This window comes from Diospyros lotus, chromosome 1 (genome assembly GCF_014633365.1).
Source record: "Diospyros lotus cultivar Yz01 chromosome 1, ASM1463336v1, whole genome shotgun sequence".
NCBI lineage: Eukaryota > Viridiplantae > Streptophyta > Magnoliopsida > Ericales > Ebenaceae > Diospyros > Diospyros lotus.
In genome coordinates, this window is record NC_068338.1 from 18,295,521 (window position 1) to 18,403,713 (window position 108,193).

General features: G+C 37.7%; 4 protein-coding genes across 5 annotated transcripts; 1 reads left to right on the forward strand and 3 right to left on the reverse strand.

Moving 5' to 3' along the window:
* The first annotated feature begins 6,410 nt into the window (after window positions 1-6,410).
* On the forward strand, window positions 6,411-86,112 carry LOC127801455 (protein NUCLEOLAR FACTOR 1). Of its 2 annotated transcripts, none has more exons than XM_052336641.1 (25): window positions 6,411-6,545; window positions 6,692-6,829; window positions 8,024-8,201; window positions 19,664-19,761; window positions 20,515-20,638; window positions 31,640-31,784; window positions 37,708-37,831; window positions 39,734-39,834; window positions 39,946-40,077; window positions 42,742-42,822; window positions 50,488-50,660; window positions 51,686-51,758; window positions 55,980-56,039; window positions 56,713-56,751; window positions 56,891-56,979; window positions 57,923-57,987; window positions 69,032-69,078; window positions 73,411-73,470; window positions 77,689-77,760; window positions 80,000-80,029; window positions 80,140-80,234; window positions 80,379-80,484; window positions 84,819-84,881; window positions 85,008-85,079; window positions 85,584-86,112. In XM_052336641.1, exons 1-25 carry the CDS (start codon window positions 6,542-6,544, stop codon window positions 85,656-85,658), a joined length of 2,244 nt encoding a protein of 747 aa, XP_052192601.1. In that variant the 5' UTR covers window positions 6,411-6,541; the 3' UTR covers window positions 85,659-86,112. The 2 variants fall into 2 exon arrangements, with proteins under 2 accessions (XP_052192601.1, XP_052192609.1); XM_052336649.1 differs by having other exon boundaries at window positions 20,533-20,638.
* Window positions 86,113-89,281: 3,169 nt separating this feature from the next.
* LOC127788630 (F-box/WD-40 repeat-containing protein At5g21040) lies at window positions 89,282-91,811 on the reverse strand. Its single transcript, XM_052317130.1, has one exon. It carries the CDS (start codon window positions 91,227-91,229, stop codon window positions 89,529-89,531), a length of 1,701 nt encoding a protein of 566 aa, XP_052173090.1. The 5' UTR covers window positions 91,230-91,811; the 3' UTR covers window positions 89,282-89,528.
* A 7,061-nt stretch (window positions 91,812-98,872) lies between these two features.
* Window positions 98,873-101,662, reverse strand: LOC127802128 (pentatricopeptide repeat-containing protein At2g03880, mitochondrial). The gene has a single exon (XM_052337845.1). The coding sequence runs from the start codon at window positions 101,360-101,362 to the stop codon at window positions 99,392-99,394; it is 1,971 nt and encodes a 656-aa protein (XP_052193805.1). The 5' UTR covers window positions 101,363-101,662; the 3' UTR covers window positions 98,873-99,391.
* Window positions 101,663-103,030: 1,368 nt separating this feature from the next.
* LOC127806365 (non-specific lipid transfer protein GPI-anchored 2) lies at window positions 103,031-104,478 on the reverse strand. Its single transcript, XM_052343631.1, has 3 exons — window positions 103,938-104,478; window positions 103,432-103,491; window positions 103,031-103,334 (listed from the first exon to the last, which is right to left on the reverse strand). The coding sequence occupies exons 1-3, from the start codon at window positions 104,476-104,478 to the stop codon at window positions 103,195-103,197; spliced, it is 741 nt and encodes a 246-aa protein (XP_052199591.1). The 3' UTR covers window positions 103,031-103,194.
* Between the last annotated feature and the right edge of the window lie 3,715 nt (window positions 104,479-108,193).

Sequence of the window (108,193 nt, forward strand, 5' to 3'; positions counted from 1 at the left end):
ATCAACGAGGTGATGCCAAATGAGGTGGGATACCCAATTTTGCTTCAGGGGTCTATTGAAACCCCTGATATTCCAACAGTCGATCTTCATGATTAGATAGGAAGGGCTTGGCCCTTCATCCCTGCGAAATTAGAATTATCTGTATCCTTCGATGCATTAGGAACCTTCGGCGCATTAGGAACCTTCGGCTTAGGGTCCCCAACTTTACCTTTGTTTTGTTGTCCAAACATCCTTTTAAGTTGGTTCATCCTTTAATTGGGTCCCTTAAGCTTAAGCTCCCTTGCATTAACAAGGCTCTTCTTTCCATTGGGTCCCTCCGATATAAGATTATGCCTTTCTTCTTGTTGGCCTTTCGATTCGCCTGTAATTATGCTACCTCTTTTCTTCTTGCTTTTAACCTTCAGAGTCGGCAATCACATGTTGGGAGCCTCCCATCTCACCAACCACCTTATCAGCACCATCAATCCCAACAACATTCTTTACAACGACATCCTTCCCAATAGCATCATTGGGGGCTTCTGGAAGAGAAACAATAAGGCCAGCTGGAAGCAAATGTTTATGATCATCCAAGGGGGGGCAATATCCCCTTTGGGACTAATGTAGCTCTCTTCTTTTCCGAGCTCACCCTTAGGACTAAATGAAACGGGTCTATAGCTAAGCTCTTTCCCTTGGGCAAAGTCGAGCTCTTCTTTAGGCCAGATAAGCCCCAGCTCTGACCTGAGTTACCACACCTCTTACATCCCGATGCCGAGTGACCCAACACCTTACACATGGAACAAAAATTTGGCTCATTCTCATAAATCACCTTCTGTTGTTTGATTTTCCTAGTGGGCATCTGAATCTCCACAGAACGAGTGAGTTCTTTCGTGGGGTCAATCTCAACCAGAACGCCAACAAAAGAAATCCGCTCCTTAGTAGCCGTAAACTTATCCAAGGTAATGGGCTTGCCAATAAGAGAACCAATTTTTCCTAGGGTCCTTGCGTTCCAACAATTTAGAGGCAAATTTGGCAGAGAAATCCAAATAGGAACAAATAAAGATAGCTTGTCGTCAAAGTCAAAGTTGGGAGACATTATTTTAAGCATAAGGGGGCGACCAAACACAAAGTATGAGCCTTTTTGCAGAACATCATCTCCGATCTCACAATCAACAAATTTAAACACAAGCCACCTGCTGGAGTGAGCTAGGTATTGATACTTCACTTTCTAAGAATTATAGAGGTTAAGCAATGCCTGTTTAACTAGAAATTTACGACCTATAAAGCCTACAAGGCAATAACCCCAAGCTTTTTCAACCTCATCAACATCTTGAAGCTCAAGAACAACATGATTACCCTGGATGTCAACTTGCTGAAGCTTCACCCTGGTGAATATTCTGAACATCTGACTTGCTAGCCTAGACATTCGGTTCTTGAGACGCCTCATGAGCCTCATTCGCAACACTTTCCACCTGACTATCAAAAGAAGACTGACGTCAGGAAAAGTTCCAGAACCCATTTCGAATACGAATCTTCATTTGAATCTAAGCTAGTGTTATCCTCTTCTAATGTCTGAGAAACACTGGGGAAATATGGTTCTAGGATATACGGGATCTCTAGAGGAACCTTTAATGAGACTACATCCGAGACTTCCTGCAACAATGCCTTATCCCCTAGAATTATGGGGCCTTTAGTTCCCGGCGTCGCATCATTAACCTGTGGGGCTGAGATCGACAGAGTAACCCCAAACCTCTTGAACACCTCATCCACGGTCAAAGAATCAACCTTTAACGCTGGCTTTAATTTTTTCCTACCCATGGAAAGGGTCTAAATACAGAACATATGGTGTATAGGAAGATTTACACCTGGATTAGGTGGGTCCTGCCATGAATCCGTCCAAGAAATGCACCAGTCACTTGAAGTTCAAAAAACCCAGAGGCGAGAAAAACTGAAATTTGAAATTTGAAATCCCGATCTCACATAAGTGTCAATAAATCCACCAAGGAGCCTAAATGAACATCCAACCAAAAGAAATCGACAGAAGAACTTGCAAAACTAGTGGAGTGGAACCCATGCCATTCAATCATTTTGTCTGGGATTGCCACGAGTAGCGAGCATCCACCATGATTTATCATTTAATGACCCCGCGATCTTAGGATCCAAGTAACCAACGTAAAATACCTTAACAAAGAAGATTAACACCTTTCAGATGAAAGAAACACACAGGTTATCTACATCTCAAGCAGCTGCAACGAGGACTCCCTTGCTCACGGATGAGAGCTTCTCTCTCTAACTTGGGCGATGACTACTGAGAGCTCTTTCTTTGCAAGCTTTGTAAGTATGTAGGATAGATTTCATTGTGTTGCAAGATAACATGCTCCATTATGTACACGAGACCAATGGCCATATGGGTAGTTAAGGACATAGTGGGGAAAGGTAGGTTGATGCCTCGAACCAAGAGAGTTGAGAGAGAAAAGAGACTTAGCCACACTTGCATGTACTTGGCATTACATTTTTAATTTATGTCATATTTACATTTGCATTGCACCCTTACTGAGCATTGTGGCTCAAGAGATTTTTATCTCACCTTGTAGGTCACTCATGTGCCAAGAGAAAGGAGATTTTGGACGTTTAAAGCTTTGAAAGCATCAAGTTGGATTTTGTTGTAATTTTGTGTTAATATTGTATAAATATTGTGGATGTAACCATGGCATGCAATGGTCGGACCTTCTGTGTATTTTTGTAGGAAATGGGGAATTTTTATGTATATTTATGGTACATTAATTCTGAAAAATCTAGGCTAAGGAGCCCCAAGAAAAAAAATAAAGGAATATAACAGTGGCCGTGCAATGGCGCGTGGGCGAGCACATAGTGGCTTATGCGCCCGTTAGGAAGGCGAGGGTGTGGGCGCGCCCGGCCCGTGGCCAGCATACGCTGTTAGCGCACCGTTGGGCCTAGTGTGGGCCCTAAGCATGCCAGCAGGCCCGTCAGCCATTTTTTTCTTAAAGTTTTGATAAATTTGAGGTATTTTGGACAATTTTGGAATTATTTTGAGCCTTGGAGGATTTTTCGAAATAAATGGATTTTTGGCAGAAATGCTGATTTTTTTGAAAAATAAAGATATGTGATGAATTTCCCTTAGGCGTTGGAAAATAGTCTAATATTTTGGAAATCCTCCAATTTGGATATTTTTTGATGGAAAAAAATAAATAAATGGGTTTTCTCGAAAATCGTACAAGCTAAGGAATTTTGGGTAAATAAAGATAAATTTTCGTTCAAGAATAAAAGCCAGTTTAAGCAACACAACCTAAATGTCACCCAAGTCTGGGGTAATCATCCTTGGCTCAAGTTATTCGAGCTGAAGAAGGATGACGCTCACTTCAGGTTTTGGGTACCTTTCGCTGCAATGTTTTTCTAAATCTTGGAACCTACTTCTCGAGTGGAGTGAAGGGAATGACAAAGCCTAGTTCCTACCTCGGGTGTTTTTTATTGAAATATAGTTCAATCCTTCCAAATTTGGTTGATGGGTGAACAATCCAGTCAATTATTCACTATTGGCACCCGTGACTGGGAGTTGGTCGTCACGCAAAACTTAAAACCATGGTCATTCGGAGACGTTGAAGCAATCGGTAAAGCCTCGTACGGAGAAGCTTAAATCGATGACGATGGCGGTGGTCAATCACCGTCTAATGAGGGGTAACTGGAAAGCCAGCCCACAATCGACTACTGGCCATGGCCTATTCACGACGTAAGAAGGAACCGACGACCATGGAAAAGAGAACTGTCGTTCATGGCGATGCAAGAAATCTGGGCATGGGTCACTGCCACCCCACAGTTGCCAGCAACATGAATGGCCGCAACATACGCGACCACCGGTAACGTTCATCCATGTCTGAAACACAAGCAATAAACATAACAAAAATATTTTGCAGAAAATTTAATATTTCCCCAATCAAAAATCTTTATCCACCAAGATTTTTAGCAAATAAGGCAGAGATACAACATGCTTTAATACCAACTGTTATACAAATTAAATTTAAATGCATTGATCTCCAGCCATTATTTGTATGGAAAACCTGTATTGAAATTGACTTGGATGTTTCCAATTAATCAGCCAAATGCACAACGATAGTGTATGCCCTTAGATTTGGACTTGATTGGAGACCCAAACTGCTTTCAATGTCTGACTATATTATTTTACAATAGAGGAACCCTCTATTTATAGACTAAACAATGTCTATCTTGATTTAAAACTAGCCCCACCAAATTAGTTTGAATTCAATTTGAAAAACAATTATCACTCTTTATCTAGTGGATAAATATTATGAAATAATTCTTTAATGGTTTAAATTATGTTTCTTAAATAAATAGGACCATCTAATGGATAATTATACTAATAGACAATTAATTAAATGTAATAAAATTATAGATAATTACAAATTACACATTTATATTTGCACTTACATAGCATTGTGCACCTTTAGGTAAATTTGACTGAGTGATTACTGTTCATGCTATTTATTTTGTCTATTTTTATAGTGGTTGTAGGTTCCGTCATAGACAAAGAATTACTCTTTGAATTGGTTATGTAAGTCTTGATGGTACATATAAATATAATAAATACCATTGTTGTATTTATTGTTCTTGGATGAAATTTCTAATACGAGACTAAGATAAGTTAATAAAATTTTATATTTGTGAATGATGTGTGATATGACAAGGTGAAATGCTAATTTTATTGTATTTGTTTATCATGTTAACCTTATATTTGAATTTTTTACGATATCAGTTAATAGATCATATTTGTTTCGAATGGTGGATTTCATTATAAGGTCAGGAAATTTATATGCAGAATTTCCACACTTTGTATAAAACGAATTTTCACATCACTTTGGTATAATGTGAAAGGAGTATTCATCATGAAATCTCCATTCTTCTAAATTTATTTAGTTTAGTGAGTGTAAGGACCTATTATATAATTTAAAACTCTCACTTTTGATTTATATTATACTGCCGCTGTTATCCTTAAATAAAAAGTCCAACACTTTTTGTAATACTTGTATTACGATAAGACATTATATATAAGATTTGAAAATAATAACAATTAGACTACAAGGTTAAAGCAAAACCAATTGGCAAAATAATGGTGCATTTGAGCTAAAAAATTAATAGTTAAAGTGACAAATTACAAAAAAAAATTTAATTAAGAGTCAAGTTGCAAATTTATCCTAGATTAAATAAGTATAAAAATACTAAAGCTAATTCAAATAAAAAAAGTAAACTTAGGTTGTTGTTCCAATTGGAAATGACTCAATTAGTGATTGGAAAATGCCTGAAAAATTAAGAACAATTAAATAAACATAACAATGCATTGCAAGACTACTCATTTCAACAAACACATTCAATTTGGAATGAATAGTTACAGTGGTATTCTATTTGATAAAAGTGAGATAATTCACCATCTTTTTCCCTCATTTATTTTATTTATATTATATGCCATCCTTTCCAAAAGTCTTAAACATAATGTTTGTTGTGTTTCGTGTCTTTCTACCAATTAAAATCTCATGAATGTGATTCTTAAGAAATACAATTTCGGGAATTTAACATTGATGTGTTTGGTATACGTGATAAAGTATAGATTAAAATTAAAAAAAAAAAAATAACACTGACGTATTTGATATTTTAAATATTTTTTTAAACAAGTGCTCAAAATACCCTTTTGGCTCATGATACAAATTTTGTACAAAGATTATAGATACTAAAAGTGTGGCCTATGCTATGCACATCCAAGTAAAAGAATCAAATATTTTAAATAAAGGTTTATTAGCTCATAATTGGTAGTTGTGGTATAGTTTTTATATTTTTTTAATTTAAGATTTAGATAGAAGTTAGGGTTAGCAAAGTAATAAAATTAAGTACTTGTACCTCCAAAGTCATGAAATTAAATATTAGTAAAGGTTTTTTTTTGTACTTTTAAAACAAAATACTTAAAGGAAATTTATTTTATTGACATAAGTTTATAACGTGAGTGGTGATATTTTTGATTGTGACGAGTGATTGCGACTTTGGTAGATGGTAAGTTAAGGAAAATGTAATTTAAAAATCAATAGATATAACACTAACTCATTTTGAAGAGATAAGTGTCAATTAGGGTGAATTACCACCAAGTGTTCTCTATATGTTGATAAAAGAAGTAAAAAAGAAAAAAAATGGTAACAAAACGACGAGATGATAATTAATTATGAATTAATTATTTAATGCCATGTCATCATTTTAACAAAAAATATAAAAGTTAGATTTTTTTTATAAAATTGAACCAAAGCAAAAGTGCATTTTTTTTAAATTCTTTTTTTTTTGTTTGATATATTAGTTTAGTGAATAGATGGAAGATGACCCAACAGATTTTAGGATTTCTTCCGGCCCAATTATTTTGGGCTGTTGGGCCAATATATATTATTCTCAAAACCCTAACCCTAGTTGTCATTCTCTCCCTTCGGTAGCTTGGGCGAAGCAACGCGCCGACGAAGCGAGTAGCAATTGGAGCTCGGAGAACTGAGATTCAGCCATGGGTAAGCCCTCAAAGCCCCAGCATTCGAATATTTCTATACAGTTTACGAATTTATGGTTTCAGTTGTAAATTTTATACGCGTGTTTTCGCTGGTTTGATCGCGAGAGATTGATGTGATTTGGGGTTGATGAAATTGCTTGGTTGTAGCTAAGGTTCGCGGATCGCTGGCTCGTGCGGGTAAGGTGAGAGGCCAAACCCTGAAGGTTGCAAAGCAGGAGAAGAAGAAGAAGCCCCCCAAACGCGGTTACAAGGGCATGCAGTACAACCGCCGCTTCGTCACTGCCGGTATCCCTTCGTTCTCTCTCTCCCTCTCTCTCTCTCTATATATATATATATATATACATGCATATGTATTTATCCACATTCAAGCTACTGATAGAACTTAGCAAACAACATGGAACAAAACCCACATACCACCTAAATGAAAGGCTAGAAAGCTCACGAACGTCAAAGAATATACGTTGTTAGTGTCCAACAGCAGTTTGGCCACCGACAGTTACTGAACACTGCAAACATGCCTGAAACACATAAGATTCCTTATTATTTTATTTTGTTAAAATCCCATGTACCTTGCTAATAGATACATGAAACATATTGCGATTTCAGAAAAAATAACTGAAGAAACAATGACAAATTATGACCCAATAATAAAGAATATGAATGTAACTATTAATACCTCTTCTTTTTAAGGTTTTCTAAGTATAGGAAAACCAAAATTTCTAGTCTGTTTATATATTATCCTAAAAAAAATTATTTTCTTCACTGTTCTTTCCAATATGTATTCAATATATGAACATGTTTGCAACATAAAAAATACAAAAAAATCGATACTACTTCCATGAATACAAAAATTTCAAAGAGAACAATATTGAATCATTGATTAATTGGGTGTCCCTGTTGGGTCCTGCACTATTTCTGAAAATTGTTTCACACTTTGTTTCATGCCTTTCTCAGATTAACAAAATGATAAAAATCTTAAGGTTGGGTTTGGATGGGGTCATTTGACCCCATCATTTGGGATATTGGGATCTGAAATCCCAAATTCAATGTCTGGCTACCATTTTATAGAAAGGATTTCGATTTAGGTCCAATTCATCATGGATTTGGACTTAAAAAATGAGAGGATTTCAAATGACCCCACAAGGGGTGTCGTTTGGACTAAAATATTTAATTACTCATTTATTATAATTTTTTTTATTCTCATTCATTAATGACAAATACATATATTTGATTTTTTTTTATGACAAATACTTACAAAAAATACTTCTGGTTTTTTCGCATATTATTTATTTTTTTAAATTGTGTATTTTTTTTTTTTTTGTATATTTGTGAGAGCGCTACAATGGTTTTGGTGTAATTAGCAATCTTTTGGGAAGTCTCTTTGGGGCTTCAATTTTCCTAGAACTAAACCCCATTTAGTGTGAATTCTAATAGTTTATGTGGTTTTTCCCCCCTTATTTGTTGATTTGTTGGGTAAAGGGGATTCATCCGAGGGGCACTCTCCTTTACCTTCTGAAGAAGAGGCTGAAAAGGAACACTCTCTTGTAAGTTCGGAAGAGGAGGCAAAAATTGGTTGTAAAGAGCCAACAATGTATGATAATTTATTGAAGACATTTGGGTCGCATGGTGCGTCCCTCGGTAATGCCTATAAAAGGAGGTAATGCTTTTGTTTGTCATAAATAAACTGTTTGGTTAAATATTATATTTTTGTTCAGCTATATTTTGAATTTACTTTCATATTTTAAATGTGACTAATGATCTGATAAGTTTGTCATTTTTTATTCTGCAACTTCATTAACTTATTTTTCTTTCCTTTTGAAGTCGAAGAGCACTTTTGTAACACCTCACTTTTCCAGACTAGTATAACCTCGGGAATTTCAGATTTTTTTCTTTAATTGCACTTTGACCCAAGGTTTCCCAAAATTCGCCCTTTTACCCCCTTAACATAGCAACATTAATATAAAACAAGGTTAGGGCAAGTAATTAGAGTTCAGCACAGAACATAGTTTGGATTGAACCTAAAATGAATCATAGACTTCCAATATGTATACATTTGAGTTGACTTTAAGTAGCAATGTAAATTTGTTCAAGATACAACAAGATAAGAGTACAAGTTTGAAAACATTGAATTATAAACATGCAATTGAATCTGAACTCTAAGGAGCAAACTTTTTATCTCCATATCTCGTTCAGCAGCCAATGCCTTCTTTTTCAGATCATCCATCCATCGAATTACATCTACATTTTATAGAAGAAATACATTTGGGGGTGAGGTATATGTTTCAAAGACATTTTTCCCCAAGATATAGGATATGAAATAACCGATTTCAACAAATGGATAGTATTAGAATGTCACAGATTGCACATTCATATGCACTTTTCAAAAATAGAAATTGTTAGGATTTGCATTAGTTAAGCATTCAATTCTCGGTAGAGGGCTTTAAAATGTAGTTAGGAATAATCATGTTTTTTATATTTTTTGAGTTTAAAATGTAATGATAACTAACTCTTAAAAGTTAGTACCAGTAGTCTTTTATTTCTTTTATTTGCATTTAAATACCTATTGTAACCGCCTCTATCTCTTATAAATAAAGGCGGATAGGTTCTTGGAATAGGTATTCAACATTCATTCTTCTTGTTTTATCTTGCATGGGCTCTAGAGAGAATTGAGAGAGAGCTTCGTTTGGTCCTTGTATTCTCGGGAGGGAAGGCTATTGTTCATAGCCAAGAGTGTGCGAGAGGGAATTTTGTATCCTATTGCTTTCTAGTGGATTCTGTCAAGGTCATTGACAGTCTAGATGTAGGGCATTTTATGCCTGAACCAGGATAAGCTTCTTCTTTTGCTTTCTGTTATTGGTTTGATTTTCTCTGATATTTGTTTCTATTCTATTGATTGTGAATTAGCTGTGAGAAATGAGGTTTCTTGTGTGATAATCGGTCCTATAGTCAGCATAAACCAACATGTGTAAGACCATTTTCCACACTTTATTTGCATAATGCTATGCAATCAACATAATGCTATGAGAGACCAATTTCAATGAATAGTATTAGAATATCATAGAATGCATATTCACATGAATTTTCTAAAATGGAAATCAACACGTGTAAGACCATTTTCTGCACTTTATTTCATATTATTCAACATAATGTTATGCAATCACTAATTTCATGTCAATTATGCAAATAAAACGCTCATACCTTGCACCTTGATTACATCTAGTGAAAATTTGGGAAAATTTTTATGTTGTTGTCAACTTCTAGCTTATTGTTTGTGGCCTCTATGGGCTCAAAATTATTTTCTGGAGGCTTGAAATATTTTTCAAACATGGTATTTTCTCAAATATTTTTATTTATTTTATGTAATTTTCCTCAATTTTTTGCATTTTTCTTTCTTTCTTTATTTTTTGTTCTTTTCTTTTTTACTTTATTTCCTTCTTGGCATGTGGGCCTCACATGCCTTGGCTTGTGTGTGGCTCATGCGCTCGGGTGATTATGTTGCATGCGCCTTAACAACTCCCCTTGGTTGTCTTCTTTGGTGACTTTTCTGCTACTAGTCTTTTCTTTTTCTTTCTTCTTCCTTTCTCTTCCCCTTTTCTCTCTTCTTTTCCTCTTGGTTTTTGGCCAATTTGAACGTTGTTACCTTACCTCGTCGTACTGGTTTATCTAGCGGGTTCTTTGAGTTTTTGGGGAGCCTTGTATCTCTATCAAATTTCGATCAAAACCCATTTTTGTCCTAGTCCAACCCTCTTGAACTTGGAAACAAAACCCTTATCAGAACATGGTTGATTTGTCCCTCAAATTTCGGCCAAACCCTTCTTTCTAAATAGTTGAAATTTACCATCCACACCGCCCAAACCCTCAAATCCCCACTGTTCCTCTCCCTTTTCATCATCCCTAGGTCAAATACTTGAAATTCAACCTCTTCAGGTGGCAGTGGAAGTTGCTCAGTAAGTTGCAGATTTTTCAAAACATGCACTTTTGCCCTATGAGTTTGCTAAATTCCAGTTTAACCCCCTTGTTTTGTCTCTCTATTTTTGATATATTACGCCTGTGATTTTTGTAAATCATACTTGAACCCACTGCAATTTAGGCTTTCACTTAAGCCTTGAAAATTTCTAGAAATGATGCAAGAATCCCAGCAAACTTTGAAAAAATAAGCTAAGGCCCCACACTTTGGAAAATTATATCAATGGAACCTCCTAACAAATTAAAAAAAAGAGCTCTAATCAATACAAACTTGCCATTAAGCCCATATTTTTTTTAAAATTTGGAATGACATATCCTAATTCCCAATTTATCTTAAAAATTTGGGGTATTACAACTCTTGGGACCTTGCATTTGTAGTATGCAAATTTACTTAGAATTCGATTGGAGTATTAGTGTTGAATGCCAATCTGCTAGGCTGATAAAGTTGATGAAGGAATTGTTTCTAAACTGAAATATTGTGTTGTTTTTGGTATATGGTGATGGGTTAGATTGCTATGGGCCTTTCTAATTTATTTTTGCACTTTGTGTTAACAACAAAAGTAGATCATGGCATGATTTGGCACAGTTACTTTATTTTTCCCTTTTTAATTGGTTAGCACAGATTGCTGTAAATTACTGATTAGATTTCCATTAGGTTGTGTTTGGATGGAGTTATTTCAAACAATGTCATTTGAAATTCTGATTTTGAAATGCTTGCATTTCAAATTTTGTCATTTAAAATGACATTTTATGAAATTTCAGTGTTTGGATAACTTTTATACATGAGAATTTCAAATTCATTCATTCAAATATATAAACGTATATGCATGTAAATACATTCGTATTATGCATATGCATGCATATAATATATAATGTATGTATGTAACTACATATATATATACTAGCTTATGCCCGTGCCTCACGGTATAAATAATATTAAGATTAAAATGCAATTATAATTTATACATATTATGTTGAAATTTGTGAAGAACTTGTATTAAACGCTCTACAAAACTCAAATAAGAAACAAACATATACGATTTATAATGTTCACCAATATTGCAAATCAAAATATAAAAGCAAATAAAAAAAATTGTAAACATTGAATAAAAAATAGAAATTAAAGTTATTGTATACTTGTTAACGTTTTATAATAAAAAAAATTATTAAATCTATATAATAAAGTACATCAATAAGTGCTGTACTAGCTTGTATTCTACATACCAGGCTGTATTCTACAATTCTAGCTTGTATCCTACAGTTAAATACCAGCCTGTATTTTACAATTCCAAACAAATCAAATATAAAAAAAATTAAATATCAAATAATGCACAACACCCTATACTTTGCAATCTAAAAGAAACTAAAATTAAAATGCATACCAATTAGTGCTACTGACATCAAATTATAACTACATAAGAAAAACAAATATTCTATTGTCATACACCAAAAGAGTGGGTTAAAACTTTACACACCTATACACACACACACACACGGCTGCGGCCATGGCAGTCGGCCGCCATGGTCACAGCCAGCAACGTAGGGTTGGGGGGGGGGGGGGGCCGGGTTCGGGATCGGAGAATCTTGGATTCCCCGACTGCGCATGGTCGGGGAAGACTTGGGTTCCTGACCGTGAGTGGTCAGGAACCCTTGTGTTCCCGAACCTTGGGTTCCCCTACCATACATGGTCGAGAACTCTTTGATTTTTATATTATTTTAATTAAAAAATATTTTATTCTAATAAAATAAAAAATACAACAACAACAACATATCCAGCATTTATCCTACTATGTGGGGTCGGCTACATGAATTCTAGACTTCTATGTATTTCTATCTTTTGTCATATCTTCATTAAGATCCATACACTTCATATCAAACTTTAATGTCTCCCTCAAAGTCTTCTTAGGTCTGCCTCTACCTCTTTTTTTGATTAATTGTTCCATTTCATCAACTCTCCTCACAGGAGCGTCTCTTGGTCTTCTTCTCACATGACCAAACCATCTTAGTCTAGTCTCTCTCATCTTCTCCTCTATTGGCACTACTCCTATCTTATTACGAATAATTTCATTTCTAATTTTATCTTTTCTTGTATGGCCGCACATCCATCTTAACATCCTTATCTCCGCTACACTCGTCTTTTGCTCATGTTGGTATTTGACTGCCCAACATTCTGAGCCGTACAACAAAACTGGTCTTATAGCTGTCCTATAGAATTTTCCTTTCAATTTTAATGTGATTTTATCATCACATAACACCCCCGATGTATTTCTCCATTTTAGCCAACCTGCCTTAATTCTATGTGTGACATCCTCGTGAATTTCTCCATCTTTTTGAATCACTGATCCCAAATATCGAAAATGGTGTTTTTTTTGTAAGATTTGATCTTTCAATTTTATTATAACATCCTCCACTCTTGCATTCTTACTAAATTTACATTCCATATATTCTGTTTTTTTTCTGCTTAATTTAAATCCCTTAGATTCTAAATTGTTTCTCCATAACTCAAGCTTAGTGTTCACTCCTTCTTTTGTTTCATCCACCAACATTATGTCGTCTGCAAATAGCATACACCATGGCACCTCTGTCTGAATATCTTTAGTGAGTTCATCCATTACTAAAGCAAATAAGTATGGACTTAGTGCAGAATCTTGATGCAATCCTATTGTAATTTTAAATGGTTCAGTATCCCTTCCGCATGTTCTGACCCTTGTCTCTGCACCATGATACATGTCCTTAAGGGCTTGTATATAGGCTATTCGGACTCATTTCTTCTCTAAAACCCTCCATAATACTTCTCTAGGGACCCTATTATAGGCCTTTTCTAGATCTATAAATACCATATGTAGGTCCTTCTGATGATCCTGATACCTTTCCATTAGGCGCCTCAGTAGGTATATAGCTTCCATTGTTGACCTACCGGGCATGAAACCAAACTGATTTTCTGAGACCTCTGTTTCTTTTCTGAGCCTCTGCTCTATTACTCTCTCCCAGAGTTTCATGGTATGGCTCATTAACTTAATTCATTTGTAATTTTCACAGTTTTGAACATCTCCTTTGTTCTTATATATAGGGACCAAAGTACTCTTCCTCTACTCATCTAGCATCTTTTTTGATTTAAGAATCGCGTTAAATAATTTCGTTAGCTAGGAGATACCCTCTTCTCCCATGCACTTCCATGCTTCTATTGGTATATTATCCGGTCCCACCGCCTTAAGATTTTTCATCTTTTTTAATGCTTGCCTTATTTCATTTGGACTTATCCATCGATAAAATGTATAGCTCACGTTCCCTTCGGAGTTACTAAGATGTCTCAACCTAACTCTTGTGTCGCCATCATCATTGAATAATTTTGTGAAATACTCCTTCCATCTCTCCTTAATCGCTCCCTCATTCACTAATACATTTTGATTTTCATCTTTTATGCATTTCACTTGATTTAAATCCCTTGTTTTTCTTTCTCTTGCTTTAGCTAATTTATATATATCCCTTTCTCCATCTTTTGTATCAAGTCGTTTATATAGATTCTCGTATGCTTTTGACCTTGTTTCACTAACAACTTTTTTTGCTGCCTTATAATTTTTTTGATTTTCTTCATTGTTGCACTGATATTCTTTATGTTCTTTTTGAATATATGCAATAGGATAGATTAATAAGTATCAAAGATTTAACACCTAAGGATAAAAATATTAAATTTTGAATTAAGCTTCCTACTTTGATATTATTATTTGAATAAAGTTTTACACTAAAAAGAACATTTGATCATCCATTATTTGGAATTGAATCAAAAGTTATATTGTTGGTGTTTTTTTAAAAAATAATTATACATATTTAAAAAAGAGGTTTCTTTTAAAAAACATCTATCCCATTTACCTTCTCCTTACCCTCCTAGATAAGGCAACACCAATTTCAACAGAGTTCCTCACCTTCAGAAATCCAAGCATTGATGTAGCACCAAGAGAACAACAAATGCAAGAAAAGGTAAAGTCCCATTGAAGCAAAACCCAGTAAGAAAATATGAGAATTTCACAAAACCCAAGAAAGAAAAAGTCCCCCCTTTTCTCAATTTCACATCCATCGCCATGAAACAACCAGAAAAAATACAAAACCCACAACACAATGTGGGAAGGCAAGTTCCAAGAAAATCCCAATCTTGCCACAAACAACAAATCGAAAGATTAGAACTTTCTACACATGCCACATCCATACCCTAAAACCTAGGCTAAATCAAGCAATTCAAGCCCCCCAGATTTCGATGTAAGAAACAGTAGTGGTAAAATCATGTAAAGATTTCAAAAAAATTAAAACTTACACTGTTGGTGTTTTTTTATTTAAAAAATTTCAGATGTTATTAAGTATTGATATTTAGAATAGTTAATTGATATTTAAAATTAAGTATTAACTTTTTAAAAAATTAAAAATTTTAAAAAATTGGTGAGTCCCCGTCCGCCGCTAGTCAGAGTCCCCATCCGCCGCTAGTCGGGGGCTCTAAGGGCACGTATTATCCAATAGAACTAAATAAACAAAGAGACCAAAAACCCAATACGATTTAGAAGCACACAGACACCTGTAGATACACACACACACACACATATATATGCACAACTGATAAAATCGAAAGACAACAGAGGAGCTAGGGCAATAGAGATCCAGAAACAGAAAACTACATATATTTACATATATCCACAATTTGACAAACATCACCGAACTTATATATTAAACGCCAATACTCAGAGAGAAAAGAGAATGATACATTATTGAGGAGACAAAGTACTGTTAAGTGAAGAAATCAAAGGAAACATAGCATTGAACGGCGGAGGGAGGGGTTTGTGAACGATGGTTGAGAAGGGGTGCAGTGAACGACGATGGAGGGATGACGACGGCTGGTGGGGTGATAGGGGGGGCCGGCGACGGCATGGGTGGGTGGGTTTGTGAGAGAGAGAAAGAGAGAGGGAGAGAGAGAGGCCATGAGTGAGGGAGTGGGAGAAAGGGAAAAATGAGACGGCGTGGGTAGGCGAACGACGGAGGGGGGCGGAGACGACAGCGGGGCTAGGTCGAGAGGGGGTGCAGCAAACGACGGATGGAGGGGCAACAACGGTCGATGGGGCGACAGGGGGCGGCGACGGCGTGGGTGTGTGTGTTTATGAGGGAGAGAAAGAGAGGGAGACAGAGAGAGAGGCAGTGAGTGAGGGAGTGGGAGAGAGGGAAAAATGAGACGGTGTGAAATTACCATTAGATTGAATATTTTTCCAATTTGATTCACCATTGATGTTGGGTTAAGTGGGCTTCTGGGCAAATTGGGTCTTTATAAAGGATTTGCTTGGTTTTGGGCATGAAGTTTTTAAGGTATATGAGGACAGATAATTATAGAAAATTTCATAGAATATATGAAATTGGAAAAATATTCAATCTAATGGTAATTTCACACCGTCTCATTTTTCCCTCTCTCCCACTCCCTCACTCACTGCCTTTCTCTCTCACTCTCTTTTTCTTTCTCACATACCCACCCACCCACGCCGTCGTCAGCCCCTCTTGTCGCCCCACCTGCCGTCGTCGCCCCTCCCTCTGTTGTTTGCTGCACCCCTTCTTGGCCTAACCCCCCCGTCGTCGTTGCCCCCTTCGCCGTTTGCCCACCCACGCCGTCCTCATTTTTCCCTCTCCCACTCCCTCACTCACTACCCCTCTCTCTTTCTCTCTCACAGACCCACCCACCCACGTTGTTGCCGCCCCCCCTGTCGCCCCACCAGCCGTCGTCGCCCTTCCTTTCGCCGTTCACTTCACCCCTTGTTGACCATTGTCGCCGTTCGTTGCACCCCTTTCGGCCGTCGTCGCCCCTCCCTCCGCTGTTCAATGCTATGTTTCCTTTGATTTCTTCACTAAACATTACTTTGTCTCCTTAGTAATGTATCATTCTCTTTTCTCTGTGTACTAGCATTTAATATACAAGTTCGGTGATGTTTGTCAGTTTGTGGATATATGTAAATATATGTAGTTTTCTGTTTTTGGATCTCTTTTGCCTTAGCTCTTCTCTGTTGTTTGTAGATTTTATCATTTGTGCATATATATGTATGTGTGTGTGTATGTGTATCTACAGGTGTCTGCGTGTTTCTAAATTGTATTGGGTTTTCTGTTTCTTTGTTTATTTAGTTATGCTGGATAATACGTGTTCATTGGAGCTCCTGACCAGCAGTGGTCGGGGACTCTCTAATTGCTTGAAATTTAATACTTAATTTTAAATATCAATTAAGTATTATAAATATCAATACTTAATAACATTTAAAATTTTTGAAATAAAAAAACACCAACAGTGTAAGTTTTAATTTTTTTGAAATCTTTACATGATTTTACCACTATTGTTTCTTGCAACAGAATCTGGGGGCTTGAATTGCTTGATTTAGCCTAGGTTTTAGGGTATGGATGTTGTATGTGTAGAAAGTTCTAATATTTCAAATTGTTGTTTGTGGCAAGATTGGGATTTTCTTGGAACTTCCCACATTGTGTTGTGGTTTTGTATTTCTTTTGGTTGTTTCATGGCGATGGATGTGAAATTGGGAAAAGGGGGACTTTTCTTTCTATGTTTTTGTGAAATTCTCATGTTTTCTTACTGGGTTTTGCTTTAATGGGACTTTACGTGTTCTTTTCTTGCATTTGTGGTTCTCTTGGTGCTGCATCAATGCTTGGATTTCTAAAGGTGAGGAACTCTGTTGAAATTGGTGTTGCCTTATCTAGGAGGGTAAGGAGAGGGGAAATGGGATAGATGTTGTTTTTTAATAGAAACCTCTTTTTTAAATATGTATAATTGTTTTTAAAAAAACACCAACAGTGTAAGTTACCAACCGTCTAACTTTTGATTCAATTCCAAATAATGGATGATCAAATGTTGTTTTTAGTATAAAACTTTATTCAAATAATGATATCAAAGTAGGAAGCTTAATTCGAAATTTAATATTTTTATCTTTAGGTGTTGAATTTTTGATACTTAATCTATCGTATTGCATATATTAAAAAAGAATTCATTTATTCGTATTTTGTTTTTAATTCTATTTTTATTTTATTAATTCTATTTTTTATTTTATTACAATAATTTTTTTAATTAAAATAATATAAAAATCGAAGAGTTCTCGACCACGTATGATCGGGGAACCCAAGGTTCGGGAGCACAAGGGTTCCCGACCACTCACGGTCAGGAACCCAAGGTTTCCCCGACTGTGCATAGTTAGGGAATCCAAGGTTCTCCGATCTTGAATCGGGGTTCCCCCTCGTTGATGGCCGCGGCCATGGTGACCGGCGGCCGCTGCCATGGCCGTAGCCATGTGTGTTTGTGTGTGTGTGTATATATATATATATATATATAGGTGTGTAAAGTTTTAATCTACTCTTTTGGTGTATGGCAATATAATATTTATTTTTTTTATGTAGTTATAATTTGATGTCAGTAGCACTAACTGGTGTATATTTTAATTTTAATTTCTTCTAAATTGCAGAGTATTGACTGTTGTGCATTATTTGATATTTAATTTTTTTTATATTTGATTCGTTTGAAATTGTAGAATATATGCTGGTAGTTAATTGTAGGATACAGGCTGGTAGAACACTTACTGATGTGCTTTATTATATAGATTTAGTAATTTTTTTTTTATTATAAAACGTTAACAAGTATACAATAACTTTAATTTCTATTTTTTGTTTAGTGTTTACAATTTTTTTTTACTTGTTCTTATATTTTGATTTGTAAAATTGTTGAACATTACATAATACGTATAAATTATAATTGCATTTTAATCTTAATATTATAAAGGCACGGGCATACGCTAGTATTTATATATATCACATATGCACCTATGTAAAAATATATAGACCTATGTACACATGTATATATACATATGTAAATAGTACATATGCATACATACATATATGTATGTACGTTTATAAATATGTACATATGTAAGTATGTGCACATAATATATATAATATATATGCCTATATTTAAGCATATATACATCTAAATACACAAATATACATACATATATAAATATTTATGTATACATATACTTGTATATTTATACATATGTACGCGTATGCATGTATAAATATATGTATGTATACTTATCTATGCATATATATATGTACATACATATATGCATATGTATGTGTGTATATTTTAATAAATATATGTATATAAGTATTTGTCATTAATGAATGAGACTAAAATCTTTTATAATTAATGTGTAATTAAATATTTTAGTCCAAATGGCACCCCTTGTGAGGTCATTTGAAATGCTCCCATTTTTTAAGTCATGGATTTGGACCTAAATCCAATTCCTTTCTATAAAATGGTAGCCAAAGTTTGATTTTGGGATTTCAAATCCCAAAATACCAAATGATGGGGGTCAAATGACCCCATCCAAATGCAACCTTAAGATTTTTATTGTTTTGTTAGTCTGAGAAAGGCATGAAACAAAGTGTGAACAATTTTCAGAAATAATGCAGAACCCAACAGGGACACCCAATTAATCAGTATCTCTTTTTGATATTTATGTATTCATGGGAGTAATATGGGAGTAATATCTATTTTTTGTATTTTTTCTGTTGCAAACATATTTATATATCGAATAAATATGGAAAGAAGAGTGAAGAATAGAAATATTTTTTGAGGTTAGTATGTAAACATACTAGTAATTTTGGGTTTCCTATACTTAAGAAAACCTTAAAATGAAGAGGCATTAATAGTTAAATTCATATTGCTTCTACTTTATTATTGGGTGATAATTTGTCATTGTTTCTTCAGTTATTTTCCTGAAATTGCAATATGTTTCATGTATCTTTTAGCAAAGCACATGGGATTTTAACAAAATGAAATAATAAGGAATCTTATGTGTTTCACACAGTTGGCAGTGTTCAGCAACTGTAGGTGGCCAAACTGCTGTTGGACACTAACAACGTATATTCTTTGAAGTTCATGTGCTTTCTAGCCTTTCATTTAGGTGGTATATGGGTTTGTTCCATGTTCGATAAGTTTTGTTATTAGGTTGAATGTTCTTATTTTTCTTGATTTATCTCATTGCTGATGATTTCTGATTTCTTATTGCTTGCTTCAAGCTCTAGTTGTTAAGCAATATTAAACCAGCATCTATCATTTCTCTCTCTTGTGCACAGGCCAAGAGAAGAAGAGGACAAAAGTGAGACAGAAGATGATGCGAGAAGTGAATTGGAATCTTCTAGTGAATTGGAGGGAGAGGATGATGTTGAAGAAGGTGAGAACTCTATATGGGGTTCTTTCTTCTTACTAGTATAAGGGTTTTCTTTTCTTGTCCTTAATCACACCTTTTAACCATGCTTCAATGCATAGAATTTTATCATAATATCATCTTGTCCACTGTTTTACAAGAAATCTCAAGGATGTAGATGTTATTATGGTATGAAACTTGAATAAATTGTTTGGCCTAAGGTTATTTTTTCAACTTTATAGGTCACCCTAATAAGATTAAGAATTGTTTTTATGGTTATGGACAAAATATCATCACAATAACCAAAAGGTTTCTTTTCCCTAGGATTTTGTCATGAAGCATGGGTGCAAAAGTGAAATTTTTTTGTCCTTACCAATATTTGACTCATTAAACTTGCTGACGATCATTTTACTATAGAAAATATTCCAAAGCAATGAGTTGTTTTGACCCATAAAAAATACCTAATAAGAGTTAGGAGAGAGCAAGTTTATTTTCTTTCATATTGCAGCCGCCTTTCTTTTTGTTTTTGTTCTCTCTGTTTCTTTTAATCTCAAATACTATCTCCAACTGGTCTATTCCCCATTTCTGCTAGTATTGGAATTTAGCATTTATTATACCTTTCCTTTTGACTTCTAGGATGGTAACCACATATTTTTCCAAGTTCCCCCCCCCCCCCCCCCCCCCTGCGCGGGGGGAACCGAAAATGGATGGTTTTTGATATATATGGGTTTGAGGAATCTCCTAAAAGTATTGGCATGAGAAGTAATTTACAAGGGTTAGGTTTGGTGGTTGTTTCAGAACAGAGTGAAGACGTTGGCACTGATGATGATGATGAAGCCTATGAGATGGATGAAGTACATGATTCAAATGATAATGATCAATTGGTTCTAGAGGCATCAGCAAGGTTTCGTGACAATCCCTTACTTGATGCTTATTTCTTTTATCGTTGATTCTAAATATTTTCCTCTCTTTGTGGAGTTTGTTATCACACTTCTCATATATATTTGTACATGATTCAATTCGCTAAAATGTCACATCATGACCTTCTTTTCTTGTTTCTTCTTGATTTTCCTTTCATTTATTGCCCATCTAGCAATCTGTTGGCAGTAATGCGTCCCCAGTCTTGTTCAGTGGCAGTCTGATTTAGGATTGCCACTTTTCTAACTTGCTTCCCTGTAAATTTTCTGACACCGAGGATGGTGTTGAGAAACACAAATGTTGACAAAGCATATTAAATGAAATTCGTTTTTTAACATTACAAGTGTATTTTTATTTTTGCTGAAGTATATTTTTATTTTACCATATGAAAAGAACTAGAAAATATTTTACTACTTTAACAACTTGTATGGAACCAAATTTTATAGAATTGGAATTCTAATTCCATGATTTTAGTGATTTCAATACAATTATAATTTTGATGATTTTATTTGGAACAGAACATTAGAAATATGAATTAAATTTTAATTCTTATGTTCGGAATCAAAATGGAAAAGGAAGTAAATATTTTGACGATATTAGCCTTAACAACTCAATCAAAATAAAAAGCTATATACAATATTGAAAAATTAATTTTAACTTTTAGGGGTTACTCAACAAAATAAATAAGATAGAGTTACATACTGTTATATTGTAAAAGAAATTTAATTAATACATTAAGTACCAAAAATAAGATTACATTAAGAAATAATTATGTAAGAAAGAAGTTAAAACATTAGAAATCTGACAACATTATGCGTGTGTATATGTGATTCTTTATTAAAGCCAAAACAGTGACCCAAACAAAATATAAAAATCAAACACGTGATGTATTTAAATTTTATTGCAGAAAAAATATTGTTTTTGTGCTTATCTTAGATGCGACTTTTTTTTTTTGTTTTTAATATTTTGATGAGAAAATCAGTATCAGAAAGGTGAAGGAAAAGATTGGAGAACCCTAAAAATATAAGATTGAATAGTTGGGTATTTGTGAGAATAAAATAAATGATGCTTAAGAATTTCAATTCTTTTATTTAACAATTTCGACCGACATTGATTGAAATTCTAATTTCATTTTTTTTTCTTTTTTTTTTTCCTAATAATCTAAAGGCTGGATATGTTGTTGTAATTTGAACACAAGAGTTACTAAAAACTTGGAACCTTGAATTCCAGTTCCCAAGCTTTTTATGTTTATCAGTTGTATGTGGCTGCTTTGTTGTTTCTTAAATGTGAAAGCATCCTCATTCTTTCTTTGCTATGAAATGATGCTTCAACTTCTACCTTGCTAATTCAGTACTTTCTTGGGAAAGCAATGAAGTTGTTTTGCTATGAAGAAAACTTGCACCAGACTTTAATTAAACATTGCTGTGAATATATCTCACCATTGGGTAGGGGAACTTTTCTATGAATTTACCTGTTAGGCAAGCTAGTTCTCCTTCCATAAATGTTAAAAAGTACAAGACATAAGTGTATGAATAATGCCCTAAGCTTGGGATTTTGGTTACAAATTGTCTTGACCCTAAGGATTTCCCAAGGATAGATTAGTAAATATAATAGTAGGAGTTTACATTTCCTTTGTATTTTTTGTTATAGGGCTTTGTCTTTAGCTACTAGGCAGTTAGGCTATTTGTTACATTGCACATGGGTGCAAGTGTTGGGGGGGGGGGGGGGGGTTATTAGGCTATATATAAGCCACAGTTGAGGATGAAAGATTTTAAGTTTGAATTGATATTGAATCTCTCATTTTTCTCTCTCTACAATTCTCTCCCGCTCGTTTCTTCTACACTCTCCCTCATTTCTCTCTACATTCTTTCCCCCATTTCTGTCCATTTTTTCTCTCCAATGTTCTGTTCTTGATTCTATTCCATCTGATCCTTCTGATTGTCAATCCACTCCTAGGCTAAACTCTAGGTACATGACAAATAGTTTCAGAGCAGTCATCCTTGGCTGTGTCTTTCGTAAGGTCGTTTAGCTCTCAACAGCAAGGTAGGCAATAATCTTAGGAGGTATATCAGACGGTTTCGATGGTGTTTCCGAAGACTCCGATGAGGTGATTTAACATCGGTTCGGTGAGTCCGACAAATTCAACAGAGTAGACAAATCTTAGGAAGCTATGTCATAGGAGCCAACAACTACAGTAGAACCGATGACTAGTGATCGAGATCATATTTGAAGGTTGCTAATCCATAGTGATCAATTGTAGTGATTTCCAACGAAAGGAGGTTTAGGCGATAATCAGAGTGTGTAGGAGAGAAGACAAGGCAGGGGTGACTCCTAGAGTAGATCCTTAACCTTTGGTTTCTTCTCTTGGTGCAATTCTGATTATTCCAGTGAATTTGGCATTCTAGACAGAGAAGCAACCAGAAAATTTCTGGTTGAATCTTGGAATTGATTTCCGAACCCTAGGTAACAAAAATTGATCAATTGTTAGGCAATCCTTAGCGGCAACAAAATTAATTGAACTTTTAGGAGGCGATTCCAAAAATAGCAGAGAGTTGATGGAGCGAGGATCCGACTTTGTTACGGTGATTGACATTGGCGATTAGGTGAAGCAATTTCGGTAAATTACGAGACTGAGCCAGTGGTTGCGACCAGTGGACGGTGATTGGGTGGGTCGCGGTCGTCACAAATAGGGATTGACGACGATTGGTTGGGTTTCCTATCTGAATTGGAAGGTGTCTGCTGGGCAACAATTAGGCTCGGAGTTCGAGAGAAGGACTTTGACGGCGATTGAGCTAAGAGAATTCCAATCGGTTTTTGGATATTGCTGCCGATGTGGTTAATTTCCAATAAGCGAGCAACCACTGGTTCAAATAGGGAAGGCGAAGAAGTGTTCTGTTGGTGAGAAGTCGACCATGTGGAGCAGTTCATGCATGAAACAAAATGACCTGTCTTTCCGGAATTCCTCAAGCAGTTTCCACAAGCGGCCAGCCTCCTTAGCATTTCTCGAGGACTAGAAATGGCTAACGGAGGGGGAGTTGTCACGAAATGACCTGTCATTCCAGCATTTGTTCCCGTTTGCATCCTTAAATTTTGGTATTATTATCTCGATAGTAGCTGGTAGGGAAACACTGCCATTTTGATGTTTAGGCATTAGCTGAATTAAGGTGGTGAACGGCTAGGTAGGAAGAAGACAAAAAGGAATATAGTTTGTTAGAAGTTGTACCAGGTGCGGGCCCACCTTTGATAGGGGAATATCCCCCAAACGGCCTATATTTCTGCACCCCTCCATTGTGAGGAATTATCAATGAGAAATATCAGAATCTATTTCCTTCTTATTTCTCTCTGCTTTCTACTCTCTACTCTCATCTCTAAATCCTTCTTGAATTCTTATCGGAGAAGAATTAATTCTTACTACAAGAGTGAGGTCGTGACAACTTGGTATTAGAGCAGAGATTCTCGGCCAGAAGCTCAGTGACTAAGAAACAATGGCAGAAGGGACTCGTATGAAGGACATGGAGACGCGACTTCAGCAACTGGGATCGGCAGTGACAGAATTCCAGAATAGAATGGATAGGACAGAGCTGGAGGCTAATCAAAATCACAAAGCATTGATCGCTATGAACCGAAGGGTGGGGGACTCCATGGAGGGACTCGAAAGGAGGCTGGAAGGATCGATCACGTGGGGGGTGCGAGAAGAACTGGGAACTCAAATTCAACAGTTCATGGTGATGTTTGCCCAGCAGAACCAGATTAGGTTAGCTCCAGATTTTCCACGTAGAGAGGAGAATGAACCCCTTTTACAAAGGGTTATGGTTAACCGAGAAGGAGGAGGACAGGAAGACTTAGAAGGGATAGAAGGAAGGAGGGAAGAAGTGCAGAACAACCCCCCTCTGGGGTTCCCTATGCCCCGAATGGAAATCCTAGTATTTGAAGGGATCCATCCTCGTTGGTGGTTGAGGAAGTGTGAGAGGCTGTTCGAATGGTACAATGTACCAAGAATGCAGAGGGTAAGCTTAGCCACTGCGTATTTCAATGAGGTGGTAGATGCGTGGTTTCAGGGGTGCTTGAGGCTAAGGAGAGAATACACCTGGGAGGAATTCTTCGAGAAGTTATGTGAATGGTTTGGGGAGAGGAGTATGGCGGACACTATCGAAGAATTCAATAAGCTGAGGCAAACCGGGAGTGTGGGATCGTATCTCAGAAGGTTTGAAGAGCTTAGATCGTATATGGTCAACCACAACCATCACCTTTCGGAAGCTTATTTCGTATCAAGCTTCACGAGTGGGCTGAGCGAAGAACTCCGACCCATGGTAAAAATGATGAAGCCTCAGACAGTCGAGCAAGCTTCTGAGAGTGCTCACTTGCAAGAGATGATGGTGGAGGCCTTAGTCAAAAAGCAAAGGCAGCACCAAGGGGAGCGAACACGGGAACGTCTAGCATGGGGGCGAGGGGTCACACCCGTGACGCGACCAAAGGTAACGCGGTAGGAAAGCCATCAACGGGAACGAGCTCCATTCCCTATGGGGAACAGTTACGAGAACAAAGGAGGATAGCAGGCCTATGCTTCAGATGTGGAGATAGATACCGCCCGGGCCATCAGTGCAAGAGGCAGATCTTGCTGCTAGAAGGGGAGGAAGAGGAAGGGCAAGATGAGGCCAGAGAAGAAGGTGAGGAAGAGGGAGAAGAAGAAGACAACGGGGAGATCTCCATACACGCCCTGAAGGGAGTGGCCGACAACAAGATCATCAAGGTAGAAGGCCAAGCTAAGGACTGCAACCTCATGATTTTGATAGGTAGCGAGAGCACCCATAGCTTCTTGGATGAAGGCATGGCTAAGAAATTGAAGTGCCCGCTCACGGGAACCCCTCCCTTGAGCGTGACAGTAGCCAATGGCCAAAGGGTGTTAAGCAATTTCACCTGTAATGGGTTTTGTTGGGAGATGCAAGGGGAGAAGTTTGAGACCAACCCGAGATTGCTTCAGCTGGGAGGATGCCATGTGGTCTTAGGGGTGGACTGGATGAAGGGGGTGAGCCTTATCAGCTTTGATTTCAATAGGGTGGAGGTGTCCTTTGAGAAAGATGGTAAAAGGATGACCCTATCCGGGGGAAACGAGATGGGAACCTGTAAAATGATATCAGGAAAGAGGCTGCAAAGAGTGTTGAGGGGCAAGTGGAGTCAGATAGCTCATCTCTTCTCGTTGGTGGCAGCAGAAGTGATCAAGGGGAGCCAACACTGCCGGGGGAAATGGGATTGACAGTGAGCACACCCCAAGGGATGCAAGACCAGGTATGCCACTCGGATTCTCTTAATAAACTATTGGTGGATTACAAAGATCTCTTTAGGGAACCCCAAGCCTTACCCCCTACCCAAATGTTTGACCATAACATCAACCTCAAACCAGAAGCAGAACCGGTTAATATTAGAGCATACCGATACCCTCCCAATCAGAAGAATGAAATTGAGAAAATGGTCAGAACCATGCTTGAACAATCCCTCATTAGGCCTAGCCAAAGCCCATTCGCTTCTCCTGTCTTTTTAGTCAAAAAGAAGGATGGAACATGGCGATTTTGTGTCGATTACCGACAACTAAATACCATGACCAGCAAAGACAAGTTTCCCATACCCTTAGTAGAGGACCTATTAGATGAACTTAACCATGCCAAATTCTTTTCCAAGTTGGATTTGAGGGCCGGATACCATCAGATTAGGATGAAAGCTGATGATATACCAAAAACCGCCTTCAAAACCCACCATGGACATTTTGAATTCCTAGTGATGCCCTTCGGCCTCACCAACGCACCAGCAACCTCCCAATCCCTCATGAACAGAATTTTTGAGCCCTATCTTCGTAAATTCATATTAGTATTCTTTGATGATATACTTGTTTACAGCCCTACATTCGATCAACACCTAGTCCACCTCAAACTCACCCTTGAGATCCTAAGAAACCACCAGCTTTTTATTAAGGAGTCCAAGTGTGCTTTTGCCCAAAGGCAGGTGGAATACCTCGGACACATCATAGCAGATGATAAGGTCAGTACTGATCCGAGAAAGGTAGAGGCAATGGTGTCCTGGCCAAGACCCATTACCTTGAAGGCCTTGAGAGGATTCCTAAGACTAACAGGGTATTATCGCCGGTTTGTGCAAAGCTATGGAATTATCAACAAACCACTGACCAATTTGCTAAAAAAGGGAGGATTTAGTTGGGGACTCGAAGCTGAGGAAGCCTTCGAAAATCTCAAGGGGGCTATGAGTAGGGTACCCGTGTTGGGGCTCCCCGACTTTGATAAGCCTTTCACTCTAGAAACTGATGCTAGCGGAATCGGGATAGGGGCAGTGTTGGTTCAAGAGGGAAGACCGCTAGCCTTCCTGAGCCAAGTATTGAGTCCAAAACACTTGGGACTCAGCATCTACGAAAAAGAACTCCTGGCTGTACTTATGGCGATAGACCGTTGGAGACATTACTTAGAGGGAAACAGATTTATTATAAAAACGGACCACGAGAGCTTAAAATTCCTATTGCAACAGAAGCTCCAAACACAGCTACAAAGGAAGGGGATGACCAAGTTGATGGGGTTGGATTACAAAATTCAGTACCGAAGGGGAAGGAAAACAAGGCGGCTGATGCACTGTCCTGATGTCATGAGGAAGGAGATCTAACGGCTATAACCATCATGGTACCCGAGTGGTACCAAGAAGTTATTGACAGTTATGAAGGGGACAACAAAATTAAGGCAGTGATAGAAAAACTGATAATGGGAGCCCAGGAGACTGGGGGCTACACGCTGAATCAAGGGCTACTGAGGTTTCACGGGAGGATTGTGATTGGGGAGGATCCAAGGATCAAGGAAAGGATTTTTCAAGCCCTGCACGAGTCTCCATTGGGAGGGCATTCAGGGGAACAAAATACTTACCTCCGGGTTAAGCAAGTGTTCCAGTGGCCGAGAATGAAGACAGAGATTAAAGAGCTGGTCCGAAGGTGCGACACATGTAGGAGGTGTAAGTTAGAGACAGTGGCCTACCCGGGGTTACTACAGCCCCTACTCATCCCAGACTGGGCCTGGACTAGTGTCTCGATGGACTTTGTGGAAGGGCTTCCTCGATCAGAAGGAAGGGACAGCATCCTGGTCGTAGTTGACCAGCTAACTAAATTTGCCCACTTAATCGGACTGACCCATCCTTACATGGCTCAAGATGTAGCTAGGGTCTTCTTGGATAGGGTGATCAAATTGCACGGGGCTCCTAAGACTATAATCTCTGATAGGGACAAGATTTTTACTAGCTTGATGTGGCAGGAGCTAATGAAGTCCCTTGGAACAAAGCTAAATTTGTCCACTGCATATCACCCTCAATCCGACGGACAGACCGAGAGGGTGAACCAGAGCCTAGAAACATATCTGAGGTGTGTCTGTTTGATGCAACCCAAGGAATGGCATAAGTGGCTGTCCCTAGCGCAGTGGTGGTATAATACCAGCCACCATTCGTCGATTAAAATGTCCCCTTTCGAGGCCTTATTCGGATACAAACCACCTTTTCTACCAGCAGTGGGAGGGGGCTCTAATGTGGCCTCAGTGGAGGAGTATTTACAACAAAGGAGGGAGATGACACAGCAGTTGAAGCAAGAGCTAGCCTCGGCCCAAAATCGCATGAAGCAGAACGTGGATCGAAAGAGAAGTGAGAGGGAGTTCGAAACAGGGGATCAAGTGTATCTCCGATTGAGGTATAGCCACCTAAAGTCAATTTCTCGAGGGAAAGTTACTAAACTTAGCCCCAAGTATTATGGACCGTTCCCTATTGAGGCCAGAATAGGGAAGGTAGCCTACCGATTGAAGTTTCCCCCAGGGTCACAAATTCACCATGTTTTCCATGTTTCACTCTTAAAAAAGTCAGTGGGAGCTCAACCCACAAGTTCAGTGCTACCAGCCCTTCCCAAGGAGGTCAGTGCAAGAACCGAGCCAGAGACTGTTATCGATAGGCGGGTGATATATAAGCACGGAGCGCCACTCATCCAGGTATTGGTCAAATGGCGGGGGCACACTTCGGAAGACAGCATGTGGGAATACCTTTCGGAATTCCTCAAGCAGTTTCCACAAGCGGCCAGCCTCCTTAGCATTTCTCGAGGACTAGAAATGGCTAACGGAGGGGGAGTTGTCACGAAATGACCTGTCATTCCAGCATTTGTTCCCGTTTGCATCCTTAAATTTTGGTATTATTATCTCGATAGTAGCTGGTAGGGAAACACTGCCATTTTGATGTTTAGGCATTAGCTGAATTAAGGTGGTGAACGGCTAGGTAGGAAGAAGACAAAAAGGAATATAGTTTGTTAGAAGTTGTACCAGGTGCGGGCCCACCTTTGATAGGGGAATATCCCCCAAACGGCCTATATTTCTGCACCCCTCCATTGTGAGGAATTATCAATGAGAAATATCAGAATCTGTTTCTTTCTTATTTCTCTCTCTCTCTCTCTGCTTTCTACCCTCTACTCTCTACTCTCATCTCTAAATCCTTCTCGAATTCTTATCGGAGAAGGATTAATTCCTACTACAAGAGCGAGGTCGTGATAGTTCTGTTCTTGATTCTATTCCATCAGATCCTTCTGATTGTCAATCCACTCCTAGGATAAACCCTAGGTACATGACACAAATGTCCTCAATATCTGTCGTTATCTCATGGCTGGGTATAAACTCATGTCAGGACCTCGTGTCCTGACAAGGGAATCTCTCTTGGAGAGGGAAATTAGGGTTAGGAAAGAGAGAAAGGGGGAAAGAACAAAGGGAGAGGGGGAGACGAAACAAAGAGTTTCGAAGGAGAGAGAGAGAGAGAAGAGTATCAGTTGGTTATGAAATTCATTAGTTGTCTTTATTGAATTGGGAGCCTTGTATAGCCCCTTTCCTGCCACCCTGTGGTGGTTGCAATCTTTAACAGCTTGGTTGTTACACCTTTCAACTGTGTTAACAGCTTCCTACAACCTCCTACCCGCCATCTAACAGCCTTACCTGCCTCTTGTTACAATACAACAATCTTAACCACCTACTGTTACAATCATAGGAAGTAAAATACAAATTTGTCCCGGGTTCCCATAGGATCCTGACAACTCAATTTTCCCCCCTTTTTTTTTGGGTCTAATATTTCAATGGAGATGGATGATTTTGATACTAGAGTAGAGATGAGAGTTGCATCATACATGTCATGTAATTTATTATGTTGGATACTAGACATGTATGCAAGCAGAGCATCAGGTCCAAACCTTACATCCCCTAGGTATCAAGTAAATGGGAACACTCTAGATGGAAATCAGCAACTGTTAATAGACATGGTCTTCAAATAAGGCAGAAACCATTTGATCTTTTTGAAGCTATTTGGAGCCGCTTAGTCAGAACTTGTATCATTGAGGGAGGAAGGGAGAACTTGTAATGGGAAGGGAAACAAGGTGGCCTGCTGTGAAGTGTCAAGACCTCGGGTGTAGGCTTATGTCACTACCCCAAGGGCATATTAGTCATAGTATATTACATGTATTAGTTAGGTGTTGTACTTTGCTGCTTTACCTGTTTGTACCTTTCAGTTGTTCTAATAACTGAAAGGCTAGACAGCCTATATAGGCTAGAGTAGGTAGAGAATTCAATTGTGAAATGATAATCTGAATTCTGTCATCTCTCTCTACATTTTTCTCTCTTGATCTTGTCTGTTCTCCCTCAATTCTCTCTGTATCTTCATAATCCATCAACCGAAGATAGTGAGGGCTCACCCTGCATCTTTTGTTCCTCACAAGAGATCTCATTGCACTACTCTGCGACTCTAAATACTAGTAAATTACCTCCACCCATAGCCTTTCAATTTGATTTCTTGAATAGGATTCTATTCTCTTTGAGTCAAGAAAGTCTTAACCACTACCCTCTTATTTATGGAATCTGAATCCCACCTGATACCGCCCCCACAATCTTTAGTTTCATCTAAAAAGACTACTAGGCATTCCCTTTCCTGTCTGTTTCCTCCTCCAATTACTTCTGCCTCCATTATAACCTATATAAGTCAAAGATCATGCATTTGAAATGTTTTGGTAACTAAATGACATTTATTTAAAATAGCTTAAGATAATTTTAATAAAAGCACAGTTTTTCTTTCTCTCTTTTCTCGAAAATTTTCATAGTATGGAAACAGGAAATAAACAAAACTAAATGTACCCATATAACTCCTTATAGGCTATGTTCCATGGGCCTTTTTCTTTATTGGTTGTATTAAATTCATCATTTACTCATCTTTGTTTCTATATATATTTTATTTATATATATATTTTTTTGAGGAAGGAACTCAAGGATTTTATGGAATGGATGCTATAAATGTTCTTGGATGGAAATGTACCATGTTGTTGGAACATATAATTTATTTTCCACACCATAAATCTCTAGTTCTTACAACTTTTTAGTAACTCAACTTCAATGCCGTGGTAAAGGTTTTATTACAACAAAGAGCAATGGTGGGTGAAACTGTATTTTAGGATCATGAAAATATGGTTCTTCTAGTACATTGATTTAAAATTTCCTATTTTCTCCTCCATCTTGCCTGCAGTTATTTGAGATTTGCATTATGCAAAGAATAGAGTTTAAAGGTCAAAACAGTTGCTCATTCGTTAGTAGAAAGCACATCTGATTAGCATCCTTTGCTTGCTAATTTGCTCCTTTCCTGTAAACTACTTTATCATTTATGTAAACTACTTTTTCATAAATGATATAGTCTGGTAACTTTTCGATAGAATATAACAAATGGTGGTTATTCTATTGTTTTTCTCTTGTGATGGGGTCTTGTGTGAAAAGGCTTGTAGAAAATGATGTTGCAAGTGTTAAGGGAAGTAATAATTCTGCAAAATTGATTTATTTGATAACTTTTGCTAGGATGAGTTAGAGATTTTGAAACATCTCTCTTGCTTGCTCTTGCTCTTTTCTTTTTAATAGATTTCTTCATAAATTTCACCAGTTTTTTCTTCCTGTAGTTCCTTCAGTGGTCACTTGGACTACAAATTATCAGAAGAGGAAGTTGATAATTTATCAAAAAGAAAATGGAAATATAAGTGGGTGGTGCCTACTTTTGACACGTCAAATTGCAAATGGCTTGGGACGAGAGAGTGTTCTATAAAGGTACTGATTTTAATGCTCATGAGCTTTAGAATCTGATAAGTAAATCTTATTTAGTGCCTTTCTTTATTCTTAAACCCTATTTTTCATCAAAAACTAATAATTCTTTCAGCTTTAATCTTCCAGCAACATAATTGATTACTTTCTAAGAGTTAATTTCATGATTTAACAACAGCGGCAATATATTCTCCTGTTGGGATTTGTTTTTCTTCTAAAACTATAGCTTCAAATTCTATCCTGTTGGTTTTCATTGTCATCCTAAACTATAAAATTGTTTCGCTTAGGCTTTTTAATCCACATAAAATGGACATAAACCATTTGCTAGTCATCCAGAACTTTAAAATCTTCATTGATTTATAATTTCAGACACAGAAGATCTATTACAGTTAGGATAAGTAGGGCCTTATAGAGCTATCCTACATTGGCTTCCATTAAGGCTTTTAGGATGATGCCGATCATACTTGTTCCATGCCAAGATGGAATTACAAGTATAGTTAGCGATAAGGATTCAAATGATGTTTATTTGTTTGAAATATGTCACCAGCATTTTTTATGGGAAATTTACACTTAGAATCGTAGTTTTAAAAGGAGAAGTTGGGATGGTGTGAGGCAAAATTGCCTTAGGGTAGTTGTGAGAGCTCAAATCCCCTTGGGCGAATGCATCAATGGGTGAGGCGTTGCACCAGGTACATAGGGCGTGCTTTCTACACCCTAGGCACTTGCAAGCCATTTCTATCTATGGCCTTATCTTTTGTGAGGGTCTTATAAATTGTATCATACTTAAAGAGTCCCCATCATGTTTTTCTTGGTTTTCCTTTATCTTTTTTGTTAAATACTTATTCTATTTCATTGACTCCTCATAGAAGTGTCTATTGGTGTTTTTCTCACATGACCAAAGCATTTTAATCATGTCTGATACATCTTATCTTTAGTAGGAGCAACTCTAATCTTATTACGAACAACCTCCTTTCTCATTTATATTTTCTTGTATGGCCCATCTTAACATCCTTATCTTTGTAACCTTGGGCATGTGTTAGCATGGTTGCGACCTGCCACATCCATGGACTGACTTGTGCCACAAGGCCAGAGTCACTTCTTTTGAGAAGTGGGGTTGAGTCATTACTTAATGAGTAATACTTGCCCTTTATTTCTTAGGTGCCGATCCTCTGCCTTGAGAGTGTATTTCTCCTTTTCTTTGAGGTCTCAGGTCATTAGTTAATGTGACCAGTTGACTCCCATTCCTTTGTGTCATGACCCTAGGGGTGAATCAGTAAATGGTCGTTAATAACTACTTGTATGTGTCGCTAGTTGCTAACTAGATGAGGGTTAAGACTTAAGTGGTTAGGGAATTAGCTTACTGTTTTGGCTGTTATGTTTAGTTAGCTGTTATATTGTTGGAATGCTGTTATGATTGCTGGAGGCTCTATAAGAGACCTACAGCAGTATGAGAAAGGGGCATCGGAGAATAATACAAAAGTCTTTCTCATTTCTGTCTCTCTCTCTCTCTCGTTCTCTGCTTCATTCCCTCTCATTCTCTCTTTTTCCCTCCCTCATTCTGTCTGTATTCCTACATTCAATTCTTTCTTGGAATTCAATTGGAATTCCCTCAATTGTCCAGCCCATAATCTGAGGGCTTGACACTTTGCTTCCAATTGTGACAGTTGAACAGCAGTTGGCTATCATGCCCTTAGATGATCCATAGATACTTTAGATTTTGTAGCCAACTCCCAGTCGTCTGCTTTCCCTTGGGAGTTGAACCTCCAAGTGACAGTTGACCCCACTAGTCTACCTTCCCAACTTCCAGCGAACCTTTTACAGTTTTTGTTTCCTCATAGTTGATAAGCTAGTCAACTGTCAGTTGGCTGTCCTCCCCATCCCTTCAATTGACAGTATTATTCATGGTTTCAAATCTCCCTTCTAGCCTACTTGTGTAAGTAAGGAATCTCATGAACTGAATGTAACTTCATCATCATTTTATAGCATATGATCAACTTGATACATCAAGATTTACGCATCTACATAAAAATGTCATGCTTTAAAATACATAAATAGTATTGTGCATCTCCTTTCCTCATCTACCCCAAGTTGGTCTTCCTCCCCATATTTGCATGGTTTAGAATATTAAAATATGCTCATCAACCATATATTTCATAAGGGCAACCCCTAACATTTACATTTTCTCATTCATCAGGTTCACCCCAGGTTCAAGCTCTTTCCCCCTGAGCATTATTGTTACATTATCTGGCCCAAGGCCATAGTGTCATGTTAACCAACACCTTTGCCATTGCACAAGGGACACCACAGCATATTTGTGGCATTGGACCTTCCTTATCTACGCATGCCAGAGTCAGCATTTACATGCAAGATGTCCATCACGTATCATGCACACTTCCATGCCACAATGCACAATAGGCTGGCATAAAAACAGCCATGCATCATGCTAACACGAGTAAAGCATATCTATGCACTTACCTCACTAAATCTTCAACCTTCTTAAACTTTCTGTAGAATCTCCTTCCTTTCTTGGGCTTTCCTCCTCTTTCTCCCTTCCTTTTCTTTCCTTCCAACACTTTCTCACTCTAGCTTGTAGTTGGGCTTCTCATTCTGAACTTCTTGTGGTGAAGGCCTTATAGGCAGGTTGAGGCAACTAACTAGTTCCTGAAGCTGCTGGAAATGTCTGACCTAAATCTTGACCTTTAGCCCTAAATGCTTGATTCATTCTCATCCTTACATCCCTTCCTGTACTTAAGCACAAGCAGGTAATTCATCTCTTCATCTAGAAGCTTACTCAAGCTTCTCCCATCTTCTCTAAATCTATACATAGCTGAGAGTTAATTTATTTTTTATTTTTTAGCTTAATTACCTCTTTATCACCCTCATTACTCTCTTAATCCAATTTCCTCAAATTTTAACCAAAAATCAATAATTTTTATATCACTTGAATCTTTTCTTTATGCCTTACAACATATCATAAAAGGTGAACCTAGTGCGTAAGGCTCCCACATTGTGGGATCTAAAGGAGGTCAATTTTACGCGACCTTTCCCTTGTTTAGCCAAGATGCTGTTTCTTGAACTAACAACATATCCATAATGCACTTAATTACCTTTTCATTTAAACATCCCAAAAAGCAGCTTCCAAGTTAGTTGTTTAATAGAGTTTAAGCCCGTTTCCAACATTCAACCCTTCAGTCTATCTACATCAACTGTTGGCGACCCCCACAATTGACTATTTAGTTGACTCTTAAGCCTTTACCACTCCTTTACCTCGTATCAATTCATGGTGGTGTCATAGTAGGCATGCCAGTATTTCTTATTCATTTAGATGCTCTGTAGCACTACTACGAGGACACGTGTCTAGACCTTTCTCACCTATAGAAAGTGGTTGAAATTACTTAAAATAAAAAAAAACTTATGATGAAATATCCACAAAAAGGATTAAAGCACTCTCCCTCTTGTCTCCCTTTCATCTTACTAGATGTCGTAGCTCTCTCCTAGCTTTCCCCTAAGAGGTCTTTGTTCTTTAACAACCATTATTCTCTAGCAATCCAAATCAGCAAACCACTTTGTTTTGGTTGACCCTAGTTTGTTAGAGTCCTCTGATCCTCATCTTAAAGCCTTTTGATGATTGATGAGGTTTTTACTTGTTTTTTGACTATGATTTCGCCTTTTTGCCCTTTTTCAAACTTTTGATTTCTCACTTTAACATGATGTTGTAATCTCTCTCTTCTAGAAATTTTCTACGTCTTGTTGTGTCACGAGGAATTAACCTTCATTTGAGAATGTTGCAATAGGGACTACTGTATGGCGTCTAAGGTTGCTAATGAAAGGCACTGCTCTTGAGCAGCTCAAGGTTTGGCTCGATTTGGGCTCATTCAATCTTGGTACTTTAGTTAAATTAACCAGCTTGAACTTGGTTTCTAATCTTTACTAGTAAACGAGCTAAGCTTTGATGGTATTAGGTTCATTTAGGCTACTAAACAAGCTTGTTTAAGTGCTTGATTGTAGGCTCATTTGTGGCTCTTTTGGGGCTGGTTCCAAAACACTACGTGTTTTATGCAATTGGTTATTCTTTTGTGGAAATTACATGCGATACCCTGAGGTTTAGGATAAGTGTAAGAACTAACTCTAATGTTTGAGAAAATATAATAGGTAACCTTGAAGTTTAATGTGATGTTGCAATTTCTCCCTTGCCATTCTAGTTAAACATTTAAGATGACCAAAATGCCCATATAATTTAAATGTTGTTTCATTCTCTCATGTTTTTCTCCTTTCTTCGTGTTCTCATTCTCTCGTGTTTACCAACTTGTCGGCGGAGGATCTTCTCTGGCAACATTGGTGATATGGTTGTAATCTCTCTCTCTCTCTCCCCCTCTCCCTTTCCCTCCGCCTTTGTAGAACTCTCCAAATTCATTGTAATGGAGGGCTTCTTTGTGATGAACCCAGCAGTGGGTTTGTCGCACAGGTGTGCCTATACGTTGAATTTGGGTTCATGGATGAGCCCAACCTATCCTCTACAATGAACCTCTCTTCTCTATCTCTCTCACACACACATACACACTCTATCTCTCTTTTTGTTTAAAATTGAACCCAAATGTGACTACAATAGCGGTCGTCGGCTAGTGGGTGTTGGCAACAACTTGTTTTTTTTTTTTCCTCTAAAATCAAAGGAGAGAGAAAAGTGGAGAGATATGGGGGCGTCTCTTGGTCTTCTTCTCGATTGGCACTACTCCTACAGGAGCGTCTCTTGGTCTTCTTCTCACATGACCAAACCATCTTAGTCTAGTCTCTTTTATCTTCTCCTCGATTGGCACTACTCCTACCTTATTACAAATAATCTCATTTCTAATTTTTTTTTTTTTTTTTTATGACCGCACATTCATCTTAGCATTCTCATCTCCACTATGCTCGTCTTTTGCTCATATTGGTATTTAACTGCCTGACATTCTGAGCCATATAACAAAACTGGTCTTATAGCTGTCCTATAGAATTTTCTTTTTAGTTTTAATGGGATTTAACCGTCACATAACACCCCCGATGCATTTCTCCATTTCAGCCAACCTGCCTTAATTCTATGCGTGACATCCTCATGAATTTCTTCATTTTTTTGAATCACGTATCCCAAATATCAGAAATGGTCTTTTCTTTGTATGATTTGGTCTTTTAATTTTATTATAACATCCTCCACTCTTGCATTCTTACTAAATTTACATTACATATATTCTGTTTTCCTTCTACTTAATTTAAATCCCTTATATTCTAAATTGTTTCTCCACAACTCAAGCTTAGTGTTCTCTCTCTCTTTTGTTTCATCCACCAACACTATATCATCTGCAAATAGCATACACCATGGCACCTCTGTCTGAATGTGTTTAGTGAGTTCATCCATTACTAAAGCAAATAAGTATGGACTTAGTGCAGAACCTTGATGCAGTTCCATTATAATTTTAAACGGTTCAGTATCCCCTCTGCATGTTTTGACCTTTATCTCTGCACCATGATACATGTCCTTAAGGGCTTGTATATAAGCTATTCAGACTTCTTTCTTCTCTAAAACCCTCCATAATATTTCTCTAGGGACCATATCATAGGCCTTTTCTAGATCTATAAACACCATATGCAGGTCCTTCTGATGATCCCAATACCTTTCCATAGTACCTTGTTACCATTTGAGGAGTTTTAGGTTGTCTTGCATGGGCAAGTCGTGCATGCCACAGTTGTCTATATACTAAATCATCTATTAGGAAAATTATTGACAAAAGAAAAATTCTGGAGCAGAATGGGGTGCTCATAATAGTTATTTTTGACTTTGAAATGTCATGCATCACGTTACAATTTTGCTTCCCCACTGGTCTCTATTATGCTTTTTATGTAATTCTGTGTCCATTTTCTGTAATAATTTAATATTGTTCCAACTTTAATTTTCCAGGATGCTGACCCAAGAACAAACTATGGTCTTAAATTAAGGTTGTACAACCATTGGTTGGATATTTACAATGCATCTGGAGGCAATGATTTTCATACATCTAAACAGAGGCTGTTCTTCTCCCTTTGTAAGTGAAGATGTAAACTTGTCATCGATTTAATGAATTCTATACTGCTCTTCGATCACCCTCTTGTCATGCTTTGCTCGGTTATTCTTTCTCTAAGGATTATTGTTGTGGATGGTTGTTGTTTTCATTGGCTGTTTCCCTGCTATTTGGGCTTTATTGCCTGCTAGATGGACTGTGTACTGACTAGGTTGTGTATCTGTGGAAAGCGTGGGATGTCTTTATTTTGCTAACAGTAGTGATGGTAGGAAGAAACGCAGGAACTTGGATTGCAAGCTGAAGTTCGTCATTACAATTTAAAAATCTTTAGTTTTAGGATTGAGAGTGCTAAGTTGAAGAGGAATGTTTGAGGCTTGAAAGTGCTGAATAATTTTAGGGTTCGAGTCTATTGAGAAAGTTTTAGTCTGAAATGATAAGAAGGTACCTACTAAACATGGTTGTTTTAGTCATTTACCCACTGTTGTTAGAATCTTACGATTCACGATTCGAATCGTACGATTCGACTCGATTCATATAGAAATCGAGTCGAATCTATAGGGTGAATCTAAAATCCCTTAGAATCGTACGATTCATGATTCGAATCGTACGATTCGACTCGATTTATATAGAAATCGAGTCGAATCTATAGAGAGAATCGAAAATCCCTTAGAATTAACTATGAACCGGACGAATCGATTGTGAATCGCATGAATAGCACGATTCATCCGATTCATGCGACTTTGTCCGCATGTGCGCTTTAATCAAATATTCGTTCAATTTGGCTATCTTTGAAAACAAAGAAGATGATGAAGATGATTGATAGCTAGTGAAGATTATGGACAATGGAGTTTATTAATAACCTTACAGTTGTAGGTTTTTTTTTTCTTTTCTAGCTTGTTATTTAGAAAGTGGTTTGGTTTGGTGTAATTTGAATTTAAAGGTAACATGAATATACTTTTGTCTTTTGGTATAATTTTAAACTTAGCAAATATATTTAGAAGTTTATTTATGTATTTATATTTAAAAGAATTGATCGTGGTGGGCACATTATTTATTTTCTATGGATATATATTATTTATAGTTAAAATTGTATCTTACGATTCGATTCGATTCTCGATTCACGATTCTTAAAATAAGGATTTCGATTCTCGATTCGAATCTCGATTTAATAACTATGCATTTACCTACACAAACTAAACCAATTTCTACTCTTTCTTTACCTAATGTCTTACATGTTCTAACAGTGACTAAGAATCTATTCAGTGTTCCTAAACTTACAAAGGAAAATAATGTTGTGGATGAGTTTGATGCTGATCCTGGTTTGATTTAAGGACAAAGAAACAGGAACTGTGCTACTCCAAGGTCAACTTAGAGATGCACTTTATCAACTTGCACTTAACTTTTCTAGAAGTCCATCCTTACTTTCAAGTCCTGTTCTGGGTTCTCATTCCAGTTCATCCTCAATTTCTACCACTTAAGATTCTCTTTTGTTTTCACAATTGTATTCAAGCTTGCAGCCTTTTTCTATACTCTTGAATTCTGGATTAAGGCCTTGTAATGCTAGTTCTTTCACTGCAAGGAAGTGTTATACCCCGTTTATTTATCAAAAAAGTGTTGGTGTTGTTTACCTTAATACACCAGTTTCAATTGCATGGAATTATAGTAGTAAACAAAAATTCAAACAATTCTATAACTGGGAATAAATTAAATGAATGGCCTATCAGCGGTGTTCTTCTCATGTTAAGAAATCTTCTAAATTTGTCCATGTTGTGTTTTTATATATATTTTCTTTCTGCAATAAAAGTTGTTTTTCTGTTTGAATAATAACCTCAGTAATCTAATTGACTGCGTATCTTCATTCAGTTAATGTGTTGCATATTTTGGCTGTTGTTTTTTTACTTGTTCATTGCAAACCTATTTTGTTAGGCAACAGCTATCAGGATATACTGCACCACAACAAGAAGCCATTTTATCTCAAAGACCTGGAAGAAGACTCAAGCGTCATGGATGCATATTTAATGCATTCTGTGTGTGCATGCACTCATCTTTTCTTCATGTTTTTACCCTCCAATTTATATGAAATTTAATTGTAATATGCCTAAAGGCTCCAGGGTTAAGAAGGAAAAAATGTTTTGCAGCTGAACCATATATGCAAAACTCGGGATCTGATAACAAAGAATGATGCAAAAGTGGCCAAACATCAAGAAAGTGCAACAGAGGAAGTTATTAATGGAGATGGTTTCCTTGACCATGGGTTCACACGGCCTAAGGTAAGGCTTGGTGCTTTCTTCTGGTAATTGGACTTGCAGAGATAGAATAGCTCTGAGACTGAATTACAAGGACGGTCATGGGAATTTCTATAGTAGATCTCACTTTGATGCGAACTTTGAAGTAGTTTCAACAGAGTTAAAAAAATAATTTTTAAGTGTTTCTATACTTTTAATTGTATAAAATTCATTTTAGTTTTTTTTTTTCTTTTGATATATCAAGTGTTACGAAAAGGGATAGAGTAGCACATCCCCCCCCAAAAAAAACCAAAAAAGAAAAAAAGGTTTTAACATTCCTATTTAATCTTGTATATGCTGTATTTATTGCTACTGCAAAATAACTAAATGATCGGATTTGGCTGAGTGTTGCCACAATTTCCGCTTAACACACTCACACTCAACCCTCAAGAAAGACAAACACGGTTTTGACAGAATTGAATAGAACAAGAAACTCACTCAATCATACCCAATACACCAAAGATTTATCCTGTTTCGGATCTCCTATTAACTAGGAAGACCCTATGTCCAGACTGATGAGGCTTTGGTTCTACTATCTTGAAATCAGAAAAGTTACATGCACTGCCCTCACAACTCTATGAACTGAGTTGTCCTCCCACAAGATTACAAAGACTTAGGCTTTTCTCTCTAGCAGTACACAATCTCACAAGATACAAATGAAAGATAGACTTCTAAAAACTTACCCCAAACCTCTATTTATAGATTATAGAGGTGGGAATTACAAGGAAACAGTTACAACAAAAACTATCTAACTGGTAATTGCCTTACGTGGCAGTTACCGTTACAAACTCCTGATTGCTTCTAGAAACCAGCCTTTATGTGCTTCCTTTCTTGTATTCTTTCTATCTTCCAGACCTTAAAACTAATCTTAGGCAAACCTTTTAACACTGAGAATTGCCACTCTTTTTTGTTCCCATTATACTCAATTCTGTTTCTGCATCCTCTTGGACGGAACATCATCATTCCTTTCTCCATCAGTCAGCTTCGAATCCTGCCTCCAACTAGAAGAATGCCAATGATGTCACTGTAGGCAAATTTTAATAGATTACAAGTTCCAGTTGTGTACCTTGGCTTGGATATGACTTTGTTTATCTTCTCTCAAAGGATGATAAGTGGGAATCACTCCTTTCCTTTGCACTATTTTTCTAAATCTTGAATGAGGAAGTTACTTATTGAAGTGATTTCTGAACTGAATACACATAATTAGATTGCTCAGGAACTGCTAGGGACAAGTGGGAAGAATATCTTAAGGTGTATAGTAATTTTTGAATCAATGTTCTGCAAGTTCAGGATTTGATTTGGGATGATGTCTTCCTAGTTAGGATCTTTGATAGTGATAATGATGGGCGACAAGATATGAAATTTTTTAGAATATATTATTAGTTAAAATAAAAAATGAGGTTTTCATTGGTAACTGCCCTATCACATGTATGTGATCAACTTGTTATGATGTTTATGATAATATTCTCCAAGCAAAATCTTTTTGCACTTTATTCTTCAGACCACTTGTGGCTAATCCCAGATGGCGAAACATATTCTTGAATTCTATTCACAGCATCCAGAACAGCTAACGGATTGTTCCTTTTATTGCAATTAATCATGTTGTCGCACTATTCTGCCATACATCATAAAGAATCCCTATATTTCCATAGGATATAAGATAATAACACTGCCTTCTAATTTCTAAACTCCTTTAACATGCTTTTCTGTGTCAGGGTCTCAAAAGAGGGATTGAGTGCAACTCCAAGTTCATATAAAGGCTTCTGTAGCACTTGACTTATTATGCAATTAAATGATTTGAGTGATGACCTATGGTCTTGAATCCACAAGTACAGCCAGTAGGAAAATGTCTTGAACCTGAAATTAATTTTGTTAGTTACCTTGGCAGGAAGATATATCTGCTTATCAATTCATGAAGAAACTAGTATCCTTTGGGTTTTTTTCTGAACCTGCTATGACATATACAAGTACTCGAAGTGTTAGGATTAGGAGACAAACAGGAGCATGAACTATGACTCCTAGATTCTAAGGCAATTATTAACCTGAGAAAAGAAATATCATGTATGAAAAGTAACGAGCTTAAACTACGTGTTCATCATTAAAATAGAATGACGAAAGCTTAATGGAACATTGAGTATAGATGGCTCTAATGAATGTGTAGAAAATTAACTGGCCAAGTAACCATTGTATCATTATGGAAACTAACCTAGTATACTAGCCAAATGTGTATTTGAACTAAATAGACCTGTAAAGTGCACTATTGCAGACTAATCTGCAGATCCACGTAAAACAAAATACTAGTAGCCCTTTGAAGACCAAATCAGAAAAAGGAAAGAGAAATCAACTATAACATGTACTATAGAAACCTAACATTGATCCAAATTAATCTTATTACACATGGTAGGTGTGTATCTCCATGTGAAATCTTATTGTTAAGGAAATTTTATTTCTTGGCGACCAGGTTCTGCTGAAAGTTCTATGCATTTGGCTTGCTTTTTTGCAAGTTATTTAGTTCTGGGTTGTCTTGAACTTGTTGACTTCAATATCTGCCTTTTTCTTATAATTAGTTTATTTCTTATTATAATGTCGGTTTGATAAAGTACTTGCTTTTTTAATAAGATTTTTTTTTAAAAAAAAATCATTGTCCAGGTACTGATCATCTTGCCCCTTGCAAGCATTGCACTTCGTGTTGTAAAGAGGCTCATACAGCTGACGCCCCCTGGAAATAAGGTAGTACTAGTTTGAGTGGATTTATGTTGATACAGAAATAACATCTATTTGTGACGTTAATTTTGTCTAATCTGCTACAATGATATATGATTATTATTTAATCCACCTGCATGTCCTGATAATTGGAAGTAAGAAGTAAAACCATCACTTTTCCAAGAACTGTCCGGCATTTCTTATTGTATTTTGTGGGTTGGTGTGCATATTTTGCAACCAACAATCTAACAATATCTTTTGATCCAACTAGAGTACCTTTCTCACCATCCTATTTCCTCTTTTCATGAATTCTGATGCTCTTTTTTACGCACCTTTTCTATTTTCTCATTTTTGTAATAATTTATTTTATCGTACAGCTCTGGTGCTGAAATTGTTTGGTTTTTGGTTCATGTTTTGCCGTCTGTTTGGAGATAGTGCTGCAATGATCAAAACATTTTGTAACGGGCGAGCATTCAATGCCAAGTTTATGAACCCTTTTGGAGGCAAATTATCTCCCATCATGAAATATGTTGTTCCTGACTAGTTGGGAGCCGTATGGTTTTTTGATTTTCAAAATGAAGTTGCCAAAATATTTTGTGCTGAAAAAAGAGAAAATCTTTGGTTTTCTGTTTTGTTTAATCTTGTTCCCTTGAACTAGTCTTGTAGAGAAATTTGGGAGTTGCAAAGTTATTTGTGTGTAGATTAGAGCTGGAGATGGTGGCACTTTTCGTAAGCAATTAAGTGATAGGTTGCTTTACCAAGATGTTTTGGATGGTACTTCTCAATTCCTAGGAATTGTTTTCTTGTTAATCCCCTCTCTCTCCTTCTGCCTCTTTATTTCTTATTTGTCCCAGTTGAGGTGAGTCCTAATAGATTTCTTGGGGACGTACATTAGGGAAAATATATTTTTAAGATTAAAGGATGCTTTATTTTGTCGGGGAAAGTGGAGGGCCAAGCCAAGAAAGAAAATGTAGAAGTGGAAAACCCAGATTTGCATGATCCCAAGAGTTGCCTGAACAGTAATTTATGTAAACTTTCGTGGAAGTTGACTTGGTGTTCAAAACATTTTACCTCCCATTTTGTTTTCTTCAAAATGGAGCTTGGGTGGAAAGTTTTGTTGTGAGTTAAGGTCTTAGGTGGTGAAGTTTACAAGTCACTTCGTCGGAGGATTGGAGACCTACTTTCTGGATTTGGGTTTTACTACTTCTCTACTATAAAGAGAGTGGCTCGAGAAACCTTTCTCTAAGGATGAGTTGATGTAGTGAAATAGCATAAATGGGGATTGCCCGGCTTTAATGGGTTTTCCTTGGTTTTTTTAGCTTTACTGGATTGTGATGGTTAATGAGGTGTAAGCTGTGCTCATGAATTTTCTTAGCCTGGTTGCTTTTAGAATAGCCTAGGTGCATCCTTTATAGTTGTTATCTCTAGGAAATGCAGGGCATAGCAGTTGCAGGAGCTTAGTAGCGTGCACAAAATTTTGGCAGAATTGTTGTGCCTAAGATTGAAGTCTTGGGTTGTGTCATTTCTGAAAGGCTGCCAGATTCTTGTTGCTAATGAGTGTTGATTCTAGGCTTAGTTCTAAGTCTCCAAGTCCTATTAGTAAGCTTGATGTGGAGAAGCCATACGAAGTAGATGTATAGGGTTTTTTTTTTTTTTTTTTAAGTGTTTGCTAGAGAATGTAGTTTGACTAAAGTGTCAATTTTGGATTTAATTATGGAAACTACCTCTTTGCAAAAAATATGGGTGAGGTTGTATATGAAAACAACCCTCCCTCAACCCTTGCAAAGCAGGGAGCTTTGCGTAATAAGGATGATTTTTTTGTGCCTTTTCAGTGGGTTCTTGATTTTGGAAATAGGTCTCAAAAAGTTTTCCCTATAGGTCCACTATCTAGGTATGGTAATCCCATTTCCCCTTTGTGGTTTATTGGTGTTACGGAAACCTTTAGCCTGTTATTATATATTGGCTACAGTGGACAGTGAGTCTTGGTCACATCCTTGCATCCCCTCCTAGGGATGAGCTCATAAGAATCTTGCTTCACTCTCTTGGCCCTTATGCTTCAGTCTCTGTCATGACCCTATGAGCAATAAAAGGGTATTATTGTAATAAGATAGAATAGTTTGTTAGGGATATTTTAGCAAGTGGTTAGAAGCATATGGGAGCATGTGCTAGGCTGTTAGAAGGCAAATATGCCTATAAAAGATTGCTGTAATGGTTTGTTTTGGTTATCCAAGAAATTAATGAATTGAAATCTGTTTTTCTCTTCTTCCAAATTCTCTCTCCTTTCTTGATCTTCATCTCCCTCTTTTCTGTTCTTCTAATTCCCCTAACACTTCTAATCTCTCCCTCATTCTCTCAAATTCCCCCTTAATTTCTTTCTGTTCTTGGCCGTAGCTGCATCGGATTCATTCGATTCCCAAACTGATCCTAGGTTAAGCCCTAGGATCATGACAAATTGGTATCAGAGCATGTTCCTCGGCTGTGATTTCAATCTATTCTAGACGGAATTGAGGCAAACATAGTGATATGGGCGAATTGTCAAAGAGCTTCAACAGAACCAATCGACCAACACTTCTGATTCGATTCCTAAGGAACAAGGACAGATCGTCACCAGGAGAGGCGTCCCTCGGAACTAATTGAGGCTACTTTGGAGGACAGTTCGCGGAGCCGGTCGAGTTACATGAAGCGATTGGGTGAATTGAGCCTATGATCCAAGGCTATTGAATCTTGGAATTGATTCTGATGCACGAAGAAGGGAGTGCTAGCTCGGATCTGAAGGAGAAGTAAGGGATTGGCTCACGGCTAAGACTCTAGTAATCTTGACCGGAATCGAAGACGAGCAAGCTAGGAGGATTCGCGATTAGAGCGAATGACTGGTACGGGAGATCCGCTGAAGTTGGCGACGCGGATAGCACCAGAGGCAACGTGAACTGAGGAGCCTTTGCGATTCGTGTCGGAGTCCGTCGAAGGTGATCTAGCAACAGATTTAGAATGGGCGAGGCAAGATGGTGACGAACGGCAGCGAATTTTAATAAGTCTTGCTCGGAATTGGCGTGCGAATGAGAGGCCGACGGTGATACCGAGTTGAATTTGAAGTCCAAATCAGAGTAGCGCAGCAGGCATGGGATTTGAAACGGAGTGACATTGAAGGTGGAACAACAGGGTGAATTGCTTTCCGAGTTGCTGTAGTCGATCTAGAAGGCGAGAAGAGTGAATCTCGAAGGCCAAATTAGGTTGTCGAAGGCGAGGTATAGAATCGTTGTCAGAGGCGTTGCGACAATTTCAGCAGGAGAGATCGATTGGGTTGGAAATCAGATAGCGATTGTGATCATCGCGATAGGTCACAGTGGACCATCAAATTTCGACTATTTCCGAACAAGACGAGCCAGGCGATCTCAGGAGCGAGCTCTTGTACAAATTTTGAAGGCGAAGGTGGTCTGGTGATTTTGATTGCGATTTCGACAATTTCTTAATGGTTAGGCTCGGATTTTGGAGGCGCAATGGAGCAACTGGAATTAGACGAGAAGTAGAGGTATGTTACTGCTTGTAAATCACTTCACGATCAATGTTTCAGTGGTAAATTGTGGGTGATTAGGCAGCGATTTCAGTGGGTAGAGAGTTCATTTTGGAGGGTGTGCATGCAAATCAGTTACTCAATCAATCTAGGTTGTGGCGAGTGGACTGGTAGTTAACCTGTCTGATTTCGGAACCGAAACTGAACGCATAATAGGTTGAGAGCCGAGGATTTTATTGGGTGCATTACAATTGCTCAAAGCAGGCACTGTAGGACGAGAAATTGGAAGGCGATTGAGGCTGGAACGTTTCTGGCTGAATTAATCTATAGCGGTGGCTTACAGTGGTGATGCAGTGGCAGGAACGATTAAGTTCAGAAGGCAAAGAGGCATATGCAATTGAGAACGAAGCAGAAATACAATTCCAATTCGAATTTTTTTAGGCTGCTGAAATTAATTTCAGCAAAGGGATTTGGGTGTTGATAAATGATTTCTCAGTTTCGATTTGAAGGTCTAGAGTTGGATTATCGTAGCTGAACAATTAGTCCTGGGTTGTGGTTTCTAATTCAAATTGAAGGCTACCAAGCAAGGAAAACAACTGCAAAAAAAAAAAAAAAAAAAAAAAAAAGAAAGATCAGCAACTCCACTAAACAGTCATGACATTGGATGCTCCTTTTGAAAACTTGGAGAGAAGGTTGGGACCCTTTGAGAGAAGGGTGAATGGGTTTCTAGATGAAATGAGGGATCAACTATTGGGTCTCATGGACATGTTCACCCACCAAAGTCAATCATCCATGAAGAAACTGACTCCAAATATCCTAGAGAATACTGAGAGGTTTGCTTCCTCTTTCTCATCACCACCTCCTTCATCTAATTGGAATGAATATGAAAAAGAAGTGAGAAGACCTAAAGAGGCTACCCAAAGGCTGCAAGGGGAGATGTTTGGGGACCGATGTTTGTCTAATGTGGTGGAAGAATTCTACAAAATCAAGCAAGATGGGTTAGTAAGGGAGTATGAAATGAGGTTTGAAGAGCTGATGGCCTTGATGCTCAATCATAACCCCTATTTGGCTTGAACGAAGAGTTGAGGCCAATGGTGATGATGTTTCAGCCCAAGACTCTCAAGCATGCTGCTGATAGTGCCAGGCTCCAAGAATTAACATTGAAGGCATTGAAGAAGAAACAGAGAGATAGAGATGCTGATGGAACAACATGGGATCAGGCAAATGGTATCAAAGGACCTGAAGAATCTTATATTGACTCTACGGAAATTGACCCTAAGGCTGATGAACTTGGACTGGCAGTAAGGAAGAAGCTGGAGGTTGAGAAGAGGCATTCTTTCGATGGGATTTTGGTTCCGAAGCAGGTTGAACTATCCTTAACTTGGGATGAAATAGGCAATGAGAAGGTGAAGACAACACTAGCTGGAGGAAAGCTAAGGGTATAGCGGAAGAAGCCAAAGGTTTTGCTAAGGGGAACACAGCTTCTGCTGCTATGCTGTTTTTTACTTCCACTCGCAATTCTAAGTTGCTGTCTACTGCATTGAGAGATGAATCGTTGGCTGGAATTGAAGTTGCAGCAGCTCCTAATGTTAATGCTCACAAACAGCCTTGGTATGAGCATTCAAGGTAAGTTTACAAGTCCCCATTGCTGCATTTCGAGGCTGTTGTTGATATTTTTGCAGCAGAGCATGGCTGTGGGTTGAATGGGGGTACAATAACAGCAACTATGGTTGTAAATCTGCTCTCCTTACTTGTAGTGGATGGTAATGAAGTTTTCCCTAAAGAAATTTTTGGCCAATTTATACTTGGAATTAATCTTGGAAACCTAAGAATGAAGAAGAAGAGACCTAAAGGTAGAAAGAAAGAAAGGAGGATGATCCGCGTAGAGAAGGTTGGAATTGGATGAAGAGCAACGGCTACTCGCGGCAAGTTCTTGGGGACAAGAACTCTCTTAAGGAGGGGGGAATTGTCATGACCCTATGAGCAATAAAAGGATATTATTGTAATAAGATAGAATAGTTTGTTAGGGATATTTTAGCAAGTGGTTAGAAGCATATGGGAGCATGTGCTAGACTATTAGAAGGCAAATATGCCTATAAAAGATTGCTGTAATAGTTTGTTTTGGTTATCCAAGAAATTAATGAATTGAAATCTGTTTTTCTCTTCTTCCAAATTCTCTCCCCTTTCTTGATCTTCATCTCCCTTTTTTCTGTTCTTCTAATTCCCCTAACACTTCTTCTAATCTCTCCCTCATTCTCTCAAATTCCTCATTAATATCTTTCTGTTCTTGGCCATAGCTGCATCGGATTCATCCGATTCCCAAACTGATCCTAGGTTAAGCCCTAGGATCATGACAGTCTCTGTAGTGGATGCACTGTATCCTCAACATAATGGCTAAAAATATTCAAAAAGCTGCCACATTTATGTCTGAACTCTTTGAACCTGTGTTTTGGTCTGGTTCAGGGAATTAGAGTGGATTTATCTATTTTCCCCTGCTTTTTTCCCCAGTGCATGCACCTTCTTTGCCCTCTTTCCTTGGCAGTTCAGAGGATTTGTCCCCTTTAGTGGGAATGGCAGTAGTTGGGTGAACTTCTACATGTCAGAGGATAGTTGCAGTTTGCGGACATGGGGAAAGAGTGTGATGACTTTTTTGAGTGTAGTGGAGATAAGGATGGATTGGGCTAGTGTCCATGGAGGATGCCATCCTGGATGTTAATGAAGAAGGGCTATGGTTTAGCTCGTGCTTTCCCTTCGTGGTTTTGGGGCCTATTGATTTAGGGGACTCTTGTCCTCTCTTCATGGTCAAGGAGTGTAGAGTTTTGAATTGGGTGCTGGGCAGAGTGGAGAAATTACCAAATTATGAGGATTGTAACAATTTTTTTTTTTAATTTATAGTGCAGTAGAAAAGGATGCTGGCTAGATCTAGGAATAGTGTGAAGAAAAAAGGGTGTGTAGTTTGGGACAGGTGAGGGAACTAAACAGTCTGTTAGTGGGGTTAACAGTAGAAGTGGGTTTCACCATGACTGTAGGACTACGGGTTCAGGAGGTCTGATTTATCCTATTTCTTTATGAAGTTTCACACTGCTGTTGAAGTTTGGGGCCTTAATTATTGATCAACAGTCTGGTGGTTAAGCAATTAAGACTGGGCTGAATACTTCACATATTTCCTTTTAAATATTACTGTTCATAAACAAGTGACTGCTCTTGATTTACTATGATATTTGTGCAATTCAGTTATTTGTGTCTGGTAAATCATTAGGGTTTTGTTTATAAAGATGGCCCCTAGGAGCCTGGGTATTAACACAATTGATAATGTACGTAAAATTCTGTAAACTTAAATACTAGATGGGGAGAACCTATCACTATAAGCCTCATAAAGTTCAATTCCCCCCTTCTGCGAAACAACAATCTTATGAAGGTTGTACATCCTAGTAAATTGTTACCTTTCAAGTCTAAACTTCATTAAATATTTCTGGATGTGTATATTTTCAGCTAAGGTTTTCTCTGCTACTTATCAGCAATTTCAGTTGCCAGGAGTGCTAGCATTTCATGCATAATAAATTAATATTGTTATCTCAGGAAAAAAAAAAAGTTAATGTTTTTTAGATTCATTACCGTTCCTCTGAAAGTTGTTTCACAGAATCTAAGGCTCAGTTCTCTTTGCTGTTTTTAGTTTTCCAAAACAGTGAAAATTTGTTTATTTTCATATTTTCAAGTACGCATTTTCCAAAACAAGGAAAAATTTTGTAATGAAAAATCATAACAACAAAGTCGTTTTGGCTGTTTTCATCATAAATACTCTCAAAATTTCCAAAATGCAAAAAATGCTATAGAAAAAAAGAACGCGCTTTTAGCAACCTTAAAACAGACACTCAAAACACAAAATTGAAAATGAATTCAAAACTCAAAATTGAAAACTGAAACACGAAAAGAACAACTCCTAAATTGTTGGTATGTTGTTACCATTTTAGAAATTGAGATTATTTGGTTCTACTTCCTTTTAAAGAATAAATTTAATTTGTCAAGTAATCACGCCCACTATCTTTCAGCCAGCAAAAAAATTATCTGATCTCTTATGATGATTTCTAGTGATAATAGTATCCAGAGCTAGAATTGTTGTACCTAATCCCGCCCAGTGGGAATGAGGCTCACTATCGTTATGAATTTATTGGTTTCCTCAGGTTAATGTGGAGCATCTTGATCGCTTCAGTGATGAATTTGGAGCTGGTGTAGCTGATGACGAGGATAAGGATATTGAATCAAAATCTGATAAACCTTCAAAGCCCTCTGATTTTCAAGTGCTGTTTGGTGGAAATAATAATGACCACTTCATGATAGGCATTAAGTTTACACGGTAAATTTCTTTAATATATCATGATAACCCATTTTAAACTCCTTGGATAGGTTGTGTATACTGAAAAGGTGTGAAATTAGTGGCTTACTGGTCTTGGACTTCTTTGGTTTGTTTCTTGAGAAATTTGAAATGTTATTCATATTAGGTTGGTTTGTGCATGCAATATTAAGAGATAGAGGTTTTCCTTGAACGTTCTGGATGATCTTTTTAGTTGCTTATTTACCTTGTTGGAAATTTCTGGCTTTTTGCAGTGATGGGCCTTATTAGACTCTTAAGTCAACTAGAGAAAATTATTTCCGTTAATGAACAAGAGAAACTTGGTACAGAGAATGAGACATAGGGTTTGGGGAGAACTTCTATTTTTACTCTCCATTTCACAAGCGGGATCCTTACATGAAATTCAGAGTGCAGCAGGGGTTCATATCGTATTTTTTGTTTTTGAAGAATAAAAATCACATGATCTGAGTGAATTTTCTATTTTATTAAATTCTATATAATGGATAACAACTTTCTAGTGGTAGGAAATGGAGTGGAAATTGTTACCTGCTGCTATGGTTTTGAATTTCCTTATATAAGTATAGGTCCTCAATGTTTGGCTAAAAAAGAATCACTAGGGCAGCAAAGAAGACTGTCTAGGTATGCATTCTGCTGCAATTCTAAGTAAAATATAAGTTGATGTTATGTGCTACCGTTATATATTTCCAAGAAAGAGTAATTGGATGGTCTTTAAAGATTGGAGCCTGATGTGGGTGCCGGAGATTTGTATGATTGCTCAGTGGGCCGCTAACTTTTGATGCCTTCATCGTTGTGTTGATGACATACAACAATTGTCTTACAATATGATAATTTTTGGATTGCTTATCATTGCCCTGCAGCAATTCTGAGTACATGTTTGTTTTCATTTTAAGGGTTGAAGGTTACTAGAAACATGATAGGTTTTACATTACATAATTTCAGTATTGCACTTAGCTTTGCATTAACTATTATCTTATTGATTTATGATTTCATATTTTTAATTTTTGTAGGAAGAGTATAAAGCTGTATGGTGATTTCTATTCATCTGACATGATTATTGCCTCTCCTCTTGGTTTAATCACTGTAAGGTTTTTCTGCTCCTCTCTTGTTTTTTTTCATTTGTATGTTTGTGGAAATATTAAGTTCTGTTTTGATGGATGAACAGTACTGTATTTGATTAATCAACGTGTGTTTGTGAGAAAGATTCCTTGAGGAAAATAAAACAAGGTTGTTGAGCATGAAAACTGGCCACGAAACAAATAGCAAACAATAGAGGGGAAACAAACATGAGTATATGGCTTAGTAAGGCCTACCAGAAGTGCATGGGTGCAGAGGATGTGCAACATATATGCATTTGTTACATGACAAAACATTTTATCAACCACGAGACTCGGCTGACCTGGTAAGTGCGTCACTTGGAACAGGCTATCAAACTTCCAAGATGTTCCCTCAAACGGGAATCTGCCCTGTCAAGTTGTGGCTAGCGTCCCTTCGTTAGCACCAAGAACTTTTTGTGGAAGCCAGTATTGCAATTACCTAATCAAATGAGCACAGCAAACACACCCTAGATCACCATCCCAGATGTCCATGGACCGGTTTCAAAGCATCATTTACGCACAACACCACATGTTCATGCCAAGACAATTCCATGCACATGCAATGCACCACACAAGTTGCGTACCCTAGATAGTCCTTACCTATCTCCTTTGTCCTCTGTTGGCTCGAATTTCCATCTTGCGAAATCACATGTCACACATGCACATCAACATTAGGATGCAGGTTTCGCTCTAGGGATCCAAACTGTACAACATTTACGTAAAATCCCTCCACTTTCATAAATTAAGCTTTGTCCCTAGGTTTTATAAAATCGCTCCAAAACCCAAAATCTTTACATGCAATCCCATCATGACCCCTAGGGTCTTCTTTTATCTCATTTCCAGCCCTTAAGCTCTCAGATTATTGCACAAAAGCCCTTGTAATTTCACAAAATTGCATGCAGCTCTGCAGCTAAGACTTTTGGTTTATTAAACTTCGAATTAATCCTCGATTTCTTGCAATTTCCTCACATGTAAGCACTAACCAAGGTAAACCTCGATTTATTGCAATTTCTTCACATGCAAGCACTAATCATCGTCAAAGGACTCCATTAGGGGTAAATACACCCAAAAATTGGAAGGAAATTGGGCTGAAACCTTGAAGAAATGGGCTTACCCAAACTACCCCTGTTTTGCTGCAGCCCTGGCCAGAAATTAAACCAGCTCAAACTCTGTGTTTTGCTCTGTTTTTCTCTGAATCAGCACATGCATTAGTTGTACCAGGAGGTAGAGGTTCTTTCCAAGCAAACCACAGCTAAAAACCTGCTTGGAAAAGGGTGATAATGGACTTCATCGAAGCTGTCCTGTGTTCCGCATCACAACGGCTTCTTGTCCCTTTTTAGGCCATTACTCCAGCCTCTTCTGATGATTTCTTGTTCTAGCGAACCTCTAGGTTTTTTTTTCTTCCTCCTCCTCTTGTCTTCCTTTTTTTTTCTTTCTTTCTTGCTTTGCTTCTTGCTGTTTCTGGTGAGTGCTGCGTGGTTATCTCTGAGTGTAATTTCTATAAATTACACATTTACCCATATCTTCATGTTTTCTCACTTTAACTTCATTAAATCTCACATAAACCCCAAATAACCTTCCTTAATTCACTTGGGCCCCTTTTTATTTCACTTGGGTCCTCATAAGTTTCCCAAAATTCCATAAATGCCTTATTAAATTTCTTGGCATTCTTAATTTTTCACTATTGCCCCAAGCTTTTATTCTTTAACTTTTGAGGACCCTCAGGAATCCTCAAAACATTCTAGGGTCATCCCTCCGGGGTCTACTCAAGCCCCATTGAGCTCCTTGGATTTTACCTTTTACCCCTTTTCCTTCTGCAATCGAGAAGAGCATGTAATATGGGTATTACAAGAAACAACCAGTGGTCATTGATTGTTGACTGCCAATGACCACTGGGTTAATTTGGGCTTAATCAAACCCAGATTTTGTATATGTGTTCACCGGAAATAGAGATATGTTAATTTGGGTTCAATCAAACCCAGATTTTGTATATGCATTCACCAAAGAAGAAGAAGAAGCAGCTTTTTACATATAAGGTCATTCATGAGTATTTAACTTGGGTTAACTAATGCAGAGGGGAAATTGCTACATGGTATTAAACCTCAATGGTACTCATTATATTTTTTCAAACGTTAGGGGTAGTTTTTGCACTTTTCTGAACATTAGGGGTACCACATGTAATTTTCCCTTTTTTTTTGAAGGTACTCAAATTCCCAATCCGTAGTTGCCCCACCCTTGCAATGAAGGCAAACTTGATCCTGGCCAACAAAATGATACCTGAACTCATCTCCTAAGCCACCCCAAAGGAAGTCTATTTTCACCTTGTCAAGATTTCTAATTACTGGCAGAAACCAAAATAAGGAGAAGACATCGGGAGGGAGACTCAATTGTGAACTTGGTAGTGACTCTACCTCCTTCGGAGAGGTGTGATTGTTTTTAGGAAGCTAAACCCATTCCAAACCATATCATCTTTAAATAATGCCCCTAATGGAAGACCCAGATAAGTAGAAGGACGATTACCTACCTTACAACCTGAGGCTGCTAGAGTCTTATTTCCATAATCTTGCCCACCACTAGGACACCACTTTTACCCAAATCAGTCTTTGAGCTTGATATGGCTTCAGCAAATGACGACACCTATCAAGAAACCCAAATCTCTCTCTGATGTAGCACAACAAATCAAGGTATAGTTCACAAATAGGAGAACAGCATGAGGGCAGGTAACTCCCAAATTAATCCCATCCACAACACCCTTAAATCACCCTTTACTATCTGCCATTATGGGAGCCTCCAAGTCCATGACCACAGTAAAAAGAAATAGATAAATAGTGCGCTGCTGTCTAAGCCCCCTAGAACTATCAAAAAGTCTCTCAGGACTCCATTGGTGATCAGGTACTTAATCGTTGAAATACAAGAACTGATCCACTTCCAGCACTTGGATCTAAACCACATGTAATTTAAATGGAATAACATAAAGTTCCAGCTAACATGGTTATCAGTCTCTGAATTTATCCTGCTTGCAGATAAGGCCCTTAGACCCACTTTTCAACCTAGCATCTAAAACACTCATTGGCCACCAACATTGTATCAAGAGTATGGTGACCCTAAAAAAAGCATTTTGAGCACTAAAAATTAGGACCCCTATCACTTTCTTAAGCCTAATCAGAAATCTGGAAATCTAATTATTCTCTGTTTTTTTTTTTGCTAAGTAATTCTTTTTGGATTTTCATTTATGGTTTATTAAACTGTCTTTCCATTCAAAATGCTGCTTGAGGTTGCACTTACCGTACCTTAATGCTGGATGTTCATCTACAAACAACATCCCTTAATGCTGGATCTTCATCTGGAAATCCTTGCTTGGGTACTGTGTCCTTGTATCTGTGCAATTCAAAAACAAACAAGACAAATAATCTATGACACAAATAACTTTCCAAATGTAAAGTTGCTAGAGTTGGAGTTGGAGTTGGATTTTTAGGTTTCTTATGTCAGTCCTTTATGGAACTTGTGTTGATCCATGCATTTTGGATTCGTGCATTCCCTTCTGTTATGTAGTTTTCCTGATGTATGCTTATGTGCTTAACAAAGCACCTATTGCAAGTCATGACCTATTGTCCTTTTTGAAGCTTTAGATTCAAATAGTACATGCCAGGATAGGATTTGGTGTTATATTTTATTGTTAAATTTATTTTAATTATTTTCCTTATGTGAAAACATTAATGTAATTGAGATGAGGATGTTATGGTGGCATATTCTATCTAATGCATGACTTTCCACAGATAAGTCAATGCCTAAGTCATTATAAAGTCATCATTCCATGGAATTAGAATGAGGTTATCAATAATAAGAGAGTAGTTCCAATTGAAGATAAGTTGCATGAGACAATTAAAATAGTTTGATAATGTGAGTAGAAGATCAATAGATGCTTCTACGAGGAGAGTGGATGCAATAGAACAAATGTAAAACAAAATAAGTAGAATAATCAAGAAAAACTTGGTGGTGAAGTCTTAGGCATGAGTTGAATTATAATGACATTAGAGAAGATATATTCATAAATAGAGTTGATTAGCAAGCTAGAATCCATGTTACCAAACCCACCTAGTGGGTTAAGTGTTCATGTGTTTTTGCTCATGATGATCCCACTTATTGACTCTAGTATATTTTTGCTGAGATGATAATTGACTCCAGATATTTTGCTGGTCTTTGTCAGAAAATTGGGGTGGCTGAGGAAGAAAAGGGAAAAGACATTGATTATCTTTCTTCTATAGAGGTACGTATATCATATTCATTGAAGATGAACCCCCCATCCCCCCGGGGCCCTTTTTCAAAAGTATGCTCGCACAGAGACTTCAAATCTGAGGACTCAATACTTTTAGAAAGTTGTTATCCTTAAACTTGTTTGGATCTCAGGAATTTGTAAAACTATTTTTCAGATTGTTTTTATTTTCAACCGGTATAGGAACACTTCTTTAAATTGGAAGGTTTATTCATTTTGGGAAGTAGGCAGTCAAGTCTCTCACTCCAGTTGCATTATGGTACTAAACCCTCATAACTTCTGTTAGGCTAAGTCTCTTTTGTCTAAGAGAGGAGCACTTGCCTCTTTCCAGGAGGTTAGTTACCTACAGTCTCTAATGAAAGGTCTTAGTGGGATATGTGTCTTTAGCTGTGTCATTTCTTAGCTCTATTTGATCCTCCTGGAAAACCTATAGAAATTGAAAGGAAATAGACAATCTCTCTCTCTCTCTCACACACACACACGCACACGCACACACTTTGAGAAGTTGACTGTCAATTTAATAGACAGTCATTCACTCAGTGAAAGGTGTCTTGGGGAAAGAAAAAACAGAGGGGGGGGGGGGGGGGGGAGGTTAATGACCATCACTTAAGTTATAGACTTTGTTCTTGCCAACTCCTTGATTGATTGAGACAAACTTCATGGACAGGTTTTGATTATTGATCATGCAGATGTAATAGCAATGCAGGTAATTCTGTGACTACTTTCTTTTTTTATATTAAATTGTCGTCATTTTTAATAATCTTTAGTTCTGGTATTTAATTGTATCATTATTATTTTGGTTTCTGTATTGTTACTTTCGTTTCATATTCCAATAAACTCTGCAGAATTGGTTCCATGTGAATAAAATTGTTGAACAATTGAACTGCATACCATCCAAGCAGCATGGAACTGATGTTATGCGCATTAGACAATGGTACATTCTTAAATTCTGTTTCTTAATATATAATTGCTGACAGAACCTCCACAAAGGTTTCCATTCCACATTCCAGGCTTTTATTGTTCAGGAATGTTATATGCTAGTTAATGGTTTCATATAGTTCTAGAATTTATCACAATTTGTTAGAATGTTGTCTCAAGCAAATCCAGAATATTTGCAGTAAGGATGCATCGGATTTTAGGGGGTATAAATAGGCGGTTTTCAGCTTTGTAAATAGATTTAAGTTGGGGGGCAAAACCAGAAATGTCTATACTGGTTATAAGTTCCTAGAAGTTAACGCCCTATTTGCTATAAATAGGACAATAGTCTAGGCATAGGGATGCATTATTCATTCTCACGAGAAAGAAAAGAGAGAAAAGGCTGTGTGTGTTAGAATAGTCTTTGTAATCTTGAAGTCTTGTAATTGTGAGAGTGAGGGATTGTACTGTGATCATTCTGAATCAAAGGCTGCTCTCGGGAGGTTTTAGAGGCTGGATGTAGAGCCAATTCAATTGGCTTGAACCAGGATAAATCAGCTGTCTCATATGGTTTGCGTATTTCTTTCTTGTTCAGTTTTATGCTTTCAAATTTCTGTTCTTTATTATCTGTTTGTGTTGTGGTTTGTTGGCCGGTGAGTTGAGAGTGTGTTGGGCAGTGTTTGATTGGTTTCTTGCGTGTGTTTAAAGGCTGCCAGTGCTCCCAATTATAACACAATTAAAATGTCTTATTTTTCTTCTTTTATTAGTTTTTCAACCCCTTGCTCAGTAGCATGAAGTTGCCAAGATTTTTTTAATATATAACTGCTGTGACAGGTGTGCTCTCCTCAGGCATGTGGAACCCATTTAATTGTTGATGAGAGAATGGATCTTCTAGCATGTTGTAGTGTTATGTTTTTCTTATGCTAACCTTGAGTCTTTGTGTTGACTATTTTGATTGTTAGGTATCTTGATGGACATGCACGATTCTATCGGCAAACAATAATTTTGGGTTCTTTATCAAATCCAGGTATGATGTTTCTATAGTATTAGGTATGTTGAGAGCCAACATTGTAATATAAAAGATAAAGTTAACCTTTTATCTAACAGTTTAAGCTTTTAGATTAGATGGTTGTTACCAATTCAAGAAGGTAGAATATGGTTATATATATTGCACTTTATAACATCTATGTGATTATTCCTGCAGTTACACTCACTGGGTAAATAGAATCCTTGAACATACATGTTTTTTTCTCTTGCATCATTTTGTTGCTTTAATTTTCCTTCTAGCAATTGCTATTAGTTGTATCATGGATAAGTCAAATAAAAAGACACCAAGCCTTACCCCCACTAGGCGGGGTTGGCTACATGGATTTTAATTCGCCAATCATTTGTGTGCCATATAGTGGGATAAATGCTGGATATGTTGTTGTTGTTTAATCATTTGTGTGTCATGCCTAACAGTTCGCCACCAAATTTTTCTTGGTTTCTCCATGTTTCTTTTGATACCAACTTCTTCCATTCCGTCCACTCCCCTGATAGGAGCATTCATTGGTCTTTTTCTCATATGATCAAGCCATCTTAGCATCTCAAGTATCTTATACTAAATATGAATAGCTTCAACTTATTTATGAATCACCTTATTTCTAATTTTGTCTTTTCTTGTATGGCTACACATCTACCTTGACATCCTCATCTTTGTTTTGTAGATGTTAATGCTTCATTACCCAACATTTTGTGGCAGATAATAGAATTGAACTAACAGCCATCCAATAAAACTTTTATTTTTAGCTTTACTTTAAAGTCGCTTAACAAGTTAGAAATGCTGTTCTATTTTAGCCATCATGACTTAAAATTTTGTGGGTACCATCATGAATAATCTTCCGATCTTTTTAGACAATTGATGTGAGATATTTGAACTGATCTTTTTTAATGATCTTTAAGTCTTTCCGTAACATCATCCACACTATGGTTTTGGTAAATTTACATTCAATATATTTAGTTTTTGATCTACTCAAAGCATTTAGATTTTAAGATTCCCTGCCATACCCCAAGCTTAATATTTTCACGCCTTCTATTGTCCCAAGACTATGACTATGATCTGCAAATGCATATATCAAGGCACCTTTTTTTTTTAAATGTTCCTAGTGAGTTCATCCATCACTAGTGCAAAGAGATAAGGGTTAAATGCAGATCCTTAATACAGTTCTATTCTAACATGTTTCTATTCCATGATAAAACAACATATCAAGCTTTTTTTCTGCTATGTGGTTTCTATTATAGGATGTATAACTTTAATAACTTGTATTTCTGAATGTAGATATTACTTGGCCTTCCTTCTTCTCTAATTGGACCATAATACTTATTTGTTTACTATATCAAAGGCCTTTTCTAAATCTATAAACACTATATGTAAATATTTTTTAATCTCTAGACCTTTCTATTGGGTACCTCGGCAAGTATATAGCTTCTATTCTAGACCTACCATGTGTGAAACCAAATTGATTTTTTTACATCTTGGCTTCTATTCTTCATCTTTACTTAAGCTTAATCACCCTCTCCCAAAGTTTCATTGTGTGGCTAGTTAGCTTGATCCCTTTATAATTTCAACAATTTTGAACATCTACTTTGTTTTTTTTGTAAATAGGTGCTAGAGTTCTTTTCCCCATTTGTTAGACATCATCTTTGATATGTGGATCATATTGAATAGTTTTGTTAACCATAAAACTTTAATGCAGATGTTACCCGTAGAACTAGGGCTGGATAGTTAAAATGGAAAGTGAATCTAGTGTTTTATGTGATTGTAAGATTTTGTTAAAGCTGAAGGGAAAAATTTATAGGACTTGTCAACGATTGGAAAGACTGATCTTGTCCTTATTCTCGGACACGATCAAATTAGCATTGATGGGTAATTGATTGATTGGTTCTGATTATTTGTTTCCTAAAACAGAAGATTGTCATGAGACAGGGGAGAAATCTGAATTTTGCGGCTAAATTTTGTGTTTAGATTCGGATACTACCTATTCTGTATTGCTTAAGTATTTTATTCCCTTGCTTGTATTTCTTTTTTAGCTGGATAGTTTGTTAAGGCAGTTCTGCCAGGTGTCCAGGTGCTAGAATAGGACAAATTAGTTGGTTAGAGGTGGTGTGATCTACTGTGGCAGCACCCACGGAACAAGCTATATATTCTTGTTCCTTCTTCTGTAATGGTATTGGGAAATTCAATCAAAAACTCAAATACTCTCCCTTTTACTTCTGTTATTCTCTTTCTCTTTCTCTACATTTTCTTCTCCTTTCTTCTTCTCTGTTCCAACACTCTTCCGATTCTCGCTGAATTAGGAGAGTTGCTAATTGTCACAGCACTGCCATGACAAAGATGTATATTCTAGATTTAGATTGCTGTATCTTTCTATTCTAAGCTATATCTTTCTATTAGTTGTTGTGTCCTAAAGCTGTATAAGTTTTCAAAACCAGGTTTGGAGACTCTCTTATTTAATTTCTTAGAAACTTCCTAAGTTAGTGAGGAAGTCCTGTATATAATTGGATTTGCCCGTTCAATGGGAATAAGATTGAAAAACATTCTTTGCACATCCTCTTTAACATGGTATAAGAGCCATAGGATTATAGGCGTTGTTTTCTAATTGGCGTGGCCTTCATCAATTTTCTTTTCAAGACACTATGTCTAATACTCAAAATCCCATACAAGACTTAGCCAATTCCAGCAATACAATGGAAATTCCGTTTGCTGGAACCAATTGTGGAGAAGCACCGGGAGAGTTACAAAACATTCAAGGAGCTTACCGGTTGAATGGTAAGAATTACTTAAAGTGGTCTCAATTAATCTGCACGTTCTTAAAGCGAAAAGGGAAATTGAGCCACTTGTTGGGCACGGGTCCTAAGGAGGGAAATCTAGCGTTTGCAGCATAGGATGAGGAAGATTCCTCGGTGATGTCCTGGTTATGGAACTCCCTAGTTCCATAAATCAGTGATATAGTGAGGTTCTTAACAACAACCAAGGACATTTGGGAGGCAATCAAGCTTACATATCCCAAGGTCCGTGATGCAGCACAGATCTACGAGATTAGGACCAAAGTGGCAGCCACAAAACAAGGTACAAGATCCATCACATAGTATGCAAATGTTTTCTATGGCAGGAATTGGATCATTACCAATGCCTTAAGATGAAATGCAGTGAAGATGTTGCATTACAGAAGAGATTTGTGGAAAAGGAGAGGACATATGACTTCCTAGCCCGACTCAACATGGAGTTTGATGCGGTAAGAGTTCAAATCTTTGGTAAAGAGGATTTACCCTCTCTAAATGAAGTAATTTCCGTAGTTCGTTTTGAAAAAGGAAGAAGAGGAGTAATGCTGAACAATCCTCTAATAGAGAGTTCAGCCCTTGTGTCTCTAAAGGCTGCTAACAAAGAACCTAGAGAGGAGAATAAGGCTGGGGATAGAGATAGAGACTCTCTATGGTGTACCTTTTGTAAAAACCTAGGCACACCATAGAGAAGTTCTTGAAGCTACACGGAAAGCCATCCGAAGGAGGACAACTGAGGGGCCAAGGTCAAGTCTATATGACTAGTAGCCACTGGCAAGTTGAACAAAAGGATTCAAAAGCAGGGAGATGGCTTAGAGCTTAAGAGGGTTGAAATTGAAAGGCTGAGAAACTTTCTGGAGTCCGTTGACAAGAAAGTTGAGAAAGGTGCCTGTTCTCTCGCACTAATAGGTATTTCCTCTCATTCTTTTACCCTACATGCTTTAGGAATAACCCAACCTAACTCATGGATCCTTGATTCTGGGGCAACAAATCACATGACCCCTTCTTCACATCTTTTTGTTACCTATAGCCCTTGTTCAAGCTCTAGAAAAATTGCTATGGCAGATGGTTCTTTAACCACTATTGTTGGCTAAGGGGATATTATCCTTAATGAGCATCTCACTCTTAAAAATGTCCTTCATGTCCCTAAATTATTCACTAACCTCATCTTTATCCAAAAGCTTATCTTAGATACCAATTGCAATGTTAATTTCTATTCTACTCTCTGTGAGATTTAGGAACTGAACAAGAAGAGGACAATTGGGCTTGCTAAAGCTAGGGTTGGTCTATACTATCTTGTGGAATCGGGTGAGCAAGAGAAAAAAGAGGAGGTTCCCCTTGTGTCATGCTTGGCCCAATCCAACAATGATTAGCTATGGTCACATCACTATTGTCTCAGTCATCCTTCATTTTTTACTCTTAGGTCATGTTTCCAGCTTTATTTAAGGCTCTTGATGTTAAACGTTTTCACTGTTCTGTTTGTGAATTTGCTAAGCATAAAAGAGTGACCTATCATTCATCTAATAAAAAAACTTCTCTTCAGTTCTCTTTAATTCATAGTGATGTTTGGGGCCCTTCAACCATTCCCAATATTTCTAGGGCACAATGGTTCATAGTGTTTGTTGATGACTGCACTAGAGGTGTGACTATATCTGTTGAAAAATAAATCTGTAGTACAATTTTTCCTATGTTTTATAACATGGTAAAAAATCTATTTGGGTGGAAATTAGGAAACTTAGGTCTGATAATGCCAAAGACTTCTTCAATCAGTCCTTATCAAGTTTCTTTCGACAAAGAGGGATTATCCATGAGTCCTCCTGCTCTCATACTCCTCAATAGAATGGAGTGACTGAGAGGAAGAATGGCCATCTACTTGCTGTTATCAGAGCGCTTCTTTTCCACCATAATGTTCTTAAATATTTTGGGGAGAAGTAGCTCTAACAACCACTTTTCTTGTCAATAGATTGCCTTCTCAAACTCTTGAATCTCATAGCCCCATTCAACTCCTAACCAAACACTTTTCTAATGTCCATTTCACTAGCTGTTGGAAATCTAAAGTGTTTGGATTTGTCCATGTTCATACTTCTAATAGAGGCAAGTTAGATCCTCATGCTCTAAAATGCATCTTTGTTGGATACTGCTCTACCCAAAAGGGTTACTGGTGCTACTACTCCCCTTCCAAGAAATTATTTGTCAGCTGATGTGACTTTTGCTGAAAACATGCCTTACTTAGGCTATTCTCATCAAAGTTAGAATCCAGTCTTAACGGATTCGGGTTAGATTCCTTCTCTACTTGATCTTAATCTTTTATCATCCGTCCTTCCATCTGTTGGTCCCAAGGATTCATCAGGCATGATTCTGGAGGAGCTCGTACCAGGTACTCCCCGCCCACTAGAAGTATACTCAAGGAGAAAGGGTTGCCCCTAGGGTATAAGTTGAGGGGTCGGATGAGCAATATGTCGGTGTCAATCCATTGGGTTGCGAGTTCGATCCTCGCCCTGTGCAAGGGCTAAAAGCCCAACCTGCGATTTACCTCCCCTGGTATAATCGAGGGCACGAGCACCGGGGGACGTGCAAGGATGGTCATCCCAAGGAGGAAAGGGTTGGTTTCTTCCCCTATGTAGGTACCAACATCCAATTCTAGTCCTAAACCTATTGATGCCAACACTAACAAGTCCAACAATCCTCTTGACAACTCATCGAGTAATTCTTGTGTTGAACACTGTACCTGTTGTTGAGCCTACTGAACTCGTGCATGAAATACAAACCTCTAAGTGTGATTTTGATTGGCTTATTGCACTTAGAAAGGGCACTATAACCTGTACCAAGCATCATTTGCATCTGTTTCTATCCTATTCCAGATTATCATCCCCACATGAAACTTTTCTGACCAGCCTTTATACCATTCCTATTCCCAAGACTTTTCTTGAAGTTGTAGGGGATGAGAATTAGAAGAATGCTATGGAAGTCGAGATGGTAGCCCTAGAAAAGAATCAAATATAGGAGCTTGTTCCATTGCCTATGGGGAAACACCCGGTAGGTAGCAAATGGATCTATATAGTGAAATATAAGTCTGATGGGACTTTAGACAGATATAAGGCAAGGCTGGTGGCCAAGGGATACACTCAATTGTATGGGGTAGATTACCTAGATACCTTTGCACTGGTTGCAAAGTTAAACACAGTCAGGGTTATCTTGTCCTTGTTTGCTAATCTAGGATGGCCATTGCAACAATATGATGTAAAGAATGTATTTTTGCATGGGGATCTAGAAGAAGAAGTTTACATGGACTTACCACCAGGATATGGTCCAACCACTCAGAAGAATGTAGTGTGCAAGCTGAAAAAGGCTCTATATGGCCTAAAACAATCCCCAAGGGCTTGGTTTCACTGGTTTGCCAAGGTGATGCTTACCCTTGAGTATAGACAAAGCTAAGGGGATCACTCCCTATTCATTCATCACTCGGCCATAAGGGGAGTGACGGTGTTATGTAGATGATATTGTGGTCACCGGAAATGATGAGGAAGGCAAGAATAAACTCAGAGAGTGTTTCATTATTAAGTTTGAAAAAAAGGAATTTGGGAGATTAAAATCCTTTTTGGGCATAGAAGTAACACACTCAAAGGAAGGCATTTTTATTTCTCAACAGAAATATATTGTGGATCTCCTAATCGAGACTGGATTGCTAGGCTATAAGGCTGGGGACAATCCAATTGAACCTAATCACAAGTTGGGAGAGGTTCCTAAAGATAGTGTGGTTGATAAAGGGTCCTATCAAAGGCTAGTGTGGAGGCGGATTTACCTAGCCCATACTCTGCCAACATGATAGAACTAAGCATGTTGAAGTGGATAGGCATTTTATTAAGGAAAAGTTGGATAGCGGCCTGATTTGTACCCCATACATCTCTTCTAATGATCTTCTGGCAAATATTTTAACCAAAGGGTTACCTGCAACCGTGTGTCAAAGAATGATTAGCAAGTTTGGAATGGATGATATCCATTCTAAATCTTAAGGGGGAGTGTCAACGATTGGGAAGACTAATCTTGTCCTTATTCTCAAACAAGATTAGATCAGCATTGATTGGTAATTGATTGATTGGTACTAATTATTTGTTTCCTAAAATAGAATATGTATATTTTGGATTTAGATTGTTGTATTTTTCTATTCTAAGTTGTATCTTTCTATTAGTTGTCTCCTAAAGCCATATAAGTTTCCAAAACCAGGTTTGGAAACTCTCTTATTTAATTTCTTTGAAACCTCCTAAGTTAGTGAGGAAGTTCTATATATAATTGGATCTACCCGTTCAATGTGAATAAGATTAAAAAACATTCTTTTCACGTCTTCTTTGATAGGACTAACTTTATTGAATGGCACAGAATGTTGGACAGTAAAGCTCCAATATGTGCAAAATATGGGTGCAATGCAGAGGAGGATGCCAAGAGGGATATGCGCCCATACGAGAAGAAATGAAATTATTAATAATGTTTTTTTGTGATAAGGTTAGAGTGGTCTTATTGAAGATAAGATGTTTTGGACTCAATTAAGATGGTTTGGCCATGTATGAAGAAGACTAACAGGTACTCCTACGATGAGAGTGGATGGAATGGAGTGAGTATTTAGTAAAAGAGATACAAGAGTAAGAAAAACTTGGTAGGAAACACTTAAGTATGATATTAGCTAGAAGGGCTTACAAAAAATAAGGCTATAGACAGAAATGATGGGAGAGAGAGAGAGAGCATTCATGTAGCTGATCCCATGTGTCATGATCCTAGGAGCAATAGAGGAGAGAGAGCATTCATGTAGCTGATCCCATGTGTCATGACCCTAGGAGCAATAGAGGGGTATTATTGTAATAGAGTATAATAGTTTGTTAGGGATATTTTACAATTTGTTAGGAGCACATGAGTGTTGTTAGAAATTAGTTAAGCAGCTAGTTATGTCTATAAAAAGGCCAATTGTAAGAGGATGGATATCATGTGAAATGAAAATGGAAATCCTATCTTCCTAATTCTCTCTATCCCTCTCTCGGTTCTTCTCTAATTCTCCCTTCCTTTTATGCCAATTTCTCCCCCTTCTTCAATTCTATCATTCTTATTTCTCCCCCTAATTCTAATCACAAACCTAGCTAACCCTAGGAATGTGACAAATGGTATCAGAGCCCCTCATTCCACGGTATTCAATTCAATCGTTCTCTAGAGCTGTAAATGAGTTGGTTGATTTTTCTTTTTCGTTGTAATTTCTATCGCCGATACATAGCGGAGTCCGACGACCTCTGTTAACCGCAACAGAACTGGTGATCTTGGCAGCCAAACAAAGGCAGGTCGACTGGCGAGCATGCCGGAGGCTATGCGAGCGGACATTCGTTCGCTAGAAGCAGCAGTCCGTCGAAGGACGTGAACCACCAAGCGTTAATGTCTATAGCGGACGTCCAAGGCGATCGTGAATCCATTGGAGGTGAAGCGGACGACCTAGAGGGTTACGATTGGAGTAGGTGGTGCGGTTTGGTCGGGTAACTAGAGTAGGTGGTCGAAGATTGACATGAACGGCCAGGAGGACAATTAGTGTGGTGAGTTCCGAAGTGAACGCAATTGTTGCAGTGGTTCTTGCGATCGTGGGACGAGGCTGTGGATGTCACGGTTGTTGTCAAATTACGGTTGGTGATTGGGCAGAACTAGGGGAAGGAAGCTTCGATGCATCACTGGCTTGACAGTCATTGGCAAGAGGTTTGCGACTGGTAGTGATTGCGATTGTAGCGGACAGACAACGAAGCTTCCGACCAGTGCGTGGTTGGTGTTACCACTCTGACCAGTTGGCGATTCTGACCCAGAAGGTGAGACGCGAATCTGGGCGACTTCTTGAACCCATCGCACTTGCTATTAGATTTCGAAAATACTGGGCAATTTAGGAGGTTGGATCAATTTGGTAGCCTAGCCATAATTTTGATTAGAATTTAAAGGCTGATTCAGATTTAGGCGGCTGTTAGCGGCCATTTTAGAAGTAGGTGGTAGCCTCATGGTTGGAATTTCGGCTGTTGAAATGGATAGTAGCAAGATCTAGAGGTTGTTTCTCTATTGTTGTTGAGACAGCGCTAAGTGATTTCTGTTGAGCCAGATTAGCATCAATCGAACAAGGAGGCGAAGCTGAGAAAAGCCAACTTCGGCTCAAAATTGAAGACGACGCAGGCCGAAAGAGTTTCGACAGGATGCCGAGTTGAATTTGAGGCAAATTAGAGGGCGAACAAAAGCGGGTAGTAAGCAATCGTTGAAAAACCGACAGGGCAATCCAAGAAGAGGACTTGGATCAGAGGTGCTAAAATTCAGATCTAGGTCGTTGCTGGTGACTAAGGTGATTCAGTGGAGATCATTCTGGCAATCTTTCGTTTCGGAATTGGATTGACGGCTTGTTGATTTGTGGCCATGGCAGAGGGAATGAGGATGGAACGATTGGAAACTAGGACGAACAATCTAGAAATTGGTGTCAAGTAGCTCCAAGTGGAGGCAAGTTGCTATCGAGCAGAATGTGTTGCAACAAGAAAAGCAATCACAGAAGAATGTGCTGTGATAGTAAACGGAATCAAGGACCTCTAGAGATAGCCAGATGACTTTTTGATCCTATTTTCACATAAATTTTTGGTCAATATTCCAACTTAATGTTTTCCTTAAAGAATATTCTACTTCCTTAATTTAGATTGGATATGAGAGTTGCAATGAAAAGCATGGGCTACAACCTAAAGGTTATACTAAGAGCAGCCAGCAGATTGGAGGTATTCCTAAGGTTGTTGACACCCTAAGATTAGGAAGGGATGATGCAATGGAGGAAAACTTGGGACGAGGAGTTGGGGGAACTCACCCCACACCATTGGGTCCCGCGGATGGACATTCCCGCATTTGAAAGAGGTAGGCCTCGATGGTGGATCAGGAGGTGCGAACGGATGTTCTATCAATACTAAGTGGCAGAAAGAGAGAATGTTAATATGGTTGCAGCCTATTTAGATGATGTAGTTGATGCTTGGTTCCTAAATTGGTGTAGAGGGAGGGTGGAATGGAGTTGGCCAGAATTTGTAAGCGACTTGTGTACCCGATTTGGAGAAAGGACCAAAATCGATGTTATTAAAGGAGCTTCAAACGTTGCTAATCAAGTAGTGCAAGGAGCTAATGAGAAGTATGAGACTGATGAAGTCCTAAGAATGGGAATGGTAGTTGCAATGAATGAGGAAAAACCTGAATCGAATCAAACAATTCAGAGTGACAAGAAAGAAAAGGCAATTGTTGAAGAAGAGATTGAGGTTCTACTGGAGGAAAAATCTGCTGAAAGTGTGCCTTTGGTGTACTCCAACAATTAGAAAGTAAAAGTCTCTCCATTTGAGGTCTCTACTGAAGATAAGGAAGGAGAAGAGGTTGTGAAACAGGGAGAGGACATGACTACACCAACCTTGGAGTTTGAAGGAGGACTGATAACTCCTTTGGAACCATTTTCAAAGGCAATGGGGAAGAGGTGGATGGCTGAACTTGGTGTTGCAGCAAGTAATAATACTTTATTGTTGAGGAAAAAGAAAAGAGAAACAACAACTTAGCTGGTGAAGAAGAAACTAGTTGGTGAAGATAGGCATTGGATGAAGAAACAACTTAGCTGTAATAGGTTTCTTGGGGACAAAAAACCTTTTAAGGTGGGGGAATTGTCATGACCCTAGGAACAATAGAGGGGTATTATTGTAATAGGGTATAATAGTTTATTAGGGATATTTTGTAATTTGTTAAGAGCACATGGGTGCTGTTAGAAATCAGTTAAGTAGCTAGCTATGCTTATAAAAAGGCCAATTGTAAGAGGATGGATATCATGTGAAATGAAATGAAGATCCTATCTTCCTAATTCTCTTTGTCCCTCTCGGTTCTTCTCTAATTCTCTCTCCTTTTTCTACTAATTTCTCTCCCTCTTTCAATTCTATCATTCTTATTTCTCCCCCTAATTCCAATCACAACCCTGTCTAACCCTAGGAATGTGACACCACGTAGTGGGATAAAGGCTTGGTATGCTTATGTTGTTGCTATACACACATACACACACACCATGGATAAGGCAAGTGGAAAAAATAATTTGATAATTATTTTCTAAAATTATTTGATAGTTATTTTTTAGATTTACAATGTTCTATTTGTGCTTGTGCTTTTCTACGAACCTGATTACTAGCTTTAACCATCTTAGACTTAGAAAATGAATTGATCCTAATATATCTTTGTACTTTCTTTTCCAGACATCAATATCCTGTTTAATCATCACTGTTTTAACCATCAAGGAAAGGTAAATATTCATCATTTGAGCATATGCTACATCTTTTTTTTTCAAGGTTTTGTTACTTTGTACTTGATGCAAATCAGTTAAAAAATTGTTTCAAAGCATGAAGTTGACAAGATAATTTTGAATCTTAAATTATTCACTTCTATTGCGAAGCTTAAAATATTTGCTTGAGTTCTGCCCGTGTTTGAAGTACATGTTATAACGGCCCGCTCCCACCTACAGGCGCTACCGATGAATAATCTCCTAGATTACTCACACAACACTAAACTAATGAAGAGATGGACTATGTTTAATTGGGAAACGTCTTAGGTGGGGACTAGGCTTCGTCTTTCCCTTCGTTCCACTTAAGGAGTCGGTCCCAAAACATAAAAAGAAACACAGTGGACAGGATCTGGAAACTCGAGTGAGCTTCACCTTTCTTCAGCTCGTCTCACCACAAGCCAAAGGTGACTCAGGCACAAAACTAGCACATCAAATATTTACTAAGTATTGGGAATTTATGAGAAGTACCTCTTTGATCCTAAAACTTGGCTCCACCAAACAAGCCACTAACAACCAGAAGTCTACACAATCATATACTACATTATACTGATTACAACAAACTGGATACCATCCAGCGCCCAACAACATACACATTCATCCACCAGGATATATATACATACATGAGATAATACAATTCACAACACAGGAAACAACGCTAGTCGTCACTTCAACCTCCTGGCATCATCCCTGCTTGTATCTGAACTCCTAATATCTACAACACGAGATAAAACCTCATGAGTCACAATGACTTAGTAAGAGTGCAAATGAATGTAAACAAGATAATATATGAGATGCAATGACAAGTAAGTATGCATGAATGGCGAGGCATCATTGCCCTCTGAACCCACCTATTCGAGGTATTAACCTCCCAAATTACCCCTAGCATTCATCTAGTCTCTCCCATGGCCATAGGACTCCACTAGACCACCTATAGAACATGCACCACACACAACTGCACACAACATATATTTATTAATATTATAAACCATTTGCAAGGCTGCCACCCTTGGGGCCATCCATTACCTGGCTTGAAGTCTTATCTCTTTCACGAGCGAGAATGCTAGTCCGAACTTCAAACACTTCTAGGATCACCGCCCCCTCGGTTGACCCTAGATGAAATCACAAAACCCAACAAGAGAAATTAAACCAGGGTTTATATTTTTGCCATACACTGCAAAATCACCCATTAACAACTTCCAACTAACCCCAACCGAGGGTCTAATCCAACCAACAATTCACATTACATCCTTTCACTTAATGCAAATAACTAGAAAGAATTAATTATTTTACCTCATCATATTTGGAGGAGAAAATCGGTCAAATGCCTATACCAACGTCGCCTCATGAGATGCCACCTTGCGCTTAAAACCTCATTTTCGAGCTTCTGACACGCTCCTCGAGCCCCAAATTAATTTTCAGAATTTTCTCTGATTTTCTGGAAATTTTTGACTATTTTTCCGACTATTTTCTCCATTTTTCAAAAATTCTTTTTTTTTTTTCTTTATTTCCTTTTCTTATTTCTTCTCCTTCTCCACTGTTCATCATCTTCTTCACTGCACCTGCCTCCTACGTGCGCGCCAGCAGCCCCGGCCACCATCCATCGCCATCTTCCAGCGCCGCTTCTCACCATCGCACGACTATCGTTGCTGCTCAAGCTTCGACCGGCCTTCATCGCGGCACAACCATGGCCGCTGCTCCATTGCCGCACAGCCACCAACGGTCGAGCGCTTGTTGCCTCTTCAGGTCGCCACTGGCCGTCGCTTTAGGCCGGCCACCCCTCGGCCGATCTCTCACGATCTCTGCTTCTCTCTTCTCTCTTGCGATGCACTCGGCCTAGCTTTGCCTCTTGAGCTCCAGCACCACAGCCATGGCCGCGACCTCTTCAAGCCGTGACCTTTGCCGCCAAAAGCTGCATCCGACCACCCACGATCGGCCATGATCGGCTATCTCTCCCGATCTCTCACTCACGATCTCTCTCTCCTCTACTCACCTTCTCCCGATCCCTTATCTCTCTCTCTATTTTGAATCCAAAGAAATTGGAGGCTTGCTTCCCAAGCTCACACATCCAATGCGCGCGCACACACACACACACACATATATATATATATATATATATATTACACAACAACCCTCCAAAAATTCCTTAACTTCACTTGAGGATTTTGATAATTTAACTTAAGGATCTATTAATTACACTTGGACCCTCTAAGGCCTTAATTTAATTACCCTTAAGCCACTTAACATATCGATTTCTCCAAAATTAATAATCGGCATTTACTCAGAAATACCGATTTTGTTCCTGCGCCTGCTTAGGACCTTCTCTCCACCCTAAAATACCTCAAGGTTGCCTCACTCGCAAAATCGGACTACCCCTAGGGTCTCCTCAGCTTCTCGGAGGTCCCTTACGACCATTTGGTACCGACACCCATTCGGGCTTATACAGAAATTATTTCGCAAACTATTCCCGATCTAACTACTTCTAGTGTTATTAGCCTCGCGTCGAGACACTTACCAATCTTATGCCTTCTTCCCTAGACATCCAAGTCCTGGGTTTTCCCTGCTGTCAATTTGGTAAATTTTATTAATTAATTCCTCGAAACAGACTTCCGGGCTTCCCGGACCACCCGAGGTCCATTTAAAATAACTGAAAATTATATCTTTTTCATCATTATGTAATACCGGGTATTACACATGTGCTAGGCCATATCAATTCTTGTCCTTTTCCTGGTGGTGGCCATGATGGTGTGGTAGCTAGGGAAACATTGCCAGGTCCCTGACTAACAAGCATTTGGAGATGATTGGAGTATTCCTGTTAGGGTTGCAACCGCAAGGAATGTTTTCTTCCGCTGCACGACTCCAACTTTGTTACTGTCATAATGGCCCCAACTTTTCTGATTCCTACTAATCCAACGTGAAATAATAATGGAAAATGGAAATCCTTCGCAACAAAATGCACTGAAGTTTACTGTAGTACCATGAAACTAGGAGAGGAACATCTAATGATTTTTTTTTTGTCTTTAATTCTCTCTTTCATTGGAGAAGTATTTGAGGATAAAAAAAGTCTTATATTTGTTGGAGTAAAGATATAAAATTAAACAAAAAATGAACTTGATTGTCACCTTGTAATCTTTGAAATATGTTGCGCTGTTAAGCTGTCGTCAAACTCTAAGATAATTTTCCACTCACGAGTCAGGTGCTCTCTCATATGACTGTTATTGTTGACTGTTTAATAAAGTCATATGATACATGTGGGTAACAGCATGATCTTGATGGTAGCATAACATTGCAACAGATTTCAAAGATTTGGAGGCGAATTTATAAACTGAAAGTTCATAATTAATTTGAAAAATAAAGATAAAATCTGGCTTATTTGGTTATCTACCCTTATTTTAATTAGTACTGTTTTTATAAATTTCATTGTTTTTTTTTTTTTTTTCATTCCCTTTTGTGGAATTTAGTATTTCTACAAGTCACTTCTACAACTAATCCTACAAATGGTTGTTTTATGGGTTTTTAGTTTTGATTCTCCTCTATACAACCTGATTCTTAATTCTTTTCAGAAAACAAACTTTAGCCATTTTCATATGAACATTTTAAACCTTGGGAAACTTTTCCTTGTTCCATGGTATTACATCTTTGGAAGAATAGTTTGTATATGACGTGAAATGGTAGAAGATTCACTCTTTCTTATCAGAGACTGTAATGCTTCTACTTACACTATTCCCAAAGTTAAACTTGTATATATGGTTTATGTAGTTCTTACTTTTTGGAAGGAGAAACTATTGGCTAAGTTCATTGATCTGTTATTTTTGGTGCAAAACGTGTAATAGGACAACCCTGGAATGTACATCAAGCTCTCTTAACACTCTGTCGTCTGCACTCGGATAGAATTAACTGAGGTGAACTAACACGTGTGAAACCAGCATGCATGGAAAACATGAGTGTAATAGGGAAAAACATGTGTAACATTACTGAACCTAGGTTCTCCTAGAGGTGAAGCTCTGATACTATGTTATGCCCTCACTTTTTCTAAACACTTGAGCTATTACCAAAGGGATTCAATAAGGATAATGTTCAATGGAGGAATGGTGATCTAATATAAATGAAATGGTTGAAAATACTCCATCCTATTTGAGAACATAATCCCTTCGCTTACTTTAGTGCTTGTTAAAAGTGATATATCTGGTTCAGGTACTCGCTACTTCAGAAGGAAATGCTGACTAGTTGAGTTCATTTATGTTTTTGTTTTATCTGTACAAAGTGTGTCACATGTAATGTCTTAGTTACTTACAGGTGAAGTTGCTAGTCCATCATAAAGGTGTTCTTCCCAAAGTATTACTTCAAGTACGACAGGTATGTATGCCTTGGTATGTTCTTCTTTCCTTCTTACTTGAGTTTATCTGAGTTGTGAGACATATCTGAGCCATTTAAGAAATAAATTCTGGTATTCAAGATGACAAAATTTCTTTGTTGCAATTTCTGGGATGAGGTTATCAGTTTTTTTTAATTGTATTTCCAAATTTTAAAGTTACAAGCTTAAGTAATCCCTTTATCTTTGATAGTCAGTGTTACGACCCTAGGATTTGCCTAGGGTCTAGGAAGGAATTTGGTAAGAAATAAAGGAAGATAGGGCAAAAAGGGAGGGAAAGAACAGAATGGACAGAATTGAGGAAGAAGACAGAAAGACGGGAGAGAGAACTAGGAGAATTGGGAGAGGGAAAATGAGAGAATTCAAATCATTCATTTAAATCATGCCTTCCTCTAACTATGCCAGCCTCTTTATAGGCTTACAATTGAGGGAAATAACTGAAAATACAACCAACTAACTACTCTAACAACCTTGTTAACTGTTTATACAAGAGTTAGTTATTCCCGCCTAATCTCTAAACTTCTATGGTTAGCTCTAATAGCTTATACACCGCGGATTCCCCCCCAACTACAGTCATATCCTCAGGGTCGTGACAATTCCCACCCCTTCAAACAATTCTTGTCCCCAAGAATTGATTGTTGTTGACCCAGTTCTCCATCCAATTCCAGCCTTAACAATCTGATTTATTTTTCTCCTTTTTTTTCTTGTGTTCCTTCTACTTCTAAGCTTTGTCCCATCATCCCTTACATTCTGTTGCTCTTGTTTTTCTTGCACAAATGAAGTGTAGACTCCAAGGATTACCATGTCAAGGCTCCCTTCTCCAATGTCAAATCTCCCGAACCAGATGACAGCAACCTCCTCTTCCACAATATCATAACTGCCGAACCAAATGGCAGCACCTTTCTCTTCCTTCACCTTCTGAATCTTGTCTACACCAAGTAACATGACAACAATACTGTCGTAGTGCCCGATATCAAAATTATTCACAACAGTAGGGGGATTTTCTTTGGCTGGAATTATCTAAACCTGTGACCCCGCCGTCTTTTCCAAAACCAAAGGCAAGGAAGCCATTCTCTTAGAATTTGCTTCCTTAGAACCATTCTTGCCTTTAGCCTCCAGTTTTTGCCTTTGGTCTAAGTCTTCATTGATTGCATGTTTCCCTTCAACAACTTCAGTATCAGCTTCCTTAGAACCGTTGTTAAGTAGTTCCAGTCCGGATTGTTTCGTTAAAGCTCCTTTAGCTACATATGGTCCTTTACAAACTTGCGAGCTGCTCTTACGATAACTTTCCGGCGGCAGTCCATGCTTTCTACAAATGGCTTCTAGTGCCAATTCTTGCAGCCTCGCGTTCTCCGCCGCTTGTTCCACCGTAGTAGGGCAGAACATTTTCACACTGAGCCTTAATGCATTGTCAAGACCATTAATGAATCTTGATACAAAGTAATGTTCTGATAGGGCTAGCTGAAAGCTCTACATTAGAGACCTTAGCTTCTCAAATCTAACCTGATAATCTGTTACCGATCCCCCCTGCCTTAATTTGTTGAACTCCATCACATCAATCCTGTTCCTCTCCCCAAATTGGTCACATAGATCTTCAGCAAAGTCAGTTCACCTGACCTCCCCTTCCCATGTTGCAGCACATAGTCCTTTAGCCATCTCCTCCATTCAATTCCTTGAAAATTCATTGCTGTAACAACCTCTTGCTCAACTTCTAGGGATCTCTTCGAAAATTTATTCCGGTACTAAAATTTAACAACCCAAGCCAATGCAATTATTGCTTCCAATTCAGCAACCTTAATCCGCTTCAGACATTACCCTAGCAGTAGCCTAGATTTGAATAAGCTTTTTAGCTGTTGCTTAACGGCCTCCAAATCAATTTCCGAAATCTGATTGAGTTTGTTCGGCCTTCAAGTTAGCTTACTATCAGCTTCCAACTCACCCTAAACCTATGCCTTAGTTACGATGAAGTAGCTAAGGACTGTCACCTTTCAAATTTCAGCTTCTTAAGAGTTTGATTGGCTCTTGTTGCAACTTCTTGTGAATCGCTGACTCTCACTTTCCCAAGTCACCAAAATTCAGTCCAAAATCACCTCACAATAGTCGCCTAGGAGAATCACCCTAATCTAGTTGCTTGGAATTCCCTTATGGACTGTTTTTGACCGCTTCTCGGAATTCCCTTATGGACCATTTTCGACCGCTACTTGGAATTCCCTTATGGACCGTTTCTGACCGTGCCTTCCTTCACAGCTCGGTCACATGCAGTGACCAAGATCCAATTGCTTTGGAACAACAACAGAAGTCACACGCAGCGGCCGCACCTTCCTTCTCGCCTTGCTCAAGGTTATGCTTCCTAATCTCCTGAATTCAATACCTCTAATCTACAATTGAATTGTTGACTATCGAACTTGCTTACAACTGATCGCTATCTACCCACAGTCAAGCAAGTTCCATAAGCGCCCCAGCTAGCGCCTTCTTCTCCACCCAATGATCATCAGAATTCACGCGAATTCAATAACTCCAGTGGAGTCACCCCCCAATCACCGTTCGATGTCTCGTTTCTGAAGCTACTTCTGTTGCGCAACTCCTCTTCCTACTGGATCTCAATTCATCACTAGAAGCAATTGTCGATGGCCTGCATGCCAATCACGATCCTCTATTCTGCGTTCGATTCATTGAGGATTCAAGATCACTTGGATTCTTATAGCGATTGTTGTGGATCAACAATCGCCCTAAGCCTGCGTCCATTTCTTACCCACTCACCGACCACTGGTTTGTCAGAATTCACCCGAATTCCGTGCCTTTGATCTGCAATTAACTTGTTGTTCAGAGCCGTTAGTCGCGATGGATAAACCTCTTGAAACAAGCTCGGCTCTGGTCGCACCTGCTACAATTGATCTTCTTTGTTGCAGCTTCTTGAAGATCACCTTCAATCAGCTTCTGAGGATAGCTTATCGATGCTTGGCTATCAGCTTCCAGCACTCACCTTCCTGCTACACCTCAATCACACTTCAACAACTAAGAGTTGCTTGCTTGCGTCACAAATTGGACTTCAATAGTCTTGACTCCATTTCAATCTCTGTCGAGATTGCCTTACTGAGTCGCACTCGCTGATGTTCAGCGATCACTCGCGATCCACTGCCAACCACACCACCGTGAACTACCTTCAGATTCTCTCGGAATCACTATCGGAACTCACCTGGCTGTTTCGTCTCCAATTCCGAGTCGAAATTGCTTTGCTTGGCTTCGCCACTTGCAATTGATCTATAATCGACAGCCTTCCTTACTCATTGGAATCTCAATCAAAATCATTGGGGTTCCGCGCTCGCCCAGACCTATTCCGTGCCTTCAAGTCCACCAAAAGTTAATCGAAGGACTCGCCTAGTCTGCTTCCACGCCATGTCTCTTCCAATCACATTCCTTGTTGTCAAGTGTTCCTCCAGTATGCTTTAATTTCCATATCATCCGAACAATAACGTTCGCTCCCTATGTACGCTTCAAGTTCCGAATCATTGGAACGATGTCATTCATTTTCGAATCGTCGCCAAACTCAAAGTGATTCAACGATCGCCTTCCGCCATTTCGAACACCTTTTGGCGCGCTTCAATTATACCGATCAACACACTGCCTTCTGTCAGAATCATAGCCGAGGACGACCGACTTTGATACCAAAAGTTATGACCCTAAGATTTGCCTAGGGGTCTAGGAAGGAATTTGGTAAGAATTAAAGGAACATAGGGTAGAAAGGGAGGGAAAGAACATAACAAATAGAATTGAGGAAGAAGAGAAAAGGACGGGAGAGAAAACTAGGAGAATTGGGAGAGGGAAAATGAGAGAATTCAAATCATTCATTTAAATCATGCCTTCCTGTAACTATGCCAGCCTCTTTTTATGCTTATAATTGAAGGAAATAAACCGAAAATACAACCAACTAACTACTCTAACAACCTTGCTAACTATTTATACAAGAGTTAGTTATTCCCGCCTAATCTCTAAACTTCTACAGTTAGCTCTAATATCTTATATGCTGTGGATTTCCCCCAATTACAATCATATCCCTAGGGTCGTGATTGGGATTTCATATATTTTCTATGTTGTGAATAAGCTTTTTTGTGTATTAGTGTGCCCTCAACCCTGTAGTTCCTATTACCGAGGGTTGAGTTTTCTTGTATACTTATTTTATATTGGCAATTGCAACCTCGCAGATTTATGAACGTTTTGATGCTGAATCAACAGTAGATGCGGATGATGCTCGTTTTGAATATTTTTCTAAGAAGGTATGTATAAAGTAGTTCTTATGTGCAAGTAATAGTGTTTCCAGGAACTAAGTAATTGTTTTAATGTCTATAACTCAGGTTGGATGGTGTACCTGCCCCAACTGATTCTGTTAAACCCTAAATTAGCTCTTTCACTTAATTTTGGACCATACTCCTACTGTGAAACCAGCCCAGGAAATACAAACTTGAACAGGAGAAAAATAATATAAGCGTGATAATTCCAGAAATGGTTCCGAATGATAACATGGACACTTACTGGAAAAGAGAGAGAGAGAGCATGCACAGGTGAACCGTAAGCATGTTTTCTTCTCCCATTTCCAAGTGGATAACATTGGAAATGTAACAAACCAAGATGGGGCACAGGACCAGGGCATGGCCCTTGGTGAAACATTCGTCTCACTAGAATCAAGCAAGCCTCGGTTATCCAATCTTACAACCAATCACAAATTCCCAGCAGTGGAATTCGATATCCATATTGACTCTACTACAATAAAATAAATCAATCTAATAAATTTATTGTATGATCTTGTCTGTATCTATAACAGAGTTGACTACAAAGAATTTCCTAACATGAACTAAAAAATAAAAATGAGATGAACATTATGCGAAACAAATGTGGGCTAGCAGAAGGGAAAAGAAAGTTCAAGTGCTTTCGTGCAGATGGGTTTGTCAATTCTGATGCAATTCAGGGTCTAAAATACATAGAAAATTTGACAGAATGAGTCAAAGACTTGGTGAATACAAAATTCATATTATGGCAGAATGAAAACGAGCTTGTGAGTGAGTTCTGTACAAGAAAAAATTTTCTTTTAAACAATGCATACTAAAATTGTGTTTTAAAAAATTATATTTTTCTAGTTTAAGAAAACGTCCTTTTTATGAAATAATATAATACCAAAATTTCGCATGGTTGTACAGAAAATATAGCGTATCCATAACCTTGAACCAGTGAATATGGAGCCTGAAGGTCAACAACCTTGTTAGCTAGGTGATATCTTGTGTTAGTCCACACCAATGTACGGACACCAATCCACGTGTGTTGGGCAACACACGGGGTTAGCAACACTCTTGGTAACTAGGGTGATATGATGCACCAAGGATATCATCTCCTGCAATTAGTTACAATTAGTTACATTATTCTGATAACGGTGTTTTCCTAATAACGTTGAGCAAAAAATTAAGTCTAAAATCTATGGCTCTAATGTGCCAACTAAATAAATTTTTTTGACTGTCATGCATCATATACAGTCATGACTTTAAATGATAATATTCATATAACCAAATAGTTCAAATTTTATAACCATTACAAATATGAAGTACATCAAAAGTTTAGTCCTATGAAGCAAGGTTGTGGAAACAGCCTCCTTGCTGAAAAAAGGCTGGGTCGGGGGTGGTTGCAAAGGGCCGGAGAAGGCAACATACTAATATGACCCCGCAAAGTAGAGAGCCTCATGCATTTGGTTGTCTTTTTTTTCCCCTTTTTCAAAGTCAAAAAGTTAAGGAATTGTTGAAGAGAACAAACACACTTGAGAGTCATTTGTTTTCTCCTCAATTTTGCCTATATGCATGCACGGACGCACAAAATATACAGTCTCCCGTTTGCCCCATCCAATGAAGCCCCTTCACATGACCTTTGGCCATCTCCCCCTACTATCTCTTCTTTTTCTTCTTCTATCCTCTTTTGTGTTTTGTGAACCCAAACATAGCCCAGGGTTCACCAGGAATGGAAAAGAACTAGTAGGTCTGATTCAAATGGGCAAGGTGGTGGATTCATTGACCCAAGAGCAAGACTGGCAAGAAAATAAAAAAAAAATTAGGTTAAGGGCATGCTTCTGAATTTCAAATGAATTGTGACATACTTATTTGCCTTACAAAATTAACAAAAGTTAATCAGATTTGTACCCCATGTTCTGTTTTTATTTTTAAAAGTTCAAAAAAAGATATTATCAATGATCAGTTTAGTTTTCATTCTTTTAACCTGAAAAAAGAACAAAAATTGAACACAACAAAGATATAGAAGCTAAAATTGACTTAAAAAAAAAAAACAAAAAGAAAGGACAGCTCTATCAAATGGGCCTTTAACGTGCATTTTTAGAGTATCTATTGAGATCTGAAGCCAATTGTAACATTTCTTTTCTTCAAGTTTATTTGGTTTCTGTCCTCAAGTTCCTTATGTACTCATACTGTGTTCATAAACTTCTGTTTTCATAGTCAATTGTCAATGGTTTTCTTATTGTAGGTGTTTCCCAAGATAAAAGATTCTATTCAGGTTTGTAAACTAAAGTTAACCCTTAACATATATTTGGTATGGCCGAGAATTTGAACTAACTAAAGATATGTGCTTAACTTTCTTTTGACCATGTCTTTATGTCTATGCAGGGTGGGATTATGATATTTATTAGTTCTTTCTTTGAGTTTATTCGAGTTCGAAATTTCTTGAGGTCACAGGGTGCATCTTTCTGTCTGTTGGGAGAGTAAGAACTGTCTTAACTTGAATATGATTGTTTTCTTTTTATCTGATGGCCATTAGATTTTTTGGTTTTTTAGATACTGGAATAATTACTCCCTTCTTAGTTTTAAATGCAAAAAATAATTCAAATATTGATTTACACTTCTAGGTACACAAAACAGAGTGATATTTCCCGTGCAAGGGTTTGGTTTTTTGAAAGGACGCGCAAGATTATGCTTTACACTGAGAGGGCTCATTTCTACCATAGATACAAGGTTATTTTTATATTTTACTTTAATTTTTTTTTTAAATTTTGTTTCTCTACAATTCTTTTCCAAGGGCTTATGCATTCACTTTTTTAATTTAAGTTAATTTTTTGGCATTTTTCTGAATTTTAAGCAATTCTGACGTTGTCAGTTTAGTGACTGATGTCCAACTTTCAAACAATTGCCAGGGATCTAGGTTTATCCTAGGGTTTTAAGAGGGAATTGGAAGAAACCGAGGCGGAGAGAATTGAAAGGGAGGGAGAATTCAGAAGAACAGGGGAAATTTAGAAGGAACAGAGATATAGAAAGAGAAGATTAGAGAGAAATCAGAGAGGAAATCAAGATAGAATTGTAGAGAGAGATGACTAAAATTCTGATATCAGTCAACAATTGATGACAATCTTCTAACTCAGCCTATTTATAGTTCTCTATCTTTCAGTTTTAGTTGTAACTGATAGGTACAATATGAACTGCTACACTAGAATACAATGCAGCAAATGCATTAAACTACAACTACTATTATATTTATTATTATATCCTTGGGGTCATGACAATCCCCTCTCCTTGAGAGATTTCTTGTCCTCAAGAAATTACAACAATTGCGCCCCTGTTTCTTAATCCAATCCCTGTTTTTACTATCTGGTTCATCCTTCATCTTCTCTTGTTCCCTTTCTCTTTTCTTTTTCCTCTTTTTCTTTCTCCTTGGCTTTTTCTCTTTTTCCTCCTCTGTTTCTTTCTCCAATTGATCTGTACTATGAGCTCTCCTTAAAAATCTATTTGCTTTCCTCCCAACAGAAGTTCCAGTGTTTTCCTTGATCCTCATGCAGTCGTTATGCCTTTCCTCAGCCTTCAGCATCTTTCTTCGGTCCAAGTACTCGTTGAATGCCCGTCTACACTCATCAAAAGTTCTTAAAGCCTGATGCCTCTTGTCCTTGATGATTACTCACATTGGCTGCTCCCAGGTCCAGTTGGACCCAACATTTACAGACTTCAACAGTGCTTTTAAAGCATCTGTTGCTTCCTGCTTGCTAGTGTACACCAAAGGTTCATCTGCAACAAATTTCTCCTCCAATGTTGTTGCAGTGACTTTTCTTGCAACTGTCATTCCTTTCTTGGCATCCTGACTATGTAAGAAGAGATGAGAATGCCCCACAGGTTCCTCATTGGCTGGAACATGACCTCCATATCTAGATTTAAACATCCTGTAATAATTTTCTGGAGTCCAAAGGTCCAAAATTCTTAGTCTTAGGATCTTATCAGCCTTATGATCAGTTTCCTGCTGTAAGATAAGATTGCTCCAGTCAAAATTGCTCAATTAGAACTTCTTTGACTGCATGTGGAGTGTCAAAAACTTGATCCAGCCTAGAATGGATGTCACAGGCGTACATCTCATCAGATGCATAAAAGATCTCTTCATTGCAACTCTCATCTCCAACCTGATTTATAACCAACTTATCTAATGAATTAATGTTTTGTTCCAATTCAGATTGTTCCTTAGTTTCCTGTAAGTCTGAAATCTAAGGACTCCAGCACTAGTATCCGCACAGATGGATGATCCTTCAGTCGGAATTGCCTGGTCCAATGCTAACTCATCAGCTTCCTGCAAACTGGAAGCATTAGGTAGGATTCCAGTGCCTGCTCGAATTGGTTCCATAGTGGAACTTGAAAGAAATTCCACTCGTAGACTGATCTGAAACCTCTTTGAAATCATAATCATTAAATCGTTCAACTTTTGGTTGACGTTAGCAAATTCTTCTGCAAGTTTTCTGTACACTTCTTTCCAAGGTTTGCACAGCTTCTCTGGTTTCCACATTCTCCTTTCTATTAAGACTCACCTCTTCCTGAGTCTGCTTTAAACCTAACTCCAGAAAATCCAGCCTCGCCTCTAATTGCTTCATGCAAGTACCTTCTACCATTTCCTCAATTCAAATTCTTCAAATTCACTCTGAACAGCTTTTAAGAATTGTATGTATCTCCCTCTGAACCTGCTTTCAGTAATCGCCTGGACCTAAATCCAACTGAGAATCAATCAGCTCTGCTTCACCTTCAAAACCCGGACCTTGTTCAACTGTCAAGAATTGCCTAGATCTACAGAATCGATCTACTCTGAAACAGACTCCTGCGAATCAATTGGCTCTGAATCAACCTCCTGTGAATCATTTGACTTCTGAAACAGCCTTCTGTGAATCAATAAGCCCGCCTCCACAAATCACTGAGATCACAATTTCTGCAACCAAGGACTGGCTGTTCTGCATCAACTGCTAACGATCACCTAACTCAATCAACCAAGAATCGTGGACTCTGATACCAAATGTCAAGGTTCTAGGTTTATCCTAGGGTTTTAAGAGGAAATTGGAAGAAACTGAGGGGGAGAGAAGAGAAAGGGAGGGAGAATTCAGAAGAATATAGGGGGAATTCAGAAAGAACAGAGAAAGAAAGAGAAGATTATAGAGAAATCAGAGAGGAAATCAAGAGAGAATTGTAGAGAGAGATGACTGAAATTCTGATTTCATTCAACAATTGATGACAATCTTCTAACTGTAGCCTATTTATAGTTCTCTATCTTTCAGTTTTAGTTGTAACTGAAAGGTACAATATGAACTGCTACACTAGAATACAATGCAGTAAATGCATTAGATTACAACTACTATTATATTTCCTATTATATCCTTGGGGTTGTGACAGCAATGTATTGTTTGGAGATATATATATATATATATATAATTTGTCCTTGCTCTAAAGAAACTTCTAAGAAGAAAAATTATGCTGTTTTACCACTGTAATTTGTATCCTTGGAAGAATCCATACTCTATTAGGATCAAAAGCAACACATATTCCTTATGATGCCCGAGTTTAGTGAAAATATTATTGTTATTATAACTTTTTGAGTATCTAAAACATGGTCAATCGGGTTTACTGTTTCTTTATTTAGGCTCATCAATTGGTTGAATATTTGCTTAGTCAGATTGTTTCTTTTCTTTCATTTAATGAAGTTTTTTCTGCTCTTCTGGTGGAGGTTCTGATCTTCATTAAAGTCAAGATATCATCCACAAAAATCTTTTGACATCTTTAGAGCCATGTAAAGATATTCATTTCAGACCATCAACGAACAATTTTGGTTGCTTGTAGCTGCTGATTTTATGTTGCCAATTCCCATTAGGGAAGCTCACCATCTCCTCCTGGATCCCTCCCATTCAAAAATGAAAAAGTTGAAAATTGATTGAATACACAGTTTACCATGGCATCCCAGAAAAGCACGGAGAATTACTTAACTAACTGCTGGTTGTGGTCAACAAAAAACAACAGGATGGCTTTGATCTTTGTAGGGATGCTGCTAGTTCAAAATCTCAGGACATGGTAAAGATTGGAACTGTTTGGGTATACGTGCTGTAGTTCGTACTCTTTAAATGTTTTTGGATTTGCTTGTGGTCCTAAATTGGAGGAAAGATTTCTGGTTATCCTCAGTTGGCAATAACACAGTGATGGAGATCATTAGTTTAAATTTTCTTAGGATTGAATTGTTTAAGAATTTTACTTTCAATTTTTTATTTTGAAGTGGAATTTCATTAATGTATTTTTTTGGTCTTTGTTCTGATTAGAATTATTCTAGTTCTTTCTTGGCTTCTTCTTCCCTTCCCTCTTCCTCATCCCTTGACAAGGTTCTTCCTGTTCCTTCTTTTTCTTCTTTGGTTCTTACAGTCTCTTCTCCCATTACTTCCTCTGTTCCCTTTCGTCCTATACAGAGATATTAGTGTTGTTCCTAACCTTCTTCTCTTCTAGATGGTGTAGTTTCTTCACTTCTTGTTCCTCCAAATGCTCGTCTCCCTACAGGTGCCATTATTCCTTAAGTTTCTGGTCGAGTTCAACTTTCTCTACGCAGAGTTACACGTTCTCGTAATCCTCATCCTATAGATAATCCCTTTCTCCGAAGAACGTGCAGATGTAACGTAATGTCTTAGACCCTTATCCTTGTGAAAACAGTAGTCATATCTGTATCAACAAACAAGATTATGATGGAAAGCAGAGTGACCTACCTTATAGGCTAGGATGGATGCTCAAAGTGACCAAACATGGCTAGATTATGGAATTTGATAGGATGTGCATGCTTTGCTAGGTCCCCAGAGAAATCTTACTTGGGGGTAATTGTTTACCCCCCCCCCCCCCCCCCCCAAACCATTCTCTCTCTCTCTCTCTGTTGATTATTGTTTGTCAGAATGCTTTTATTTGAACAGACCCTGGGGGTTGTCGTAATGCTTGCATGTTTTCTGCACTATGGAAAAACTTAGATTATGCTTTTGTTAATAGATTTCTAATTTGTGTACTACTGTATTTCTCGTAATCAGATTAGGGGTATTCAGAACTTAATCATCTACTCTCTTCCTGAAAGAAAAGAATTTTACCCTGAGGTAAGCATTGTCTGTGCAAAAATAGAATGTTCATCAGTTATTTGCTATTTTTCTGCTATATTATCAATTCAGTCTAGCAACATATATTTGCTCATTTAAGACATTGCTTCTTTCTGTCAATTGTAGATTGTTAATATGCTCCAAGAGTCGGCTGGCATGACATGCACCGTACTTTTTTCTCAGTTTGATCTGCTCCGGGTAAATAAATACTATGCCTTATTTTACATTTCAACATATTAGGGAAACACTAATCGTATTGAAAATGTAGAGTTAGTATTAAATATATATTATTTAAATCTCAAAATTTTAAGGATTGGTTGAGAAGAGGAGACTTGCCTCATTAATATAGATGAGTTGGTAGTTAAGGGTGCCAGCCAGCATTAGTAGCTGTTTACGAGAAAGCACAGGATAGTTGGTGCTCAAATTGTGATGACTTTTGCTACAATGTTATTAAGACATTGAAGTTGCTGAAGCGTGTGGCTAACACTCGCAGAATTAGTTGCCTCTGGTGCTTAGAGAAAATATCCACACTTCACTTGTCCAAAAAGGAAAGAAAAAAAAACCATCACTTAAAAATGTATAACAAATCAGGGGTCAATTAGTTAACTCGTTTACTTGAGTTCTAAACCGGTATTCAGTGAAGAATTCTATATTTGTTTCTTGTTCATGTACTTATGGCTTTGTTGTTTTTGTGACAATTAGCTGGAAAGGATTGTTGGAACCGCATCTGCAAAAAGGATGGTGACATCGGATAAAGGAGTCTTTGTTTTCTGCTAGGAAATTTCTCTAGGTCAAGGAAGGTTGCTCAAATTCAGACAAATGACAAAAGTCAAGAGGGAGGGAGGGAGGGCACTTGCAGTTGCAGAGCTTAGAGATGGGGATTGCTTAGAATTTCTTCATCAAAACGCAGCCCAAGGACCCTGATTTCTCACTGGGGAGGCTCGGGGGGTCATGTTAACATACTCAGCAATGGACATGCAGAGGGGATAGGGATAGGGATCCCTCTGTTTCGCCCAATTGAAGGGGTGGCATGTCCTCTGCCCTATGTCTCCTCTGGTGCATACTGGGCGCCGACTCTGAATTTACCTACATGTTCTGCTTTAGTTACATGTACTTAACTTAGCCTAAAGGATTGTTTAGATATGTAAGATGTTAATTTATCGCTAGTTCCAAAGAAAATTTAGTAAACATTTTGATTTGTTAAATATATAAAAATATATAATTTCTTGTACTTTAAACTGAAAAAAAAAAATTTGAAATGGTTATAGAGTTTACACAACTTGGCAAGCTGAATGTACAAGGAAAAAGTGCCTCCTTATGACATAAGCTATAAATGAGGAAGAATCTTAATAGAGGAAAATTTAGAAACTTGGGTTGAAAAAGTAGCTAAAGCATGAGAAGCACCAGGATTGATTTCCTGAAGGTTCCTAATGTCTGATACTCAAGCTTGCATGCAATGGGCTGCTACAGATTCTGCTTCTAGTGATGATAAAGCAGCCCTTTGGATAATATTTATGACTCTTATAATTATAGTCTGAATGATGATGAGTGAAATTGTAATTATTTTTTCCTTTCACGTAATTAATTAATATAAAATTTAAAATAGTTATGAAATTATTTAAATTATGAAATTTTTTAATTATTTCTTAAGTAAGATTTATTGGACACAAGAATTAAGGTTAAACAAAGTACTAATGGGGGAGGATGGGGATTGGTACCTCTACCTTCGCGTTAGTATGCTTTTTGATGAAATTAAAAATGTTAATATAAAAAAAATTAATTCTTTATCTAATAATAAACAATTCATTAAAAGATAACTTTTTTTCTACCAACTTAAATTTTTAGATGAGATGAATGTTAATAATTTAAAATGGAATTGAGTAAGTTAATGTCCTGAGTTCAAACTTCACCCAACAATATTTCATTTGTTACCCATGTTTGGACCAATTAATAATAACTCTATGGAGCCTTGCTCTCTTTTACATCTTAAATTCAATTAATAATAATGCTCTATGGAGCCTTGCGTGGTGTCACCCTGGTGGTGTTTTAAGTGCATTTCTAGATTTATACTTTGAGATGTGAAAGATAGTTGATTATTTTTAATGATAAATGTCAAATCTTTATTTATATATCTCAATCTCATTTCTATGAATGAGTCTCTAGACTTCCTACTTTCAAGATATTGAGAATGTGTGACTTGGATTTTTAGTCCATGATTTTTTAAAGATATTCTTAGTCTTTAAATTTATCATAAATAAACTATGATCTATCAATTAATGGACTGGTATGTGATCTACTACCTTTGTTGGACATGAGGATGCTAATGAGATGGAGTGGTGAGCCATACGTTACATTGCATAAAATGCATATAATAGACATGTGAGTAGATGTTGGAAAAATATATGCTAAATGTGACGCTTGTGACAAATCACATGGCTTGAGAATTAATGATCTATTACTGGCTTGACAATTAATGAGATTGAAAAGAGTTCTAATGTTAGATTAGATCTGACATGCTACTTATATCACACATCGTGTTGGGTCAGTCATAGTTACTAAGTCTTGTGAGTTTAATTAGTTGATGACTCACTTGGTCAGGATGTTAGTTAATGGAAGGTCTATAGTGCACGATAATTGAGGAGTCTTAATAGGTTTATAGGAAGTTAGACTTCATTGCCATTAGGATCATCCTGAATCCTGGCTAAAGGATACTCATGATCTTTTAGAGTATTTTAGGGATTTGAAGAGATCATCTTAATAGGTCGATAGGGTCGGTTGACGTCAAGGAGTTGACGATGTATCCTAATTGTTATATGATTGTGAACGTAGAAAGTCACATGCATACCGAGTAATATAGCGGATTAGTGATCTATTGCTGTTAGTGGTTTCCTCGTCATTGTTAGTCAATGATGTTGGTTGCTTGTGTGTGTGGAACTCGTGAATCTATGGTTACGGGAGACTGTTACCAAATAGCAAGGCCTTAGTGGCATTTAAATAAAGTTGAAACTTGGTAGATAGAATCGGTTGACAGATACATGAAGTGATTGACAGCCTTAGTGGCATTTGGACAAAGTTGAAGCTTGGTAGATAGAATCGATCGACAAGTATATAGAGTGGTCGACCATTTGGAACGGTCAACCAGTGCATAAGGAAAATCGACCGCCTAAAAACAGTCAATCATGTGCCTCATGCTGTCAACCATTTTTGCTATTAATTGCGTTTCAGCTTTGTCGCATAAGAGCATTTATCGCTCTGATGTAAGTGATGATGAAGGTATATGGAGAGAAGGTAGAGGTATGGACTATAAGAGGAGAGAATGGATGGACTTGGCAAATGGGTTGTTGGAAAAGAGAGAAGAAAAGTGAAGAAAGATTGAGAGGGTGAGGAGGCTCACGAGAGAAGCTCCCCTCCTGCATCTTCTTCTTCCTTCGTTCTTTTTTGCCATTCTCTTGCTTCTGCTTGCTATTTGCTTTTTCTTCTTCTTCCTTGTTTGGGTTGTGGTTTTGCTCTTTCTTGCTCCAAGCTTGGCCGGGACAACTTCTTTTATCACTATCTCCCTCATAGAGAGATCATTGGACAACCACCGAGCAACCGAGGAAGGGGAAAAAAAAAAGTTGGTCACCTCCAAGCACGACCTTGTTGGAGGATTTCGTGGCAGCTTGTGCGTGGACCAACTAGATCCTCCACGCTTGTAGAGGCAAATTGGTCACCTGGGTGCTTGCAAAGATGAGCAGCAGATGAGAAGATTGTTGGAGCTCACTAGACAGAAAGAAGAGGAGGCCATTGCGTGAACAATTAACACTGGATTCTTTCTCCAAGAGGTATATCTAAAATCCCTTATAACACAGGTTTTTCATTTATTGCATATGAATGATGAATATCCAGTCTTGCAAAGTTAATTTTTGAATCTGCTGTGTATATATTTTATGTTTTTGTTGTGCTATTTTTTTGATAAAAAATACTTTAATAATAAAATTCTTGCATAGATCCACACCAAATTGATGTTTTTGGCACACTTTTGACCGCGCTGCCCTTCAGATTTTTCCTTCTCTTAGGATTAGGATTGTTCCATTCCACTGCTAGTGGGCAATTCTCTCGGGCTGAAGCATAACAAGTGCAGCTGTAAAAATACATTTTGTCTGCAAAAATGCAGAGCTTCCATCCATCCAGCCGAGTGCACATACGAGAACACCACCACTCAGAACACATTCAAACCGTAAGCAAATATTGAGCCAATCCACCGCCGCAAAAGAAAGACCCATTTGGTATATGATATCCTCTTTGCCAAAAGGCCAATTTATTTCAGTTATCACACCATCAAAAAGCACGATTAAAGCCAGATACTGATTTACAAATCAAAGACTTAAGCTATGTTATCAATCAATCTACTGTCCCAAACAGGACGCGAGAAATGCATCAATGAAAATTTTTCATAATAGAGGAAAAAGATTTCAGGTATGACAAGGTAAACCAACACATCTTTGACCCAACGCCAAATGCTAAAATCAAATCAATATTCCAATAAGATCCCAATTTGTTAATCAAAGACTGTTGAAAGCTATGTAGCCTGCTTAAGCCATGGAATATTTTGCAATACAGTACTAGTATATAAAATGCAACGCAAGGAAGGCTGGCTTTGATCCAACTCTACGCCTTAAGCTTGCCGCTCACTCCACGCTTGCTATGCCACGCACCAGTTCTGTCACTGTTCATGGGGTTCTTCTTTGCTGCGACAGAACATTGATCAGCACGGCTACCCTTGCGGCTCATATCTATTTGGTGCTTGCGCCTCCTCATCCTGTTCTCCAATCGCATGGCCCTCAGAGCATGGACCCTCCTCTCAATCTCCAGAGCTTCTGAGAAGTTCCAGATTCGGACAATACCTTCTTCACCTCCACAGACAATACGATCAGAACCAATGTCCACTGAAAACAAATTGCTGCTAAACCCATGAAGCATTCTGTGGGGAGGCTCAAAATTTTTCTGGTCTGCATGATTAATTTTTGGTTTCCCCGTTGGAGAATGCCTGCTAGTCTTTAACAGCTTCCGCACGTCGATAAGCGCAAGCTTTCCATCAGCGGAAGCTGAAACAAGCCACGGGAACTCAAATGCAAGAGAATTTACGGGACCAGAGTGAGGAATCCATGTTGCAACCTGCTGGAATTTGCTCTCCAGACAATGATTGCGTATTTCAAACATGTGAATGGCCCCATCTTCTCCCCCAGTGAAGAGGAGCTTCCCAGTATGGCTTCGAGCCAAAGAATATGTATAACCAACATGAGCACTATTAACAACAGTAATTTGACTCGCAGTATTGCAGTCCCAAATATACACATCAGATCCTGCTGCAGCAGCAACAGTGCTATCATGAGGGGCAAGATTCCAAACCCAGTCGCTGTGCCTCAAAACCCTCAGGCACTTCAATGTGGAACGGTCCCAAATACGTACGGTCATATCCCAAGAGCCACTAAAAATTCTAGTCAGATCCAGTGCAAGACAACTTATGGGCCCTTCATGCTCCCAAAGTCGGAAGCAAGTATTCTGACTCGGAGGACCCCTCAGATTGAACAAATATGGTAGATCTTCATCTGCCTTCCATCCATGTATGAAACCATCAGTGCCCCCAGCAACCAGAAGTTTGGCATCCGCTGCAACTGCTCTGATAGTACAGCCAAGTGGCCGAGATGATGCAATTGCCAACCCTTCTTCCATGTCCCACATTCGAACAATTGAATCATACCCGGAAGTAAAAATGAGCTTCTTAGAAGCCAAAAGAAAAACTGCACGAACTGCTTCAGTATGACCATATAGAACATCAATGTTATAGCGCCCCATAAATGTTTTGCTCCGAATTTCCTTCTCTACAAAGAGCTCCTTCCATGTTTTCTCGACTGAATATTCCGACCCCAAATGGGCTGAGGCTATGGGTTGCCCCCATCTCTCACAATAGAATTCCTTCCAAACTTGGTGTTCAGATGCAAGTTTATAGAAAGATGTTGATACACAGGAAGCCACACCAAGCTCCTTTGGGTCAAGGCAATTAAATATTTTAGATATCAATGCGAAAGGAAGGTCAGTGAAGGACAGAGCATGGTTGGACAAAGCCTCATGACCAGGCAACAGTTTCCCACCACACAAGGTGACATCCCCCCTATTGGGATGAAATTCTTTATCGAGTTCTGGTTTTCCAGATTCAATTTCTATTTTGGACCCAGGCCTCAAATTATTTTTCTCACTCCGGAAGCCAAGACGGTCGAACTCAACTTGTTCCCCCGAAGTCCTATCCTCAGAATGCACCAAATGGTTTGACAAATCAACCTCAGTAGCTTTGTCGCATTCAAATTCCATAAAAAGTTATAACCCTACACCTAAAGTACCTAATCCCAGATCCCTCTGGCTCCAAACAGTTCAAGAATCGGAACCCTAACAGAGCTTGAACCTGACAACAATATCTGTCAATCTAAACAAAATTAACTCCCACCAAAGAAAACCCCCAATTCGAGCAAACCCTAGAACAGAGAACTGCACACTAGAAGCCAACTCCCAAATCCCTCGATTAGAAGGGCAAGATTGAAATCTAGAACGAGAATTGGACGATAAAAATCCAACCAAAAATTGAAGGAAGGCAAAGGGGTAAAAAATGGAAAACAATATTAAGAGCGAGCCGGTTAGGCTTAATGTGTAATTCTACAAAAGAGAAGTAAGAGAAGATGAATCGAGTTTGGAGGTACCTGACATAGGAACAAGCAAGCAATCGTTAGGGCAGGAGCCGGGAGGAATCGGCGGATTCGGGGCGTTCAATTTCAGAGAGAGAGAGAGAGAGATTGTGAATAAGATGTGATAAGAGGAAACGAAGAAAGAAAGATAGAGAAAGTGTCGGGAAGGAAGCTTCGCTCGGATCACCCGTTTTCAGTGGGTTGGCACCGTCGGATTCAGATGACCGCCACATCTGAAGCTATGAAATGGCTAGGAGACGCCGTTACGGCGTTTTCAAATTATTTTTTTGTTTTGAAAATAAAAAAAAATAATTCAACATAATTTTCAAATCATTTCTATACGAAACATTTTGAAATCATTTCGGAAATTATATAAAATGGTCAGAACCGCATTTTCAACGACAAAGTTTATGAATTCTGATATTCCCTCCATTTTTAGTCTTCTTCGTTATTTCAATATTTTATTTCTGAATCTCAAAGTTCTCTCTTCTAGTCGTCAGAATTTACTATTCTAGGTGCTCTCTCGTCGTCTTTATTCCTTCACTTTTTATAATTATTTTTTTTTGTTGCTCTCTTGTCGAAGATCAAGCCTCACCGTCGAATCTCGAAGTGTCGTCTTAAAAAATAAAGACGAGAAAAAACGAGTAAATATGAAGACATAGGTGTAGGTATACGTGCATCTCCCTTTCCCCAACCCCACATTTTACTTATTTTATTTTTTAATTATTAATTCAATTTGTTTATTGTCATTTTACTTCCAATTATTTATATTTATTTATATTATGTTTGAATTATTTTTTATATTAAAAATTATATTTATAAAAAAACTCTTATATTTTTTTAATTTACACTTTATCCACATTTTTATTTCTTATTTTTTTTTAAAAAATATCGTTTTCCCATTTTCATTTCGTATCAAAAACATTTCTCGTATCCGTTTTAGTGCCACTATACCCCCAACAGATGACACCACTTATGTTCGAGTTTGAACCGAAATAAGAAAGAATGAATCTTCAGGCCAAAACCAAAACAACATAATTCAATTTAATATCTAAAGACAAATACTAAATTGCTTTTAAAAAAATAAAAATGTTATTTAAATATTCAGTTATAATATTTGTGTATTAATGAATTATTATATATTTATATTAATATGATATAAAATATAATAAATTAATATATAAGTATCATAAAAAATAATACTAAGATTAAAGCAATGAAATATTGTTACAACCTAATTATAACTAACTTACACCACCTTTTCTATTACTTAATACATCTTTACATATAAAACATTCCCAACTAACTCTAAAATGATAACAAAGACTTAGAATGTTATTAAATTTTTCCTAACCATCTAAAGACCTGTTCTGATTTACAATAACTTTTAGTTGAAACGTTTCTAAAATTGCTCCTTCTAGTTGACTTCTTTTAGTACCCAAGGCCTCTAATACAGTTTTTTTTTCTAAACTTGTGACTTCAAAAATACTTTTTCTGTATCATTGAGAACTATGTTGACTATTTTTGCATATTTTCTTTTTTTAATAAAATAATCATATAAACCCTTCAAATCTTAAGCCCTATTCAATTTCAAAAAAAAATATTTTTTTTTAATTTTCAACTCTAATTTTACGATATCGATGCCCTAACATTTTATGTTTTGAAAAGACATAACATTCATTTTTATAAAATTTAGAAAATGTGAAAAATGATGTTTTCGAATTCATAGTATGAAATTAAAATATTAAAAGAATTGGGTTTTCTATTTTTTCTAATAAGAGATTCAATCAATCACGGGGAGTCCCCAGTTGATATTCTCTACTTATTTGGCATTTTTTCACACTTTCCATAACATCTATTCTTTACAACTCAAGCTGAAGAAGAAGAAAAGCAAGGTAATATTTGTTGGGAGTGTGTGTGTATGATTTTCCTTACTTGCTAAGTCTTTGGAAGTCTTCCCTAAGTCTTTGCAAGTCTTTCCTTCTTTGCTAAGTCTTGCAAAGTCATTCCAAATCTTTCCTTCATCTCCAAGGTATTCTAATCTTGGTCTCCAAGTTCAAGTTTTGCTTGGTTCCCAAGTTCTTTTAGCCTATATATATCTCCCTAAGCTTCATTGAGTTTTAAGGAAGGAACTTGGTCTTCTTGAGTTTCCATCACTGAGAGCGAGTCCATTTTTTAAGTTCTGCTAGCTTCGATTGTTCGTAGCTACCGTTCATCAAAGAGGTCATTTCATCATGTTGAGACAATCGTCGAAGTCTATTTGCCATCGGTGCAGGACGCTAACTGTCTTCAGATTGTTAGAGATATAAAGAGTATATATATAAAAAGATTACACAGTAACAACCCACCCGATACAAAATATCAGTTCCAACTAATACAAAATATGGAACGTAAACTATAACACTTAACCATTATTAGAACATCTGATAAACTTCTGATCTCAGCAACATGTACTTCTAATTAACAACAACTCATATGCGTATAGTAACAGATATTACCAGAACTGCAAAGCGAAGAAGACGGTTGAACAACAACCACAACAACTGGAACATCAAGGAGACAGAGGAACAAAAGCAGGTTAATGTTAATACTATTCTGGAATCTATAGAAGTGGAGTTCTTTGAGAACATATTTCCTTTTAAGGAAGATAAACCCAATGTGAGTGGCCCTAAGAGAACTCATGAGGCAAATTCTTCAAAAGGCTAAGATGGACAGGAAATTGACATTGAGCCTTGAAGAAGCAAAAAGGTAAGGAAGGCCTCTTCCTTTGGCCCAATTTTTCTAACCTTTGTGTTAGAAGGCGAGCCGCAAATTTATGGTGATACAATGTCATCTCCTGATCCTCCTTATTGGAAAAAAGGCTATTAATGGTGAAATGAATTCCATCTTGCAAAACAATACCTGAGTATTGGTTAATTTGCCACCTGGGTGTAAACTAGTCGGGTGCAGATGGATTTTTAGAAAGAAATTGAAGGCCAATGGTATTATTGATAAGTACAAAGCTCGGCTGGTAGCTAAACGCTATCGTCAGAAAGAATGACAGGACTTATTTGACACGTATTCTCCGGTGACAAGAATCATGTCTATCAGAATGCTAGTTGCTATTATAGCGTTACACAATTTGAAAATACATCAAATGGATGTAAAAACAACATTCTTGAATAGAGATTTAGAAGAAAAAGTCTACATGAAACAACCTGAAGGGTTTGTTGTAAATGGACATGAAATGAATGTTTGTAAACTAATAAAACCTTTTTATGGGTTGAAACATGTGCCTAAACAATGGCATGAGAAATTTGATCACATAATATTATCGAATGGATTTAAGATTAATGAGTGTGATAAATGTTTTTATGTGAAAGTCATAAACCAATAATGTGTCATTGTATGCATGTATGTGGATGATATGCTGATAATGGTCACGAATCGAAGTGTTATACAATCCACAAAGTAGATGTTAAACTCTCATTTTGACATGAAAGACTTCGGTCTTGCTGATGTCATTCTTGGAATTTGAATAATAAGGAATTTCGAAGTTCTCAGTCGCATTACATAGAGAAAGTGTTGAGAAGATTTGGTCACTTCGAGAGTAAGCCGGCAGTTACTCCATTTGATCCAAATTCAAAGTTGAAGAAAAATCATGATGAAGGTGTATCTTCTCTGGAATATGCCAGAGTTATTAGAAATCTGATGTACATCATGAATTGTACTAGACCTGACATCGCCTACTCTGTAGGCATGCTAGCGAGATACACGAGCAATTCTGGGCATGACCATTAGGGTGCATTGGTCAGGGTACTTAAGTACTTGAGGTACACCCTAGACTATGGATTGCACTATACAAAATATCCACATGTACTAAAAGGATTTAGTGATGCTAATTGGATCTCCGATGGTTTAGAGACTAAATCAACCAGTGGATATATGTTCACCCTAGGTGGTGCTGCTGTGTTTTTGAAGTCTTCAAAGTAGACGTGTATAGCACGGTCAACCATGGAGTTAGAGTTTATAACTTTGAACAAAGCAGACGAAGAAGCGGAGTGGCTTCGCTATTTTCTTGAAGACGTTCCATTATAGTCAAAGCCTGTTAACGCCATTTGCATATATTGTGATAACTTAGCTGCCTCAATTAGGGCTAAGAATAGTGTCTACAATGGAAAGTCAAGACACATTAGGCGCAGTCATAACTCTGTCAGAGAGTTGCTCACAAATGGAATAATCTCCATTGACTATGTGAAGTCGAAAGGAAATCTAACTGATCATCTGACGAAAGAAGTGACTCGTGAGCAAGTCAAATTTACATATTCGGGAATGGGGCTAAAGCCTTTAAAATGACTTTTCCGGTGGTAACCAAACTAAGTTAACTAGAGATCCTAAGATCTAGGTTAAATTGGCTAACTGGCTAGAATAAGTCATAGTTGACACACTAAGAAACTTCTCGTTTCTCCCCATGTCTCAAAAATTGAAGAGTGTGTCCTGTCGATGTTAAAGGGAAGGTTGATATCTTGAAATAAGAGGAGTAGTGATAGGGTACTCTTAGTCAATGCTTCCCTATATGAGAGTAGAAGTGGGGTCGCTTCTATGAGAACTGTTTAATGGCTTGGGTTCTCTAGAGCTCTCATGAAACCCAGGATGCTGTCCAAGACCAAAATTAACACAATCGTATAGAACTCAGTGGATCAAGACGAGTTGTGTGTGATGTCTATTGTCTCGATTTACCTTCAGAAGGATAGTTCAAGAGTTGGTCTTACTATTTCTTCGGTAAGTTCGATAGGCATTCACTAAGGAAGGTTCAAGTCCAAAAAACACCTTGTTGATGCATAACTTATCTATTTGCTCTCGATGACTCCATGTCGTTTTGTTTGTTGTCTGCACACACGCACTCATGTGGGGGATTGTTGGGAGTGAGTGTGTGTGTATGGTTTTCCTTACTTGCTAAGTCTTTAGAAGTCTTCCCTAAATCTTTGCAAGCCTTTCCTTCCTTGCTAAGTCTTTGGAAGTCTTCCCTAAGTCTTTGCAAGTCTTTCCTTCTTTACTAAGTCTTGCAAAGTCATTCAAGTCTTTCCTTTCATCTCCAAGCTCTTCTAGTCTTACTTGGTCTCCAAGTTCAAGCTTTACTTAGTTCCCAAGTTCTTTTAGCCTATATATATCTCCCTAAGCTTCATTGAGTTTTAAGGAAGGAACTTGGTCTTCTTGAGTTTTCCATCACTGAGCGAGTCCATTTTTTGAGTTCTGCTAGCTTTGGTTGTTCGAGGTTGTCGTTCACCTGAGAGGTTGTTTCATCCTGCTGAGACAGTCGTCAAAGTCTGCTTGCCACCGGTGCAGGATGCTAACTGTCTTCAGGACAGCGCAAAGCGCAACTCGACCTGCTTTTGTTCCTCTGTCTCCTTGACATTCCAATTGAAGTGGTTGCTGTTCAACCGTCTTCTTCGCTTTGCAGTTCTGGTAATATCTGTTACTATACGCATATGAGTTGTTGCTAATTAGAAGTACATGTTGAGATCAGAAGTTTATCAGCTGTTCTAATAGTGGTTAAGTGTTGTAATTTACGTTCCATATTTTGTAATAGTTGGAACTGATATTTTGTATCGGGTGGGTTGTTACTGTGTAATCTTTTTATACATACACTCTCTGTATCCCTAACAATATTAAAGCTTGGGGTCTTGGACCATAAAATTATAACCAGTAAATGGTCTCAAGGACCAATTTGACAGAACAACTGCAATAACCAACAAGCTTAAGAAGACAAACAGAGTCTCCACCAAACCACATACAGATCAGAAGACCATGCTTGATAATGTCCAGATAACAAATGGTTAATAACAGTGAAAGGAAGTTCATGTAAGACCCCTAATAATTAATTATCCACTTTCCACATACTTATCTGCAGGACGTCCTCTTGGAATCCATGATGATATACTGAATTTCCACAGGTGGACAGACAAACAATTCAAAACCAAATTAGTTCAGGTTTTGCTTGGATCTGTAGTAAATATCTCAGGCACTATCCAGCTTTTTGTAGGAAAGAAACTACCGTATATGTGTAGTGAAATTAGATCTCCATTGCTAGCTATGTAATCTGACTAGCTTCAACCATATACCGTCATTCTAGATTTAATTAAACAAACTTTTAAGAGACAGAGTAACTAATAACTAAGAGAAAAAGCAACAATAATATCACGGTACCAACTTTTCATTCTAATGCAAGCACCACAGCCCATTAATTGTATGTCCAGCACCACAGCCCATCGTATGCCTGTTGCTGCTATCTATGCATTCTGACTAGTTGCAACCAATATAGCATCAATCCAGAATTAATTAAAGAAAGTAATAGGAGATGGAGTCATCAATAAATTAAAGAGGGCAATGAGAATATTTTTGCCAGCTTGTCACTCTAATACAAGCACGTCGCATGTATATATATGCAGTTTCACAAATCAATTTGTGTTTTCACTGAAAACATTTAACCATAGTTGGACTCTTTGTTCACTTTATATAGATTTATCGAGTACATCACATTTGCTTCAAAAGAGACATTTGTGTGTGTATAAAATCTATATATGCAAAGATAGGTCTCAGCTCATGTGTGTATGTTGATACTGAGAACGAGAGACAATCAATAAAAAAAAAAAAAAAAAACTAGAGATTTTGGGATCAGCTGGAGGAGAAAAAATGAACCAAGTATATGAGGCAAAAAGAAAAAAAAAAAAAAGGGCAAAAACAGGGGGAAAAAAGACATAAACCAAACAAATCATTGTTTCAGCCAAGAACATAAATGAGAGAAACTCCTGGACTTTTTGGGATAACATTAAGAGCCAGTGTTGATTAGTGACTGCCAGAAGAGGGTTGCCGATGGCCACTCTAGCAACTTTTCTATGACAGCAGCCAACAGTGAGAGGCTGTGGGAGAGAAAGAATAAAAATGAAATGAAAACTATGAAAACACCTTTTTCTTGTTGTCAAAATTTTGAAAATGAAAACAAACAACCAAACACCATTTTAATGAAAATGAAAAGCCTCCCAAATACGCACTCAAAATGCATCTAACTTATGATTTTGGCATACACAAAATTTGAAACTTAACCTTATGTTTTTCTCTTTTTTATATTTTTTAAAAAAAATGTAGTATTTCCTATTTCTCAATGATATTCCATGATCAAGACAATTGGTTGAATCCTGTCTAACTGTTTCATAGAAGTTCATCGATATCTTTTTCCAAAATTTCTCCTTTGCCCCTTCTCTTGTTCCATATATCTTTTTTAGGTAGGAAAAACATCATTAGATACACAGTGAAGTGAAATCCAACAATAACAGTTTGTAACACATGCCTAACAACCACAACTTATGAACCATTACATAGATCATATTGAACGTAGACCTCAACAGAAAAAATAAAAAGTACCTAAAAAGGCAACTAGGAAATCAACCTCATCACACACATGATCACTGTTTGACGAGATGTATATGTAATTGGCCTTTTTACTTGTTAGATTACTGGGAAGTTGTGTCAACGGAATATCCAAAAGGAATATCCAAAAGCCAAAACGGGCATCAAGTAGAACCTGACCATACAACAAATTGACTGGCTTCTATTTGAATTATCATTATTCAAGAATTAACCAACACATTTCTTGCTATTCTTACACGTTGTTCAATGCTTGGTTACCTGGACCATTGTGGTTGTGAAGACTGTAGATATCTAGTCTGTAGTTGAATTAGTAGTAAGCAGATTTGGCGACTTTCCCGTGCAGCAGTTGCCAATAGCAAAGCCTCAGAACGTTGGCTTCACATGTAGCTACCAATAGTCCCTGCAGGAGCAAACTCCATTCCTGAAATGATGATACCGGATTGGATCCCTGACAACAATGGTCCGACCCTCCATTTTTGCTAACAGTTTGGCAAAGACATGACAGTCCCCACAGATCCTGAGGTTTTTCCTGATCCTAATAGCCTTCTCCCTTGGAAAATTCATCAAGCCAAACACAATAGCCAGTTTTTCACTATGATAGGAAAGGGATTCTTCCTTTTGTTCCCCTTCAAGATCTTGCAAGACAAAATGTGTGTCTGGAACATAACCCAGTTCTTTTAATCTCCAAATCAACTGGTTCAGCTCCATGTTGATAGCTCCAATTTGCGGGTGTGACTTATCTCCTAATATGAAAGCATGGATCTGTTTATTTACTTCAATCCAGCTACAGCCTGGTTCTTTCTGAACTCCTTGCTCCTTCATGGCCCTCCTCACCTCTGTAACATCATCCCACCTTCCAGAATTTGCATAAATATTAGACAATAATATGTAAGTTCCTGCATCATGAGGCTCAAGCTTTAGAATTTGTTTGGCAGCGCATATAGCAAGATCCTTGTTATGGTGTACCCTGCAAGCACCAAGCAAAGTTCTCCATGTCACAGCATCTGGCACACATTCCATCTCATGAATAAGCTTAACTGCTTCATCAAGCTTCCCAGCCCTTCCAAGGAGATCAACCATGCAGCCATAGTGTTCCCTAGTAGGTTCAAGCCCAAAATGCTTTGTCATTGATTGAAAGTAGTATTGCCCATCTTCTATGAATCCTGCATGGCTGCAAGCAAACAGAACCCCAAGGATTGTAATGTGGTTGGGTTTGGTTCCTGAAACTTCCATTGACTTAAACAACTGCAATGCTTCGAGACTAAAACCATTTTGGGCCAATCCTATGATCATGGTGCTCCAAGATATGACATCCTTCTCTGACATCCGACTAAAAAGAAAGTTGGCATCTTCCAGGCTGCCACACTTGCAATACATATCAAGAAGAGCATTGTTCAAGATCAAATCTTGATTGTATTTGAGTACAAGAACATGGACTTGTTGCCCCAATTCTAGCAGGGCTAATCCCGTACAGGCTCTCAACACACTGGTTATTGTCGATTGATCGGCCTGAAACCCAGCTCGCTTCATGCTCTTAAAAAGATGTAAGGCCTCATCACCATCAGTGTTCTGAGCAAAACCAGCAATAATCGAGTTCCAAACAACCAAATCTCCGGTCACCATCTCATCAAAAACGTGCAGGGCATTATCCAATTCACCCCATTTCGAGTAGGTATCGATTAAAGCACTCCTTACAAAAACATCCGAGTCTAACCCAATCTTAATTACACTACAATGAAGCTGTCTAAGAATGGGTAATCCAAGGCAGGCTCTCAAAACAGAAGAGTAGGTGTACATATTAGGCGTGACACCATCTCTAAGCATTAGAATCAAGCACTCCAAGGCCTTATCGTTTAGCCTAGAATTAGCATAGGCAGCTATCATCGTCGTCCAGGAAACAACATTTCTCTCAGGCATTTCAGCAAACAACTCTTGTGCATCATCCAAAAGACCAAATTTCACGTACATACTAATCAGAATGTTCATCAAGAAGGTTTTGGGGCGGTGGCCGCGGAAGAAAAGGTGGGCGTGGACGAGCCTTCCTTGCTGAACGGCACCGCGGGCCAAACAGCACTTGATGAGCTCGGAGTAGGTGATGGGGTCGGCCCATATCTTGTTCTTCTGCATGGAAACCATGGCTTCCATGGCCCCTGGAAGGTCCCTTTGGCAGCAGCACCGAGTGAACTCATCGATTAACACAGATTGCCATTCTCCGGTGGCTGCAACAGGGGAAGTGTGAGAGTATGGAAGTGAATGCAACAGCCGTTGCGGACATTGAACAGCTAGACGCCCAACGCTGGCCCGTGATGCCTGGAAACGGGCGATGCATTTCATTAACATCCAAGAAGAGGATTTCATGTCCCCTGGACCAACCCATTCAAACCGTATGATTCATGAATTGGGGAAGAAGAGAAGATTGAGGTAACTAAGTGACAGACAGTGAGGTTTGAAACCTCCTGCTTTCTGCAGAAACTCTTCGAATTCACAGGTTGATATAATGACCCTGCTATATCTACGGACCAAATGTACAATTTCAATGGCTGAATTCCACTTCATCGGACTTCATATATTAGATTTCATCATCGATCATCGGTCTATCCAGAAGAATATTTTTGAATTTTAACGTCTTCAATCATCTTCTCGATAAATATTTGTATAAGTAGCATTTTCCTCGACACAAATACAATTTTTGATTTCCTTAGACCAAATTTGTACAAATACTTGGTGCAATTCATATTACTAATTCATTAAATACTATTTATACACTAATTTTTTAACATTTAATTTTAAATATTTTTTCTCAAATAATTTCTTGAAATTATGTCATTTAAATGCCAATTTTGGTTTACACAAAGTCCTACAGAGTTGTTAGACAAACGATATTAGAAAAATATTTTGGCAAACTTTATATAATGTGACGTTAATTATAATAAATTATTGCCTTTAAAATATTATCTACTCGTTAGAATGATTGCCAAAATTACTACTAAAGTATTTATCTATATGTGTCATAAAATTTTATAACCAACAATTTTTAAAACTTTCCCTTTATAGTAAATATAATTTATGCAAGCAATTGAAAGGGACATAAAAGGGAATGTAAATATAATCCATTGATCAAAAAAATCTATAGCCAACAATTTTTGAAACTTTCCCTTTATAGTAATTCTAATTTATGCAAGCAATTGAAAGGGACAAATAAAGGGAATGTAAATATAATCCATTGATCAAATAGATCTTCAATTTATAATAATTAACTAGTTACTGTTAAATAAATAGACATATCTCTTTATTACATAAATATAATTATTTATGCATACATATTTAATAAAATACATGTTTATTTAAATTAAATAGACATAATTTTAAGAAGAGATTTAGGGTTTAGGAGAGGTTGAAAAGATAAATATCAATTTACCAAAAGATATGTCTAGTTCAACTAAACTAAATAAACACATCTTTTAGAAAGTTAAATAAAATAAATGGTCATTGAACTTTGTACTAAGATATAAAAATATCACTGAACTTTAATTTATAGTTAAAAGATTACTGAATTTTAATTTAGTATATAATTTTATAACTATCGTCAATTGTCGTTAAAAGGGGTTAATAGGATGTTGACGTAACTAATAACATGGACGATTAAATAATACAAATGATCACTAAATTTTGCATTAAAGTACAAGAAGATCACTAAACTTTGTACTAAAGTAAAAAAATTTCAACATTTCGTTAAATTCTTTTTAACAGTAATTGACGATAGTTATAGAATTATATATTAAATTAAACTTTAGTCACTTTTGACTATAAATTGAAATTAAATGATTTTTTTGTACTTTAATTTAAAGTTTAGCGATCATTTTAGCTTCTTTTAAAATAGGTACTAATAATTGGTGTACCTTTTAATAATGCTAACTATATGTCAATATCAAAAAATAAAAACATAGGACAGAAGTGGCAAATTTTGCTACTATGAAATGAAATCAAAGCAAATGATACAAAATGCAAGAGGTAGCTAGCTAGGAATTATTGAAATAAGTAGCTAATTAAGCATGGAATATCATGTGGTTACATTAATTAATAAAATATAATATAATACTAGAAGAATGGAGAAATTGGAATGAGTAGCTTCAAACAGTATTGAAATTAAGCTCAAAAAGAGAAAAAAAATTGAAGATTCAGAATCAGAATCAGAATGAGAGGAGAGTTGTGAGGGATGCAATTGCTGCTAAGCCCAGAAGGAAGCATGGCCCAGACCCAGAGAACATTGCAGTGGCTGCTGCTGAGGCTCCATTGCCATTGATTCCAGATGAAGGTGCCAATCCTCCTCCTGGGTAATTTGGGTAATTAATTATTAATACCAAACCCACAGAGAAAGTAAACAAAAAAAAAAGGGTACTGTAAAAATGAAATGGAAAGGGGTCTACCTGTTGATGGCGAAGGAGCTTCACTTGGCACTGGAACTCCTGCTACTGGATATCCGAAAGCTGCAAATTAAGTATAGATTAGGATCGAGTTAATGGTGATGCAATAGCACTACTAAACTTAGTGACTTAAAAATTAATGGTTATCCATTTACATTTATATATATATATATTGAAAGAGAGCTCATTACTAACATCTTATCTTTTCTTATCTTATCTTATAGGAGGATGGTAATAATGAGTCTGTAATGGGTGTGTCTGTCTGTCTTAATGAAAATGAAAGCAAGTATAAAGAAGAAGATTGAGATATCATCAAGAGTATAAAAGGCTAACTAATGAGAAGCTAAACATGTGAATGAATCCAATAAGCTAACTAATGATAATACGATATATATAGTATTAATGAATCCAACAAATTAAATCAAGTACTAGCTATAGCATAGCTAGATCTCTATTTATTTATTTAGCGATTGAGATGAATGAATACATATATGTGTGTGTGTGTGAACCTGCGCAGTAGCTGGCAGGAGGAGTCTGAACGCCACAGACAGAAGGGAGATTGAGAGCTTTGGTGACGTTGATCTGTATCCCAATGGTCTCGCTGATGTTGCCGCCCAGCAGCTGGCACAGGCAGATCACGTGGCTCTTCACCAGCTCCGCCAGCTCCGGGCAGCACGCCTTTGCCGGCTTCGTCTCGTTGCTCCCCTCCTCCACGTACGACAGGCAGTCGTACATGTTCGACAGGTAAGTCAGGCAGTCCGACGACCCCGACGGCCCCGGCGCCTCCCCTTCTGGCGGCGGAATTGCTACTTCCGGCGCCGCTGCTGGCGACGATTGTGGCGCTGCCGCCTCTGGCGAAGATTGTGGGGCCGGCGCTGGCGACTGCGCCACCGCCGCTGCGAACAAGGCGGCCGCCACCGCGATTATGGCGGTGGTTGTTCTGATGGCTGGCATCATGGCTGTGGAGTCCGACTTTTTCGTGAAGACGCTGCAATTCAATGCCGTATATAATGTAACGGAGCCTTCGCCAGTTGGAAGGCGGCCTAACATTTACTCCCATGTCATACTTGTCTTAAATTCATTCATTGATTTGAAAATATTTTTTAACTTTAATAAAAAACAAAAATCACCACCCCATTAGAATCAATTTTTCATGAAAAATAAATCAAAACATACTTTAAAAAGTTACACCATAAAATTTAATTTCACAAAAAATATAATGTGTCAAACAATAAAAATGAAATTCAATTTTTTGAATGTGACATTTTTCATAAAATTTTTATATTATCAAACACACAGTTTGGTAGAGTGAAATTTGTTATTGTAACTACAGAGTAAAGGTTAATTTTTTTGCAACCACTATCATTCGAGTGCATATTAAATATCGAATTCAATAAATAGCTCGTAAATCAAGCACATCAGATAAACTAACTAAAAATCTAATGAACTCGTATTGCTAAACAAATTTGGTCTGTCAACTAACATAAAAAAAAAAAATGAGTAATGTTAGATGATTTTCAGTCTGATTGACACAATTTCATTGAAAAATGGAAATGTGTAAGTGTGTAGGTTTCTAATAAAATTATACTAGTCTAGATAAATAACATTACTAAAAGAAATATCCATCTGATTACCGGACTGAACTTTAAGAACCATGGTTAAATATTTTCATGGATGACAAAAAAAAAAATTAATAAATTTACTTTAAAGGCAGAGGTGTAGAAAAACAAGTAAAAAGACAGGGAGGAGGTTAGGGACCATTCACATGTATTTTCAAAGTACAGAGTGGAAATTAAATGAAGGGGCACCAACCAACTACCTATGTTTAATGTGCTTGGCTGGTCTTAGGTGGGGAGCTCAGTTATTTGTCTCCATCTTTCACCAACTATGTGTCACATTAACTTGAGATACATAAACGGGTTAGGAATAAATAATAATTACATTGTATTAAAGTATGAATGTAACGTCTTGTGACACTTTTTTTTTTTTTTGGTTAACGCACTATCATGAGCACTTCTTGTTGCTCGGTTTTTACAATTTCAGCAGAAGATGTAAATCAAGAAACCTAACAGCTAATTTCTATTTTTAGTTTCTTTCTGCTGACGTGAGGGCGGTCTGACATTTTTTCAATTTTCAAGATAGTCCCTGGTTGCTAAGCTTTCTCCCTTGGGCAAAAGTCGAACACGAAACCTGAGAGTCCAAAGAGCAACACCCCAACGGTTCTTCTTTTTTCATTTGATCTATGCCCTGGGGGCTATCTAGTGACACTTCTTGATAGGCCTAATCATGTTTTTGAACCTAATTTAATTTCGATTTCTAATTCTTGATAAGCCTGATTATGATTCTAATTATGGTTCCTTGGCAATTCGATTTTGATTTTTAATGGTGTTGTGTCATAGGTAAAAACTCATTAAAGGGTCAAGTAAGCCCAAAAGCCCAAAATGTCTTTTTGGGCTAAAAGGCATAAATTTCCCATATGCGGGAGATAGATAATTATCTATAGTGAATTCTAAATTCTAAAATGGTTATGAAATATTTGGATAAGCATTATCCCTAAGAAATTCTATCCCTAAAAAGGATAAGATAAATATCATCTATCAAGATAAGCGTTATCTGTAATTCTGTTACATTTTAAATCATTTTATATTTTTCTATAAATAGGCAGTTATGCATTCCTAAAAAGGGGGAAGGTCTTTGATACTATTTCAATACCGTTTCTTTCATTATATTCAATATCTAATTGAAGCGTCAGAGTGTTTGCTTATTTTTGCAGGTTCAGGCGACTTGAAGACAACGTTTTTATTCTACAAATTTATTGTTGTATCCATGTCACAATAATTGGCGCCCTATGTGGGAAACATCGAAAAAGCCTATTAATACTACAACGGCTGTCACACAATCTCAAGCTACATGAAGCCAAATCAAATCAATTGGGAAAGAAGGCATTACACGTATGTGATAATCACATCAATGGTATGTTCCTTCAGTTAATATTTTTACATCTCCCATTGTTTCGTTTTTTAATTATTATTTTATTTAAAAATAAAAATAATTGAAAAAAGGGAGAGAAATCTCTCTCTATATATGAAGAAGCTTTGCGTAGAGGCTTGGCAGAAAAAGAAAATTAAAAAAAAAATGTCAAAAGACATTATATGTATCAGCCATTAATTTATGTGTGTAATCATCAATTTGTATATATTTGGCTTCTCGTGAAAGCAGAAACAGCAAGCATTGTATAAATGATAAATGATATATATATATATTATATCTGGGGAGAAAAACAAATTTATTATTAAGCATATCTTATGCATATTATATTATTATGAGAGCTTCTAGATGAAGTTTTTCCTTGGAAAAAATGGTGTAAATCCAGAAAGCAAGGGAGGAAGAAGCAAGACAAATCACGCCTCAGCAGCCAGGTAGATGGCAATGTAGGCAAGCGGGCGAGAAGCAGTAGGAAGATTCGGTACCCAGATCTATTCCAGATCTGGGGTCAATAAACGTGAGTGGATGAAGACTCGCCCCGAACACATGCGGATGTAGGCATTAAGCCGAACTGCGAAAACAAAATATTATTATTCTCTAATTGCGGACGTAGGCGTTATACCGAACCACGAAAATAAAATATTGATATTCTTTCGAATTGCGGATGTAGGCGTTACGTCGAACCGTGAAAATAAAATATAGATATTCTCTCTCAGTGCGGACGTAAGCGTTACGTCGAACCGCGAAAACAAAATACTCTTAGATTGTGGATGTAGGTGGTATGCTGAACCACAAAAATAAAATATTGATATTATTTTAAATTGCAAACGTCGCCTATAATTATTTCAACAAGCATATATACACGAAATTGGGGAGCCGCAATATTATGGCAAAAAATAAAAGACCCGTTGCCCTACACATAGCCCGACAACGAGAGAAAAACAACAAGTCAATTGTCCTGCACATGGCCTGATAACGAAGAGAAAACAAAGCCCATTGCCCCGCGCATAGCCCAGTAACAAGGGAAAAACAAATCCGTTACCCTACTTATATATAGCCCGATAATGGGGGGAAAATAAAAGGCCCATTGTCCTGCGCATAACCCTGCAATGAGGAGAAAATAAAGTTGTTATCCTCAAGTAGTTTGGCAGCGTGAAGGTATAAGATTCATGTCCTGTGAGTAGCCCGACAGTGGTGAGGCATAATCAGTGTACTCTTCCCTTTGCCTTGGAGCCAAAGAAAAGAGTGGGGGAGCAATTGTTGTGTCATAGGTAAAAGCCCATTAAAGGGTCAAGTAAGCCCAAAAGCCCAAAATGTCTTTTTGGGCTAAAAGGCATAAATTTCCCATATACAGGGGGGGTCCCACACAAAGCGCGCAAACACGATAAGTCCGACATTTAAAAATTATTTTAAATATTTCAAGAAAATGATAGATAATTATCCATAACGAATTCTAAATTCTAAAATGATTATGAAATATTTGGATAAGCATTATCTCTAAGAAATTCTATCCCTAAAAAGGATAAGATAAATATCATCTATCAAAATAAGCGTTATCTTTAATTCTGTTACATTTTAAATCATTCTATATTTCTCTATAAATAGGCAATTATGCATTCCTGAAAAGGGGGAAGGTCTTTGATACTATTTTAATACCGTTTCTTTCATTATATTCAATATTTAATTGAAGCGTCGGAGTGTTTGCGCAGGGACCTCCCCGCGCCCTCTGACTGTTTTCTTATTTTTGCAGAATCAGGCGGCTTGAAGACGACATTTCCAT

Coding starts and splice junctions, on each gene's coding strand:
- LOC127801455 (XM_052336641.1), top strand. Junction 37,832..39,733: donor GAGGCTGTTCTTCTCCCTTT/GTAAGTGAAGAT, acceptor CTATTTTGTTAG/GCAACAGCTATCAGGATATA. Junction 42,823..50,487: donor TGACGCCCCCTGGAAATAAG/GTAGTACTAGTT, acceptor TGGTTTCCTCAG/GTTAATGTGGAGCATCTTGA.
- LOC127788630 (XM_052317130.1), bottom strand. CDS start 91,229: ATGGAATTTGAATGCGACAAAGCTACTGAGGTTGATTTGTCAAACCAT.
- LOC127802128 (XM_052337845.1), bottom strand. CDS start 101,362: ATGAAATCCTCTTCTTGGATGTTAATGAAATGCATCGCCCGTTTCCAG.
- LOC127806365 (XM_052343631.1), bottom strand. CDS start 104,478: ATGTTAGGCCGCCTTCCAACTGGCGAAGGCTCCGTTACATTATATACG. Junction 103,492..103,937: donor TCCTGCCAGCTACTGCGCAG/GTTCACACACAC, acceptor CTTAATTTGCAG/CTTTCGGATATCCAGTAGCA. Junction 103,335..103,431: donor AGCTCCTTCGCCATCAACAG/GTAGACCCCTTT, acceptor CAAATTACCCAG/GAGGAGGATTGGCACCTTCA.